Below are 144,179 nucleotides of genomic sequence, written 5' to 3'. Positions count from 1 at the left end.
GTGAGTATTTGTATGGGACACTGAGTTTGTGTGTGGTTGGATGGGGTGTGTGTAACTCTATGCATAGATGTGTGAATGGTTGATTGAATAGGTGTATAGGTTTAAGAGTGCATGTGGAAACAGTTGTTTGGGTGACTGAGTGTATTTATTTGTGTGTTGGTGAGCGAATATATGTTTTAGTTGTACATCTTCAACAAAGTAAAAAAATAAAGGCCACTGTATGTGAGAGTTGGTGTATGTAAATAAGTATGTGTAAGAGTCAGTGATTGTGAGAGTAACTATATGAATGAGTGTATAATTGTAATGGTGATTTTTTAACATATTAACTATGAGTTACTATGTGTTTGAATAAATGAGGTGTTGTTGGATAATTGTATAAGTGAGTAAATGTAAGTGTGATTAATTTTTTTCATGAGTGAGTAGGATGACTGCATAACCGACTAAGATGACTGCTGATGTGTCAATGTCTATATAAGTGCATTTGATAGCGTTAAATTAATTAGTGACTGCATGTATAAATGATTCTGTTGTTGAATGGGTAGTCATGTGTGTAGACTTAGGAATCAGTGAGTGGGTATGTAGTAACTGGTATTGGTGTGTCAATGGTTTCAAATATGGTACTCTGTATTTTACAGTGAGTGATGAAAGGTTATACTAGTGTATGATGAGGTGTATTTGAGTGTCACGTGGATGATGTCATCAGTGATGTCATCAGTGATGTCATTTGAGATGTCATCAGTGATGTCATCAGTGATGTTACTGACCGTGTCATGAATGATGCAATATGTGACATCAATAGCAGTGCATTGCGGGCGCGTGAGTTATAGTTAGCAGAACTAACTATAACGTAGGAATTTCTATGGTTTTATCCAAGTGAAGTGGCCAGCTAACTATAACACCCCTGAAACCTATGTTTTTTTCTTTGAATATATATATATATATATTTATTTATATTTATATTACCTACTGGCGGTTGCCAGTAGGTAGTTATAGTTAGGACCAAGTTTCCATAGGAAGAGCATTTTTTGTTTTGCTTATAACTTTGGCGTCGTTTGATGAATCTTCATGAAATTTTCCAAACTAATCCTTTGTTCATATCAGCTCCTATTTGGGGGTTGGAGGTGATTCATCAAGGGGGGGCCGGGAAAAAAGGGGGGTCCCAAAACGTGTTTTCTCCATGCAATTTCCATAGGAAACTTTAGACAAGGCTACAGGTTGAACGGGTGAACGGAATTACCCCAAATTTGGCAGGGAGGAGGGTCTTGGTCTAGAAAGCACGCTTTTGTTTATTTGGTGTAAATCTGTTCAGTAGCTTTGGAGAGATATCGAAATTTACAGATATCCATATTTGGGAATTCTGCCATCTGATTGGCTGAGGCGTTACGAGCATGAGCTTGCTGCTTATTGGCTGCGAGCTGTTGCAACTAGGAAGTGTTGGCAGCCATTTTGTGATTCTGTTGAAACGAGTAAGGGGAAAAAAGGACAAAAAGAGTAGGGAACAGGAGTATAGGAGCACTGTAACCTCTGTGGGGGAGTGCGAAGCGAAGTACTCACTCCTACCGGTCTGAAAGTGCGGTGTTGCTCAGAGTGACATGGTGCTGAGATGAGATGCTGCTACACTCGGGTGTGAAACCTAGAGCCTAAACCGTGAGCTCATTGCTGTAAAGTGATCTGCTCTGGTCTTTGTAGCATACCTGTGGAAGTAGTGTTAGTAGGCGTTTATACCATACAGGGAGTGGGAAGTGAACTACTGACCCCTACTGTGCATTTATACTATACCAGAAGTGGGATGCGAAGTACTCACGCTTACCGGTGTGAAGACTTGGGGATCAAACCAAGCTGATTGCTGTAAAGTGATGGGCTCTGGGCACTGTAGCATACTGGCCGCTGTAGTATAACTGTGTAGTGGTGTTAGTATGTGTTTATACTGTACAGGGAGTGGTAAGCGAACTACTCACCCCTACTGGTCTTAAGACTTGGGTATTAAACCGTGAGCCTAAACCGTGAGCTCATTGCTGTAAAGTGATGTGCTCTGGGCACTGTAGCATACCTGTGGAAGTAGTGTTAGTTTGCGTTTATACAGTACAGGGAGTGGGAAGCGAACTACTCACCCCTACTGGTCTCAAGACTCGTGGATGAAACCATGAGCTCATTGCTGTAAAGTCATGTGCTCTGTGTAGTATTCCAATGTAAGTCATAGTAGAATGTTATGATGTAGTGCTACTAGAATGTAAGTATGTAATGTTAGAATGTAGGGCTGTCATGAGGGGAATCTTGGGGAGTTTGTTCACGGTGCTGGAGAAGACGGTTGCCTTGCTGTCTGCTCCTGTTGGTGGCTGATTAAGCTGTCTTCTTTTCCTGTAATAAATCTACTTATAGGATCCACTGCTGTCTGCCTCTCCACTACATACATTTGGCGAGGAGCGGGAGAAGATAAAAAGAAGGCAGCACTCACCAATATTTCGAGCTTCCTTGCCTTCTGCTGAAGACCCGTTTTCTTGGTGAAGCTGTTTCTACTCATCCCAGGGTCATCGGCTCATCGAACTATGTGATCCGACCTCTGGTAGGATTTATATTTTTTGATTTTGGGCTTCCTCTGCCTCTTCGCTACACTCTGGTCGTTGTACTACACGTGTGCAAGTAGTCTTAGTATGCGTTTATACTAATTCTGTAGTTATGCAGCAACCACTGCATCATGGCCCCATGGAGCGCCACCTCCCAGGCGCAGCTCATACAATGTCCCGGGGTGTGCATCCGCGGGACATTTATGTTTGCTATTACAGGGCGGGAGAATGGCTTCCACCCTGCAATAGCAAATCCTTGTTTGCCTCGTTGAAGCGAGAGGAGGAAATCCTCATATCAGTCAATAAAGCGAATCCGGATGGTAAAAATGGAGAAAAACAAATGAAGTGGGGTCTCAGCCGTTCATTTAAAGGAGCCCCCTGATGGGTAATGTTACGGGGACAATCCTATTATTATATTCCGGGGTCTCTGCAGCACTGGGGACCTTAATCTCACATGTAAATTAGGCGGGGGAGGGCACAGAGACGTTTTGCAGCCTAGGGGATCACCACCTCCTCGGGAATTGTTTACTAACTGTTCGGGGGGCTTCGAGGCCAACTCAAGTCTGGGGATCGGCAACCTCCGGGGCTTTAGTTAAATATGCTGGGTGGGCCTCGCCAGTCCCTGAAGCCTTGGTGGCCCTAGGCGGTGCGTTATTGATTCTGTAATCACACGGGCAGTACTCATGGTGTTATAAAGTGATACACTCATAGAACCCTTGCAGTTGTAGAATGAGCCAGGCTTCATTTATGTAATAGTCTGTTGGTTTATATTTGGTAGGTGCACCGCAAAATGACAAATGTTTTCCCTTATAACCTCCTATCAACTGCCGATTTTCACAATAAACTACAGACAAGTGTTGTCAGAAAAAGAAGACCCATACACTGACTTATTGATTGGTAAACAAAATAACCTTTATTAAAACAACACAAATAAATGGAAACGCAACTTTATTTGAAGAAACAACAGTATAACATGAAGTAAGTGGGTGGGACTCCTCCGGAAGCAGCGTACAAAACCTGCAAGACAAAAAATAAACATAAGTATGTGTGCCATTTCCAAGAGAAAAAGAAAGGTAGTCAGAATGAAAGGAAGAAAGTGAGAATGGGACAGAGAGCGAGTGGGTGGAAGGGAGAAGGGGAGGGAGAGTCAAAAGAACAGAGGGAGGAGGAAACAGAGCGTCAGCCTACTGCACCCAGCCCTCACTGTTCACCTCCCGTCACCCGTGTGTCTGGGACGCTGGGGTCCATGAGAAAGAGTGCGGTCCAGCAAGTCCTTAAAATGAAACAGAGATATGAATGAGGCCAGAGATTACAGTATTATCTACGGCAACATCGCTTTGCTGCACCTGTGCATCCAGGCTGCTGCACCCCAGCCCCTTCCCCTGCACTGTGCTCAATTGCAGCTCCTGCGCACCGAGGCTTCACGCCTCACCTGCCACCACCGGTGTGTCCAACGACATGCCGGTGCGAGCTCCGACTCCAGGGTGCCTCTCTCAGGGTGGCACAGTAGGTCTCCGGTCTGGGACGGTGTCTTGATACCATGATGGAAGGCGTCAGAATGCCCAGGGCATCATCATGGGCTGAGCACCTGCTGCGCGCATTTTGGTGCAACTAACTCAGTGTCTGAAAAGGGAGAAATAATATAATGCTGGAAACGTCTTGAGGTAAATGAAGGTTTATTTCAAGCTCAATAGAGAACACCAGTTGAGTGCATCCTTCCTCCTTGAAGTACGATCTACCAACTGTTAATGGTAATCGTGGTTCAAAGAGGAGTTGGAGTGTACGAGAATACACAAGGTTAAATAATAATATGTTATGCTAACGTTCACATACAAAGGAACAGAGCGCACACTAGAAGCATAATGTACGTGTGTAATGCAGTGGCGCAAGCCTGTGTGCATGTACACTTAGTAATCAGCTCACTACAGTTCCCCAAAAGCCAACGCCACGTATCTGTAGAGTAGTGCTGCCCGCTGGCTCAGGCCTACAGTACAGTCCAGCAGGTCCTTAAAATTAGACAGAGATGTGACTGAATGTGGTCAGAGATCACATCATTACGCACTGCAACATCGCTTGTTCGCACCTGCGCACCCAGGCTGATGCACTCCACCCCTCCCTCAGCACCGCGCTCAATTGCAGCCCCTGTGCACCCAGGCCCCACTGCTCACCTGCTGTCATTGTTGTGTGTCCAAATACGACGGCCAGCAGGGTTCACAATTCAAATGGAGTTTTGATTGCGAGGATGGTGTCCACCTCATGGATCCCTTTTTTTTATTGCGCATTGTGATATGCGAGGTGGATGCGGCCTTATCACCTGAGGCAGTGTGCAAAAACTGGGACATGTGGCGTCGTCGTTATCCTATTGATACGTATGCAAAGTGGGCTGGGCTTGCATACGCCAGGCCAGCGTAGGGGTGTGAATAATTATTCCAGGGACCTGAGCGCTGTTCAGTTCCTGCCTGGCCAGGAAGTGTACTTTTGTGTGTGTCCCTGTTGCAGTTTTGACGTCACACAATTCGCAATTTACATTAATGTAGCATGTACCGGGAGGGCAGCAACTATCGGTAATGAGATGCTGTCTGAAAATATTGAATGGCCAACATCACATGTCGTTGTCAAACTTGTGGGTATGTGCAGACACGCATGTCAATGGTGTGCGGTATTATGAAAAAGTGTTGCTATCGCGAAGCGCACACATGTGAATGTGCTCGGATGGAGGGAGGATCAGCAGTGCGGCTACATCATACACAGTGATAACGCTCATTACAGTCAAGCAATGCATGTCAAACGTGAATCTGAAAGTCTCACATATGACACACTACTATACTGGTAAAGCCTGACAACAGAGCCATCTGCAACATAAATATACACATTACTCTTTACTGTTTGTCACTTGTGATCTAGGATATGCACTCTGACCGTGGCTGATGATACCCCTTCGAGCCACCAATACCCAGGCTGAAAGGCAGCACAATAATGCGCACACACACACACCAGGGGCATCGTGTAACACATATTTGTTTTTTGATGTAATGTTTCAGATGCATGGCCTTCACACGTGGAAGGCTACGGTACAGACCATGAATATTGATCAAGATGATCGTTGCATGTTGTGTGTAGTATAAGATATGTGTACACAGCAAAAAACATTTCAAAAAAGCTCTCTAAGCTGAAGAGGTGTCTCTCATCAAACGCTGTAGAGAGAACGACTAAAATGGGTGGGGTCCTCCAACTGTTACAATGGGAAATTTTATGAACCAATCAAATGCTTTTTTTTAAGGTCACATGGCAATCGCGCACAGAGCGCGCAAGGAGGACGCACCTGACGCGACTTTGAGAAAATATATATACCGTACTATAAGTTTATTACGGTTAGAAATATATAAATGGTTAAAATATTTTAGATTATCGCTTGCTCTCATATACACTTTAAACTTATTTAGATATAGTTTTGAGCCATAAAAAAAATGATGGGATGGCGTACCCAGCGTGATACCATACGTCTATGATGTAACACAGGGCCTGGCAGCGTGCACTCGTCGCATACACAACACACAGCGGGTGCGACCCCATACGTACATGATGTAACTGCGTACCCCTTGCATACCAAAGTAGCAGCTGGCGCGACCTCATACGTATATGATGTTATTTGAGATGTCATCAGTGATGTCACTGACCATGTCATAAGTGATGTAATATGTAATGTCATCAGCAGTGCATTGTGGGCACGAGAGTTATAGTTAGCTCAGCTAACTATAACGGGGGAATTTCTAAGGTTTTATATGAGTCAGATGTCCAACTAACTATAACGTCCCTGAAACCTATGGTTTTTTAGTGAATTTCAAAGGTTTTTTAAATGCTAATTCCTAACTATATCGTCTGTAAAACCTATGGTTTTTTCAGTGAATATATATAATGTTATCCTGATGGTTTTGTTTTACAGACATTGCCGGCTGAAGTCACTTGCCTAGCATGCGGTGAGAGAGACTGCTGGGACTTGCAGTTTACTACTGGGATTGCAGGTCTGTGTGTGACTTTTAACTGGCCTATCAGGAGAGCCACCAATGGCGGAACGACTGGAGGAATTTAAATGGAACTGTGGTTGATCGGGGGAGGAGCGGGCATTTGAGAAAGGCAATGTCCGAAACGCATCATGCCCATGCTCTTTGAAATAAATCCCCTGTTTGAAGTACCCCATGGTGTCCCTCCGGTTCTTTCAAGCAAAAGGATCTCTTCGTGGCATATGTTGTGTGCAAGTCCTGGGTGCACATGGAGGAGACCCGCCTCAACAAGAGGGCAGAGTTATCCGGGGCAGCTTTGGCACTTTCTTTGTATTCATGGTAATGGATAGGCTCTGACCCACAACACCCGCCCGCGGTATCTGTGCCGCTGTTAACTGCAGTTCGCGACTCCACAGAGGAATCCAGATCACTGTAACTGCGTTTTCCAGGCCACCCAAGGAGCGGATCAGTATGGTTCGAGGCATTTTGGGGACTCGGGAGGAGTATTTGTTTTAAACTGCTTCGACTACCACAGCCCTGAACAGCGTTCTTAATGTTATCCTGATGGTTTTGTTTTACAGACATTAACGGCTGAAGTCACTTGCTGTGAGAGAGCCTGCTGGGACTTGCAGTTTACTACTGGGATTGCATGTCTGTGTGTGACTTTTAACTGGCCTATCAGGAGAGTCACCAATGGCGGAACGACTGGAGGAATTTAAACGGAACTGTGGTTGAGAGAGAGAGAGAGAGAAATAAGGAGGGATTAGGAGCCCGCTAAAGAAGCAGATATTTGTCAAGAGATTGGTCATTTAACAGAAGAGGAGGTATAAATATTGACGGGGATTGTGGATACAAATCTGTCACATTGAATGATAGGTGCCAGAAATTAGGCTATTTTTATAGGTTCTCTACTCTGTTTCTTCAATATATTTTATATCTAAAGTATGCACGTAGTTAGTTGTGAATGTTCAGAACCAATGGTCCAATGGGGGAGAAGGTAGTAATACCTTCAGATTTAAATTGAGAAAGTGATACGTTACCACGCCGAGAATTGCTTTCCTCCACCATAACCCACAAACTGTGAACAAAATACATGACACTCAGGACAGTTGGACATGAGATCATTTATTGTTACAATAAGCCATTTTACTGTTAATTTAACCTGTGACCTTGTGAATGTGCACAAATCTCCTGAGTAGAAATTCCAATGTCTCATTCAGTCCAGTGCTCTTCAATGGAGAACTTATTCCAATGCACATTGGATAGTCTACTGAACCTGATCATTTTCTTGCTGCGTATTGCTATGCGTGTATTTCTTTTGGGCAATTATTTTTAGATATCTACCAAGCTGATCCAAACTATGTGCAAACTTTAGACTCTAGAACTTTGCATGTTGGTATCTGTGGTTTTGCTTTAACAATTACAATACTGGCTCAACTATTCCATGTTGGTTAATGATCCTGTTACCTTGAGATCCTATAATCCAGGCTTGCCAAAATATGCGTCAGGGACACAGGATTGAAATGGTGCAGTTAATCAATTAATTAGGGAGCACCAGAGGGATGAGATCTGAGCTTTACCTAAATATCTATCCGAGGCCATTAGCTCAACTGATCTGCGATCAGGGTATTGTCTTCAATAATTATTTGGACGAAACCCAGATTATTATATCGGTGGATTCGGCTTTGCCTGCTCCATACGAGAATTACCATGTATGTATGCATAAACTCACCAGCTGGCTGACCTGCTTTTAACAGGGACAGAACCGAGGTTCTCTGCTGTACCAGGAACAAATTTCCTCACACACCTCCTATTGACTTTTTGCATTCTCAGGCCGCATTTCAGTCCCTCGCATCTTCAGCTGTCAGAACCTAGGGTTCTATCTTGATAGCAATCTATCTCTACCTATCCAAGTGAACAGGTTAGACTTCACATGTTTTTCATTTTTGAAAAGGCTTCAGAAGATGTACCCCTACTTCCTGTAAGACATTGACCACTGATTGTTCAAACCACAATTTTAAGTCAGTTAGACTATGGGAACTCTTTATGTTTTGGTTCTCTCGACTATCTTATCAATCGCCATTATCATATCCAGACTGCAGCAGCACATTTGGCTCTCTCCCTTCCTTGATCTTCTTCAGCCACCACAACTCTTTATAAATTGCATTGACTTCCTTTGTCGAAAAAGGATCCCTTTCAAGTCTCTGATCATTGTCTATAGAGCTAGCCACAATGCTGGTCCTGTCTATCTCCAGAACAAGTTTCCACATTACCATCCCATTTTCTGTCTGTGCTTTTCGGAAGCTAATCTCCTGCTGCAGCCACATTCAAACTATTCAGAGTAGGTGGCAGAGAGTTTAGTGTAGAAGCACCCTGCCTTTGGAATAGCATGCCTCCATCTCTCCATTTCAAAGGCCTTGAGTCATTTCAGGAAGCTGCTCAAGACGTGACTGTATTCCGTGTAATTTAGTATGTAGTTTGGGGTCTCTGTCATTGCTCAATGCCAAGACACCTTTTTAGGTATTTGTGAGCTCTGGAAATGCATATGATGATAATAATATCTGTAAATAGTAAAAATTACAAGAATTATTATTGCTATTATTATTAGTAGTAGTACTAGTATTTCTATTTTTATTATTATTGTTGTTGTTGTTAATGTTATTATTATTATTATTAATAACATATATTATCTGATCCTGCCACTTGAATGATTGGCAGGCAGACATGATAGAGACTAGTGAGCCACTCTTTCAGGTAAGTTTATTCTGCTGTCTATATCTACTAGAAAGGAACGTTAGGCCTGATTTACAAAAATATAAAAAATGTAAGTCTGAAATATACTCCACTAAGACTATGCTTATGTTTAAAACAATAGTCTCACTTTCTTGGACTTCAGAGCCAATTCCAGGAGTACTCCTGGGCGTATACTCAAGTCATAGATATCCATGAGTATTCAAAAGTATTTTCCATGTTGAGTTGTAGATGCAAAAGTGCACTTGTGCACAACATTTTTCCTTTTTTTTATAGAAGGAGCAAATAGTTTCTTTCTCTCATAGATAACCCTCATCTACTACACTGTCTAATTGATTTCCATCCTGCTCGCTGCTGCCCACAATAAGCTGGAGCTCTTTCTCTGTACAGGCAGGAATAAATCTGCAGGCATTTACATTGAAAAGCGTCTGTGGCTGTGTGCTGACTTTTGTTGGTGAACTCCATAGAGACACCAATAAACCAATTTCTGTTGGTTTGTTTATGAATACAAAAATCTTATCCCACTGGCACAATTTTCATAGGCACAATCCCTGTTTGTGAGAGTAATAGCCAACAGTTCCCAATGCATTAATTAATAAATGGAATTTTGCATTCACAAATATTTTTTTCCCACCTACACTGAATTTAGGTGTGCACATTTGCTTAAGAATTAGGATCAGTACGTAGCATGAATGTGTCGCAGCGTGCTGCAGTGGGTGAGATCTGCAATCTCCAACAATCTCCCTGCTAGGGGTTATCGCTGGGCCAGTGGGTACACACAGCCCAAATTGCAGGTTTCTGTGGTGTGTCACTTGTTTTCAGCAGTGCTTCCAAGGCTCAAGATTCAGAGTTCTTGGTCCTGGTATTCTGGAGATGTTTGGTGGGAACATATTTCAATTTGCCACTTCAGCAATAATATTAGAGTAGCTCTAGAAGTGCAACCTTGAAACATATAACCAACAATTTACAATAAAAGGAAAGTAATACTTAGTCCAGTGCAGCCATGGAGAGACAGTGACTCTCCCCAGTAGAGGCACAATAGATAACCTCCTATGTCACCAGTGCCTATACACAGCCATGTCCTATTGTAATCCAGAGGATAATCCATGTGGTAAGTTTATGCAGCTTTGTAGGTTTGCCCTCCACAAGAGTAACATGAGTTTCTTCTTGTTCCTCTTTCCTTATTTGGCAGATGTTTACAGAGACTCATAGTATCTGTTAGACTTGGCCCTTTTTTGCTGGGTCATCTCTGAACTTTTTGCCTTCCTCCTGTATTTATTCTGACCAGTTGTAGGTGGTTTTATGACTCTGAGCACTTTATCACTGCTGATCAGTGCTAAAGTATATATGCTCTCTATTGTAAATTGATGTATGGATTAGTGACTCCATAATTGGATTATTTGGTTTACCTGTCAGACCCTAGTACAGTGCACTGCGTGTGCCCAGGATGGGTAAATCAAATTATGCTGGTGGGCTTGCAGCACTGATTGTGCCACCCACCAGAGCAGCTTGTAAAGTGTGTCTCAGGCCTGCCATTGCAGAGCCTGTGTGCAGGCTGGTACTGCCATGTTGACTTGGCAAGTGCACCCACTTGCCAGTCCCTAAACCTTCCCTTTTCTACATGTTAGCTACCCCTAAGGCAGGCCCAAGGGCAGGGTGCATTGTGTGTAAAAGGTAGGACATTCCCTGATGTGTGTGGCATGTCCTGATAGTGAATTACAGCCATTTTCATTTTTCACTAGTGAAAGGCTACCTGTCATCATAGGCAGAATGGGCAGTTTGATTATAACACCTTATAATCCTAACTGACCCAGGGAACATGGTAGAAATTCGAGTTTAGTATGCCTGAACTCAGAATAATACAATACATCTTTTAGTGAAGTTGATTTTAACATTCTGTGTTTGAAAATACCACTTTTCGAAAGTAGGTATTTTCTTACCTAACCATCCAGCCTGCCTTTGCTAGGTTGTGTATTCCATGTCTGGTTTGTGAGTGACAGGGGCCGGGGTGGCTCAAGGAGACAGAGTGAGTCAGCACAAGGCTGAATAGACCTATCTGCATGAGGAGTGGTGGGAGGAGTATTACCTGGGCCTGAATAGGGATGTGCCTGCCTTCCACAATGCTGGCTCCACCTCCTGTGGTGCGTCTGATGACCCTGGCCCACACTATCAAAGGAAAGAAGGAGTACTGTAAACAAAGTGCTCCAGGACTGCACAGAACTGGTTTGGACTAGGTACAGACACTCTCTCTCTTCAGAGACAAAGGATTTGTGTGTATAAAAAGGGGGACCCAGACCCCAGAACTTTAGATCACTTCTGGGAATCAATACGAACCTTTGCTGAGGAGAAGAACCAGGAAGCTGAAGGAGGAGACTACCCCTGTGCTGTGTGTTTGGGTGTTGGCCTGCAGTGGTTGCTTCATTGCCAAAGAAAGGAGAAGAGGACTGAGTGTGCTTTTCATCAACTTGCAGAAGATCTCCAAGGGCTTGAACTTGAGCTTGCCTCCTGCCTGAAGTGTCAGGGATACAAGACTTCACCAACCAGCTCCCCCCTGAATTTCCTGGCTGGGAATTGAAGTGCCTGCTGTTGTGCTGGACCTTCTGAGAGACTGCGCGTCGCTGGGAGCTGGAAGCGCGACTCACGACGAGAAGCGTGTCGCCACCGCAGCAGTTGCCGTCACATCGCCACGAAAGACGCATCTCCGAAGAAGCGTGCCGCTGCCGAGGAAGTCGCCATCGCATCACCGGAGAAGCGCTTCGCAGGGCCTGTCGCGGCTCCAAAGGTCATCTAGTCGCCGCACGGCTGTCTGGAGTGCACACATCCCCTCAACGTTGTCGAATCGTGAGCAAGACGCCATTTTGTCTCATCGCACCGGAGAAGAGTATGGTATCGAGGCGCCATCTTGTCGCATTGTACCGGAGAGCAGTAAGAAACCGATGCATCACCTCCCCACACAGTAAGGAAGCGAGCATCAGCTCCCCTGCACAGCAGTAGGGAACCGACGCATCCACTCCCCTGAGTGTAAGGAACCAACGCATCACCTTCCTTGCGACCCTTATGTTTGCTCTGCGTTACGTATCCAAGATACTTTAAGAGTAAAGTGTACAATCGTAAGAGAACTTAGCAATATTCCCAATATTTTAAAGTCTATTTTTGAGTACAGTATTGTGGAGTTTTGTTGTTTGGTCTTGTGATAAGTCTATCTAAAAAAATACTTATTTTTATAATACAAACTGTGTGGTGTCCATTTGTAGTGTTGTCACTGTATTACTGTATGTATTCACAAATGCTTTACACGCTGCCTCTCAGATAAGCCTGCCTGCTCGTGCCAATCTACCAAGGGGGTGAGCAGGGGTTATTTTAGGAGTGTAGCCCCTTACCCTGACTAGACGCAAGGGTCCCTATTTGCTCAAAGGTATCTACCTCTGCCAACTAGAGACCCCCAAATCTAACAGTATCACACTACTATAAACCATTCCTTCTATCTTAAAGAGCGTTCCACACATATCAATCACACTTTCACAGCTCAACAATGCCTTTTGAAGTTTGCTTTTAAGTTGGATAAATATTGCAGACAAAAGTGAGGGTGAGCTTCCTCACCAGAAATGCCTTATCTGAGAATAAACCACCCCTGCCCTGACACACTGCACACAGTGTTCCTCATCACTCTCTGGATAGAGCAGGCAAACCTATAAGCTCTACTCCCACATTTTGCCCTTGTACTGCTAGGCCTTTAAACAACCAGCAGAAACCATAATGCATGCCTCGTCTTAATTCTTGTTTTTGTTAGGTACAAACAGCAATGAGGAACCAGCCGAAGAGAGAGATAATATAGAAAAAGAGAGAGAGAGAGAGAGAGAGAGAGAGAGAGAGAGAGAGAGAGAGAGAGAGAGAAACAGAGAGAGTGTTCAGGTCTGTGTACCATGTTCTGAGAAAGAAATATATAAATATAATTCAAGCAAAGAAGGTAAAGAATTGATACCTTAATTAGGCTAACCATACTGATGAATTTAAGTGGCATTAATTTGCAATGATAACTATACTTTAGCCATGTTTTTTTTTTTTGCAGTGAAATTCTAAGCTTTCTTTTTAAACATATGTCAATGTGTTTTAATTAATCCTAACAATGGCTTGACACTAATTGTATAACTTTCTGGATCCCTTCCTCGATCGGAATTCTAAGGTCCCTTTCACCCCAAACAAATCACACAAAGCTTTTTTACGAACTATAAAATAGAGGAACTTAGTAGATGCCTGGAGACTTTGCAACCCATCTTTGAGAGAATACTCCTTTTTCTCTCCACCACACCAGACACAGTCCAGAATAGACCATATTTTTATCACACACAATGTTTCCCAATCTTTGCTTTCAGCAGATATAGGACCCATACTTATCTCTGACCATGCTCCTGTTATGCTTCAATTAGACATCCTACACCAATCTATGTTACCCAAGAGATAGCGTTTCATAATTCTTTACTTCTTGACCCTAATTTCAATATATCGTTTAATTCCTTTATCCATGAATTGTTTCAAACTAACCAAACTGATGATCTCCCCTTCCATACAGTCTAGTATGCTTTTAAGGCTACCGCTCGCAATTTCATTATTAGGTATACATCAAATAAACGCAAAATAAATCAGGGAAATTACTAGCCAACTATCTTAAGATTAAGCAAGATAGGCTTCACATTGACTCCATTATTGATGACAATAAAACACCAAAACATAAAGATCTCGAAATCCTTCAAGAATTTGTATGTACGTTTTTATGAATCTCTTAACACACCAGAAAATATGCCTTCAAATACAGCTATACTTCAATATTTCTCCAATATCCAGAAGCCTGATACCCCCCAATCTAGTTTCGATATTTTGGAAACTGACATTACACAAGCTGAAATGATAAATGCACTGAAGACTCTTAAAAAAGATAAAGCCCCGGGTCCGGACGGATTTACAGTTGAATTCTTTTTACATTTTGCCCAGCTGCTCATTCCATTCTTACACACTCTCATTTACTCCTTCATTTCTTCTTGCAACTCATCAGGTTCATTTCTGGAGGCCTTAATATGGCTAATACCGAAAGATGGTAAGGACTCCAGATATTGCAAAAATTATAGGCCCATTTCGTTAGTTAATGTGGATTATAATTTTTATGCCCTAAATGGTTTGGATTTGGCCCAAAAATTATTTCCCTGATCGCTTTACTTTACTCAGAACCCAAGGCAGCCATTTCTACTAATGGTCTTGTATCTTCTTACTTCACTCTTAAAAGAGGAGTTCGTCAGGGTTGCCCTTTGTCCCCTTTTCTTTTTATGTTAGCATTAGAACCTTTTCTATCTAGAATTCAACAAAACCATTCTATTATGGGTTTTACATCTGAATCCCAGCACATTAAATTAGCAGCATATGCGGATGACATATTAGTCTTCCTCTCTCAACCACAGTCTTCACTCCCTGCATTTTTACGGGAGGTTGAAGCTTATGGTTTAGTGTCTGGGTACAAACTAAATACTGAAAAATGTGAGGTAATACTTTTAACCAAATATACGTTTAAAGAAGATTTTCAGATCTCCAAGTTTGCATGGAACTCCAAACACTTAAAGTACCTTGGATAATGGTTCTCTCACTCTATAGCGACATCCATTTCTCTAAATTTAGATAAATGTATAGATAAGTTAAAAACGCTCACTGCAAGATGGCACCCGCTTCATCTCTCTTGGTGGGTACGTTTAGACACCATTAAAATGATACTTACCCCTATAATAGTCTACATCATTTCTAATATACCATTATCTATACCAGCTAAATTTGTTCATAAGATCAATTCTGTGCTAACATCATTTTTATTGAATAACAAAAAAACAAGAATGGCACTACAGAAACTAACACAGCCAAAATCAGAAGGAGGTGTAAATTGTCCCCACTTTTCCAACTATCATTGAGCATTTCAACTGAAGCAACTATCAAATTGGATTTCGGACCAATCATCTAACAGCCCATTATGGGTTGATCTCGAGGCTTCATTTATAGCACCCTTTTTATTTCAAGAATATCTTTCTTTTACTTGCAAACCACAAAAAAGCTATACCAGTAATCAAACACTCATGTAAAATATTACAAGCTACTCTTCCTATGGTCCCACATGAGTTTGACACTTTTCTCAAATCCACAATTTGGCATAACAAATTTATACTTGTCAAACATAATCCTATATACTGGAAAGTATGGAGAAATAAAGGTTTAATTTGGGTACACCAGTTATTTTAACAGGGCACACTCCTTCAATTTCCGCGGGTACGTGACCTTTATCACCTACCCGTTTCCTTTCAGCATAAATTTTCAATCTTGCAAACTGCGATACTTGAAACCTGTGCTCAGTTTTCACAAATGCTCTCTTCAACTTCCCATATTGATTGCCCTTGGGATAGTCTTCTACATGTACATCCTAAAGCCTCCACCATTTATTCTCATTTAGTACAATCTCCCATAGACAGGGACAAATCTAAAATAGAGCTCTCCTGGGAGACTGACTTGGGCATTGATTGGCCTGTCTCCCTATGGAATAGAATATAGGTAAAAATAAGGATATCTTCCAGAGCGACAAGTACCACACAAACAATGTTCTTCATTTATAACAGGCTGCTTTTTACACCCGCACATTTACACAGGATACATACTGCTACTCCCAGTGCATGCTGGACTCGTTCTCATGACACTGCTGACTTAAAACATATGTTATTCACATGCCCATATGTATTCAAGTTTTGGGAACAGGTTTGGTCTCAAATCAACATCATACTCAACACTACAGCTCCCCTTTCCTTCATTAATATTATCATAGGTAGCTTACCACTGATTGGAAGAAAATACATTCGCACACGCAAATCATAGATCTGCTATGAGCAGTCCCTTATCAACAGATAACGAAGAATTAGAAGGACACCTCTAAATTATCATATCTCGCCTGGTGGTATGCTATCTGACATAATCATAGATTGGACACGACTCTTGTACACCCAATATCGCTCGCCACAAAACGATTGCAGCTATGGTCTCCTATCAAACAATTTCTAAATGATAGTGCAAAAAAATCCTTTACACCTCAACCTTCACTACAGGAAGTTGCTAAGCCTCCTTGACTTCCTCTATATTGTATTGACACTGCTCAATATCTCATTTCAGCAATATATATATGATAATATATTGAAATAGTATCATAGCTTCCTTTAGTAGTATGTTAAATATAAGAACCAGACTTTCTTTACCTTTCAGGCATACATGTTTCTGAATGTACTCTCTTTCTCACTTCTGATGTAACTATGTATCATCAATATCTCTTATATCCTTTCCCTCACCTATGGAATTTTGTATTGATCATTTGTATGAAGTATTGTTGTTTGATTGCTATTCTTAAATAAACTTGCTCTTGAAGCTTAAGAAAAATTGTATACCTTTCTGTGAATTTCAGTTTTTTGATGATATAGTAAATCCAACTTTATTGAAATGATTCCTTGCAGAATGCACATGGCCACTTAACTAGCCATAAGGGGCCAGTTCCTGCTGAACATGGTCATTGGGAAGCAGGAGTTGGCTGCAGGGTTTTGGCATGGCCAACAGCCTTGCACAGTGGATTATGGTATTTGGTTGTCACAGGTGCTGACCAAAGACCTTGCATCTAACCCATCATAGGCTCCCTTACTTGTCCTTGGTATTTATAGAGGCAATCTGTTTTTTGAGTTTTTTGCTGGTTTTCAAAATATCTGGTTCTTTTGTTTTTAGCACTATTTGCTAATGGGATGGCCTTAAGTCAGACCCAATGCTCAGCCTACCACAGGGCAACAACCCCTGATGTGTATGGCAGACCATGTGCAGTGGAGATTGGCCACAGGGCCAACCCTGGGTACCCAATAAACAATAGGCAGCCAACCTACAGCAAACATCCTTGCAAAGCGTATTATTTATGCAGAGACAAGCTCTTTTTTCAGCTTTCTGGTGGCTTTAAAAATACTCCGTCTTTTTAATTTTATGTTTCGTTGATTTTTTAAGTTTTATCTGTTTATTTTCAAGCTTAGTGGCAAATGACCACTTGTAAACATTTTAACTTTGTTTCCTTATTGATGGAGTTTGCTGTAATGTTCTTCTACCATTTGGTTTCTGATCATTCTTCTCACCGTACCAGATGTTGGCCTCACACACCATGCAATTGAGTGCAAAACTGCTGAGTTTATGCCACTTGGATTCATTACATTTTCTTTTTTCTCTGCACCTCGGGTAACTCCACATACTACTTTTCATGGTTCTAGTTGAGGTATCTTTACATTGTCAAAGTTCTGAATGAGTGGAGTCCTCTCTGGACCCTGCATAGGTTTTCATCAGATAGCCTTCAGGTGACCTTCCTTGAATTGAGTTTCTTCTTCCCTGATGGATGAGTGAAAAACCCCCACATAACCAAATCCTTGATGTGCTCTTCCACTTTATCACACTCCCAATGTAAACATCCTCTTATTCCTCTGGAGGAGCAGAAGATGGCCAAAAAATCGTAACCTGATATATCTCAACTATAGTAACTTCACCAAAGTAGCTGTGAAAACAATTGCCCCTGCTCTGTTTCACTGTTTTTCACAAAACGGTGACTTGTCTTCTGTGAGTAAGGAAAATGCACTTTTTGTTGTGGTAATAGGCTACCTGAACTTTTAGCCAATGAAAAGCTTAGACCCTTCAACTTGAGAAATAGTCTGCAGACTCCACCAGAAGTCCGAGACTATAGAAGACTTGCACTGGATGTTAGGCGTTTTTGAAAAGTCTGAACTTATGAGGGCCACCTCCAAAAAGTGCAACTGATGTCATCTCCTACCTAAAAGGACATTTATACATTGACATAACTTAGTTTTAATTTTCAAATTTTAAACAGTTCACAAATACGCAGTCTTCAAACTGTATCTGGAGACTGCAAATTCAACATACTTAAAATGGCATCTATTATCATCCAAGATGGACATGAGAAGAGGACCCGATATAGGTACATATGTTTCAGGATCTGTACTTTCAGTACAAGGATCACAGACTACAGAAGAGCACCCAACTTGGGTCAACATATTTCATAGTCATAAGTCTCATGACGGATATCACAGACTTTGAATTGCGAAATTGAGTGGTAATTCAGAGGACCTCACTACCAGAACAATTGTTTGGGGAGTATTTTGAACTTTTGGTCTCTCTTGAGGTCAAGGAGTACCCACAAAGCCCCTAATGTGGCCTTTAGATTTTTTTAAGGACGCAGTTACTATGCCCCCAGTAGTGGCCGGTGTTATAAGCAGGCGAGGGCGGTCGGCGACACATGCACACATGCACAATCACTCACACCAAACATTCACATGCATAAACACATACGTCTTCTCAGCATGCACTCATAAATACAAATACATTCATGCATAAACACATGCATACACGCGAGCACCAAACATTAAAAAAATAAAATACTGCAGCAGTGGTTCCTGATGATTGGGACTGCCGCCTCCTCTCATTGGCTGAACTTGTTATGGGTCAGTCAATAAGAGGAGGCAGCAATCCCTCACTCGTCACAGAGTAGGTTAGGGTCAGTGAGACTGCTGACCCCCACCCCACTCTGTGACAAGACATCACTGATAGACAGTCAGCCCTGGGCACTTCAGGATTTAAAACCGAAATGCCAAAGTCTGAAGCTTTCGGTACTCCACTCCCCTTCATCATGAAAGGGAGAACCACCAAGCACCTTGCTGGGCTGAGGACGTCACGCCTACAGAGTTGTGACTTCTTCAGTCTGGCATACTTCAGCTCAGGCAGCCAGCACCTGCGCATTTATCACAAGTACAGCAACTGGCTGCCTGAACTGAACATGAAGAATGTCTATCAGGCTGTCCTTTGTTCAGCCTGATAGACACTTTCTATGTTTGGAAAAGGGTACGGGGGCCTCGGTCCTTATGGTTGGGCTGCCACCGTAAGCTCTGTGTCCTGTAATGGTGGCCAAAAGAGAAATTTGGGAAGACAGCAAGAAAACACACACTACCATGGAGTGCTTAAAAGAAAAGAAAAATGTAGGTCCCTGAATTAAAGCAATGTCAGCAGTGGAAGGTTACAAATCTACCAATCAGAACACTGGAAGAAATAAATGCTCCTGGCTGTGACAATCACAAGAATATGGAAGTAAGTAATTAAATCAAGAGGAAACAACTGAGACAGACAACAAAGGCATCCAACCATTACCACAAAGTGAACCTATGGCTACTCTATGTGTATTTGAATCAACAGGTGTGGCCATCAGATGGCTAAAGCTGTCTATCGCAGAACCCTAAAAATGACCTCTCAATGAAAACTCTGTACTAACTATAACCACAGAGATGCTATCATAGACTCTATAATTTATATATACCAACTTACAGTTTGAGCAGATATTAAGACACAAACGCTCATGACTACACAGTCACAGTATCTAATGGTTGTGATCAGTGAATGTTCTTGAAGCTTGGAAATAAACAAAGTTAGAGGCACGTAGTCTGTTCATTTAATGTTCAAAAATAGCTAATATTCACAAACAGTAAATAAATACTGTACTAATATGGAGGTTTACAATATTTCTGCAAAAACACAGATTGGTTTGCATCAACAGTAACTGTTAAGGTGTATAATCCTCGAAGTCCACAAACATCTAAAATAAACAAGTGCACTGAAACCACAAAAGCAATACAAGAGACATTACATTCGGTACCTGCAACGGAATGAAACAGTGTCTTCAGTTCCGATGTGCACAGGAGGACATTAAGATATTCCAAACATGGGGTGTCGCTAAGGGCAAGGGGCTCACATTCTCCTGAACATTGCAGAGCTGCTAGGGATAAGTGGTTGGTTTCACATGGAGTTCCACATTGGGCAATGCAAGAAGAGCATCAGCAGAGCCAGGGGGAAGCAGCAGCACACCACACCCACACATTGGAATGCTCCATCAACATCGGAGTCCACAAAGGTCCTCGGTCTAAACTATCTTGTGTGCTGTTAGAAATGGGGGTCTCTAGTTGGCAGAGGTAGGTACCTTTGTCCAAATAGGGACCCTTCTTCCTAGTCAGGATAAGGGAGTTACACTCCTAAAATAACCCCTGCTCGCCCCCTTGGTAGCTTGGCATGAGCAGTCAGGCTAACCTTAGAGGCAGTGTGTGAAGCATTTGCACCTAACAAACAGTAATACAGTGTAAACACTACAAAATGACACCACACCAGTTTAGAAAAATATCCATTATTTTTATATACCTAAGACAAGACCAAAAACGATAAAAATCCACAATACAGTATTCAGAAATCTTCAGTTATCAAAATAACCTTGAAAAACAGTTCCTTGATGTCGATAGCTCCGCCCGGGGCTATCACGGGTTCATGAACAAACAAATCTAAACAGTTCTGGCTGACCTCGGCGTCGCAGGCCAGCTACGGCATAGGGAAGACCCGTAAAACAGTACCTTTAGAAATGCAGGGCGTCGACGACCTCTCGTTGGGCTTCCGAAAGCACGGCGTCTGCAGGCGTCGGTTCCGGAGGTTGGTGCTGGAGTCATCGGGCCCTTGCAGTCATACTCGTTGCAGATCGAACTCGCGGTTGAAGTCTGGAGCGTTGGCGTCGGCAGGTGTCAGGTTTCAGGTGTCAGGTGCGAATTTCAGCGGTACGGCGTGCGATACCCTCAGGTCAAGGTGCGAGCAGCGGCTTGGTGGCAGCATCAGATGGTGTCTTCAGTGAGACTAGGGTCGTAGTGCGAAGTGATGCGGTGCTCGTCGCGGTGCTGGCAGATCACAGTGCAAGCAGCGGCGTCATCGTTGCTAAAGTGCTGTGTTCGGCTGACGAACTGGAGTCGATGGCGCCGGAATCAGTAGGCCAAGGCTGTGGTGTGATGTGGGATGAGGGCGGCGTGTCATGTAACTTTACGAGCCGTGCCCTCGAACCACGGTACGGATTGCGGTGTCGATTTTGGTGTGGAGCGGCGTTGTTGGGGATACCAAGGCTTCGTTGCGAGGCGGTGCGTATTGCGGTGCCCACAGGTCGTGGTGCGAGCAGCGGCTCGGTGGCGGCATCAGCAGACGTCGTCGGTCAGACCAGGGTTGCGGTGCGGTGTTGTAGTGGTGCTCTCTCCGATGCCTTCAGGACACGGAGTCAGCAGCGGCATCGTAGACTGCATCTGGTTGCTTTTTCTTCTGTTGCAGCACAGAACACACAGTTCCCAGTGCTGAGGGCAGAAGAGCTTGAAGTCTTTGCTGTTCCTGAGAATTCTTGAACAGGGGGCAAGCTCTACCTCAAGCCCTTGGAGAAACTCACAAAAATAGACCGCAGAAAGTCCAGTCTGTTCACTGCAAAGTGGTAGTTCCTCCTCACATCTTCTCCAGCTCTTCTTCTTGGCAGTCTTCTTGGTCCAAAAGAGTTCTAAAGTTCAGGGGTTTGGGCTCCACTTTTTATAGCCTAAAATCCATTGTTCTCTCAGGCAGAGAGTGTCTGTGCCCAGCCAGAACCAGTTCTGCCCTCTGTGGTGTGACTTCCTGGCAGGACCTGGAGACGGCATTGTCAGAGACCGACCAGGCCCATTCAGGTGCAAGGAAATCTCCTCCCCCTACTCTAAATGCAGCTCAGGTCTATTCAGCCCTTTCCTGACCCACCTAGACTATCCGGAGCCACTCCTGCGCCCCAGCCCCTGTCATCCAAAACCCAGACAGTCAATCCACAAATCCAGCAGTGGCTTGCTAGATGGCTGAGCAAGAAAATACCTACTTTCTAAAAGTGGTATTTTCAAACACAGAATGTAAAAATCACCTTCACTAAAAGACACATCTTTCGATTCTGAGTGCAGGCATACTAAACTTTATTTTCCTACCTAGTTCCTAAGGGCAGTTATGTTTATAAGATGTTATAAACAAACTCCCCATTCTGTCCTATGGGGAACAGGTAGCCTTGCAATAGTGAAAATCGAAATTGGCAGTAATTCACTATCACATGCCACACACACCAGGGCATGTCTTTCCTTTCACATACACTGCACCCTGCCCACAGGGGTACCTTGGGCCTACCTTAGGGGTGACTGAGGAAAGAGAATGGTAGGGCCTGGCAAGTGAGGGCACTTGCAAAGTCGACGTGGCAGTACCAGACTGCACACAGGTTCTGCAATGGCAGGCCAGAGTTAAATTTATGGGCTGTTTGTGTGGGTGGCACACTCCAGTGCTGCAGCCCACTAACAGCATTTGATTTAGAGGCCCTGGCACACTCAGTGCACTTAACTAGGGACTGACACATAAATCAAATAGGCCAATCATGAAATCACCAATCCATAACACATTTTACCACAGGAGCACTTGCACTTTACCACTGATCAGCAGTGAGAAAAGTGCGCAGAAACATTAAGCCAGCACCAACGGAGTCAAAACCGGGTGGTCAGAAAGCAAAAACTCAGGGAAAACATGCCAAAAGATGCCAAGTCTAACATGTGTGCTACAGGGAAGCTCTGGCTCATATTCCAAAGCTGGGCAGCTGTGCAGTTAGACAGACAGATGCTCAATACCAGTGTCCCCGGCATCCTCAGAAATTCAAACACAAATTCAAATGTCCAGCCATTCAGGCGGACTGATTCTTTTCCTCCTGAAAGAGAAGTCTGTAAAGGCAGGTTCTGTTGAGATGGCATGTGGGGACATCTCACAAGCAATGGAGGTTCTTCCCGATTGTCAATGCACTTCCAAGGTATCCCTGAGAATAGTTGGATCTGTAGTTCGAGGGGTCCACATGGACTAAGGGTCTCCACAAACTCTTTCAAGGTACACAAAAACCAGGGAAACAGCTAGTGAGACAGGGTAAAATTGAATGGAATATAGAGAGGTCCTTATGGTTCTGGCACTGCTTAATTTGAGCTGGTGGTAGCTGGTGAGACCCACCGTCACTCAAAACAACTTTATTTTGGCTCATTTGAAACATTAAAGTGCACAGTCCAGAGCACAATATAATTATAACATTAACATACTCATCTCAATTCATAGAAAGAACGAAATCCCCATACAGCAGCAGTCATCAGATGGAATATCACTAAGCTCAGATAAAACCGAAGGAACAAAAACCTCGAAGGGAGTCCTAGAAGAAAAACTTGTTAGGGGTCCGCTATGTTCCCCTGGGTTATCTTCAGCAGAAAGTCAAACATATTGAAGACAATCAATACTACACACAAAAACAATCTTGCTTAAAATACAGGCATGGTTTCACCACAGTGCAAGGTTGCCTGCATTGGTGCTAGGTATCACATTGTGTGTCAGCGCAGGGAAAAAGATGGGAATAAGCCATCTAATGTTAAATACGGCACATTGCAGACCTTTCCCTATCCCGCAGCTCAGTACAGCAAGGTGGCTTGCTTGCGCTGAGTGATGTTTGATAAATATGCCCCTAAGTGTGGGGTTTCATTCTACTGGACTTCACAGGATAATGCTTTGTCTTGATCCAATGATACGACTGACATCTTGCCCTGCTCTGAACAGCTTTTCTAAGACACAATGGCTCTTTAAAGTGACAGACCATCTAAATGCCACCGGCAGATGTGGAACTAAAGTTAGCATGAGTTGCAAACAATAACCACTGAAGAGAATCCAAATGCGTAAAACCTTGAACTGGCTAAGGAAACCCATTTAGTATACCTCATGACTTGGTGCCCTGCACAGCTGCCAAAAATGCTGCTGTTCTCACTCAGATCTTTTGCCTGCTCTTCAAGAAGCTTGACTGTACTCTCAGACTTAACCAGATGTAAGTTTGACATGACTGCTGCTGAAAGGGTTCAGGCTGTGGGAATCGTTCCCAAAGTCACTTAAAATTGTTAAACTGACTTTTTGTTCTTTTATTTCATTGTATTTTTCTTGAAATATTTATTGATGTTTATAAATACCCTTTGACAATTTGAATAAACTTGGATTGGATCTCATGTTCCCTGTCATTTCAATACATTATTTGATACATTTGTTAATCCAAGTGGTTCAATGAGGAAACGTCTTGAACTTGGCTTACACTTGCCCGCGAAGAGCCAAGTATACCTTGAGACCTTTGCTGTGTCTCTGTGAAAGTGCTTATCCTGGATGTTGTTGGAGCTCAGCTAGAGCCTACGGCGCAGATTTTATCAACACTTTGTACCACCACAAAGTGATGCAAAGGGCAAACTGGAGAGTGTAATGTATTTACTTTCCAGTGCAAAACTTTTCTTGTGCTTGAAGGTAGCTCTTACAGTAATACATATAGTACTTTGAGTTCCTTTGCACTGCTTTGCATCCGAGGGGCGTTCTATTGGTGGTACATAGGCATTTTGAGTGTGCCACATATGGTTTTTGATACAAAACCCTATGTACAAAAATTGTAAGGCAGGGCTTTATGACAAAAGAAAGTACCTCCAGAAGGCAGGTGTTAAGCAGGAGAAATATTTTACTTTTTCCTAAATTATCATGCTTTGCATTTTGTTGCTTTCCTCAGCAAACTTCCAATGTGCGAGACGTCTAGATGTTTCTCTGGGCACAGTACTTTGTACTGGAGGAGTACCCTTCCAGTAGAAGACCCATGCTAGACGATGTACACACTATGCTGCAAAGGTGAGTGCATGGCACTAGGTAGTCTGATAGTGCACTAGCACTTGTGAAGTGAACAGCTGTTGATACAGCTCTTCCCTATAAATATGGCTCTGCAGTGCTCTCTCCCCTACTGCAATACAGCATAGCAACTTTGGTTGCTGTGCTGCGTTGTGCTAGTTTTTTTTATCTGCCCACATGTATTTTAGAGCTTAATCAGATGTGCAATTGTTGACGTCCCCAAGGTGGATCATTTTGCTATCTCTCCCATTCAGTAAGTGCTTTATTTGAGCCAGTGGTTTCAGGTGCTCACCACCAGCATTTAATTGCCAGAACCGGTGCTTATGACTGCCTGCCACATGATGGTAGTGTCTGCCCAATTTAGGCATGAGCATAAGAACCAAGCCTGGGAGGAGTTCGCGGAGTTTTCTCCGTAAAGTTACAGAAAACCTCTGCAAAGTTCCGCGGGTGGCGGAGTGCAGTGCGTACTGCAGTTTGTACTGGTATTCCTGCTGCTCGGGTAGAAATTCTACCTGAGCGGCAGCTCGCGCTCGCAAACTTACCGTTTGTAATCGCGAACTTACCATTCGCGATTGTGAGCGGGGAAAAAACTCTGCTGCACTACGCGAAGCAAAGTTTTCTGCACTCCGCGAGCTCTGCAGAAAACTCCGCAAACTCTGCAAACGGAGCAAGGTGCACCGCCCAGGTCTAATAAGAACAGTTGTTTATTAATTCAATTTACATTTAAAATGACTAATACCTGCCTCCCAAGTCATTCATATAGCTTTGAGGTCTGGAACAGTATGATTTGTCACACTTGTAAGAGTGTGATGGTAAGTTGTTGCGTTGGCACTGTCAGTGGTAGCGCTGGCAGGGACAATGGCTGTTGCAAGCTGTAGTGGCACTAATTTTTTTTACAAATTAAGCACTAATTCAGTTTATCTCATCTCCAGTGGCTGTGAAGCAAGGAAACAGGTGGCTGTTTGAATCGTGATAAACAGCAATAATCAGGACCCCCGGGGCCCCGGTGCCACTGCACCTGCTGCATCAATGGCAGCGACGCCTCTGATATCACTAGTCTCTGCTGATTCATTTTCTGACTTGTCAAACGCCGCTTTCGTACCCTTGCGTCTCGCTGTCAGCATTGTCTGTCATCCCTCAGTATCAACACTGTCCCTGGAGGAGGGAGGCCTGTTACAATCTCACACCGACGCAGATGAGCGTCGAGAGCATTATATACCGTGCAGCAGCCTGCGAAGACGTCAGGGAATGGAAATCCACCAGGGAACATCAGGGGGCATATTATCAAGACAGGCGATACAATTATCGCCGCTTTAGGGCAGAAAACTGCAGCTAAAACGGCAATAATGGGCTTGATAATATGCTCTATGGAATTCCAATTGAAGCCCACGTTAGATGTCCTTCACATCTAACATGAGCTTCAATTGGAATTCCATAGAGCATATTATCAAGCACATTATCGCCGTTTTAGCGGAAGTGTTCTGCCGCTAAAGCGGCGATAATTGTATCGCCTGGCTTGATAATATGCCCCAGATGAGCCCATATAACGTTGAGGGATCTTTCCATTCGTCTTTGCTTTCTGTCGGTATTTCATTGGTGATGGGTGTTACAGTGAAGCCGCTGCCCACTGAAGTTGTCATTGTCATGCCCTCTTCAGGAAGTGACCCTGCAGGAGGCCCTGTCCAGGTAAATTGGCACAACGCTGTCCGCTCTGGTCAGTATCAGCGGGAGATTAGATGACACGCCCGGCGGGCCGGGTCGAGCGTGCTTTCCCTCACCTAGCAGCTTCAGACGGCAAGGGTTTGGAATAGCTTTCGCTCAGCTCAGGCGGCACCGACACTTGGAATCGAGCTGAGACCGCTCCATTCACAGGGGTCACTCACGGCTGCCGAGGGCCAGCGACTCCTGACCACCATTAACCCCGGCTTGATTCGAGCCACAGCCCTCACGGACCTTTGACGCTGCGGTAAATAGTAAATGCTCTGTACTCGTCACTGCTGGCCCTTCTCCTTGACTTTAGCGCCAAAGAGCGCCTTCATGTTTGTAATCTAGGAAAATCCAAGTCACAGATATATGTGCTTGGCTGCGGTAGGCGGCAAGTGTGCCATGGGGTAGGAATCAGTGCATTAAAGGTACCAACTATTGATCACCCTGGCACCTTCACTGATCACAGAATATTCCGATTGGTGCATCTTAACAAAGAGAAACTGCACTTGTTTGTTGCTAGAATTGATTGAAGATGATTTTTGATTGTTTCATATTTATAGGTATCTAATTTTTATATTGTATATAGCACAATCTTGACCCTCGCAAAGGCAGACGCCAGAGAACTTTATAGATTGGCATTGCAGAGAAGCCTCTAGTGCTGAGGATAGAAACAAAGAAACGCATAGTTCATAAAAGATGTTGGCAATATTATAATAGCAACAATATAAACGTACGTCTTCCTCGTCATTGTCGTAAAAAGAGTTCACGTACATGTTAGGGGGTTCTGAAGTAGGAGGCTCTGGTGTGTTCTTCTGACGCAACTCCTGAACTTGTGAAGGGACGGAGGCGACATCGGTGGCTTAGCAAGCGTGTAGTGGGGCTGTAATGCAAACAAGGAGAAGAGAACTCCCTGCTCCTCATGAGAGAATCCAAGACAGATGTAATTGGGCTGCAGTGGGACTCTCTCAGCCCTGCGCGCGGACGCCTCTAAGCCTGCAAGCACTGAAAATAGCTCAAGCCCTCTTGGTTGGGAGATAGTTCCTGATTTTGGTTCACACCAGAGGAAGAGCAATTCTTGGTAGATATTTTCTTGTGCTTAAGAATTTTAAGGCCAAATAGGAAGTGGACAGTCCTTTCTAAAGAATAATTACAGCATGTAACAAATAGGCTGTTGTGACTCATGATGTGTCAATTTTGTGTAATTTCCTTTGAGTAATTTCCTTTGGGTATTTATGCAAAAATTCTGAAAATTAAGTACAGTGATGTGAAATTACATGAAATTTATATTGGGCTATGTTTTATTGTGAAATACGCGTGCACGGATGCATTTTGGTCAAAAATGTAACATACAAAACTAAAATGCCACGTTGTTGTATTCATTCTTGTCGGTGTGCTCCTGCAATGGGTTTTTTACCCAGATGGACCTGAAATCCCACACATGACCTAACTGTGGGAGTTTCACGGAGCAAGAATAGCACAACAATCCCAGAAATTGGACAAGATTACGTTGGTATAAATTTCAGCCGGGCCTGTTGTGACCTGAAGTATGTATCACTAGTCAATGTGGGCCAGGTGACGGAAGTACTGTTCACATAGCTGTCAAGGTTTGAGACTGCTTATGTGTGACAAATCCATAAATACAGTCTTCTTGTGTGTGCCATATGAATATGTTATGTGTGGCACTTTTAGTGATGCAAAATAGAGAACCGAGAACCAGTGCTTAATTTTAGCCAGTAGCTTCCAGTGCTCAGCATCGGCACTTAATTGACAACACCGGCACTTATAACAGCCTGACACATGGTGGCGATGTTTGTCAAACGTTTAGATGATCACAAACCAGTTGTATATTAATCCCATTTCCATTAAAAACAATGAATACCTGCTGACTAAGCCATTCTTATAGCTTTGGGGGCCTGGGATGGTCTGAATTGTCAGACTTGTAGGAGTGTGATGGCAAGCAGTAGTTCTGGTACTGTCATTGTCAGCGCTGGCAGGGGCAAGGGATGGTTTAAGTTGCAATGCCTCCGGAAGAGGGCACTGGAACCTGTGTTTTTACAAATGAAGCACTGCCAAAAACTGACTAGAAAACAACAGTTATGCCCATGTAGTGAGATACATTTCACAAATTAGCCCATGTTGTGGTATAAAAACTGGCTCAGAACTGCCCAGTGCTTCTAAAGTATCTAGAAAAGATCACTACCCTACTTTCTTTTGCTATCAGTGTCACCTTGCAGATATATTTATTATCGTAAAAATCAATAAAACACGTTTTGAGGGCATGACTATAGATCAGTAAACTTTAATATTATGCCTAGTACACAAGTCAGTTAAATTAAGTGGTTTGTTAATCCATAGAAGCTATCAATGACAATGCGTGGTCATCTCGGACAGCCACCACCAAAGACACTCTGAAACCCTGTGCCACTTTCATGAAAGCAACATCTGGTCCATCACTGCTGTGCCGAACTGAACCAGTTACAACTTAGGTATTTGTAAGTGGTAATGATTGACACGGAAAACGAATGGCAAAAAATAGGCCTACTGACTGGTTCTCTGCCCTCTCTAAACCATTTGGGATCCAGGTTTATGTTGCGTTCACACAAGTAAAGGAAAGCAGTGACACTTTCTTCTGCCGTTTCACCTTCCCAATCACGCTCCAGCACCTCCAGCCCTTGGGTAAGGGCCCCTGCCTCTCCTCACTCCTGACCAGATTGGGAAAAGTTCGCTTTTTTTCCCTTTATCTGCTTTCTGACATCCTGCAGACCATCTCACTAATCAGAAGGCCATGGGGCTGCTTCGGGCACTAGTTTGACCTTGCTAACAAAAAACAGTGCCTCGAGCAATCCATGAGGAGCTCTAATTTGCGAGGCCTTGAAATGCGGGACCAAGTATTGAAATGGGTTAGGCTAACCCGCGATGCGTGGCCCTTGGCCGGGCTGACCGTTCAAAGTCCTCCTCCATCTGAAGCGTGATAAATTAACTGCATATTTGATCCGAACCTTCGATTGATCCCGGGCGTCTAGGGCCGCTGTCGCGCTCTTTTAAACGCTGGTTTACTTGCTTGTCACTGGTATCGGATTCCGCGAGTACAAAGAGCTTCCAGGGGAAGGCACAGCTCCATTGTCTCTGATTTATGGATTTGTTCCAGTCTAGAGGCTCGGGCCGCGAGTGATTAGAAAGTAATGAACTATGGGAAAGGAGCGGAAGACGCAGAGATTAGATCTGCTCTGGTGTACGGGGGGCAGAAACCGAACAATCTGCATGAGGCGTCGTAGCGCTAGCCTTCCACGCCGTTCCAGTTATCTTTCCATTTGTCCTCTGAAGAACACGATGCATGGAATTAAGCGGCCGGTGGTGCAGAGGAGTCGCCGTAATGCGCCATTTGTATGCTTCGCTGTGTCCGGGTTGCTCCCGCGCAGCTGGGCGTGACGTTCTGTTCTTCTTCGAAAGCAGCTGTCGAAAGGGCATTCCAACAGTTCCACGCGAGCCAGCAGTCGATGGTGTCATTTAAAGGCCCCTCTTCACGTCTTTCCCAAGTAACACACTTTAAATCGCGTGCTGGCTGGATAGAATGCAGATAAATTAGATCGGCGGGTTAATGCACCCAGGGCCGGTTTTAGTACTGGTGGCGCCCTGTGCGAAAAGGCTTGCCGGCCCCCTCGCCCCCCGCCATGAACACCTCGCCACTTCCCTCACTGCCACCATTTGACAAAGCAGACCAAGTCTCCATAACCACTGTCTCTCAGATTCATTTAGTTTTATGGCGCCACTCATACCAGTTTAAGGTGTCAGCACACTTTACATCACACATACGTTGCACCGAGACAATCATACGTGTATGAATCAGTGAATAGGATATGTTACATATGACAAAGGCCTACAAGGTGTAGGAGTCGCATGGCATCCATACTGGTAGGTGCTATAGTTTGAGTCCTTGATCTGAAAGAGCACACATTCAGAATTTAAAATGTAACACCATTGTTAGGGGTTTTCTTTAATAATAAGAATTTATTTCTACCCAAATGAACCCTTTTTGCAATATTAGGATAAGGAAAGACTGGACAAAAAAAATGTAGCTGTAATATATCCCTTGCAGTTGACAGTTAATAGCTCACTGGTCTATATTAGGATTTTAACTTTTAAACTGCAAGTAACATAAGGATCTCTCTGACAAAAGCGATAACCCATTGACCTATTTATATTATATGCACTTTGTGATGTGAATAGGATACGTTCTTAGCCGCAGGCATATTAACCTTCTGCGCTATGATGAGTCAAACTTCCACTACCAGAAAAGCTCCGGGCTGTCTCCAGGAAGAACATTACTCACCGGAGTTAAGGTGACATTTTTATTGATGCTTGAAAATTGCTCGGACAAGGAACGTGGCATCTGGTGTTTTTAAAACAAATAAACATGACGCCCCCAACCCAAGTCAGCCCCGGTGCGGTGGCACCGATCGCACCGCCCTAAAGCCGGCCCTGAATGCACCTTCTGTAGAACTTATTCGTTGGAAATGAGCTCACGATTAGGCAGAGCGTTGCAGTGAAACACCAGGTTGTTGCAAAGTTGTCAGAATGAATTTATGTAAATTAACATGATAATTCTTCCTGCTGTGATGTTATGCTACTAGCATCTAAGCAAACTCCGCCGCACCCTTGAGTGACGTGATCATAGTGACCTCTGCACCTGTTGGCAAAAGAATAACGTCCAGTGTGTAAAAAGAAAATGGCAACAATGGGTCAAATGGCAACTCGTGCGATCCCTCCTTAACCTGAGGGAATGGGTTCAAATGCTGACTGGGCAGGCGCAGATATTCATCCTTCCAGAACTGATCAAATAAGCAGATTGTACTCGGTAACAGCAAATCGTGGCAGTAGTTGCTAGACACATTTGGGTGTGTAGTACACTCTATACAACTACTGACAATTAGAATATTTTCAGAGTGAGACACTTAATTATTAAGTGATAAAGTCAAGCCGCTCATGGTTACACCTTGGAACGTATATAATTCTACATTATACACATTTATGCATGTGCAACTGAAGATTTTGTTTATTCCTACAAAGCTGTGTCTGTTATAGATTTTCTATGGTCCTTTTGGATTTGTTTGTGAATTCCTAAAATAGGTGAATCTGCACCCAAATGTAGGGTTAGACCTACGGTGTAGATTTACACTTAGGTAATTGAAGTTGTTATAATCAGATTGATTTATAAAAAGGTCCCGCTTTGGGAGTCCAGCACATCGTAGAGCAACTGCTGCCTACGCTACTAAAATTAAAAATAAAAACACATTACAGTTTCAGAGTGACCCTTTATCGGATCAGCATAACGTAGCAGCTCTCTGCCCACCCCTAGTGCTTCCCATGATGGAAACACCACATACCCGCATTTTAAAACTTTTAAGTTGCACATGTACTCTCCCGACCGCTACTTTTGCTAATTTGCACATTGGTTGATTGTAGACCTATTTTAATGTTGTAGGACGCTCCTTAAAAATCTTTTTACCTTCTTGTTATTGCCTGCCAATTGCGAGGGGTAGAGTCGACTTTATAGTCGACTGCAGGGACGCTGGGGACGCCATATTGGAAGTTGGCTCTCTAGTGTTTCAGCACTTCAGCGTACTTAATGCACGCTGCCCGTACGCGCAGCGGACTGGGGGCTTGTTAATTGCGCTTTGCTCCTATTCATGCTGCTATCCTTGCCAATTTGCACAGTGACATTTGTTGGACCACATACCCGCATTTTAAAACTTTTAAGTTGCACATGCACTCTCCCAACCGCTACTTTTGCTAATTTGCACATTGGTTGATTGTAGACCTATTTTAATGTTGTAGGACGCTCCTTAAAAATCTTTTTACCTTCTTGTTATTGCCTGCTAATTGCGAGGGGTAGAGTCAACTTTATAGTCGATTGCAGGGACGCTGGGGACGCCATTTTGGAAGTTGGCACCCTAGTGTTTCAGCACTTCAGCGTACTTAAATCACGCTGCCCGTACGCGCAGCGGACTGGGGGCTTGTTAATTGCGTTTTGCTCTTATTCATGCTGCTATCCTTGCCTATATGCACAGTGACATTTGTTGGACCACATACCCGCATTTTAAAACTTTTAAGTTGCACATGCACTCTTCCGACAGCTACTTTTGCTAATTTGCACATTGGTTGATTGTAGACCTATTTTAATGTTGTAGGACACTCCTTAAAAATCTTTTTACCTTCTTGTTATTGCCTGCCAATTGCGAGGAGTAGAGTCGACTTTATAGTCGATTGCAGGGATGCTGGGAACGCCATTTTGGAAGTTGGCGCTCTAGTGTTTCAGCACTTCAGCGTACTTAATGCACGCTGCCCGTACACGCTGCGGACTGGGGGCTTGTTAATTACGCTTTGATCTTATTCATGCTGCTATCCTTGCCTATTTGCACAGTGACATTTGTTGGACCACATACCCGCATTTTAAAACTTTTAAGTTGCACATGTGCTCCAGCGCTGAATACCAAAATCCCCTTTCTATGTCACAGACCACAGATCTTCTACAACCACATTCATTCACTCATTCACTGGTGGGGCCCATAACACCAATCATTCATTCTACTTTAGATCAATGGTCCTCGAGAGAGAGAGAGAGAGGGGGGAATTCCTTTCACCTATTCCATGCGCTGGAAATGGGAGGCAAACATACAAATTCCCTGATGAGTAACAAGTTCACCTATTCCTCCCTACCTCACCAGGGTCTCAATACTTTATAACCTAACAGTTCCTTCTATGAATAGGCCATGGATCAGCTGAGTTGCTGGGAAAAGCGACACCTAATTCTTCTAAAAAATATACATCAATACACTTCAAATAATAACCCGACACAGTTCTTAAATGAATTGAAATGTTTATCTAAATAAAGCATAAGGAAATCATAAAGCATTCAATATTTTGTTTCGCATATTTACCTAATCTGGCTAAATGGCGTCCTCTATGTCAAATTCAGATCTTTTGTCTCTTATGCCCATAAATCGATCAATTAGTTTGTAAATGAATTGGGCATCTGATCAGTCCGTCAGAGTCTCTGGCAAGCAGCTGTCCAGCAGTGTCACCGTCCTCTCCGTCAGCATAACGTCAGGAAATCAAGGAAAGCGACCAGCCTGTGGACCCTCTCTATTCTACTTCTTTTATAGTAAATTCAACAACAAAATGTCACAATACATGTTTTTAAACAATTCTGATTGGTTGAACCAGGATCATTCTTCCTGATTCCCATGCGTTCAATGTTTCATTAGATGTAATTCTCAATTTATTAATAATTTGCAACTGTTACTAGTCCATTCAGGGCATGTTGATTCCCATACAGGTTTGTGTCCATGGTGTCATCATTTATAACATTTCTTAGTTTAAGGAAGTCCATTGTTTGATGATTGGCACTCCTCCCGGTTCGACCTTCACGAGTACAGTCTGTCTGGGGTCAGGACGAGGTTATTGTTGCTCAAAGATGATTATTAGGTCTACAATCAATCAATGCGCAAATTAGCAGGCGCACTTCACTCAGTGACGCCTGTATCTCGTCTGTCCGTCAAAATAGAGATGGCAGCCATTTTGTGGCCACTCCAGATAGGTCAACTTAAGCAAAGGAACACAAAAACGTAATTAATACATGGAAATGACTACTAAAATGTTATTCCCTCACTAAACCCTCTATGTGTGTGTATTTATCTAGCAAAAGCAACACGCATTGCGGTTTATACTCACATTTAAAAGCACAATTCACAAATCACATCACAAAGCAACCTATAACATGCAATTTCTAAATATCTCACATTAGTATGCGTACGGAAATTAACTTACGTATCAATCAAGCCATGCAAATGCGATTCCCACGTGTATTTTCTAATTAGTAATGTTGATTAATCAAACACAGCAAACCATTAATACTATTAATATTAATCAGTTATTCGTTTTACTTAAAAATGATAAAATGGAGGAGGTATACGAATCTTAGGGAAAACCTCACTCCAGCACATGCACTCTCCCGACCGCGACTTTTGCTAATTTGCACATTGGTTAACTGTAGACCTATTTTAATATAGTAGGACGCTCCTTAATTATCTTTTTACCTTCTTGTTATTGTCTGCCAATTGCGAGGGGTAGAGTCGACTTTATAGTCGATTGCAGGGATGCTGGGGACGCCGTTTTGGAAGTTGGCGCTTTAGTGTTTCAGCACTTCAGCGTACTTAATGCACGCTGCCCGTACGCGCAGCGGACTGGGGGCTTGTTAATTGCGCTTTGCTATTATTCATGCTGCTATCCTTGCCAATTTGCACAGTGACATTTGTTGGACCACATACCCGCATTTTAAAACTTTTAAGTTGCACATGCACTCTCCCGACCGCTGCTTTTGCTAATTTGCGCATTGATTGATTGTAGACCTATTTTAATGTTGTAGGACGCTCCTTAAAAATCTTTTTACCTTCTTGTTATTGCTTGCCAATTGCGAGGGTTAGAGTCGACTTTATTGTCGATTGCAGGGACGCTGGGGATGCCATTTTGGAAGTTGGCGCTCTAGTGCTTCAGCACCTCAGCGTACTTAATGCACGATGCCTGTACGTGCAGCGGTCGCGCGCAGCGGGCGCGCCGATGGCGTGCCAAAGGCACACCTAAGGCAAGTCCGTCTGCGCCCGCCTGCGCCCGTCCGTGGCCGGACGGAGGCCAGGACCAGAAATGCTGCCCTTTTTCCCAGCTATCGAAGATATGTGTACAGCAGCTTAGAGCTGATGGCATATCGACCCCCCTCCTGCCCTCATTTGTCCTGCCTGACATTACAGGATTCTTGGCAGGTAAATTCTTGCTCGGCTTGTGGATTTTCGACGTATGGTTCCAATATCCCGAGCCCTCAGACTCTTCTCCCTGCCCCTGCGACGGTAAAACTAAAAGCCGGGCTGATAAATTGTAGATCATTACCAAAGCACGCTTTGGATATCTTCCAATCCATAAATGATAACAATTGGGATCTGCTATTCTTGACAGAGACATGGCTGCGGGAGGATACGAATCCTACGCTGGCTTTAGCCATTCCTGACAACTATGGCATAACTTACGCAAACAGACAAAAAGGGAAATTGGGTGGGGGAGTAGCCATCATTTACAAATCGGATTGGGAGTTGGTAGCTAGTAATTTTGATCAGCTAGACTCCATTGAAGGCCTCTCTTTCTGTATCAAACTTTCAGCTTCCTTATCTTGTTCTGGCCTGTTGCTTTATAGACCCCCTAATGCCAGTCTTAATCAAATTCCTAATTTAGCGGACTATATCTCTCAAGCCAGTACACGCCATTCTAACTTTATGGTGCTTGGGGACATGAATTTACATACGGAAAATCTCCTTTGCCCCCATAGCTCCAACTTTATTAGCTGGTTGTAATCTTTTACAACATGTAGCCCATTCAACTCACAAGGCTGGCCATATTCTGGATTTGATTTTTTCAAATTTTTCTGGGATTATTGTTGACTCTCCATTGCCGGTACTTTGGTCAGATCATTATTTGATCCCTTTTTCATTTCAGATGACTGGCATTGGAAAAATCACTACGATTCCTAAAGAGTATAGCAGAAATTGGAGAAGAGCCTCTCCAGAGCATTTAAGTCAACATCTCCCTGCCCTTCTATGGATCTTGAAAATAGCATTTTAAACTTAAATAAATGGATAGTTGATGCGCTTGATTTTCTTGCTCCACTGAAAGCAACAAAATCACACAGATCTTTTCCTTCTGCCCCCTGGTTTTCGGAGGAGCTTAGATCTAAGAAATCAGAATGCAAGAGACTTGAGCGTAGTTGGAGACTTAATTATTCCACGGCTAGCAAAGTAGATTATCGGGCAGCACTCAAAGAGTATCGTAAACTTCTTATTGGACATAAAAGAGACTTTCTTGCCAACCGCATTCACAGCGCAAAAAACTCTTCGAGAGAAATTTTTAAAATAGTGAAATCTTTTACTGATCCGTCAGCTCTTTCCCTTACTCATCCTCCATCACAGAAGCTCTGTAATAGTCTCTCAGAGTTCTTTGAGGAAAAAATAGCTTCAATTTATGCCTCCTTTCCAGAGCGTCGGTAGACTCCCCCGCTATTTGGGGATGATGACTTGAGATCGACCTCTTTATCTGGCCTATCAGAATTTGCCGAGGTTTCCATGGACGCCTCTCTTCTTGAACTGCAGAAGTGTAAATCTGGCTCACCAAATGATCCCTGGCCAGCTAAACAATACAGCGCTTTGGCAGAACTCCTTAATCCATATCTGAATGATATTTGGAACTCTTCACTCAGATATGGCATTCATCCTGCAGTCTGGAAGCACGCTTTTCTCCTACCCATTCTAAAAAAAGCGAATGCGGATCCTGAAATTACCAGCAATTATAGACCCATCTCGTTGCTTCCTGCTCCGGCTAAGGTCTTGGAGAAACTGGTTTACCAGCAATTGGCTGGCTATGTTGAGACTAATAGTCTCCTTCATGACTCGCAATCGGGCTTTCGCCCAGGCTATAGCACGGAAACAGCATTGATTGAAATGGCTGATGCTATACGCTGGGCGGTGGATGGAGGCTCTAAGGTGGTGTTGGTGCTGCTAGATCTTTCTGCAGCATTCAACACCGTCTCTCATCCTATTCTTCTGAATCGGCTCAGAAATATTGGCATTCAGGGTGTTGTGTTGAAGTGGATATCTTCTTTTTTATCCGGACGAATCCTTTCACTTCTCCCATTAAACCCCTTAAGTGGGGTGTGCCTCAGGGCTCTGCTCTAAGCCCGCTACTTTTTAATGTCTATTTGACTCCTCTGGCAGAAATGATTGCAAATACTGGGATCAAAATGATATCCTATGCAGATGATACCCAGCTTTTGTTTACCTTTAGGGATGTTCATACCGCCACCTTTGATCCTCTAAAAGACTGTTTTAAAAGTATTGCGAGCTGGAAGGATCAGAATTTTTTTAAACTCAATGCTAACAAGACTGAGATCATGTTTTTTAATCAACCCTGTCCCCTTTCTTCGAGTCTGTGGTGGCCGGATTAATTGGGCTCTGTTCCCCTTCCTAAGGACTCAGTTAAGAACCTAAGTGTGAGATGGGACAAATATATGTCCTTGTCTACACAGGTTCAAACTGCGGCAGCTGCGTGTTTTGGCAAAAGTAAAATCATTAAAAAATGTATCAACTATCTTCCCAATACTCCTCGTAAAAGAGTGGTTCATGCATTGATAACATCTCATTTGGATTATGCCAATGGACTGTACCTGGGCCTTTCTATAGGTTTGATGCGCAGACTGCAGACAGTTCAAAATGCGGCAGCCCGGCTGATTTGCGGGGCTCCTCTACGTCATGACATTACTCCCTATCTATGACAACTTCATTGGTTACCTATTGCTAAAGGTATCGAATTCAAGGCTTTGACCCTAGCCTACCGAGACAGTATAGGTAGAGGGCCTTTATATTTAAGAAAGAGACTTCGCCTCTATCATCAAACCAGATCTCTTCATTCAAATAATAAGCATTTACTTGTCACCCCTCGGTTTGTAAAATCTAGAATGGGAGGTAAATCCTTTGAGGTAGGAGCTACTTCTATCAGGCTGGGATCATACATCTAATCACGCAATACATGGCCTACTATACCAGTATTTCCTACCCAAAGGGGGGACAAGCTTCTCTTTATTGTACCCGCTGTACAGTATAAAGTATACCATGTACCTAATGCAAGTTGAATTCCAGCACACGACTGTAACAGATGTGGCTACTATTTCTGACTGATATTGTTTGATTAAAATTAAACGGTTTCTGATTGCCAAGCCTTGCTGTTCTCCTTTTTGATAGTCAGAATGTGTTTTAACAAATAAATTGGAGACTTACAACAAATTAAATCCCAGGACCAAAAACACAGTGTCAAAAGCAAATGGAGCAAGCTAACTATATATGAACTTATTTATAATTTCCTTCTTTCATACACATTTAAAAGGTGTAGGAATTGTGCAAAATGAAAAGATACAAGAAAATGATACATTAAAGTGTTTTTTTGCTTGGCTAAACATATTTGTATTGTTTCCTATTCCTGTTGTCAAACGCATTGAATGTTATTTTTCTGACTTGCAACAAATTATTTTAAATTGTTTTATATTGCTTCTGTATATTTTAATAAGTAGCAACTGATTAAATGCAATAAATGACTGTAATGTGAGCAGGGGGACATAACTTAGTGTACAGCTTTTAACATCACTCAATTATTACAGCAAATGTGTGCTTTGTAGTACTTTCTGTACTAATGATAATTTATTTCTAGAACTAGTGGAGCTCCAATCAAAGTAAGAGAAAATACATTAGCATGTGAGGAAGAAAGCATTCCAATTCAGTAATACTTGAATAGCTGTCTTTCATAATTAATCACAAAGCAATTCTACATTCCAACTCACACTGCCTTTTTTATGTTATTTTGAGGTCGAGCCTAGGCAGTGCAAGCGCGGTCTCTTCAAGACATGCTGTATTCACTCTGTGGGCTTACAGCCCACCCATTGCCTTTCTATTCATCCCTTTGATTGTCGTTCAAACATACTTGCTTGCTAGTGGTTAATCCTTCTTTTTCATTCTTTTTGTGTTTGGTTTCCTCACATAGAGCACCACCGATTTACTGTTAACATTACGCTTCTGTGTTTATGTATTCATTTGGGGGACATTTTTTTTCTTTGATTCCTTCTCATGCCAATGTTTTCCGGTCTTCTGAGGTATAGTTTCTGTGCTCGTCACTTAATCTCCCCATCCCATGCAAATACCAAAATGAAATGTCAGACACTTCAGACGCTGTTTTTGAAATCTCCTCTTTAATTTTCTCTGACTTCGAACTGTAAGGATTTCCCAAAAACACCTCCCTCTTAGCTGCTTGTTGCTTTAGTAAGCCTCGGTCACCAGACCTGCACCAGCTTCACCTTGCGGCACAGTTAAGGGCAAGGTCTGGGCAACTCCTGTCACATTATCTTTGTTGCTTCTTATATAATGTGAACTTGAGCGACCCGAAGGTGTTGAAGCACTTTACATGAGCGCTAGTTACATTACACAAGGTCAGATTAATTTTTGGCGGCATGTGATCAAGGCGGGGCATACACTGAAACATGTTGGGGTGTTCGGAATTTTTAGTATATCAAACTTCATGAACTAATACCAGATTAAGATGTTTCTTGGAGGGGAGTGTGCGTCCCGTGAGCTGTGCGTAGCAATTGGAAGTAGCTCATAAAGTATTAGGGTTCGTCAGCCTCAAAGCGCACCAGTGTCAGTCCTGGGTCCCAGCTTCTCTTGAGGACTTTTTGCGGTCGCCAGTAGATAGTTATAGTTAGGATATAGTTTCCATAGGAACAGCACTTTTTCATTTGCCAATAACATTTTTGGCGTTTTACTAATCTTCACGAATATACACACACACACACACACACACACACACATACACATATATATTCACTGAAAAAAACATAGGTTTCAGGCCTGATATAGTTAGCAATTAGCATTTAACCCCTTCAGCGCTGCGCGGATTCCCCCGCGGTGCTGAAGGGTTCTAGCGCGGGCGTGGTCATGACGGAACGGTTCCGTCATGAGCACAGCTCAACCGATGCTCATGACGGAACCGTTCCGTCATGAGCATCGAAGGGGTTAAAAAACATTAGAAATTCACTGAAAAAACAATAAGTTTTAGGGGTGTTATAGTTAGCTGGACATTTCACTCGAACAAAACCATTGAAATTCCTCCGATATAGTTAGTTGTACTAACTACATTTCGCGTGCCCGCAATCCACTGCTGATGATGTCACATATTACATCATTCATGACATGGTCAGTGACATCACTGATGACATCTCAAATGACATCAAATTTGGCAAAAAGGTAGTGCTTGGTTCAGAGAGCGCCCTTTTTTTAAATGGTGTAAATTCGTTCAGTAGTTGCTGAGAAAACCAAAAAATAAAAGTTTCAATATCTAGAGGCACGGTGGATCCGTGCACCCTCCCGACCACGAGCTTTACTCTAATTGGCTGTCAATACTCCAAACCAGGAAGTGTTGGTAGCCATCTTGTGACTCGGTAGAACCGAGTCACATGAAAACAGGGAAACAAAGGTGAAAAAAAGGAAAGGGGGCAGGGTAGAAACACCCTGACCCCTTAGGCCTGCTCAGGGAGTCCCACAAGGACCCCGAGGGCAAGCCCTGTGGCGCGTTTAAAATTGGGGAATTAATTCCCCTTCAATCCTGAGGGCCCCTGTGGGCCAACTAGCCCCTCAGGTGCTTCCAGTAAGCGCCACTGCGCTGCGTTGCAGAGAGGTGGTCCAGGCCATGCCCCTTTTTACACCTCTCTGCAACGCAGCTCTGTGGTGCTTACTGGAGGTACCTGGTGGGCTAGTTGGACCCCAGGGACCCTCAGGATTCAAGGGGACTTAATCCCCCAACTTAAAATGTGTCACGGGATACGTTTGCACGGAGGGGGCGGGTGAGGTGACATGTGTGCAAACACGCCCTGTGGCATGTTTTATGTTGGGGAATTAATTCCTCTTCAATCCTGAGGGTCCCTGGGGGCCAAAAACCCCACCAGGTACCTCCAGTAAGTGCCACTGCGCTGCGTTGCAGAGAGGTGGGCCAGGCCACACCCCTTTTTACACCTCTCTGCAACGCAACTCTGTGGCGCTTACTGGAGGTACCTGGTGGGCTAGTTGGACCCCAGGGACCCTCAGGATTCAAGGGGACCTAATCCCCCAACTTACAACGCGCCAGGGGGTGCGTTACCAGAGTGGTGGAGAATGGGGGCATGGCATTTGTCTACCTCTCACCAATCCCACTGCATGGGGCTTACTGGAGGTAAAAGGTAGGCTAGTTGGCCCCTAAAGGACCCCAAGCAGTGAAGGGGACTTCAATCCCCATCCAAGAGCATGCCAGGGAGCGCGTTTTTAGAGTGGTGGGCAAAGTGGGCGTGGCCTGGTACAAGTACATACCAGTGCTGCTGTGTGGGACTGACTAGAGGTAATAGTTTGGGAAGTTAGCCCCCAAGGATGTCCTTGGGGGCCAACTACCCCTCTTGTTACCTCCAGTAAGTACCACACAGTGGGATTGCTAAGATGTCTTCAGAGGCCATGGCCTCCTTTCTCTACCACTCTGCAAACGTGCCTCTTGGCAGACTATGGGATGGGGGATGAAGTCTAATTTAGTCCTGAGGGCGTTTGGGGGCCAAGAATCCCTCCTTGTACCTCCTGTAAGTCCTACATAGCGGAATTCCTGAGCATTGGTTGGACGCCCAGCACCCTTTCTCCACCACTCTGCAAACGCAACTACTAGTTAAAGTACCATATTTCTGCACCTCTGACTTAGAGGTAGTTTTAATCCCCCTGGGTGTATGAGTGTCTGTAAGGATGATTTAGTAGGTGCGTAACGGACTGTATAAGTGAGTGATTAAACATGGCTTACTGATTGCATGGGTTAGTGACTAAACTGTGTGAATGTCTGTATCAGTCTGTCAGTTGATGTGTAAGCGGCTGCATGAGTTGGTGAGTAGCTACATGAGTGTCTATATGGGTTATTGATTGGTTGTCTGAGTATCTCTGTGGGTGCCTGAGTGTTTGTGTGGGTGGGGTGTGTGTGACTCTGTGCATAGATGTGTGAGTGGGTGATTCACTGGGTGCATGGTTTCAAGAGTGCATCTGTGATGGACTGTATGGGGGTGAGTGTGTGTATGGGTGTGTTCGTGAGTGAATGTATATCTCAGTGGTACATGTGTGAGTAACTACATATGTGAAAGGCAGTATATATGTGTGTTTGAGTATATAAATGGCTATAAGTGAGAGTGGGTGATTGTGAGTGTGGCTGTATGGATGAGTGTGTGCTTGTATCAGTGCTTGTATAAGAGCGTAAGAATGTGCTAGTATTTGTATGAGTATTTGAGATGGTGTGTGTATAACTGTATAGGTGAGTAAATGGCAGTGTGATTAATTATTTGCATGACTGTCTAGGTGTGTGAGTACCTCTATGGATGAGTGGCAGTGTGTGAGTCTCTATATAGGTGTATGAGTGCATATGCTAGTCCTGTACTGAGTGGCCATAAGTATGAGTGACTGTACGGGTGAGTGAGTGGATGTGTGTGTAAACCTAAGAATCAGTGAGTAGGTATGTAGTTATTGGTGTTGGAGTGTCTATGGTTTTGAGAATGGTTTTGAGAATGGCAGTCTGTAATTTAGAGTGGGTGTATCAAAGGTTATATTAGGGTGTGAGAAGATGCATCAAATTATCACATGGATGATGTCATCAGTGATGTCATCAGTGATGTCATTTGAGATGTCATCAGTGATGTCACTGACCATGTCATGAGTGATGTAATATGTGATGTCATCAGCAGGACATTGCAGGGGAGCAAGTTATAGTTAGCTGAACTAACTATAACGGGGGAATTTCTCTGGTTTTGTACGCGTGAAATGTCCAACTAACTATAACTTTCCCTAAAACCTATAGTTTTTCAGTGAATTTCTATGGTTTTTTAAATGTTAGTTTCTAACTATAATCTGACTATATATATGCCAAGGTGTATTGAAGAATGAGTGGGTGTATGAGTGACTGTATGGATGATTTAGTATGTGTGTAACGGACTGTATAAGTGAGTGATTAAACATGTCTTACTGATTGCATGGGTTAGTGACTAAACTATGAGAATGTCTGTATCAGTCTGTCAGTTGGTGTGTAAGTGGCTGCATGGGTTGGTGAGTAGCTACAGGAGTGTCTATATGGGTTATTGATTGATTGTCTGAGTATCTGTATGGGTGCCTGAGTGTCTGTGTGGGTGGGGGTTGTGTGACTATGGGCATAGATGTGTGAGTGGGTGATTCACTGGGTGTATGGGTTGGAGTGCATCTGTGAAGGGCTGTATGGGGAGGTGAATGTGTGTATGGGTGTGTTGTGAGTGTTTAGATGTCTCAGTGGTACATATGTGAGTAGCTACATATGTGAAAGGCAGTATATGTGAGTGTTGGACTATATAAATGAAAATATGTGAGTGTGAGTGATTGTGAGAGTGGCTGTATGGATGAGTGAGTGCTTGTTTCAGTGATTGTATAAGAGAGTAAGTGTGTAGTAGTATCAGTATGAATATGTGAGGTGGTGTGTGAATAATAGTGTATGTGAGTAAATGGTTGTGTGATTGATTCTTTGCATGACTGACTATGTGTGTGAGTAACTCTATGGGTGAGTGGCAGTGTGTGAGTGTCTGTATAGGTGTATGAGTATATGATAGTGGTGTACTGATGAGTGACTGCATGTATGAGTAACTAAATGGGTGAAAGAGTAGATGTGTGTGTAGACCTAGGAATCAGTGAGTGGGTATGTAGCAACTGTTATTTGTGTGTCTTTGGTTTCGAAAATGGTAGTCTGTATTTTAGAATGGGTGTATCAAAGGTTATATTGGGGTGTGAGGAGGTGCATCAGATTATCACATGGATGATGTCATCAGTGATGTCATCAGTGATGTAATTTGAGATGTCATCAGTGATGTCATCAGTCATGTCACTGACCGTGTCATGAGTGATGTAACATGTGACGTCATCAGCAGTGCATTGCGGGGCGCGAGTTATAGTTACCTCAACTAACTATAACGGCCACATTTCTCTGGTTTTGTACGACTAAAATGTCCAATTAACTATAACGTCCCTGAAAACCTATGATTTTCTAAGTGAATTTCTAAGGTTTTTTAAATGCTAATTTCTAACTATAATGTCCCTGAAACCTATGTTTTTTTCAGTGGATTTCAAAGGTTTTTTTTTAAATGCTAATTTCTAACTATAATGTCCCTGAAACCTATGGTTTTTTCAGTGAATTTCAAAGGTTTTTTAAATGCTTATTTCTAACTATAACGTCCCTGAAACCTATGTTTTTTCCAGTGAATTTCAAAGGTTTTTTAAATGCTAATTTCTAACTATAACGTACCTGAAACCTATGGTTTTTTCAGTGAACTTTTAAGGTTTTTTAAATGCTAATTTCTAACTATGCCTACATAGGTAGGAAATATGGAGAAAGAGGAAGAAAGGCGCAGAAAGAAGCAAGAGAAATGCAGAAAGAGGCAACAGAAGTCCAGAAAGACAAGAAAGGTGCAGAAAGAAGCAAGAGATATACAGAAAGAACCAACAGAGGTGCACAAAGAGGCCTTGTTGCAAAGTCATCCTGTGCCCCCAACGTGTTGCTGACTAATCAGTCCCAGAGCCAGTACTTTGTTAAAAGACACTTAGAATATAGTGAAAACAGCTAAATACACTAGAGTACACTATGGGCTGGGGTAACCCTGTGATTGGCATGACCTCCACTGGAAGGCCCCAGTACATAATAGATTCAAAACGATTTTCTTATTGCTATATTTGAATCCAAACAGATATACCTCATAAAATTATTACATACAGGACTAACCAACAGTAATTCAAATCAACGAAAAACAATTAGTGACTGATCGTGCTTGGTGACATAATGTTTGAACACAGATTAACATAAAAAACATACATTTACAATGACATAAACCCTATTAGACAAAAATAGTCCAAAATATATTACACCACAGCATATATCAGTCAGTGTTCTAATGGTGGAATTGTGTGGACCAATTAAACAGGTAACGTCGATGTTTCGACCCTATGAAGGAGTGCAGCTTTATACGCATCTAAAGCGGGTCTTCATCAGGACAAAGAAAAAAGTATGGCAGCCTGGGAACTAGGAAATGTACAAATTATCCTAGGGTCACATATACGGGGATGTCAGCCGACATCTCACTCAATCAGATCAATCTGTTCTTGAAATTTATTTGTTCCCGGCAGATAAGGTGGTGCCGTCGTAACGATCACCCCAATTTAGTGCACAATCAATAGACGTCCGATATCTTCAAGCACTGGACAAACAATGGCCATTGTAACGTCGACGTTACCTGTTTAATTGGTTCACGCAATTCCACCATTAGAACACTGAATGATATATGCTGTGGTGTAATATGCTTTTGATTTTGGACTATTTTTGTCTAATAGGGTTTATGTCATTGTAAATGTATGTTTTTTATGTTAATCTGTGTTCAAACATTATGTCACCAAGCACGATCAGTCACTAATTGTTTTTCGTTGATTTGAATTACTGTTGGTTAGTCCTGTATGTCATAATTTTATGAGGTATATCTGTTTGGATTCAAATATAGCAAAAAGAAAATCGTTTTGTGTCTCTCAAATTGTTGCATATGTGTGTGTTTATATAAATGTATCTAATGAATATTGTAACATTGCTCATATGCATTTAGTGTAGTTTAAACTAAGTGTATTCCCAACAGAACCACTGTTTTAGTTTTACGTATTTACCCAGGTTCTGAGGGTTACTGGGTTACCCCATTATCTTTAATGGCCAGTACATAATAGGGCAGTGGGATTAAAACTAACTCTAAGTCAGAGGTACAGAAAGAAGCAAGAGCAGTGCAGAAAGAATCAACAGAGGTGCAGAAAGAGGCAAGAGGGTATAGAAAGGGGCAAGATAAGTGCATAAAAAAGCAAAAAAGGTGCAGAAAGAGGCAAGAGAACTGCAGAAAAGGGCAAGAGAGGTGCAGGAAGAGGCCAGAGAGGTGTACAAAGAGGCAAAAGGGGTACAGAAAGAGGCAAGAGGGGTGCAGAAAGAAGCAAGAGAAGTGCAGAAAGAAGCAACAGAGGTACTTAAAGAGGCAAGAGGGGTACCGAAAGAGGCAAGTGAAGTGCAGAAAGAAGCAACAGAGGTTCCAAAAGAGGCAAGAGAGGTGCAGAAACAGGCAAGAAAGGTACAGAACGAGGGAAAAGGGTTGCAGAGAGAGGTAAGAGGGATACAGAAATTTGCAAGAGAGGTACAGAAAGAAGCAAGCGCAGTGCAGAAATAAGCAGGAGAAGTGCAGAAAGAAGCAAGAGAGGTGGAGAAATAGGGAAGAGGGGTGAGAAAGAACATGAGGGACGCAGAAATTTACAAAAGAGGTGCAGAAAGAAGCAAGAGCGGTGCAGAAAGAACTAACAGAGGTGCAAAAAGAGGCAAGTGGGGTGCAGAAAGAGGTAGGAGAAATGAACAAATTGGCAAGAGAGGTACAGAAAGAGGCAGGAGGGGTGCAGAAAGAAGGAAGAAAAATACAGAAAGAAGCAACAGAGGTGCTGAAAGAGGCATGGAGGATGCAGAAAGAGGGAAGAGAAGTGCAGAAAGAAGCAACAGAGGTACAGAAACAGACAGGAAAGGTGCAGAAAGAGGAAACAAGGGTGTAAAAAGAGGCAAGAGAGGGACAGAAAGAGGGAAGAGTGGTGCAGAAAAAGGCAGGAGGGGTGCAGAAAAAAGCAAGAGAGGTCCAAAAAGAGGCAACTGGGGTGCAGAAAGATGCAAGAGAAGTGCAGAAACAAGCAACAGAGTTGTAGAAAGTAGCAAGAGAAGTGCAGAAAGAGGCAAGTGAGGTGCAGAATGAAGCAAGAGCAGTGCAGAAAGAACCAAAAGGGGTGCACAAAGAGACAAGAGGGGACAGAAAAAGTGGGAGAGGGGCACAAAGAGACAAGACAAGTACAGAAAGAGGCAGGAGGGGTGCACAATGAGGCAAGAAAGGTACAGAAAGAGGCTGGACGGGTACAGAAAGAAAGAAGAGAAGTGAAGAAAGAGGCAAGAGAATTGCTGAAAGAAGCAACAGAGGTATAGAAAGAAGCAACAGAAGTGCAGAGAGAGGCAAGTAAGGTGCAGAAAGAAGCAAGAGCAGTGCAGATAGAACCAACAGAGGTGCAAAAAGAGGCAAGAGGAGGCAGAAAAAGAAGGAGAGTGGCACAAAGAGACAAGACAAGTACAGACAGAGGCAGGAGGGGTGCAGAAAGAACAAGGGAAGTACAGAAAGAAGCAACAGAGGTACAGAAAGAGGCAAGAGAGGTGCAGAAACAGAGAGGAAAGGTACAGAAAGAGGGCACAAGGGTGCAAAAAGAGGCAAGAGAGGTACAGAAAGAGGGGAGAGTGGTACAGAAAGAGGCAAGAGGGGTGCAGAAGGAGGCAACAGAGGTGCAGAAAGGTGCAAGAGAAGTGCAGAAACAAGCAAGAGAAGTCCATAAAGAGGCAGGAGAATTGCTGAAAGAAGCAACAGAGGTGCAGAAAGAAGCATGAGAAGTGCAGAAAGAGGCAAGTGAGGTGCAGAAAGAAGCAAGAGCAGTGCAGAAAGAACCAACAGAGGTGCAAAAAGAGACAAGAGGGGTGCAGACAGAAGTAGAAGAGGTGCAGAAAGAGGCAAGAAAGGTACAGAAAGAGGCAGTAGGCACACAGAAAGAAGGAAGAGAAGTGCAGAAAGAGGCAAGGTAATTGCTGAAAAAAGCAACAGAGGCATAGAAAGAAGCAAGAAAAGTGCAAAACAACAGGTAAGTAAGGTGCAGAAAGAAGCAAGAGCAGTTCAGAAAGAACCAACAGAGGTGCAAAATGAGGCAAGAGGGGTGCAGAAAAAAAAGTAGGAGAGGTGCACAAAGAGGCAAGACAAGTACAGAAAGAGGCAGGAGGGGTGCAGAAAGAAGCAACGGAGGTGCTGAAAGAGGTGCAAAGAGTGCAGAAAGAGCGAGAGAAGTGTAGAAAGAAGTAACAGAGGTACAGCAAGAGGCAAGAGAGATACATAAACAGGCAGGAAAGGTATAGAAGGAGGGAACACGGGTGCAAAAAGAGGCAAGAGAGGTGCAGAAAGAGGGAAGAGTGGTGCAGAAAGAAGCAAGTGAGGTACTGAAAAAGGCAACAGAGGTGCAGAAAGACAAAAGAGAAGTGCAGAAACAAGCAAGAGAAGTACAGAAAGAGGCAAGAGAATTGCTGAAAGAAGCAACAGAGGTATAGAAAGAAGCAAGAAAAGTACAAAACAGGTGAGTAAGGTGCAGAAAGAAGCAAGAGCAGTGCAGAAAGAACCAACAGAGGTGCAAAAAGTGGCAAGAGGGGTGCAGAAAAAAGTAGGAGAGGTGCACAAAGAGGCAAGACAAGTACAGAAAGAGGCAGGAGGGGTGCAGAAAGAAGGAAGAGAGGTACAGAAAGAAGCAACAGTGGTGCTGAAAGAGGCACGAAGAGTGCAGAAAGAGCAAGAGAAGTGCTGAAAGAAGCAACAGAGGTACAGAAAGAGGCAAGAGAGGTGCAGAAACAGGAAGGAAAGATGCATAAAGAAGGAACAGGGGTGAAAAAAGAGGCAAGAGAGGTGCAGAATGAGAAAAAAGGGATGCAAAAAGAGGCAAGAGAGGTGTAGAAAGAAGCAAGTGAGGTGCAGGAAGAGACAACAGAGGTGCAGAAAGATGTAAGAGAGGTAAATAAACAATCAAGAGAAGTACAAAAAGAGGCAAAAGAATTGCTGAAACAAGCAACAGAGGTGTGGACAGAAGCAAGAGATGTGCAGCAAGAGGCAAGTGAGGTGCAGAAATAGGCAAGAGAGGTGCAGAAAATGGCAAGAGAAAAGCAGAAAAAAGCAAGAGGGATTAAAAAAGGTGCAGAAAGAATCAAGAGAAGTACAGAAAGAAGCAAGAGAGGTGCAGAAAGAAGGAAGACGAGTGCAGAAAGAGATAACAGGGGTGCAGAAAGAGACAACAGTGGTGCAGAAAGAAGCAAGAGAGGTGCAGAGAGAGGCAATATAAGTGCAGAAAGAGACAAGTGAGGTGCAGAAGGAGGCAAGAGAACTGCAGAAACAGGCAAGAGAGTTGCAGAAACAGGCAAAAAGGGTACAGAAAGAGGCAAGAGGGATACAGAAATGTGCAAAAGAGGTGCAGAAAGAAGCAAGAGCAGTGCAGAAAGAACCAACAGAGGTGGAAAAATAGGCAAGAGGGGTGCAGAAAGGGGTAGGAGAGGTGCACAAAGAGGCAAGAGGGGTACAGAAAGAGGACGAGAACTGCAGAAAGAAGCAACAGAGGTGCTAAAAGAGGCACAAATGGTGCAGAAAGAGACAAGACTGGTGAAGAAAGAAGGAACAGAGGTACAGAAAGAGACAAGAGTGGTGCAGAAAGAGGCAGGAGAGTTGCACAAAGAGGGAAGAGGGGTGCAGAAACAGGCAAAAGGGTGCAGAAAAAAGCAAGTGAAGTGCAGAAGGGGGCAAGAGAACTGCAAAAAGAGGCAAGAGAGGTGCAGAAAGAGGCAAGTGAGGTGCAGAAAGAAGCAAGATAAGTGCAGAAAGAAGCAATAGAAGTGCAGAAAGAGAGAAGAGGGGAGAGAGAGAGAGAAACAGGGGTGCAGAAAGAAGCAAGACAGGTGCAAAAAAAACAAAAGAATTGCAGAAACAAGGAACAGAGGTGCAGAAAGGGGCTAAAAGAGTGCAGAAAGACATAAGAGGGGTACATACAAAGTCAAGAGAGGTGCAGGAAGAGGTAAGAAGGGTGCAGAACGAGGCAAGAGGGCTACAGAAAGAAGCAAATGAAGTGCAGAAAGAGGCAACCGAGGTAAAGAAAGAGGCAAGAGAGGTGCAAAAAGTAGAAGAGATTTGCAGAAAGAGGCGAGAAGTGCAGAAAAAGAAAGAAATTTGGAGAAAGAAGCAACAGAAATGCAGAAAGAGGCAAGAGAGGCGCAGAAGGAAGCAAGAGTGGCTTGCACACCATTAGTACCAATTTAACACTCACATTTAGCAATAAGTAACAGGTACCCATTCTAGGTTTGCAAAGGGCCTTGCACCACGCTGTGACACTTGTTGCTGCATTTTTGGTAACGTTTGATCCGTTTAAGCTAGAAACAAGGCTTTTTTTGTTCAAATCTGCAGATTAAGGAGCAGATGATGAATTATGTGGCTAAAGCGGAAAATGTATAACTGTGCGAAAGTCGGTGCAGCCAAACAGTCGCATAATTCCAGTGGCCATGCTCATACCTCTGACTAGGTCCACAAGCGCTCCTCAGTGATTCCTTCTTCTTTTGTCTCACTGAGTTTATAGTTGAGCTTCTATGGAAACGAGGAAGACTAAACCTAAGGTTACCACTCCACAACACAGACTACCATACTACATAATTACTCTGCATAACACATAATCCCACTCTACATATTTCCTATAAAATAAATACCACAAACTTTCTATCCACATAATTTCACTGCACAACTTACCACATAATTCCACTACACTCAACGGGGCAGATTTATGTTGGACTTGCGCCACTTTACGCCGCCGTTGTGTCACTTTTGTGACGCAGCGGCGGCGTGAACCCTGCGCCACGTTGCCCCCTATTTAAATTGTGACGCATCTATGGAGATGCGTCACGGTGTAAAGCCCTGCACCACATGAGACCTGCGTCAGGTTTCATGTGGGCGTTTCTACGCAGGGGAGGCGTTCCGTCGCAGGAACGCCCCTGAAAAGTGACTCAGTGAAATCGACAAGATTTCACTGAGTCACTTTTCCAATGCTGATGCGTCAAAATCCTGCGCCTGCTTGAAGCAGGCGTAAGGCTTGACGCACCACGTTACAGATAGGGCAAGTTGGAAGAGTGCTGGAGTTGCGTGTCGTTCGCAACACTACTTTAGCACTGCGCCAACTTTACGTCCCAGATGCGACATGCATGTTTATTCCTGCGCCATGATTCGCCTCATTGTAAATGCGGCGCATCATGGGTGGCGCATGGGTAAACTTGCGTGACGCATCTTTCCTGGCGCATCCGTGCTGATTTCCAGAGATGCGCCAGGCAACATAAATCTGCCCCAAAGTACATTCACTCACTCCAAAAAACATTAGTAAAAAACTTTTACATTTACAACGCCAATAGCTCTAACTCTTGCAAATGCGAGACCTATCACATTGCAAACACTTCTTTAACTAGTAGTCGCATTTGCAGAGTGGTGGAGAAAGGGTGCTGGGCCTCCGACCAGCGCTCAGGAATTCCGCTGTGTAGGACTTACAGGAAGTACCAGGAGGGCTTCTTGGCCCCCAAAGTCCCTCAGGAGTAAATTGGACTTCATCCCCCATCCCGTAGTCTCCCAGGAGACGTGTTTGCAGGGTGGTAAAGAAAGGGGAGCATGGCCTCTATAACGTCTTAGCAATCCCACTGTGTGGGACTTACTGAAGGTAACAAGAGGGGTAGTTGGCCCTTAAGGACATGCTTGGGGGCTAACTACCCCTCCTATTACCTCCAGTAAGTCCCACACAGCAGGAGTGCTAAGTTCTCATAGCAAGCCATTCCCCCTTTGCTCTCCACTCTGAAAAAGCTCTCCCTCATGCACTTTTGGATGGGGATTGAAGACCCCTTCACTCCTGAGGGTCCCTGCAGGCCAACCAGCACTCCTGTTACCTCCAGGAAGCCCCATACAGCTGGATTGCTGAGAGTGCTCAAAGGTCACGGCCCCTTTTTACACCACTCTGCAAATGCGACTCCTGGCACACTGCTGCTCGGGGGATGAAGCCCACTTAGGTCCTGAGGTCCTCATGATACAAGAGGACCTCATCGTCCCACCAGCAATGCGCCAAGAGGTGTATTTGCAGAGTGGTGTAAAAAAGGGGCATGGCCTTGGACCACCTCTCAGCAATCCCACTGTGTGGGGCTTACTGGAGGTACCTGGTGGGCTAGTTGGCCCCTAAGGACCCATAAGATCCTAGGAGACTTCCTCCCCAACCCAAAACGCGCCAGGAGGCGTGTTTGCAGAGTGGTGCAGGGAGGGGGCGGGGCCTCCAGCGAGATGCCAGCTTCTGTTTTTTTTTCTTTTGTTAGAAGGGTGGCTGTGTGGCCCCACTTCTATTAACATTATTTGGGCCCTGGGGACCCCATCCCCCAGGCCTGGGCATTTTTTAATAAAAAATAAAAAAACGGGAAGGGGGCCATGTGGCCCCCCTTCCCTGGGCCACTGTTGGCCCCGGGGACCCCATCCCACGGGGCCTGCCCAGCCTCAATTTTTTGGGGGTCAGCCTTCCTTAAAAAAATAAAATAATATATATATATATATATATACATATATATATATATATTATCTACTGGCGGTCGCCAGTAGATAGTTATAGTTAGGACCTATTTTCCATAGGAAATCCGCAACATTCTATTACCAATAAGTCTGGCGCCGGTTGATGAATCCTTGCGAAATTTTCCAAACTTTTGGCCAGCTCCGCTCCTACCCAGAAAGTTTTGTGGTGATTCGTCAAGTGGGGGCCGAGAAAAAAGGGGGGTCCCAAAACGCATTTTCCCCATGCAATTTCCCATAGGATCTGTTGTCGCAGCTACAGCCCGAACCGCTGAACGGAATGACACCAAATTTGGCAAAGAGGTAGTCCTCAGTTCAGACTCGTGCCTTTTGCATAAATGGTGTGAATCTGTTCAGTAGTTCCTGAGAAAATTAGGGTAAAACAGTTAGATATATCTATGGCCGGGGAGGATCCGCGGACCCTACCCGCACCGTAAGCGCACCCTCCCCGAACCGAGCACGCACCCTCCCGATCGCGTGCTTAATGCTAATTGGCTGTCGAGTGTCTCTCTACATTCGAAACCAGGAACTGTTGGCGGCCATTTTCTGCCTCGGTAGAAGCGAGGCTGAAGAAGCAAGGGGAATAAGTGTGTAAAACATATAAAGGGGGCAGAGTGGAAATACTCTGACCCTCTAGAGGTGCTTAGGGGGTCCCAGAAGGACCCTCTGAGGCCCCCTTTTAAAAAAAAAAACGGCAAAATACGCGCACGGTACGCGCATCCTAACGCGTTGGGTGTACGGATTCTCACGCGTTGGGTGCGCGGATCCACGGCAATGTTTTTTTTAAAAAGACAAGAAATCATTGGTTGTATGACTACTTTCTACACTTAAAGGTAGGGTGTATATTTCAGTTTTTTAAAGGTATGATTCTTATTGGTTAACAAAAATAGATTGTAAGGAACATTATATATGATAAGCTGATATGTTGAAAAGTCAAGCACACTTCCTGTCTTGTTTAGTAACATTGTGTGCTGAACTTGTGACCAGTGAGCTCAGTGCAGTGTTCCATGACCTGTTTCTATGGTAACAGGAAGAAGGCAGATTGGGGGAAGGGTTGAAATGTATTTCAGTTGGAAAGGGTTAAAATGTTTAACCAATATAAATGTGTGTTTGCTTTTGAGTTTATGTGTGAAGGATTGTGATTTGATATTTACATGTATATGTGTGGAAAATGAAAGGGAAACTTTCCCATTCTTTGTTTTTGCTGAGAGGTGCACAGTGCAGAGATTCTGTAAAAGAAAATATGGTGAGTGATTGATATACTTCTTAATCTACAAAAGAACTTGAAAGATGAGTTATTTAATTGTGAGGGGATGTATGTAGACTATTTTGATTTTAATCAGACTAATGTATTTCTCCTGCTAAAGTGTAGGGAGTACTTTTTTTCTCGACAATGTGTGTGCATGTAGAAACCATTCTGTGATAAGCATTTGTGTTTTTCATGTGTTTGTAGACATATAACTGTGCTGTTGTTATATTTTGGTAGAATTAGAAACCAGTCATTGTTTATGAATTTGTGAAATGAGTTATGTTTCTGCAGTAAAATGTAGTACTCCTTGTAGATGAAGAATTGTGTTTTGGTATAGTGCTGTTTGTCTAGAATCACACAGAGAGCTTGTGTGCATTTGGGAACCACTGTGAGAGAAGCATTTAGTAGTATCTTGTATTTGCTGACAGATAACTCTTTTAAAACCTGTCATGTTGTGAAGTTTTAGTAGCATTAGAATCCAGTCTTTGCTTATGCGTTGATTAAATGAGTCATGCTTTGACACTGATGTGGTGTACTTAAATATGTAGATTGTGTGCAGTTCCCTTACCACTTCCACTGTAGTGAATGAGTTTTGGTAATCTGCTAGGGATAGTGTTGTTTGTCTAGAATCACACTGTGAGTCTGTGTGCATTTGGGAACCACTGTGAGAGAAGTGTTTGGTAACATCGTGTATTTGCTGACAGATAACTGTTTTAAAACATGTCATGTTGTCAAGTTTTAGTAGCATTAGAAGACAGTTATGGCTTATGCTTTCATTATATGAGTCAGGCATTGACAGTAAATTGCAGTTGTGAAATATGTAGATTGTGTGCAGTTCCCTTACCACTTGCACTGTAGTGAATGAGTTTTGGTAAACTCATAGGGATAGTGGTGCTTGTCTAGAATCACACTGTGAGTTAGTGTGTATTTGGGATCACTGTGAGAGAAGCATTTGGTAACATCATGTATTTGCTGACAGATAACTGTTTTAAAACCTGTCATGTTGTGAAGTTTTAGTAGCATTAGAATCCAGTCTTTGCTTATGCGTTGATTAAATGAGTCATGCTTTGACACTGATGTGGTGTACTTAAATATGTAGATTGTGTGCAGTACCATTAACTCTTCCAGACTAGTGAATGAGTTTTGGTAAACTCCTAGGATAGTGTTGCTTGTCTAAAATCACACTGTGAGTCTGTGTGCATTTGGGTAAGGATTGTGAGAGAAGCATTTGGTAACATCGTGTATTTGCTGACAGATAACTGTTTTAAAACCGGCCATGTTGTCAAGTTTTAGTAGCATTAGAAGCCAGTCTTTGCTTATGCTTTGATTAAATGAGTCAGGCTTTGACACAAAAGTGCAGTCCTGAAATATGAAGATTGTGGGCAGTTCCCTTACCACTTCCACAGTAGTGAATGATTTTTGGTAAACTCCTAGGTATAGTGGTTGTTGTCTAGAATCACACTGTGAGTCTGTGTGCATTTGGGAACCACTGTGAGAGAAGCATTTGGTAACATCGTGTATTTGCTGACAGATAACTAATTTAAAACCTCTCATGTTGTCAAGGTTTTGTAGCATTAGAAGCTAGTCTTTGCTTATGCGTTGATAAAATGAGTGAGGGTTTGACACTAAGGTGCAGTACCATGTACTATTCTGTTTACTGTGGCAGAACTGAAAATTTAAAAGTTTTACCTAAGCACTGTCCTAGAAGTAGTCTGATTATTTAGTCAGTTTCTAAGTACCAAATAGATTGCTTCAAATGTCTATGCAGTATGCATGTAGCGTTCTAACATACTATACACTTGTCTTTTACACCTTCAATTCCCTAATCAGTATCCATACACTTCCAGGAAACATCCTGTCACTTCCTGTGCAGTCCTCTAGAGACCCATTCAACAGCATGTACTAATCCATTCACTGTGCCAAAACCCAAACACTTATAAATTCACCAAGACACTCTCTTTCCAGTACTCTAATGATTCAGTCACTGCCTAAGTATGCACGCACTGAGCCAGGTCTTAGCACATGGACTTCTTCAAACCCCTATCCACTATGCATGCAGTCCTCTAACCACCTACACACTTGTCTTTCACACCTTCCATTCCCCAGTCAGTATCTGTTCACTTCCAGCAAACACCCTGTCACTGCCGTTACACTCCTCTAGTGACCCATTCAGCATCATGTACTAATCCATTCACTGCGCCAAACCCTAATAAATTCACCCAGGCACTCTCCTTGCAGTACTCTAATCATTCAGTCAGTACCCAAGGGTTCATCCAGTGACCCAGGCCTTAGTATATGGACTACTTCAAACCCTTATCCACTATGCATGCAGTCCTCTAACAACCTACACAATTGTCTTTCACACCTTCAATTCCCTAGTCAGTATCCATACACTTCCAGGAAATACCCTGTCACTCCCTTTGCAGTCCTCTAGTGACCCATTCAGCACCATGTACTAATCCATTCACTGTGCTAAAACCCAAGCACTTATAAATTCACCAAGATACTATATTTGCAGTACTCTAATCATTCAGCCAGTGCCTAAGTATTCATACATTGAGCCAGGCCTTAGCACATGGACTGCTTCAAACCCCTATGCACTATGCATGCAGTCTTCTAACCACCTAGACACTTGTCTTTCACACTTTCAATTTCCTAGTCAGTATCCATACAGTCCAGCACTTGTCACTGCCTTTGCACTCCTCTAGTGACCCATTCAGTACCAAGTACTAATCCATTCCCTGTGCGAAAAGCCTAGCACTTATAAATTCACCTAGGCACTCTCCTTGCTGTACTCTAATCATTCAGTCAGTACCCAAGTAGTCAAGCAGTGAGCCAGGCCTTAGCACATGGACTGCTTTAAATGCCTATGCAGTATGAAGGCAGTCCTCTAATCACCTACACAGTTGTGTTTCACACCTTCTATTCCCTAGTTAGTATTCATACTCTTCTAGCAAACACCCTGTCACTCACCCAGTGTGTCTCCTTATAGTACTGTAATCATTTAGTCAGTTAACATGTAGTCTTTTAGTGAGGTAGGCTTTAGGGCATGACCTGCTTCAAAGTAGTGTGCACTATGCATGTAGTGTTTTAACGATCGTCACACTTGTGGTTCAGGGCTATAGGTTCTTAGTCAGTTTTTATATAAAATTGTGTTTGTACAGTAATGGAATAGTATAAAGTTATTAATATACATTTATTTGTGATTCTTTTTTACAGATACAGAACAGGAGTGTTTCTCATCTGTTTGCACTCTTCTCGTGCAAGATTGTTTGGATAAAGGGTCCTTAGGTGTTTCATCATACTTGCTGTGCCGCACGAATATTTTTTGTTAGGATCCCCTCGTAACAGAACTCTTTGGCAAATCTTGCGAGTGACGAAGGTGGCATTGGTCTTTGTTTGCCCCTTGGGAAAAGTAAAAAATTTCCTCACCACTAAAGAAAAACGTTGTGGGCGTGGTGCTTTCTGCAAAAAAATTTCCTCAGATTCAGTAAATATTTTAAAGCGGCAACATTTACAGTTTTTGTAAGTTAAACTTATAACATTTTGTTAGCTGTATGCATTTTATATATCTGTGATTTGTTTCTTGTGGTATTTTGTTGAGAATACCTTGTTGGGTTTTTTTTCACAATCTTTCTGATTTTCCAGGTCTGTCGTCGACATCCATGGTCCCCACAGGAGTGTTCCGCCTTGTTGTTTTGTATTATTGTTGTTACATTTTATTTATTAGTTTATTGTTCATATATATGTTAATAAAAAAATAAAGTTTGAAAATAGTTTATCGTTTATATATTTATTATTATAAAAAATAAAGTTTGAAAAAAAAATGAATAATGTTTTTGGTTGTTCTCTTAACTGCTGTGTGACTCTTTCTTGTTCTTATTACTGTTATTTGATGGAGTCCACTATGGTGTTAAATTTTGGGGCACTTATCGCTGGAATACTGGTGATATCTGCAGTTTGCACCAACTTCTGAATAGTGTGTTAGATTTATCTCAACTTTACTTCCGTTAAAGTGCTGATAATGAAATGGAGAGTAGCCGTTCCCGTGCAAAAAGATACGAGGTGCACCTTTGCGATTTATTCTAAATACTAAAATCCTGTATTGAATTGCACTGAGGTATTGGCTGCACTTACAGTGTACACACAAAATCTATTAAGAAATCTCATTGTATTTATATTAATTGGGAATAGTGCGTCAGGTGCTGGATCTTGACGAGATACACTGCTCAGTTCGTATATTGTTCTGCACACGAAAAAAATCACATCACAACCTTCACACCAATTGCAATGTGAAACAAATTCCGGCGATAAGACACGTTAGCACCAGGGATTTTACACCTGCTTTCTGCTGGTGTTAAGCAGGACAACTACCTGCACCATGAAAGGGAACACAGCCAAGAGCCACACCAGAACACCCACAGGTGCCATAGAGTCAATGAGCATGATACAGGGATACCCATGAAGGCCAGAAGACTCATCTCAACAACTCCAGGACCGCCAATGCCCCCCAAACTCACATCTTAGTAAGTGTGTCCCTGTGGTCATTGTCTTAGCATGATAGGCACGATCCCTGCAACATCACAGTGTGCTGTCACCTCAGCGTAGGCAGTGAGCCTGGATGTGTAGCTACGCACGCATCCTCCTGCATGCACAACTGGCGTGTGCTGGTCTGGGGTTCACAGGTCAGTGCAGGGGTGTGCCTATCCGGCAAGGGGAACGGGGTGTCTCAGACATGTCCGTGTACAGGAAGTGCGGTAAGTGTGTCTCTGTGTTCTGGTGTGGCCTGCTACAAGAGCCGCAGCAGTCGATGTTGTAAAGTGGCATGCACCACCTCCAAACGGCACTGTGATGTTGTAGTTGGAATGTAGCAGGACATGCGCAAATAGGCATTACAATGGTGTGCCGTACGAGTGCATGAGATACAACAGCACACCATACAAAAGTGTGGGGGCTCGTGGGAGGGAGGAGCAGCCGTTTGGCAACATAACACACAGTGAACTCGACCATGTGCGACATGCTGGGCATCTCATCCATGATGACCACGGTCGCAGACATCCCACAACACCAACGACTGGCCTTTGTACACATCCTGTATGAATGCAGCGTGGTTTTCACTTCTATGCTCGTTCAGTGGTGTGATGTTGGCGGGTTGTGTAACTTGTGCTCCTTGTTGGTGTGTTTCATTTTGGCCATTGTTAGTCTATATGTGTGTTGTACTTAATTGTGCATGTGTGCCATTCTGCCCATCTCCCCCCACTCCCTGCTTCTTCCTCTTCCTAGTGCTGTTGTGCCTACAATTTTGTTGCTGCACACATAAATACATGTAAACAATAAATTAGAAAAGTTCCTTGATTCTTTTAGGTTTCAAAACTTCTCTATTGGTTTCTTTTTAATTTTCCATATGAACCGTTTTTTAAATATTCAACAACACATAGAAGTCAGAAGTGCAACGTATTCTATCAACATACTTTCTAGAACATTCTACAACACGTGCAGGTTAGAAGTTCATAAATTTTTTAAAACGTAACGATATTTTTTTGTAACATTTTCTTCAACATTTAATGACACGTGCAGGTTATAAGTTGACGATTGTTTTAAGTTCCTTCTGTGGTTGAGCTGAGCAAATTTTATCCTATGATATGTACTCCACGTTGAAACTGCTTTTTCTTAACCAATCATAAAGATGCTTTTCCACAAAACTAATGTGCACCCTACTTTTAAAAAAGAATGCTTTTCATGATATCTTTAGAGATAAGTTATAGATAGGAATTAGCATTTAAAAAACCTTTGAAATTCACTGAAAAAACCTTAGGTTTCATGCACGTTATAGTTAGGAATTAGCATTTAAAAAACCTTAGAAATTCACTGAAAAAACCATAGGTTTCAGGGGCGTTATAGTTAGCTGGACATTTCCCTCGTACAAAACCCTAGAAATTCCCCTGTTATAGTTAGTTCAGCTAACTATAACTCATGCCCCCGCACTGCACTGCTGATGACGTCACATATTACATCACTCATGACATGGTCAGTGACATCACTGATGACATCACTGATGACATCTCAAATGTATGTATTATTATATTTTTTATATATTTATTTTACAATAAACTACCTATGTATATAGTTATAGATTGACTGTATCCTGTAATATGGAATGGCTCAGCTCTTTTTTTTTAATTTGGATAACAGCATAGTTAATATCTTCTATAAACTTATAAACAGTTTAAAATGTTTTTTTTTTAAAGGGTTTTTCACGGTGCGCACACCGTGCGCGCACCGCGCAATATTTATAATTTTTTTGTTTTGTTTTGTTTTTGGGACCTTAAGGGTCTTTCATGGTCCCCCTGAGAAGGCCTAGGGGGTCACGGACTCTCTACCCTGCCCCCTTTTCACGTTCTCCACTTGTGTTTTTATCTCTCTTCTGCCTCTAAAACTCAAAATGAAGGCTGGGGGTGCCCGCACCGTGCGCGCACACCATGATTTTTTGAAGAAAAAAAAATGTTTTTTTCACCCTTCAGGGTCCTTCAGGGACCCCCTGACAAAGGCTAGGGGGTCAGGAACTCTCTACCCTGCCCCCTTTTCACGTTCTCCACCTTTCTTTTTCACTGTTACACACAAAATGGCGTCAGACACTTCCTGATTTCAACCGATTGGAATGTTGACTGACATCTAACCACCAATCAGAATTACACCCGCACACATTTGGTGCGCACACCGTGCACGCATATAGATATTTATGTACTTTTAACTGCAATTTTCTCAGGAACTACTGAACAGATTGACACCATATATGCAAAAGGCACATGCCTGACCTGAGGACTACCTCTTTGCCAAATTTCAAGTAATTCTGTTCAGCCGTTCGGGCTGTACCTTCGACTAAAGGTCCTATGGGAAAATGCATGGGGAAAACGCGTTTTGGGACCCCCTTTTTTCTCAGCCCCCGCTTGACAAATCACCCCGAGACTTTCAGGGTAGGAGCTGAGCGGAGCGCCCCATTAGTTTTGAAAATTTCACGAAGATAAGTCCACCTGCGCCAAAGTTATTCAAAATAGAATTTTCAAATTATATATATATATATATATATATATATATATATATATATATATATATATATATATATATATATATATATATATATATATATATATATATATATATATATATATATATATATATATATATATATATATATAAATATATATATATATGGGAGGGGGCCGAGTGGCCTCCCTCCCGGGCCAATTCTGGCCCCAGGGACCCCATTCCCCGGGGCCGGCCCTCAAGTTGGGGACCGTGGGGGAAGCCCCAATGCCCCCATGGTCCCTGCCGGCTCCCTGCCTCCTGCAGGAGCCAGCATTGCTCTTACGCAAGGGGAGCTGCTGACATGCAGCTCCCCTTGCCCAAAATCAATTCTGCGTTGAAGCGAGAGCTGGTTTCCGGCTCTCGCTTCAACGAATCAAAGCAGTGTTTGCTAAGGCAAGGCGGTGCTGTGCTCCCGCCCTGCCATAGCAAACATCAGTGTCCTGGGGTGGGCACCACGGGAGATTTCAGGAGCCGGTCCCGGCGAGGTAGTGGTCCCCAAGGTCCAGGAGGGGGGCCGTATGGACCACACCTGTAGAAGTAGTGTCAGCATGTGTTTATACCTACTAGGACGAACAACTTACCCCTACTGGTCTAAAAGTGCTGGGGTACGGAAAATATGTGAGGTATTGTCTAGAGTCTCATGCTGCTAAGCTGAGCTGCTGCCGGACTCGGGGATGAAAGCGTGAGTCCAAACTGTGTGTCATATGCTGTGAAGTCATGTGCTCTGGCCGCTGTGCCACATCTGTCCAAGTAGTGTCAGCATGTAGTTATACCTACTCGGAGGAACTTTTGTTTAGAACATTGCAACTTGTGTATGGTGCTTAGGGGGTGTTATACAGGGAGTGCGAAGGTAAATTCATGCGCATCAAATCAATTTAGTATTTATAAAGTGCATACTACTCACTCGGACGCGTCTGAAGGCGCTGGTGGCGTAAGCTGCGCTGCTGCTGGCCTCGGGGATAAAGCCGCTGAACTACTGACCCCTACCGGTCTGAAAGTGTGGAGTACGGAAATTAAGTGAGGTATTGCCTAGAGTGTCATGCTGCTAAATTGAGCTGCTGCTGGACTCGGGGATGAAACCGTGAGCCCAAACTGTGTGTCCTACGCTGTGAAGTCATGTGCTCTGGGCGCTGTGCCACACCTGTCCAAGTAGTGTCAGCAATATTTTATACGCAGTAGGGGGAAGTTTTGTTTGGAACACGGTAACTTGCATATGGTGCTTAGGTGGTGTTATACAGGGAGTGCGAAGGTATATCAATACGGTATTTGTAAAGTGCAAACTATTCACCCCTATGGGTCTGAAGGCCCTGGAGGCCGGCGTGGAAATTATGTGAGCATTTAAGTGAGCTATTGCCAAGAGTTACATGGTGCTGAGCTGAGCTGCTGCCGGAGCAGGGGATTAAACCGTGAGCCCTGTGCTCTGAACTCATGTTTTCTGTCCGCTGCGGCACACCTGTCCAAGTAGTGTCAGCATGTGTGCATACGTACTAGGAGGAACTTTTGTTTTAAACAGTGTGACGTCTGTAGGGTGATTGGGGAGTGCTACAGAGGGAGTGTGAAGTTCAATTCTGCCATTTTCAATCAATCCAGTATTTGTAAAGTCCAAACTACTCACTCGTACGGGTCTGTAGGCACTGGGGGCCGGCGTGGAAATTAAGTGAGCTATTGCTCAGAGTCACATGGTGCTATCCTGAGCTGTCGCTAGAGTCGGTGATCAAAGTGAGAGCTCTGTCCTTTAAAGTCAGATGGTTAGGCCGCTGCACCACAGCTGTGTGGAGAATAAATTTTGGCGAGGGTCCGGGAGTTGCCGTTACCTGGCCCTAAAATAGCGGGCCTAAGTTGTCAGTTATAAGGCGGCTCTAAAAAGAGCCCTTGTGTTTATCAGTAGGAGCTACATATAAGTGCGGATGCACAGCTTCAGGTAATTCAGAAAAACTCGATTTCCCTGATCTGTGAAGTGTACTCCATCACTTCTGTAGATATCAGCCATATCAAAACGTATGTTGTTGTTGCAGATCGACCCCATTCTATGGTCTCTGAGGTATTCAGAAACAGCTTTGTTGACATTCTTCCTAGATTTTTCAATCTGAGGACAAAATTGGTTTGACCATTTCCACTTCTGTCTTTGGCATATATTGGAATACACAAAGACAGTTTGAGGTAAAAGCAACATCAGTTGTCGAAAGGTGTCCTTCATTATAGCATTTCTAAATCTACCCCAGTCAATGTGCCTAGGTCGTTTCCACCACAATGCGCAATCATGAGGTCAGGGTGTTGGAGATGCAAACAGGTTTTAACCAAAGGCAACAATTGGTGCCACTTCAATCCTCTCTGTGCAAACCTGCAGTTCCTTCGTAGAGTAAGAGATGTGTTTAGAGATGGGGAAAAATCTTTTTTTCCCCACAGAAAACGATAATTGATTGGAAGATAAGAAGCATTGGGTACTAAAAACTAGGGTGCATATTAGTTGTATGAAAAAGCATGTTTGTCATTGGTCAATAAAGAGCAGTCTAAACGTGGAGTACATACGATAGGATGATGTGTGCTCAGCTCAACCAGACGTGTTACTTGCATTTGGAAGGTACATTTGGAACTTAAAACAATGGTGAACTTTTAACCCGCAGGTGCTGTTAAAAGTCCAACAATATGCTGGAAAAAAAGGTACGTTTAAAAAAATCATGAACATTTAACCTGCAGGTATCGTAGAATGTTCCAATAAGTGTGGTGATAAAATAGGTTGAACTTCTGACCTGTATGTGGTGCGGAATATTAAGTAGCTTTTCACATGGAAATTCAAAGATAACCAATGGAGATACGTTTTGGAATGTTGATGAAGGAATGAAGTATTCTGATTTGTTCTTTACATGTATTTATATGTGGAGCGACAGAGAAATTGTGCCATTACTGGTTCCATTCTTGATGAAAGTGGTGCATTACATGTACTGTGTATGGCACTCTACAGAGTGTTTAAACGACTTTAGTAACATACTGATGTCTAGCTAGTAAAGGTGGTGTAGTGCCACTGGGCCCATTTATAAACCATGCTATGGGATGGTTTATGTTTTACCCGCCAATTTGCATGTTTGAATACTTTTTGCTGATTAGCGTTCCGGCAAACACCTGTTTAAATTAACCCCGTGTATGGGTATAGTGGAGCTACTAGGAATGGTGGGGGGTTCTGTTTGATTTCGTACGGTTAAGCAAGGGCGAGGGTGGGGGTGGGGGAGGTGGGTATGTTGGTGATTAAAACACAGACTTTAGTAACGTGCAGATGCCTAGCTACTAAAGGTGATGTAGTACCACTGGCACCATTTATAAAGCGCCCTATGGCATGGTATATGTTTTACCCGCAAATTTGCATGTTTTTTATACGTTTTGCTGATGAGCGTTTCGGGAGACATCTGTTGAAATTAAGCCTCTGTTATAGTGGTGCTTCCAGGTTTGCGGGGGCTCTTTGTTTTATTGCGTAAAGTTAAGCAAGGGCGGGTGCGGAGGTGGTGTAGTGGTACTGGGACTATTTATAAACCGCCTTAAGGCATGGTGTATGTTTTACTTGCAAAACTGCAGGTTTCAATACCTTTTGCTGATGAGCGTTCCGACAGACACCTGTTGAAATTAAGTCTATGTATGGCTATAGTGACGCTAACGGGAGTGCTGGGGCTCGTTGTTTGATTCGTAAGGTTAAGCAAGGGCAGGGGTGGGGGTGAGAGGTGGGTATGTTGCTGATTATAACACGGACATTTGTAACTTGCACATGTGTAGCTAGTAAAGGTGATGTAGTGCCACTGGGTCCATTTATAAAGCGCTCTATGGCATGGTATATGTTTTATCCGGAAATTTGCATGTTTTAATACCTTTTGTTGCTGAGCGTTCCTGACAAACAGTTGTTGAAATTAAGTGCCTGTATTGCTATAGTGCCTCTACCAGGTTTGCTGGGGCTCTTTCTTTCATTTCGTAAGGTTAAGCAAGGATGGGGATGAGGGTGGTGTAGTGCCACTGGGCCCATTTATGAACCGCTTTAAGGTATGGTATATGTTTTACAAGCAAATTTGCATGTTTTAATACCTTTTAGTGATGTGTGTTCCAGCAGACAGCTACGCAAATCACACAACATTTCTGTGGATAACAAATCTTTGTGCTGATAGACACTCTTGCACTGTGGTAGAAGGCTGCCAGCGTTGATGGTAAATTATGAAACTTGGTGCCATTGTAGATTTAAATGGAATCTTGGACCATTTCTTTGTTACTATGGTGCAGTCAGGGCTTTAAGTGGGAAAAAAACTGGGGGTGCTCTAAAAGGGGCGGGGCAAACCTCTTAAAGGGGTGTGGGCTATCCAAGTAGGGGCGTGGTCTAAATCAAGATAACAAGCATTGTGTGCTTAAGAAAATCCCATCCAATTATCCTACCTTCAGAAAACACATCTTTAAAGGATTTCCCTTCCTCCTACAATGTGGCTCACCTAGCATGATGTCTCCACTTCTCAGTAGTGAGCAAAATGAGCATGCGCACATCGATTTACATGCTCTCACTGCAGTCCAATAACAAAAAAAAAAGAAAACTGACTACCTTTGCGAGGGCCAAAAATAGAGCCCGATAGAGACCCGTTTCGAGGCCTCCTGAAAATAACTGCCGGTGCTCAGACCCGGGCCACTTAAAGCCCTGCATCCATCCATCCTAAGCACTGCGCCATCCAACCATCTTTCAATTCATCCATACATTCCTACCTACATACATAAATACTTCTGTCCCTGCACTTATCCTAAGCATCTATCAGCCCACTCGCCTATGGTAAGCACTGTGCCACCCATCCAGCCATACGCTCATATATCCATACATCCATACATCCATCCATCTAGCTATCCATTCATCCATCTGGCCATCCATCCACTCACACTTCATTCAACTATCCGTCCTTATTTCCGTGCACCCTCCGCCCCCGATCCCAAATACCGCGTATTATACTCATCCACCCAGCCTCTTAAGGGGCCGAAAAGGCTAGCAATAAGCATTGACAGGCAGATGTTTCTGATAAAGAACAAGAAAGCTTTGAGTTGCTCTTTGTGGAGCATAGTTCACCACCCTTCTCTTGTGGTGTTTTAAACAAAGGTTGATCCAGCGAAAGAAATGTAAAGCAGCTTTTCAGTGTAAGACATTAATTTAGAAACATAACGTTTTGTCCATTCTATATAGAGACACTGCTTTAAACTGGCCGTGACTGACAGATACTGAATACCTGTAGTTCTGACATTTGAGAGAGTATACCAGACAGCTGATTTGGGGTGGTGAGAACCTGCACTTCTATATTTCCATGTGAAGCACAGTATAGGAATATAAAGGTAATTCCAAAGCTACTATCTTCATGTTAAAGAGGGGGTGTGAGAACTAAGTGAGGCAGGCAAAGCGTGTGTTTTCGTAGCACTAAAACAAGACACTGTGAAAGGTCAGAGCAGGGTCGTGCTGGAGTTGGCTGCCTGTGGTCGTCTCCAGAGGTGCAACCAGACCCAAATTTTGGGGGCGGCTAATTCTTTCAGCAATAGGCAGAGTGGGGATGTAGGGGCTCTAAAAAGGGGTAAAAAAGAACAGAGCCTCATTTACAAGCAAATGCGATTTTGAAGACCTGTGAAGTACTCAGGTGCGGCTTTGTGTGTGCGCCTGGGAAGCTGTTTCTGGGAGTCCGGAGCAATGGGCGTTGCGCGCCTGGTGGTCTCTCTGCTAATCACGCCACGAGGATGTTGCTCCTGCGCTGCAAAAAGAGAAGGGAAATCCTGAGAGAAAATGGCTCTATTTAAAGGATTCCCCTTCTCCTACAACGCGACTCACCTGGCATGATGTCTCCACTTCTCAGTAGTGAGCAATATGCATGCTCTAACTGTCTCACTGCAGTCCAATAAAAAAAAAAACAACGGACTACCTTTACGAGGCCCGAAAATAGAGCTCCATAGAGACCCATTTCGAGGTCCCCAAAAATAAACTGCCGGTGCTCAGACCCCCACAGACTAACCCCCCCACTTAAAGCTTTGGGTGCAGTGTTATGTTCGCGAAGTTGTAGACAAAATTGTTAGGCTAATAATGGTAATTTTTGTGTGTGCCGTTTGGTTGATAATATCATCCTAAGTACATAGATTACAATTTTTAAAAATACTATCTATAAAGTTGTCTGCGGTGGGTTGCAGAGGGAGTGCTGTGGGGTGGTGGGGAGCGGCAGAGAGGTGAAAAGTACGAGGTAGTGCAGTTACATATAAATTGTAAAGGTGTATGTAAATAATTAAATAAATACTTGCTGTATGTTCTATGGCACTACCCGTCATCTTACTGCTCCTCTGCCCTGCTCCATCACGTTGCAGCACTGCCTCTGGAAGCCGTCAGTAGAACTTATGTAATTGTATGTTATTATTTTAACATATTTAACAGATGTAAAAAATAATTGAATCTATTTTTTCTTTTTCAGAAAATTATTTTGATTGGATTCAAATTTGAAAATGCCTAGAAGAACTGAAAAAAAAGGAAAGAGAAAAAATATATATTTGAACAAAAGAAAAGATTTTCAATTAGAAAAAAATGAGAGTACTACACAAACAGTTTCTTCTGGTAAAAACACTAGACAATTTCTGAAAAAATATCACGAACATTTAATGAAAATAACATCACACAAAGCAAAAAGAAGAATTTTTCAAGTAAGGAGAAGCAGACTTTCAAATACCAGGAAAAGAAAACATGATAAAGAAACAGTATCTGTTACCCGGAGACAAAAACTATTTCAAGAAATTCGTCATAGACTTTTTCGAACTAGAGTGATTAAGAATTTAATGAAAACATGCTGCAAATATAAAAAGAAAGTGCTGCAATTTAAACAGAAGCAGAGTATTGAAAGTATAGTGGATACTGCTTTCACTTTAAAACAGAAGTTATTCATTGTGATTTTGAAGTTGGATAAAATAATCAAAGTGTTGAAAGAGAAAAGTAGAAGAAAAAGACTTGTGAACAGAACGAACTTTTGCAAAATCTTTAGTGGACATTGGAAACATCCTTCTACTAGTGAGCCTTTTTTAATGAGGAAAGTTACTTCCAGGAACATAGTTTTTCATTTGCAGTTGATACTGGAGGTCGTTGCCACAAAGTTCAGGATGGTTGCCCCTTCAAAAAGAGGAAATGGTTGGTAAAAGTGCAGAAGAGTTATAAGCTGAAGAAGTGCAAGGGAAACGTACACAAGCTCCTGTGTATAAGTGGGGTTGTAGCAGTATTTGTAGTATTCGACAGAAATCTATTGATAAAATGTGAAATTTGCTATGAGAATATACACAGGAAAGTATTAAACAGAAGATTAAGTTGTTACGAGGACTAGATCCATGTAATGTACGAAAATATACTGAGAAGCATGGGCATTCTCTGGCTTGTCTTTCAAGAAAAGTGTGTAAAAGTGTTTTTCATCACTTGAGGATGTTAGCAGTACACCATTCAGAAATGAGGAAGTTTGTAAGGAAACGGTACTATGTAAAAAGTCCTACATTATGTTTAAGTGAACTGAATACAGGTCTTTTACATGGTTCTTTATCAGATGTTCAAAAAAAGTGTGATGATATTGAAATGCGATATTTTGGTTCAGAAGAGCAGTCCATAGAAAGTGAAAGTTTGACAATTACAGATGTTGAAGGAGATGGGAAAGTGATTAGCACTGATCAGTTTGGAGAAGAAATTGGAAAGTTTAATGTAGTGTGCTCTGAAATACCAAACTATGTTTGTGTTTGTTGTCGACGTACTCATTATAAAAGTCAAGCTAGGAATGTTGATTTGTATTTGAAAAGTGAAAAGGAGAACAATGGTAAGTGAGAAGAATTTACAACTTACTTGTTGGTGGAAGGTCGATTTGAGTTAGGTAGTGATCAACGTATATGTAAATATTGTTACAAAAAATTAGAAGAGAACAAAATGCCTGCTAGAGCAGTACATAATAACTTTATTAGTAGCTATTGCAGAGGAACTGGCAGAATTGAATACATATGAGTCGGTTATAATTCAATCTGTTCTCCTTTTCAAACTATAATTCAGATGCAGTCTAAAACAGGTAAACTGCCACCAACAGACTTGCAAAGAGGGCTGAAAGGAAGAGTGGTGTACTTACCTTTGGATTTTAAGAAAAATATTGAAACTATTACTGGAGAGAAAGAGGAAAATTAGGCAGTAGTCATTCTACTAAATGGTGTACCAACAAAGAATCTGAAAATATGGCAAGAATTTGTGGATGTTAATAAAGCTGAAAAGGCTACCTTATATCTTATAGAGAACAATATTTATTACAAAACTGTAAATGTGGATGAACAGGTAATAAGTTTAGAAGATGAATCTGAAATTTCAAGTGGTCAAATAGAGAAAGTGGACAAGTCAAGGACTGAAGAGATTTATGAACATTACACAATATGTCCTTTGCATTCAAAAGAAGTAATAGGAAGCAGCATTGAGTTATTTCAAATGAAAAAAAGCACAGGGAACTCCAATGAGTGTATGTAAGAAAAGCTTGGAAGCTCATTGTTTTCCACAGCTGTTTCCTACTGGAGAAGGTGGATGATATGATGACCGATCTGTACGGATTCCAGCTTCAGAATATCGGTCAACAAGATTATATTCTGAAGATCCTAGATTTCGACAGTGTATTCCATACATATTTCACCTTTTGTTTGAAAGTTATCTGTCTTCTGTGTCATATGCAGTGAACCACAAACTTAAAACTGGAGTTCATCAATCACTTCTTTCTGCAAAAGAATTTGTGGAGAAAGTTCAAGAAACAGATGAAAATTTAGAAGCACAGTTAATCAATTTGATGGCATGTCAACGTGGAACAAATGGGTATTGATATCGTTGTCATGGAGAACTCAAGTTTATGTTACCGAACTTAGGTACACCAACATGGTTTGTCACACTTAGCTGTGCAGAGTATGCATGGGAAGATTTGCTTGAGTTTCTAAGAGAAGTGAATTCCAATATAAAACATTTTGAAATAAAGACTCCTGGTGAAATGTGTTCATTCGATCCTGTAAATATGTGCAGATATTTTAATCATAGGTTTCAAGCTATTAAGTCTTTTATCTGCAATAAAAAGAATCCACCTCTTGGAGAAGTTACCGTTTTCTTTTGGAGAAAGGAGTACCAAGCAAGAGGTGCACCTCATATACATATGCTACTATGGATCAAGGATGCACCTAAATTTGGTACTGATTCTGATGAAACAGTATTGTCTTTCATCGAACAGTATGTGACATGTGAGATTCCAAGAGAAGAAGGAGATAGAAGCTTGAGACAGCAAGTTTTACATTTCCAAACTCACCGTTGTGGAAAGTACTGCAGAAGAAAATACAAGTCTAAAGGAAAATTTTACACCAAATGTCGGTTTGGTTTTCCACGTCCAGTCATTGTAAAGGAAGAGTAAATTCTTTTTTTTTCGTCTGTAAGGCAAACAATAACTCGGAAATCTCCAAAGAATACCTGCAACTTAAAAAGAACAGCAGTGTCAAAGTATATTTATGACTACAATCCAGTCATTTTAAAAATGTGGAATGCAAACATGGACATCCAGTATGTTGCAGACAACTCAATTGCTGTTGCACATTATGTTACATCGTACATAACAAAATCTGAAAAAACAGAGATGAAACAAATGTGAGAAGAAATTGCACAAGAGAAAAGCCTTAGCAAAAAATTGTACAGCTTTACTTTGAAAATGCTTTCCCACCGAGAAATTGGATCCTATGAATGTTCAGACCGCTTGTGCTCTTGAAGTTTATAGTCAAAGTCACGAGGAATCATTTGGGTAAGTTTAGGTCTTGCCTTCACATGGAATAGAGTGTTGAAATCATTAGAAGAAATTGAATACTTAACCGCAAATGAACCCGACATTACAGACATTCTTAAAACTAAGGAGTCGACATCTAGAACAGGTATGTCTGTATGAAGTACTTCAACATTACAGCTTCAAAAGAAATGTTAAACAGAATTTAAAAGAAGGAAAATATGCAGTAGTTGGATGTCATGGTTGTTTAGTAAAACATGCAAAGGGTAATCTTATAAACCACAAGAAACTCAGTTATGAAACTCCAGATAAGCGAGAATTGTACTATTTAGCACTTCTCCAACTCTTTAAACCATGGCGTAGTGAAAGTGAATTACTTGGAGACTTTGACTGATACGAAGATTTTTTTAATGCATGTAAAGATAGCATTGCATGTACAATTTTCCCTACATATTTAAAAATGTTGAATGATGAAGTTGAACAGGAAAAGACTATTACAGCTGAAATAGCTAATGAAAGTTCTCAAGAGAGTCAAAGTAGTGGTCCATGTAGTCAAGATCCTTTTGGACAACCAATACTGGAAAATGAAGCAGCGATTGCTATGCATGAAGTCAAAATTGCAATGCAACAAGCACACGAGGAGAGTATTCCATTGGAAAACTTAGAAGAACAACTAAATGTTGAACAGAAATAAATATATGTACAAGTGAGAGAACAGATAGAACATGGTTTGTTGCATGAAAGAAAAGAATGTGTGTGTTCATCTTTTAAACCTCCTCTGATGTACATCAGTGGTCAAGCTGGGACAGGTAAAAGTTTTTTAATTAAAGTTTTGACAAGTTATCTTCAAAAAACTACTGGATCACATTTGTTTTGTGTGGTAACAGCTCCAACTGGATTAGCTGCACACAATGTTAAAGGAGTTACTTTGCATCGATTACTGATGTTACCAGTTGAGCATGATAATAAATTACAATATCCGAAGTTATCTGGAGAAGCTTCTCATGAAGTGTCAAGAGTGCTGAAGAAAATGAAACTATTAATTATTGATGCGGTGAGCATGGTCTCAAACTTAATGCTTGCTTTTGTACACTTAAGAATGCAACAGGTATTAAAAACAGATTACGATGTTCTCTTTGGAGGAAAACATTTAATTGTATTTGGAGATCTGCTACAACTAACCCCTGTAAAAGTAGAACCAGTGTTTAAAACTCTTCTACATGAAGACACTAAGAAATCTTTGGGAAGTATTGGAAATGTGAATCTGTGTTTCCCTTTTCAATATAAAGAACTCACTCAGAATATGCGACAAGCAAGAGATGAAGATTATGCAAATATTCTAAAAGATGTAAGAATTGGTGTTCTAAGCAAACATCGTAAACAAGCTTTTCAAAGTCGTCTACTAAAGAACTTGTTTACAAATGAAAATACACCAGCAGAAGTAATGTACAAGAAAATGAAAGAAAAAAAGTCTATAGTTTGCTTAATGCCTACAGTGGAAGAGTGGTCTACATTTAATAGAGAGCTTATGAAACTGGAAAATCAAGAAATAGTTCCATTGAAGCTATTGATAAAATCGAGCATCAAGGAATAACAATTCTTCTTTCAGAAATACTACAGACTAAATGGGATTCTTTGGAAAAGTCTGTATCAAAAACTGCTGGCTTAGAATTTTTTTTAGATGTATGCTTAAACTGTCGGGCAATTTTGAGACGTGATCTGAATGTAGAAGAAGGTTTAGTGAATGGAGCAATGGGGAAAGTTGCTGATTTTGTGAAATATCAAAATAGAAATGGAATTGAATTCTTGAAAGTTAAATTTGATCAGATTACAGAGGTAAGACAGATTGCGCGTTGTGCTATACGTTTTTTGCTTGTAAAAGACTTGTATGTTCGTAGAAAATAGTTTCCCTTATGTTTAGCATATGCAATAACTATTCATAATTCTCAAGGTTTAAGTGTAGATAATGCTTTGGTAAATGTAGGAAGAACTGTGTTTAAAGAGGGAATGGTATATGTTGCAGTATCTCGAGTTAGAACGTTGTCTGCAGAAAATACAAACAAGTGATGATGTTGTTGGATACCAATTAGAAAATGCTTCTGGTGTCAACTGCTATGGTAATGTTATTCTAAACATTATATTTTATCTTGAAGACGTTTATGGTGAAATTATGGAAAGTCAGGAAAAAAGATTATGTTCGGCACTTTATAATTTATTTAAAGAATTGAGAACTGATAGAAGTAAGATCCATTTTGCTTCTGGTATACAACAAGATGCACAAGAATTTCTGATGGTTATGCTTGGAGTACTAGAAGATGAAGGAATTCAGACTGAGAGTTTATTTGAACTCAGTTACAAATGGGAACATGAATGTGAACAGTGTTCATTAACTTCAAGCACTATAGTTGACAGAGAACGATTTCTATATTTAACAATACCTGACTGCAAATCTGTACCATTTCCCAAATTAGTAATAGAAGCTGATCACCAGATGATCTGTTCTCGTTGCAAATCAACAATGCTATCTACATTATGCCTACAAAGATATGGAAAATATTTGATTATAATGCTGCAACGCTGTAGACCAAATGGAAGAAAAGTGGAAACCAAAATTACAATTTTTGTTGCTAGTCAAGTATCTATTTCTGGAAGAACTTTTGCAACAGTTGCTATTATTTTCCATGCTGGAAGTACTACCACAAGTGGACATTATACAGTTTATTTAAAGTGTAATAATGGTTGGAGTCACTTCAACGATACACACTTGGAAATGAAACCGAGATTGCCTTATGAATTACCCAACTCATACTTGATATTTCTGAAACAAAGATTTTAGATACATCATTCGGCCTAGTGGGAAGGTGTAAAGATACTTTAAGGAATTCATACTGGATGATTTCAAAGCAACATTGTTTTCTGAATGTTAAATTATTTTGTATTATTTAAAAATTCACTGTAATTTGTGAAATATATTACATAGCTGTTTTGCAGTTTATTTTAGGTAGGTGAAAAGTTAGGAAAAAATGTACTAATGACAAATAGCAGAATAGTAGTTCGATATGGAAAAGACCTTTGAAATTCACAGAAAAAAACCATAGGTTTTACAGACGTTATAGTTAGAAATTTGCATTTAAAAAACCTTAGAAATTCACTGAAAAAACCATAGGTTTCAGAGACGTTATAGTTACTTGGACATTTGACTCATATAAAACCAGATAAATTTGCCCGTTATAGTTAGGTGAGCTAACTATAACTTGTGCGCCCGCAATGCAAGGGTGATGATGTCACATATTACATCACTCATGACAAGGTCAGTGACATCACTCATGACATCACTCATGACATCTCAAATAACATCACTGATGACATCACTGATGACATCATCCAGTTAATGTGTTTTTCTGTAAAGTGATTTGTCAAGTGGGGGCCGAGAAAAAAGGGGGGCCCCAAAAGGCGTTTTCCCCAAGCATTTTTCCATAGGACCTTTAGTCGAAGGTACAGCCCGAACGGCTGAACGGAATTACTTGAAATTTGGCAGAGAGGTAGTCCTCAGGTCAGGGAAGTGCCTTTTGCATATATGGAGTCAATCTGTTCAGTGTTTCCTGAGAAAATTGCATTTAGAAGCACATACATATCTATAGCCTTACGTGCGCGAGCGTAATTCTGATTGGTTGTTACATGTCAGTCAACGTTCAAATCGGTCGAAATCAGGAAGTGTCGGCCGCCATTTTGTTTGTTTTCAGTGCGAGAGTGGAAAAGGAAGGTGGCGAACGTGAAAAGGGGGCAGGGTAGAGAGTTCCTGACCCCCTAGCCTTGGTCAGCGGGTCCCTGAAGGACCCCGAAGGCAGAAAAAAACATGAAATTTTTTTTTTTTAAATCGCGGGGGTGCACGCACGGTGAAAAACCAAAAGAAAAAAAAAAATTCATACGCAGTTTATTGAAAAAAAAATATATATAAAAAAAATAATAAGACATACATAACTTAGCATTTAAAAAACAATACAAATTCACTGAAAAGACCATCGGTTTCACACACGTTATAGTTAGGAATTAGCATTTAAAAAACCTTGCAAATTCACTTAAAAAACCATAGGTTTCACACTATAACTCGCGCGACCGCCACTCTATCACAAGGATGATGTCATCAGTGATGTCATGAGTGATGCCACTGACCATGTCATGAGTGATGTAATATGTGACGTCATGAGCAGAGGATAGCGGGCGCGCGAGTTATAGTTATCTCAACTAACTATAACGGGGGAATTTCATTGGTTTTTTACGAGTGAAATATCCACCTAACTATAACATGTGTGAAACCTATGGTTTTTTAAGTGAATATATATATATATCCAAAGAAAATCCTAGGGCAGGTCCAGTAACACCGGCGCAACACCAAGGCACAGACTCCACAAGCGATGATGAATTAAGTGTCTTTATTCCACCATAAAGATATCCAAAAGTGACGCGTCTCGGCTGCCAGACATGCGGCCTTGTTCACACATTGGGCTGCATAGCAGTGAGTAATATTTATACACATACATGGTGACACATAAGAAGAATAGTAACTTTACTATGTTCATGCAGTGAGTAAACGTTTTGCAACATGACCATGCATTTTTACAGCAGAAGAAATGCTTTACTGTCAGAGATTACAGTAAATCCAGGATTGTGACTCATCAAGCGAAATGGAAAAAAGACTAACTGTGCTATGTGGCACTAGAGGCTAATACAGGAAGTACTAGTGTGAGTTGGGCGATTAATGGCAGTGTAACAAGGTGTGCTATGTGCCTGCGACTAAGGACTATGGAGCTCCAGAGGCAAAGTTGCCAATATAATGCTCAGTTGCGGTAAGCTCAGAACTTTTACACTATGAAAAGAGAGCCAGTCTATTAAGGTAATTAGTGTAATATGTAGCAGGCAAACACGGGTACTATTTGACATGGCCAAAGCTACGTATAGATGGAGATCTTAGTATAGCGCGTGTGTGTCAAGGTTTGGGGAATCGCTTGTCAAAAAATAGTGAGCGAGCGCTGGTCAAAAAGGATTTATAAAACAAAATAATTTTGAATAATTATTTAGAAAATAAAGAGCGTCTACTTAATGCTTGGCAAATGTGATGTAACACATAGATGGTGATTAGTAAATAAGTCTGTATGTGTTAAATATGTGTAGCAAAGGAAGAGAGGGGAGAGGGAAGGTGAAGGGAAAGCACATAGTACTTTTACCAGAAGCTAAATAACATGGTGCCGACAGTCGGGAACCTGACGTGCCCATTTAAAGAAAACCGGTGCTTGGTTACTGTGGGCGCAGGTTCACTGGTGCTCTATGGATGGTTCAATTTATGAGTGAATGTAAATGTAAAACGTCAGGATAAGAACCCTAAGAAGACCAAAGTCAGGGTTATGGATAAATGCAGCCAGTCTATAATATTACAATTTCAGTTAAACCACCTTACCCAGCAAGAAATAATAAATAAAAAATAAATATAAAGAGAAAGCGGGGGATGTTAAAAATAAAGAAAACGTTAAGTATCCAAGGAAGGGGTATAAGGCTCACCCCACGTGAGACCAAGGTTGTGTCACATATCTCAATGAACTTAAAGAAATTAGAAGCATTAACAAGTGTTTGCAATCGACATAGGTCTCCGTTAGTTAAGCATTGAAATAGGTCTACCATGCTAACGAGCAGAATAGCATTAAAGTAGAGATCACAGCGCTAGTGCGCAATGGCTATTCAAGACACAACAAAATAAAATTGTAAGATGGTACAAAAATGAGGTATAGCTGGTAGTACACAGGGGGTGTATATACAGGTATCTAAGATGAATACATAATAGTGAAAAAAATCCATATACAATGAAGAATACAGAGAGCGGTAAGGTACAGCATATGTATTTACACAGAAATCAGCAAAAGGGAGGAGGAGGCCAGTAATCAGTGTATCAACAACTAGATTATCCTAGGGTACCAAGGATGTCTCATAGGAAGTGGTGTAAGTCCTCACTGGCATTAAGCCCTGCCGGTGCCTTGGTATTGAATTCAATGATGTATCTACTCTCAAGCTGTCTTAGCAGTTTTTCTCTGTTGTCGCCTCTTTTGGAGATCGGTATGCATTCAATAACAGAGTATTGCAAATGATCAAGATTGTTCCGATGTTTTTCCCTGAAGTGACGGGCTACAGGATAGGCTGGGTCGTTATTTACAATGGCCCGTATATGCTGCAGGATGCGTGCATGTGCTTGAAGCTTAGTATATATATATAACACATTTAAACTTTTTAGAAACACTCAGTCACTGGATGATGTCATCAGTGATGTCATTTGAGATGTCATCAGTGATGTCTCAGAGATGTCACTGACCATGTCATGAGTGATGTAATATGTGATGTCATCAGCAGTGCATTGCGGGGGCACAAGTTATAGTTACCTCAACTAACTATAACGGCTGAATATATATATATACACATTACAGCGTAAATAATAAACGAGGAACAGATTTTTAAACGTGGCCCTGTGTCGGTGTCTGTTTCTGATCAAGGAAACATGAGTTGGTATATATATATATATATATGTGTGTGTGTGTGTATATATTCGCTAAGATTAGTAAAATGCCAAGAATGTTATTGACAAATGAAAAAGCGCTGTGCCTATGGAAACTAGATCCTAACTATAACTATCTACTGGCGACCACAAAAAGTCCTCAAGAGAAGCTGGGACACAGGACTGACACTGGTGCGCTTTGGGGTTGACGAACCCTAATACTTTATGAGCTACTGTATTTGGAGATCTGCTACAACTAACCCCTGTAAAAGTAGAACCAGTGTTTAAAACTCTTCTACATGAAGACACTAAGAAATCTTTAGGAAGTATTGGAAATGTGAATCTGTGTTTACATTTTCAATATAAAGAACTCACTCAGAATATGCGACAAGCAAGAGATGAAGATTATGCAAATATTCTAAAAGATGTAAGAATTGGTGTTCTAAGCAAACATGGTAAACAAGCTTTTCAAAGTCGTCTACTAAAGAACTTGTTTACAAATGAAAATACACCAGCAGAAGTAATGTACAAGAAAATGAAAGAAAAAAAGTCTATAGTTTGCTTAATGCCTACAGTGGAAGAGTGGTCTACATTTAATAGAGAGCTTATGAAACTGGAAAATCAAGAAATAGTTCCATTGAAGCTATTGATAAAATCGAGCATCAAGGAATAACAATTTTTCTTTCAGAAAAACTACAGACTAAATGGGATTCTTTGGAAAAGTCTGTATCAAAAACTGCTGGCTTAGAATTTTTTTTAGATGTATGCTTAAACTGTCGGGCAATTTTGAGACGTGATCTGAATGTAGAAGAAGGTTTAGTGAATGGAGCAATGGGGAAAGTTGCTGATTTTGTGAAATATCAAAATAGAAATGGAATTGAATTCTTGAAAGTTAAATTTGATCAGATTACAGAGGTAAGACAGATTGCGCGTTGTGCTGTACGTTTTTTTGCTTGTAAAAGACTTGTATGTTCGTAGAAAACAGTTTCCCTTCTGTTTAGCATATGCAATAACTATTCATAAATCTCAAGGTTTAAGTGTAGATAATGCTTTGGTAAATGTAGGAAGAACTGTGTTTAAAGAGGGAATGGTATATGTTGCAGTATCTCGAGTTAGAACGTTGTCTGCAGAAAATACAAACAAGTGATGATGTTGTTGGATACCAATTAGAAAATGCTTTTGGTGTCAACTGCTATGGTAATGTTATTCTAAACATTATATTTTATCTTGAAGACGTTTATGGTGAAATTATGGAAAGTCAGGAAAAAAGATTATGTTCCGCACTTTATAATTTATTTAAAGAATTGAGAACTGATAGAAGTAAGATCCATTTTGCTTCTGGTATACAACAAGATGCACAAGAATTTCTGATGGTTATGCTTGGAGTACTAGAAGATGAAGGAATTCAGACTGAGAGTTTATTTGAACTCAGTTACAAATGGGAACATGAATGTGAACAGTGTTCATTAACTTCAAGCACTATAGTTGACAGAGAACGATTTCTATATTTAAGAATACCTGACTGCAAATCTGTGCCATTTCCCAAACTAGTAATAGAAGCTGATCACCAGATGATCTGTTCTCGTTGCAAATCAACAATGCTATCTACATTATGCCTACAAAGATATGGAAAATATTTGATTATAATGCTGCAACGCTGTAGACCAAATGGAAGAAAAGTGGAAACCAAAATTACAATTTTTGTTGCTAGTCAAGTATCTATTTCTGGAAGAACTTTTGCAACAGTTGCTATTATTTTCCATGCTGGAAGTACTACCACAAGTGGACTTTATACAGTTTATTTAAAGTGTAATAATGGTTGGAGTCACTTCAACGATACACACTTGGAAATGAAACCGAGATTGCCTTCTGTATTACCCAACTCATACTTGATATTTCTGAAACAAAGATTTTAGATACATCATTCGGCCTAGTGGGAAGGTGTAAAGATACTTTAAGGAATTCATACTGGATGATTTCAATGCAACATTTTTGATACATTATTTGGCGTATTGGGAAAATGTGAACAGAAACTACAAAGTAAAGGTAAGATTTGAAGATTGGAAATAGTATTGGATGTGTTATTTGTGTTGATTTTGTATTATATTTGCGAGAATTAGGGATTTGTTTTTTTTTAACAATCTAGTTGATTGTTTTTTTTCCCCTGCTGTTTATGATGAAACTACACTGACATCACTGTGAATAGTGAAGTTAAGTAGAAGCTGATGACCACAAAAAAAGGGAGAAATATTGTTTTCTGAATGTTAAATTATTTTGTATTATTTAAAAATTCACTGTAATTTGTGAAATATATTACATAGCTGTTTTGCAGTTTATTTTAGGTAGGTGAAAAGTTAGGAAAAAAAGTACTAATGACAAATAGCAGAATAGTAGTTCGATATGGAAAAGACCTTTGAAATTCACAGAAAAAAAACATAGGTTTTACAGACGTTATAGTTAGAAATTTGCATTTAAAAAACCTTAGAAATTCACTGAAAAAACCATAGGTTTCAGAGACGTTATAGTTACTTGGACATTTGACTCATATAAAACCAGAGAAATGTGCCCGTTATAGTTAGGTGAGCTAACTATAACTTGTGCGCCCGCAATGCAAGGGTGATGATGTCACATATTACATCACTCATGACAAGGTCAGTGACATCACTCATGACATCACTCATGACATCTCAAATAACATCACTGATGACATCACTGATGACATCATCCAGTTAATGTGTTTTTCTGTAAAGTGATTTGTCAAGTGGGGGCCGAGAAAAAAGGGGGGCCCCAAAAGGCGTTTTCCCCAAGCATTTTTCCATAGGACCTTTAGTCGAAGGTACAGCCCGAACGGCTGAACGGAATTACTTGAAATTTGGCAGAGAGGTAGTCCTCAGGTCAGGGAAGTGCCTTTTGCATATATGGAGTCAATCTGTTCAGTGTTTCCTGAGAAAATTGCATTTAGAAGCACATACATATCTATAGCCTTACGTGCGCGAGCGTAATTCTGATTGGTTGTTACATGTCAGTCAACGTTCAAATCGGTCGAAATCAGGAAGTGTCGGCCGCCATTTTGTTTGTTTTCAGTGCGGAAGTGGAAAAGGAAGGTGGCGAACGTGAAAAGGGGGCAGGGTAGAGAGTTCCTGACCCCCTAGCCTTGGTCAGCGGGTCCCTGAAGGACCCCGAAGGCAGAAAAAAACATTAATTTTTTTTTTTTTTAAATCGCGGGGGTGCACGCACGGTGAAAAACCAAAAGAAAAAAAAAATTCATACGCAGTTTATTGAAAAAAATATATATATAAAAAAAATAATAAGACATACATAACTTAGCATTTAAAAAACAATACAAATTCACTGAAAAGACCATCGGTTTCACACACGTTATAGTTAGGAATTAGCATTTAAAAAACCTTGCAAATTCACTTAAAAAACCATAGGTTTCACACTATAACTCGCGCGACCGCCACTCTATCACAAGGATGATGTCATCAGTGATGTCATGAGTGATGCCACTGACCATGTCATGAGTGATGTAATATGTGACGTCATGAGCAGAGGATAGCGGGCGCGCGAGTTATAGTTATCTCAACTAACTATAACGGGGGAATTTCATTGGTTTTTTACGAGTGAAATATCCACCTAACTATAACATGTGTGAAACCTATGGTTTTTTAAGTGAATATATATATATATCCAAAGAAAATCCAAGGGCAGGTCCAGTAACACCGGCGCAACACCAAGGCACAGACTCCACAAGCGATGATGAATTAAGTGTCTTTATTCCACCATAAAGATATCCAAAAGTGACGCGTCTCGGCTGCCAGACATGCGGCCTTGTTCACACATTGGGCTGCATAGCAGTGAGTAATATTTATACACATACATGGTGACACATAAGAAGAATAGTAACTTTACTATGTTCATGCAGTGAGTAAACGTTTTGCAACATGACCATGCATTTTTACAGCAGAAGAAATGCTTTACTGTCAGAGATTACAGTAAATCCAGGATTGTGACTCATCAAGCGAAATGGAAAAAAGACTAACTGTGCCATGTGGCACTAGAGGCTAATACAGGAAGTACTAGTGTGAGTTGGGCGATTAATGGCAGTGTAACAAGGTGTGCTATGTGCCTGCGACTAAGGACTATGGAGCTCCAGAGGCAAAGTTGCCAATATAATGCTCAGTTGCGGTAAGCTCAGAACTTTTACACTATGAAAAGAGAGCCAGTCTATTAAGGTAATTAGTGTAATATGTAGCAGGCAAACACGGGTACTATTTGACATGGCCAAAGCTACGTATAGATGGAGATCTTAGTATAGCGCGTGTGTGTCAAGGTTTGGGGAATCGCTTGTCAAAAAATAGTGAGCGAGCGCTGGTCAAAAAGGATTTATAAAACAAAATAATTTTGAATAATTATTTAGAAAATAAAGAGCGTCTACTTAATGCTTGGCAAATGTGATGTAACACATAGATGGTGATTAGTAAATAAGTCTGTATGTGTTAAATATGTGTAGCAAAGGAAGAGAGGGGAGAGGGAAGGTGAAGGGAAAGCACATAGTACTTTTACCAGAAGCTAAATAACATGGTGCCGACAGTCGGGAACCTGACGTGCCCATTTAAAGAAAACCGGTGCTTGGTTACTGTGGGCGCAGGTTCACTGGTGCTCTATGGATGGTTCAATTTATGAGTGAATGTAAATGTAAAACGTCAGGATAAGAACCCTAAGAAGACCAAAGTCAGGGTTATGGATAAATGCAGCCAGTCTATAATATTACAATTTCAGTTAAACCACCTTACCCAGCAAGAAATAATAAATAAAAAATAAATATAAAGAGAAAGCGGGGGATGTTAAAAATAAAGAAAACGTTAAGTATCCAAGGAAGGGGAATAAGGCTCACCCCACGTGAGACCAAGGTTGTGTCACATATCTCAATGAACTTAAAGGAATTAGAAGCATTAACAAGTGTTTGCAATCGACATAGGTCTCCGTTAGTTAAGCATTGAAATAGGTCTACCATGCTAACGAGCAGAATAGCATTAAAGTAGAGATCACAGCGCTAGTGCGCAATGGCTATTCAAGACACAACAAAATAAAATTGTAAGATGGTACAAAAATGAGGTATAGCTGGTAGTACACAGGGGGTGTATATACAGGTATCTAAGATGAATACATAATAGTGAAAAAAATCCATATACAATGAAGAATACAGAGAGCGGTAAGGTACAGCATATGTATTTACACAGAAATCAGCAAAAGGGAGGAGGAGGCCAGTAATCAGTGTATCAACAACTAGATTATCCTAGGGTACCAAGGATGTCTCATAGGAAGTGGTGTAAGTCCTCACTGGCATTAAGCCCTGCCGGTGCCTTGGTATTGAATTCAATGATGTATCTACTCTCAAGCTGTCTTAGCAGTTTTTCTCTGTTGTCGCCTCTTTTGGAGATCGGTATGCAGTCAATAACAGAGTATTGCAAATGATCAAGATTGTTCCGATGTTTTTCCCTGAAGTGACGGGCTACAGGATAGGCTGGGTCGTTATTTACAATGGCCCGTATATGCTGCAGGATGCGTGCATGTGCTTGAAGCTTAGTATATATATATAACACATTTAAACTTTTTAGAAACACTCAGTCACTGGATGATGTCATCAGTGATGTCATTTGAGATGTCATCAGTGATGTCTCAGAGATGTCACTGACCATGTCATGAGTGATGTAATATGTGATGTCATCAGCAGTGCATTGCGGGGGCACAAGTTATAGTTACCTCAACTAACTATAACGGCTGAATATATATATATACACATTACAGCGTAAATAATAAACGAGGAACAGATTTTTAAACGGGGCCCTGTGTCGGTGTCTGTTTCTGATCAAGGAAACATGAGTTGTATATATATATATATATATGTGTGTGTGTGTGTATATATTCGCTAAGATTAGTAAAATGCCAAGAATGTTATTGACAAATGAAAAAGCGCTGTGCCTATGGAAACTAGATCCTAACTATAACTATCTACTGGCGACCACAAAAAGTCCTCAAGAGAAGCTGGGACACAGGACTGACACTGGTGCGCTTTGGGGTTGACGAACCCTAATACTTTATGAGCTACTGTATTTGGAGATCTGCTACAACTAACCCCTGTAAAAGTAGAACCAGTGTTTAAAACTCTTCTACATGAAGACACTAAGAAATCTTTAGGAAGTATTGGAAATGTGAATCTGTGTTTACATTTTCAATATAAAGAACTCACTCAGAATATGCGACAAGCAAGAGATGAAGATTATGCAAATATTCTAAAAGATGTAAGAATTGGTGTTCTAAGCAAACATGGTAAACAAGCTTTTCAAAGTCGTCTACTAAAGAACTTGTTTACAAATGAAAATACACCAGCAGAAGTAATGTACAAGAAAATGAAAGAAAAAAAGTCTATAGTTTGCTTAATGCCTACAGTGGAAGAGTGGTCTACATTTAATAGAGAGCTTATGAAACTGGAAAATCAAGAAATAGTTCCATTGAAGCTATTGATAAAATCGAGCATCAAGGAATAACAATTCTTCTTTCAGAAAAACTACAGACTAAATGGGATTCTTTGGAAAAGTCTGTATCAAAAACTGCTGGCTTAGAATTTTTTTTAGATGTATGCTTAAACTGTCGGGCAATTTTGAGACGTGATCTGAATGTAGAAGAAGGTTTAGTGAATGGAGCAATGGGGAAAGTTGCTGATTTTGTGAAATATCAAAATAGAAATGGAATTGAATTCTTGAAAGTTAAATTTGATCAGATTACAGAGGTAAGACAGATTGCGCGTTGTGCTGTACGTTTTTTGCTTGTAAAAGACTTGTATGTTCGTAGAAAACAGTTTCCCTTCTGTTTAGCATATGCAATAACTATTCATAAATCTCAAGGTTTAAGTGTAGATAATGCTTTGGTAAATGTAGGAAGAACTGTGTTTAAAGAGGGAATGGTATATGTTGCAGTATCTCGAGTTAGAACGTTGTCTGCAGAAAATACAAACAAGTGATGATGTTGTTGGATACCAATTAGAAAATGCTTTTGGTGTCAACTGCTATGGTAATGTTATTCTAAACATTATATTTTATCTTGAAGACGTTTATGGTGAAATTATGGAAAGTCAGGAAAAAAGATTATGTTCCGCACTTTATAATTTATTTAAAGAATTGAGAACTGATAGAAGTAAGATCCATTTTGCTTCTGGTATACAACAAGATGCACAAGAATTTCTGATGGTTATGCTTGGAGTACTAGAAGATGAAGGAATTCAGACTGAGAGTTTATTTGAACTCAGTTACAAATGGGAACATGAATGTGAACAGTGTTCATTAACTTCAAGCACTATAGTTGACAGAGAACGATTTCTATATTTAAGAATACCTGACTGCAAATCTGTGCCATTTCCCAAACTAGTAATAGAAGCTGATCACTAGATGATCTGTTCTCGTTGCAAATCAACAATGCTATCTACATTATGCCTACAAAGATATGGAAAATATTTGATTATAATGCTGCAACGCTGTAGACCAAATGGAAGAAAAGTGGAAACCAAAATTACAATTTTTGTTGCTAGTCAAGTATCTATTTCTGGAAGAACTTTTGCAACAGTTGCTATTATTTTCCATGCTGGAAGTACTACCACAAGTGGACATTATACAGTTTATTTAAAGTGTAATAATGGTTGGAGTCACTTCAACGATACACACTTGGAAATGAAACCGAGATTGCCTTCTGTATTACCCAACTCATACTTGATATTTCTGAAACAAAGATTTTAGATACATCATTCGGCCTAGTGGGAAGGTGTAAAGATACTTTAAGGAATTCATACTGGATGATTTCAATGCAACATTTTTGATACATTATTTGGCGTATTGGGAAAATGTGAACAGAAACTACAAAGTAAAGGTAAGATTTGAAGATTGGAAATAGTATTGGATGTGTTATTTGTGTTGATTTTGTATTATATTTGCGAGAATTAGGGATTTGTTTTTTTTTAACAATCTAGTTGATTGTTTTTTTTCCCCTGCTGTTTATGATGAAACTACACTGACATCACTGTGAATAGTGAAGTTAAGTAGAAGCTGATGACCACAAAAAAAGGGAGAAATATTGTTTTCTGAATGTTAAATTATTTTGTATTATTTAAAAATTCACTGTAATTTGTGAAATATATTACATAGCTGTTTTGCAGTTTATTTTAGGTAGGTGAAAAGTTAGGAAAAAAAGTACTAATGACAAATAGCAGAATAGTAGTTCGATATGGAAAAGACCTTTGAAATTCACAGAAAAAAAACATAGGTTTTACAGACGTTATAGTTAGAAATTTGCATTTAAAAAACCTTAGAAATTCACTGAAAAAACCATAGGTTTCAGAGACGTTATAGTTACTTGGACATTTGACTCATATAAAACCAGAGAAATGTGCCCGTTATAGTTAGGTGAGCTAACTATAACTTGTGCGCCCGCAATGCAAGGGTGATGATGTCACATATTACATCACTCATGACAAGGTCAGTGACATCACTCATGACATCACTCATGACATCTCAAATAACATCACTGATGACATCACTGATGACATCATCCAGTTAATGTGTTTTTCTGTAAAGTGATTTGTCAAGTGGGGGCCGAGAAAAAAGGGGGGCCCCAAAAGGCGTTTTCCCCAAGCATTTTTCCATAGGACCTTTAGTCGAAGGTACAGCCCGAACGGCTGAACGGAATTACTTGAAATTTGGCAGAGAGGTAGTCCTCAGGTCAGGGAAGTGCCTTTTGCATATATGGAGTCAATCTGTTCAGTGTTTCCTGAGAAAATTGCATTTAGAAGCACATACATATCTATAGCCTTACGTGCGCGAGCGTAATTCTGATTGGTTGTTACATGTCAGTCAACGTTCAAATCGGTCGAAATCAGGAAGTGTCGGCCGCCATTTTGTTTGTTTTCAGTGCGAGAGTGGAAAAGGAAGGTGGCGAACGTGAAAAGGGGGCAGGGTAGAGAGTTCCTGACCCCCTAGCCTTGGTCAGCGGGTCCCTGAAGGACCCCGAAGGCAGAAAAAAACATTAAATTTTTTTTTTTTTAAATCGCGGGGGTGCACGCACGGTGAAAAACCAAAAGAAAAAAAAAATTCATACGCAGTTTATTGAAAAAAAAATATATATAAAAAAAACAATAAGACATACATAACTTAGCATTTAAAAAACAATACAAATTCACTGAAAAGACCATCGGTTTCACACACGTTATAGTTAGGAATTAGCATTTAAAAAACCTTGCAAATTCACTTAAAAAACCATAGGTTTCACACTATAACTCGCGCGACCGCCACTCTATCACAAGGATGATGTCATCAGTGATGTCATGAGTGATGCCACTGACCATGTCATGAGTGATGTAATATGTGACGTCATGAGCAGAGGATAGCGGGCGCGCGAGTTATAGTTATCTCAACTAACTATAACGGGGGAATTTCATTGGTTTTTTACGAGTGAAATATCCACCTAACTATAACATGTGTGAAACCTATGGTTTTTTAAGTGAATATATATATATATCCAAAGAAAATCCAAGGGCAGGTCCAGTAACACCGGCGCAACACCAAGGCACAGACTCCACAAGCGATGATGAATTAAGTGTCTTTATTCCACCATAAAGATATCCAAAAGTGACGCGTCTCGGCTGCCAGACATGCGGCCTTGTTCACACATTGGGCTGCATAGCAGTGAGTAATATTTATACACATACATGGTGACACATAAGAAGAATAGTAACTTTACTATGTTCATGCAGTGAGTAAACGTTTTGCAACATGACCATGCATTTTTACAGCAGAAGAAATGCTTTACTGTCAGAGATTACAGCAAATCCAGGATTGTGACTCATCAAGCGAAATGGAAAAAAGACTAACTGTGCCATGTGGCACTAGAGGCTAATACAGGAAGTACTAGTGTGAGTTGGGCGATTAATGGCAGTGTAACAAGGTGTGCTATGTGCCTGCGACTAAGGACTATGGAGCTCCAGAGGCAAAGTTGCCAATATAATGCTCAGTTGCGGTAAGCTCAGAACTTTTACACTATGAAAAGAGAGCCAGTCTATTAAGGTAATTAGTGTAATATGTAGCAGGCAAACACGGGTACTATTTGACATGGCCAAAGCTACGTATAGATGGAGATCTTAGTATAGCGCGTGTGTGTCAAGGTTTGGGGAATCGCTTGTCAAAAAATAATGAGCGAGCGCTAGTCAAAAAGGATTTATAAAACAAAATAATTTTGAATAATTATTTAGAAAATAAAGAGCGTCTACTTAATGCTTGGCAAATGTGATGTAACACATAGATGGTGATTAGTAAATAAGTCTGTATGTGTTAAATATGTGTAGCAAAGGAAGAGAGGGGAGAGGGAAGGTGAAGGGAAAGCACATAGTACTTTTACCAGAAGCTAAATAACATGGTGCCGACAGTCGGGAACCTGATGTGCCCATTTAAAGAAAACCGGTGCTTGGTTACTGTGGGCGCAGGTTCACCGGTGCTCTATGGATGGTTCAATTTATGAGTGAATGTAAATGTAAAACGTCAGGATAAGAACCCTAAGAAGACCAAAGTCAGGGTTATGGATAAATGCAGCCAGTCTATAATATTACAATTTCAGTTAAACCACCTTACCCAGCAAGAAATAATAAATAAAAAATAAATATAAAGAGAAAGCGGGGGATGTTAAAAATAAAGAAAACGTTAAGTATCCAAGGAAGGGGTATAAGGCTCACCCCACGTGAGACCAAGGTTGTGTCACATATCTCAATGAACTTAAAGGAATTAGAAGCATTAACAAGTGTTTGCAATCGACATAGGTCTCCGTTAGTTAAGCATTGAAATAGGTCTACCATGCTAACGAGCAGAATAGCATTAAAGTAGAGATCACAGCGCTAGTGCGCAATGGCTATTCAAGACACAACAAAATAAAATTGTAAGATGGTACAAAAATGAGGTATAGCTGGTAGTACACAGGGGGTGTATATACAGGTATCTAAGATGAATACATAATAGTGAAAAAAATCCATATACAATGAAGAATACAGAGAGCGGTAAGGTACAGCATATGTATTTACACAGAAATCAGCAAAAGGGAGGAGGAGGCCAGTAATCAGTGTATCAACAACTAGATTATCCTAGGGTACCAAGGATGTCTCATAGGAAGTGGTGTAAGTCCTCACTGGCATTAAGCCCTGCCGGTGCCTTGGTATTGAATTCAATGATGTATCTACTCTCAAGCTGTCTTAGCAGTTTTTCTCTGTTGTCGCCTCTTTTGGAGATCGGTATGCAGTCAATAACAGAGTATTGCAAATGATCAAGATTGTTCCGATGTTTTTCCCTGAAGTGACGGGCTACAGGATAGGCTGGGTCGTTATTTACAATGGCCCGTATATGCTGCAGGATGCGTGCATGTGCTTGAAGCTTAGTATATATATATAACACATTTAAACTTTTTAGAAACACTCAGTCACTGGATGATGTCATCAGTGATGTCATTTGAGATGTCATCAGTGATGTCTCAGAGATGTCACTGACCATGTCATGAGTGATGTAATATGTGATGTCATCAGCAGTGCATTGCGGGGGCACAAGTTATAGTTACCTCAACTAACTATAACGGCTGAATATATATATATACACATTACAGCGTAAATAATAAACGAGGAACAGATTTTTAAACGGGGCCCTGTGTCGGTGTCTGTTTCTGATCAAGGAAACATGAGTTGGTATATATATATATATATATGTGTGTGTGTGTGTGTATATATTCGCTAAGATTAGTAAAATGCCAAGAATGTTATTGACAAATGAAAAAGCGCTGTGCCTATGGAAACTAGATCCTAACTATAACTATCTACTGGCGACCACAAAAAGTCCTCAAGAGAAGCTGGGACACAGGACTGACACTGGTGCGCTTTGGGGTTGACGAACCCTAATACTTTATGAGCTACTGTATTTGGAGATCTGCTACAACTAACCCCTGTAAAAGTAGAACCAGTGTTTAAAACTCTTCTACATGAAGACACTAAGAAATCTTTAGGAAGTATTGGAAATGTGAATCTGTGTTTACATTTTCAATATAAAGAACTCACTCAGAATATGCGACAAGCAAGAGATGAAGATTATGCAAATATTCTAAAAGATGTAAGAATTGGTGTTCTAAGCAAACATGGTAAACAAGCTTTTCAAAGTCGTCTACTAAAGAACTTGTTTACAAATGAAAATACACCAGCAGAAGTAATGTACAAGAAAATGAAAGAAAAAAAGTCTATAGTTTGCTTAATGCCTACAGTGGAAGAGTGGTCTACATTTAATAGAGAGCTTATGAAACTGGAAAATCAAGAAATAGTTCCATTGAAGCTATTGATAAAATCGAGCATCAAGGAATAACAATTCTTCTTTCAGAAAAACTACAGACTAAATGGGATTCTTTGGAAAAGTCTGTATCAAAAACTGCTGGCTTAGAATTTTTTTTAGATGTATGCTTAAACTGTCGGGCAATTTTGAGACGTGATCTGAATGTAGAAGAAGGTTTAGTGAATGGAGCAATGGGGAAAGTTGCTGATTTTGTGAAATATCAAAATAGAAATGGAATTGAATTCTTGAAAGTTAAATTTGATCAGATTACAGAGGTAAGACAGATTGCGCGTTGTGCTGTACGTTTTTTGCTTGTAAAAGACTTGTATGTTCGTAGAAAACAGTTTCCCTTCTGTTTAGCATATGCAATAACTATTCATAAATCTCAAGGTTTAAGTGTAGATAATGCTTTGGTAAATGTAGGAAGAACTGTGTTTAAAGAGGGAATGGTATATGTTGCAGTATCTCGAGTTAGAACGTTGTCTGCAGAAAATACAAACAAGTGATGATGTTGTTGGATACCAATTAGAAAATGCTTTTGGTGTCAACTGCTATGGTAATGTTATTCTAAACATTATATTTTATCTTGAAGACGTTTATGGTGAAATTATGGAAAGTCAGGAAAAAAGATTATGTTCCGCACTTTATAATTTATTTAAAGAATTGAGAACTGATAGAAGTAAGATCCATTTTGCTTCTGGTATACAACAAGATGCACAAGAATTTCTGATGGTTATGCTTGGAGTACTAGAAGATGAAGGAATTCAGACTGAGAGTTTATTTGAACTCAGTTACAAATGGGAACATGAATGTGAACAGTGTTCATTAACTTCAAGCACTATAGTTGACAGAGAACGATTTCTATATTTAAGAATACCTGACTGCAAATCTGTGCCATTTCCCAAACTAGTAATAGAAGCTGATCACCAGATGATCTGTTCTCGTTGCAAATCAACAATGCTATCTACATTATGCCTACAAAGATATGGAAAATATTTGATTATAATGCTGCAACGCTGTAGACCAAATGGAAGAAAAGTGGAAACCAAAATTACAATTTTTGTTGCTAGTCAAGTATCTATTTCTGGAAGAACTTTTGCAACAGTTGCTATTATTTTCCATGCTGGAAGTACTACCACAAGTGGACATTATACAGTTTATTTAAAGTGTAATAATGGTTGGAGTCACTTCAACGATACACACTTGGAAATGAAACCGAGATTGCCTTCTGTATTACCCAACTCATACTTGATATTTCTGAAACAAAGATTTTAGATACATCATTCGGCCTAGTGGGAAGGTGTAAAGATACTTTAAGGAATTCATACTGGATGATTTCAATGCAACATTTTTGATACATTATTTGGCGTATTGGGAAAATGTGAACAGAAACTACAAAGTAAAGGTAAGATTTGAAGATTGGAAATAGTATTGGATGTGTTATTTGTGTTGATTTTGTATTATATTTGCGAGAATTAGGGATTTGTTTTTTTTTAACGATCTAGTTGATTGTTTTTTTTCCCCTGCTGTTTATGATGAAACTACACTGACATCACTGTGAATAGTGAAGTTAAGTAGAAGCTGATGACCACAAAAAAAGGGAGAAATATTGTTTTCTGAATGTTAAATTATTTTGTATTATTTAAAAATTCACTGTAATTTGTGAAATATATTACATAGCTGTTTTGCAGTTTATTTTAGGTAGGTGAAAAGTTAGGAAAAAAAGTACTAATGACAAATAGCAGAATAGTAGTTCGATATGGAAAAGACCTTTGAAATTCACAGAAAAAAAACATAGGTTTTACAGACGTTATAGTTAGAAATTTGCATTTAAAAAACCTTAGAAATTCACTGAAAAAACCATAGGTTTCAGAGACGTTATAGTTACTTGGACATTTGACTCATATAAAACCAGAGAAATGTGCCCGTTATAGTTAGGTGAGCTAACTATAACTTGTGCGCCCGCAATGCAAGGGTGATGATGTCACATATTACATCACTCATGACAAGGTCAGTGACATCACTCATGACATCACTCATGACATCTCAAATAACATCACTGATGACATCACTGATGACATCATCCAGTTAATGTGTTTTTCTGTAAAGTGATTTGTCAAGTGGGGGCCGAGAAAAAAGGGGGGCCCCAAAAGGCGTTTTCCCCAAGCATTTTTCCATAGGACCTTTAGTCGAAGGTACAGCCCGAACGGCTGAACGGAATTACTTGAAATTTGGCAGAGAGGTAGTCCTCAGGTCAGGGAAGTGCCTTTTGCATATATGGAGTCAATCTGTTCAGTGTTTCCTGAGAAAATTGCATTTAGAAGCACATACATATCTATAGCCTTACGTGCACGAGCGTAATTCTGATTGGTTGTTACATGTCAGTCAACGTTCAAATCGGTCGAAATCAGGAAGTGTCGGCCGCCATTTTGTTTGTTTTCAGTGCGAGAGTGGAAAAGGAAGGTGGCGAACGTGAAAAGGGGGCAGGGTAGAGAGTTCCTGACCCCCTAGCCTTGGTCAGCGGGTCCCTGAAGGACCCCGAAGGCAGAAAAAAACATTAAATTTTTTTTTTTTTTAAATCGCGGGGGTGCACGCACGGTGAAAAACCAAAAGAAAAAAAAAATTCATACGCAGTTTATTGAAAAAAAAATATATATAAAAAAAATAATAAGACATACATAACTTAGCATTTAAAAAACAATACAAATTCACTGAAAAGACCATCGGTTTCACACACGTTATAGTTAGGAATTAGCATTTAAAAAACCTTGCAAATTCACTTAAAAAACCATAGGTTTCACACTATAACTCGCGCGACCGCCACTCTATCACAAGGATGATGTCATCAGTGATGTCATGAGTGATGCCACTGACCATGTCATGAGTGATGTAATATGTGACGTCATGAGCAGAGGATAGCGGGCGCGCGAGTTATAGTTATCTCAACTAACTATAACGGGGGAATTTCATTGGTTTTTTACGAGTGAAATATCCACCTAACTATAACATGTGTGAAACCTATGGTTTTTTAAGTGAATATATATATATATCCAAAGAAAATCCAAGGGCAGGTCCAGTAACACCGGCGCAACACCAAGGCACAGACTCCACAAGCGATGATGAATTAAGTGTCTTTATTCCACCATAAAGATATCCAAAAGTGACGCGTCTCGGCTGCCAGACATGCGGCCTTGTTCACACATTGGGCTGCATAGCAGTGAGTAATATTTATACACATACATGGTGACACATAAGAAGAATAGTAACTTTACTATGTTCATGCAGTGAGTAAACGTTTTGCAACATGACCATGCATTTTTACAGCAGAAGAAATGCTTTACTGTCAGAGATTACAGTAAATCCAGGATTGTGACTCATCAAGCGAAATGGAAAAAAGACTAACTGTGCCATGTGGCACTAGAGGCTAATACAGGAAGTACTAGTGTGAGTTGGGCGATTAATGGCAGTGTAACAAGGTGTGCTATGTGCCTGCGACTAAGGACTATGGAGCTCCAGAGGCAAAGTTGCCAATATAATGCTCAGTTGCGGTAAGCTCAGAACTTTTACACTATGAAAAGAGAGCCAGTCTATTAAGGTAATTAGTGTAATATGTAGCAGGCAAACACGGGTACTATTTGACATGGCCAAAGCTACGTATAGATGGAGATCTTAGTATAGCGCGTGTGTGTCAAGGTTTGGGGAATCGCTTGTCAAAAAATAGTGAGCGAGCGCTGGTCAAAAAGGATTTATAAAACAAAATAATTTTGAATAATTATTTAGAAAATAAAGAGCGTCTACTTAATGCTTGGCAAATGTGATGTAACACATAGATGGTGATTAGTAAATAAGTCTGTATGTGTTAAATATGTGTAGCAAAGGAAGAGAGGGGAGAGGGAAGGTGAAGGGAAAGCACATAGTACTTTTACCAGAAGCTAAATAACATGGTGCCGACAGTCGGGAACCTGACGTGCCCATTTAAAGAAAACCGGTGCTTGGTTACTGTGGGCGCAGGTTCACTGGTGCTCTATGGATGGTTCAATTTATGAGTGAATGTAAATGTAAAACGTCAGGATAAGAACCCTAAGAAGACCAAAGTCAGGGTTATGGATAAATGCAGCCAGTCTATAATATTACAATTTCAGTTAAACCACCTTACCCAGCAAGAAATAATAAATAAAAAATAAATATAAAGAGAAAGCGGGGGATGTTAAAAATAAAGAAAACGTTAAGTATCCAAGGAAGGGGTATAAGGCTCACCCCACGTGAGACCAAGGTTGTGTCACATATCTCAATGAACTTAAAGGAATTAGAAGCATTAACAAGTGTTTGCAATCGACATAGGTCTCCGTTAGTTAAGCATTGAAATAGGTCTACCATGCTAACGAGCAGAATAGCATTAAAGTAGAGATCACAGCGCTAGTGCGCAATGGCTATTCAAGACACAACAAAATAAAATTGTAAGATGGTACAAAAATGAGGTATAGCTGGTAGTACACAGGGGGTGTATATACAGGTATCTAAGATGAATACATAATAGTGAAAAAAATCCATATACAATGAAGAATACAGAGAGCGGTAAGGTACAGCATATGTATTTACACAGAAATCAGCAAAAGGGAGGAGGAGGCCAGTAATCAGTGTATCAACAACTAGATTATCCTAGGGTACCAAGGATGTCTCATAGGAAGTGGTGTAAGTCCTCACTGGCATTAAGCCCTGCCGGTGCCTTGGTATTGAATTCAATGATGTATCTACTCTCAAGCTGTCTTAGCAGTTTTTCTCTGTTGTCGCCTCTTTTGGAGATCGGTATGCAGTCAATAACAGAGTATTGCAAATGATCAAGATTGTTCCGATGTTTTTCCCTGAAGTGACGGGCTACAGGATAGGCTGGGTCGTTATTTACAATGGCCCGTATATGCTGCAGGATGCGTGCATGTGCTTGAAGCTTAGTATATATATATAACACATTTAAACTTTTTAGAAACACTCAGTCACTGGATGATGTCATCAGTGATGTCATTTGAGATGTCATCAGTGATGTCTCAGAGATGTCACTGACCATGTCATGAGTGATGTAATATGTGATGTCATCAGCAGTGCATTGCGGGGGCACAAGTTATAGTTACCTCAACTAACTATAACGGCTGAATATATATATATACACATTACAGCGTAAATAATAAACGAGGAACAGATTTTTAAACGGGGCCCTGTGTCGGTGTCTGTTTCTGATCAAGGAAACATGAGTTGGTATATATATATATATATATGTGTGTGTGTGTGTATATATTCGCTAAGATTAGTAAAATGCCAAGAATGTTATTGACAAATGAAAAAGCGCTGTGCCTATGGAAACTAGATCCTAACTATAACTATCTACTGGCGACCACAAAAAGTCCTCAAGAGAAGCTGGGACACAGGACTGACACTGGTGCGCTTTGGGGTTGACGAACCCTAATACTTTATGAGCTACTGTATTTGGAGATCTGCTACAACTAACCCCTGTAAAAGTAGAACCAGTGTTTAAAACTCTTCTACATGAAGACACTAAGAAATCTTTAGGAAGTATTGGAAATGTGAATCTGTGTTTACATTTTCAATATAAAGAACTCACTCAGAATATGCGACAAGCAAGAGATGAAGATTATGCAAATATTCTAAAAGATGTAAGAATTGGTGTTCTAAGCAAACATGGTAAACAAGCTTTTCAAAGTCGTCTACTAAAGAACTTGTTTACAAATGAAAATACACCAGCAGAAGTAATGTACAAGAAAATGAAAGAAAAAAAGTCTATAGTTTGCTTAATGCCTACAGTGGAAGAGTGGTCTACATTTAATAGAGAGCTTATGAAACTGGAAAATCAAGAAATAGTTCCATTGAAGCTATTGATAAAATCGAGCATCAAGGAATAACAATTCTTCTTTCAGAAAAACTACAGACTAAATGGGATTCTTTGGAAAAGTCTGTATCAAAAACTGCTGGCTTAGAATTTTTTTTAGATGTATGCTTAAACTGTCGGGCAATTTTGAGACGTGATCTGAATGTAGAAGAAGGTTTAGTGAATGGAGCAATGGGGAAAGTTGCTGATTTTGTGAAATATCAAAATAGAAATGGAATTGAATTCTTGAAAGTTAAATTTGATCAGATTACAGAGGTAAGACAGATTGCGCGTTGTGCTGTACGTTTTTTGCTTGTAAAAGACTTGTATGTTCGTAGAAAACAGTTTCCCTTCTGTTTAGCATATGCAATAACTATTCATAAATCTCAAGGTTTAAGTGTAGATAATGCTTTGGTAAATGTAGGAAGAACTGTGTTTAAAGAGGGAATGGTATATGTTGCAGTATCTCGAGTTAGAACGTTGTCTGCAGAAAATACAAACAAGTGATGATGTTGTTGGATACCAATTAGAAAATGCTTTTGGTGTCAACTGCTATGGTAATGTTATTCTAAACATTATATTTTATCTTGAAGACGTTTATGGTGAAATTATGGAAAGTCAGGAAAAAAGATTATGTTCCGCACTTTATAATTTATTTAAAGAATTGAGAACTGATAGAAGTAAGATCCATTTTGCTTCTGGTATACAACAAGATGCACAAGAATTTCTGATGGTTATGCTTGGAGTACTAGAAGATGAAGGAATTCAGACTGAGAGTTTATTTGAACTCAGTTACAAATGGGAACATGAATGTGAACAGTGTTCATTAACTTCAAGCACTATAGTTGACAGAGAACGATTTCTATATTTAAGAATACCTGACTGCAAATCTGTGCCATTTCCCAAACTAGTAATAGAAGCTGATCACCAGATGATCTGTTCTCGTTGCAAATCAACAATGCTATCTACATTATGCCTACAAAGATATGGAAAATATTTGATTATAATGCTGCAACGCTGTAGACCAAATGGAAGAAAAGTGGAAACCAAAATTACAATTTTTGTTGCTAGTCAAGTATCTATTTCTGGAAGAACTTTTGCAACAGTTGCTATTATTTTCCATGCTGGAAGTACTACCACAAGTGGACATTATACAGTTTATTTAAAGTGTAATAATGGTTGGAGTCACTTCAACGATACACACTTGGAAATGAAACCGAGATTGCCTTCTGTATTACCCAACTCATACTTGATATTTCTGAAACAAAGATTTTAGATACATCATTCGGCCTAGTGGGAAGGTGTAAAGATACTTTAAGGAATTCATACTGGATGATTTCAATGCAACATTTTTGATACATTATTTGGCGTATTGGGAAAATGTGAACAGAAACTACAAAGTAAAGGTAAGATTTGAAGATTGGAAATAGTATTGGATGTGTTATTTGTGTTGATTTTGTATTATATTTGCGAGAATTAGGGATTTGTTTTTTTTTAACAATCTAGTTGATTGTTTTTTTTCCCCTGCTGTTTATGATGAAACTACACTGACATCACTGTGAATAGTGAAGTTAAGTAGAAGCTGATGACCACAAAAAAAGGGAGAAATATTGTTTTCTGAATGTTAAATTATTTTGTATTATTTAAAAATTCACTGTAATTTGTGAAATATATTACATAGCTGTTTTGCAGTTTATTTTAGGTAGGTGAAAAGTTAGGAAAAAAAGTACTAATGACAAATAGCAGAATAGTAGTTCGATATGGAAAAGACCTTTGAAATTCACAGAAAAAAAACATAGGTTTTACAGACGTTATAGTTAGAAATTTGCATTTAAAAAACCTTAGAAATTCACTGAAAAAACCATAGGTTTCAGAGACGTTATAGTTACTTGGACATTTGACTCATATAAAACCAGAGAAATGTGCCCGTTATAGTTAGGTGAGCTAACTATAACTTGTGCGCCCGCAATGCAAGGGTGATGATGTCACATATTACATCACTCATGACAAGGTCAGTGACATCACTCATGACATCACTCATGACATCTCAAATAACATCACTGATGACATCACTGATGACATCATCCAATTAATGTGTTTTTCTGTAAAGTGATTTGTCAAGTGGGGGCCGAGAAAAAAGGGGGGCCCCAAAAGGCGTTTTCCCCAAGCATTTTTCCATAGGACCTTTAGTCGAAGGTACAGCCCGAACGGCTGAACGGAATTACTTGAAATTTGGCAGAGAGGTAGTCCTCAGGTCAGGGAAGTGCCTTTTGCCTATATGGAGTCAATCTGTTCAGTGTTTCCTGAGAAAATTGCATTTAGAAGCACATACATATCTATAGCCTTACGTGCGCGAGCGTAATTCTGATTGGTTGTTACATGTCAGTCAACGTTCAAATCGGTCGAAATCAGGAAGTGTCGGCCGCCATTTTGTTTGTTTTCAGTGCGAGAGTGGAAAAGGAAGGTGGCGAACGTGAAAAGGGGGCAGGGTAGAGAGTTCCTGACCCCCTAGCCTTGGTCAGCGGGTCCCTGAAGGACCTCGAAGGCAGAAAAAAACATTAAATTTTTTTTTTTTTAAATCGCGGGGGTGCACGCACGGTGAAAAACCAAAAGAAAAAAAAAATTCATACGCAGTTTATTGAAAAAAAAATATATATAAAAAAAATAATAAGACATACATAACTTAGCATTTAAAAAACAATACAAATTCACTGAAAAGACCATCGGTTTCACACACGTTATAGTTAGGAATTAGCATTTAAAAAACCTTGCAAATTCACTTAAAAAACCATAGGTTTCACACTATAACTCGCGCGACCGCCACTCTATCACAAGGATGATGTCATCAGTGATGTCATGAGTGATGCCACTGACCATGTCATGAGTGATGTAATATGTGACGTCATGAGCAGAGGATAGCGGGCGCGCGAGTTATAGTTATCTCAACTAACTATAACGGGGGAATTTCATTGGTTTTTTACGAGTGAAATATCCACCTAACTATAACATGTGTGAAACCTATGGTTTTTTAAGTGAATATATATATATATCCAAAGAAAATCCAAGGGCAGGTCCAGTAACACCGGCGCAACACCAAGGCACAGACTCCACAAGCGATGATGAATTAAGTGTCTTTATTCCACCATAAAGATATCCAAAAGTGACGCGTCTCGGCTGCCAGACATGCGGCCTTGTTCACACATTGGGCTGCATAGCAGTGAGTAATATTTATACACATACATGGTGACACATAAGAAGAATAGTAACTTTACTATGTTCATGCAGTGAGTAAACGTTTTGCAACATGACCATGCATTTTTACAGCAGAAGAAATGCTTTACTGTCAGAGATTACAGTAAATCCAGGATTGTGACTCATCAAGCGAAATGGAAAAAAGACTAACTGTGCCATGTGGCACTAGAGGCTAATACAGGAAGTACTAGTGTGAGTTGGGCGATTAATGGCAGTGTAACAAGGTGTGCTATGTGCCTGCGACTAAGGACTATGGAGCTCCAGAGGCAAAGTTGCCAATATAATGCTCAGTTGCGGTAAGCTCAGAACTTTTACACTATGAAAAGAGAGCCAGTCTATTAAGGTAATTAGTGTAATATGTAGCAGGCAAACACGGGTACTATTTGACATGGCCAAAGCTACGTATAGATGGAGATCTTAGTATAGCGCGTGTGTGTCAAGGTTTGGGGAATCGCTTGTCAAAAAATAATGAGCGAGCGCTAGTCAAAAAGGATTTATAAAACAAAATAATTTTGAATAATTATTTAGAAAATAAAGAGCGTCTACTTAATGCTTGGCAAATGTGATGTAACACATAGATGGTGATTAGTAAATAAGTCTGTATGTGTTAAATATGTGTAGCAAAGGAAGAGAGGGGAGAGGGAAGGTGAAGGGAAAGCACATAGTACTTTTACCAGAAGCTAAATAACATGGTGCCGACAGTCGGGAACCTGATGTGCCCATTTAAAGAAAACCGGTGCTTGGTTACTGTGGGCGCAGGTTCACCGGTGCTCTAAGGATGGTTCAATTTATGAGTGAATGTAAATGTAAAACGTCAGGATAAGAACCCTAAGAAGACCAAAGTCAGGGTTATGGATAAATGCAGCCAGTCTATAATATTACAATTTCAGTTAAACCACCTTACCCAGCAAGAAATAATAAATAAAAAATAAATATAAAGAGAAAGCGGGGGATGTTAAAAATAAAGAAAACGTTAAGTATCCAAGGAAGGGGTATAAGGCTCACCCCACGTGAGACCAAGGTTGTGTCACATATCTCAATGAACTTAAAGGAATTAGAAGCATTAACAAGTGTTTGCAATCGACATAGGTCTCCGTTAGTTAAGCATTGAAATAGGTCTACCATGCTAACGAGCAGAATAGCATTAAAGTAGAGATCACAGCGCTAGTGCGCAATGGCTATTCAAGACACAACAAAATAAAATTGTAAGATGGTACAAAAATGAGGTATAGCTGGTAGTACACAGGGGGTGTATATACAGGTATCTAAGATGAATACATAATAGTGAAAAAAATCCATATACAATGAAGAATACAGAGAGCGGTAAGGTACAGCATATGTATTTACACAGAAATCAGCAAAAGGGAGGAGGAGGCCAGTAATCAGTGTATCAACAACTAGATTATCCTAGGGTACCAAGGATGTCTCATAGGAAGTGGTGTAAGTCCTCACTGGCATTAAGCCCTGCCGGTGCCTTGGTATTGAATTCAATGATGTATCTACTCTCAAGCTGTCTTAGCAGTTTTTCTCTGTTGTCGCCTCTTTTGGAGATCGGTATGCAGTCAATAACAGAGTATTGCAAATGATCAAGATTGTTCCGATGTTTTTCCCTGAAGTGACGGGCTACAGGATAGGCTGGGTCGTTATTTACAATGGCCCGTATATGCTGCAGGATGCGTGCATGTGCTTGAAGCTTAGTATATATATATAACACATTTAAACTTTTTAGAAACACTCAGTCACTGGATGATGTCATCAGTGATGTCATTTGAGATGTCATCAGTGATGTCTCAGAGATGTCACTGACCATGTCATGAGTGATGTAATATGTGATGTCATCAGCAGTGCATTGCGGGGGCACAAGTTATAGTTACCTCAACTAACTATAACGGCTGAATATATATATATACACATTACAGCGTAAATAATAAACGAGGAACAGATTTTTAAACGGGGCCCTGTGTCGGTGTCTGTTTCTGATCAAGGAAACATGAGTTGGTATATATATATATATATATGTGTGTGTGTGTGTATATATTCGCTAAGATTAGTAAAATGCCAAGAATGTTATTGACAAATGAAAAAGCGCTGTGCCTATGGAAACTAGATCCTAACTATAACTATCTACTGGCGACCACAAAAAGTCCTCAAGAGAAGCTGGGACACAGGACTGACACTGGTGCGCTTTGGGGTTGACGAACCCTAATACTTTATGAGCTACTGTATTTGGAGATCTGCTACAACTAACCCCTGTAAAAGTAGAACCAGTGTTTAAAACTCTTCTACATGAAGACACTAAGAAATCTTTAGGAAGTATTGGAAATGTGAATCTGTGTTTACATTTTCAATATAAAGAACTCACTCAGAATATGCGACAAGCAAGAGATGAAGATTATGCAAATATTCTAAAAGATGTAAGAATTGGTGTTCTAAGCAAACATGGTAAACAAGCTTTTCAAAGTCGTCTACTAAAGAACTTGTTTACAAATGAAAATACACCAGCAGAAGTAATGTACAAGAAAATGAAAGAAAAAAAGTCTATAGTTTGCTTAATGCCTACAGTGGAAGAGTGGTCTACATTTAATAGAGAGCTTATGAAACTGGAAAATCAAGAAATAGTTCCATTGAAGCTATTGATAAAATCGAGCATCAAGGAATAACAATTCTTCTTTCAGAAAAACTACAGACTAAATGGGATTCTTTGGAAAAGTCTGTATCAAAAACTGCTGGCTTAGAATTTTTTTTAGATGTATGCTTAAACTGTCGGGCAATTTTGAGACGTGATCTGAATGTAGAAGAAGGTTTAGTGAATGGAGCAATGGGGAAAGTTGCTGATTTTGTGAAATATCAAAATAGAAATGGAATTGAATTCTTGAAAGTTAAATTTGATCAGATTACAGAGGTAAGACAGATTGCGCGTTGTGCTGTACGTTTTTTGCTTGTAAAAGACTTGTATGTTCGTAGAAAACAGTTTCCCTTCTGTTTAGCATATGCAATAACTATTCATAAATCTCAAGGTTTAAGTGTAGATAATGCTTTGGTAAATGTAGGAAGAACTGTGTTTAAAGAGGGAATGGTATATGTTGCAGTATCTCGAGTTAGAACGTTGTCTGCAGAAAATACAAACAAGTGATGATGTTGTTGGATACCAATTAGAAAATGCTTTTGGTGTCAACTGCTATGGTAATGTTATTCTAAACATTATATTTTATCTTGAAGACGTTTATGGTGAAATTATGGAAAGTCAGGAAAAAAGATTATGTTCCGCACTTTATAATTTATTTAAAGAATTGAGAACTGATAGAAGTAAGATCCATTTTGCTTCTGGTATACAACAAGATGCACAAGAATTTCTGATGGTTATGCTTGGAGTACTAGAAGATGAAGGAATTCAGACTGAGAGTTTATTTGAACTCAGTTACAAATGGGAACATGAATGTGAACAGTGTTCATTAACTTCAAGCACTATAGTTGACAGAGAACGATTTCTATATTTAAGAATACCTGACTGCAAATCTGTGCCATTTCCCAAACTAGTAATAGAAGCTGATCACCAGATGATCTGTTCTCGTTGCAAATCAACAATGCTATCTACATTATGCCTACAAAGATATGGAAAATATTTGATTATAATGCTGCAACGCTGTAGACCAAATGGAAGAAAAGTGGAAACCAAAATTACAATTTTTGTTGCTAGTCAAGTATCTATTTCTGGAAGAACTTTTGCAACAGTTGCTATTATTTTCCATGCTGGAAGTACTACCACAAGTGGACATTATACAGTTTATTTAAAGTGTAATAATGGTTGGAGTCACTTCAACGATACACACTTGGAAATGAAACCGAGATTGCCTTCTGTATTACCCAACTCATACTTGATATTTCTGAAACAAAGATTTTAGATACATCATTCGGCCTAGTGGGAAGGTGTAAAGATACTTTAAGGAATTCATACTGGATGATTTCAATGCAACATTTTTGATACATTATTTGGCGTATTGGGAAAATGTGAACAGAAACTACAAAGTAAAGGTAAGATTTGAAGATTGGAAATAGTATTGGATGTGTTATTTGTGTTGATTTTGTATTATATTTGCGAGAATTAGGGATTTGTTTTTTTTTAACAATCTAGTTGATTGTTTTTTTTCCCCTGCTGTTTATGATGAAACTACACTGACATCACTGTGAATAGTGAAGTTAAGTAGAAGCTGATTACCACAAAAAAAGGGAGAAATATTGTTTTCTGAATGTTAAATTATTTTGTATTATTTAAAAATTCACTGTAATTTGTGAAATATATTACATAGCTGTTTTGCAGTTTATTTTAGGTAGGTGAAAAGTTAGGAAAAAAAGTACTAATGACAAATAGCAGAATAGTAGTTCGATATGGAAAAGACCTTTGAAATTCACAGAAAAAAAACATAGGTTTTACAGACGTTATAGTTAGAAATTTGCATTTAAAAAACCTTAGAAATTCACTGAAAAAACCATAGGTTTCAGAGACGTTATAGTTACTTGGACATTTGACTCATATAAAACCAGAGAAATGTGCCCGTTATAGTTAGGTGAGCTAACTATAACTTGTGCGCCCGCAATGCAAGGGTGATGATGTCACATATTACATCACTCATGACAAGGTCAGTGACATCACTCATGACATCACTCATGACATCTCAAATAACATCACTGATGACATCACTGATGACATCATCCAGTTAATGTGTTTTTCTGTAAAGTGATTTGTCAAGTGGGGGCCGAGAAAAAAGGGGGGCCCCAAAAGGCGTTTTCCCCAAGCATTTTTCCATAGGACCTTTAGTCGAAGGTACAGCCCGAACGGCTGAACGGAATTACTTGAAATTTGGCAGAGAGGTAGTCCTCAGGTCAGGGAAGTGCCTTTTGCATATATGGAGTCAATCTGTTCAGTGTTTCCTGAGAAAATTGCATTTAGAAGCACATACATATCTATAGCCTTACGTGCGCGAGCGTAATTCTGATTGGTTGTTACATGTCAGTCAACGTTCAAATCGGTCGAAATCAGGAAGTGTCGGCCGCCATTTTGTTTGTTTTCAGTGCGAGAGTGGAAAAGGAAGGTGGCGAACGTGAAAAGGGGGCAGGGTAGAGAGTTCCTGACCCCCTAGCCTTGGTCAGCGGGTCCCTGAAGGACCCCGAAGGCAGAAAAAAACATTAAATTTTTTTTTTTTTAAATCGCGGGGGTGCACGCACGGTGAAAAACCAAAAGAAAAAAAAAATTCATACGCAGTTTATTGAAAAAAAAATATATATAAAAAAAACAATAAGACATACATAACTTAGCATTTAAAAAACAATACAAATTCACTGAAAAGACCATCGGTTTCACACACGTTATAGTTAGGAATTAGCATTTAAAAAACCTTGCAAATTCACTTAAAAAACCATAGGTTTCACACTATAACTCGCGCGACCGCCACTCTATCACAAGGATGATGTCATCAGTGATGTCATGAGTGATGCCACTGACCATGTCATGAGTGATGTAATATGTGACGTCATGAGCAGAGGATAGCGGGCGCGCGAGTTATAGTTATCTCAACTAACTATAACGGGGGAATTTCATTGGTTTTTTACGAGTGAAATATCCACCTAACTATAACATGTGTGAAACCTATGGTTTTTTAAGTGAATATATATATATATCCAAAGAAAATCCAAGGGCAGGTCCAGTAACACCGGCGCAACACCAAGGCACAGACTCCACAAGCGATGATGAATTAAGTGTCTTTATTCCACCATAAAGATATCCAAAAGTGACGCGTCTCGGCTGCCAGACATGCGGCCTTGTTCACACATTGGGCTGCATAGCAGTGAGTAATATTTATACACATACATGGTGACACATAAGAAGAATAGTAACTTTACTATGTTCATGCAGTGAGTAAACGTTTTGCAACATGACCATGCATTTTTACAGCAGAAGAAATGCTTTACTGTCAGAGATTACAGCAAATCCAGGATTGTGACTCATCAAGCGAAATGGAAAAAAGACTAACTGTGCCATGTGGCACTAGAGGCTAATACAGGAAGTACTAGTGTGAGTTGGGCGATTAATGGCAGTGTAACAAGGTGTGCTATGTGCCTGCGACTAAGGACTATGGAGCTCCAGAGGCAAAGTTGCCAATATAATGCTCAGTTGCGGTAAGCTCAGAACTTTTACACTATGAAAAGAGAGCCAGTCTATTAAGGTAATTAGTGTAATATGTAGCAGGCAAACACGGGTACTATTTGACATGGCCAAAGCTACGTATAGATGGAGATCTTAGTATAGCGCGTGTGTGTCAAGGTTTGGGGAATCGCTTGTCAAAAAATAATGAGCGAGCGCTAGTCAAAAAGGATTTATAAAACAAAATAATTTTGAATAATTATTTAGAAAATAAAGAGCGTCTACTTAATGCTTGGCAAATGTGATGTAACACATAGATGGTGATTAGTAAATAAGTCTGTATGTGTTAAATATGTGTAGCAAAGGAAGAGAGGGGAGAGGGAAGGTGAAGGGAAAGCACATAGTACTTTTACCAGAAGCTAAATAACATGGTGCCGACAGTCGGGAACCTGATGTGCCCATTTAAAGAAAACCGGTGCTTGGTTACTGTGGGCGCAGGTTCACCGGTGCTCTATGGATGGTTCAATTTATGAGTGAATGTAAATGTAAAACGTCAGGATAAGAACCCTAAGAAGACCAAAGTCAGGGTTATGGATAAATGCAGCCAGTCTATAATATTACAATTTCAGTTAAACCACCTTACCCAGCAAGAAATAATAAATAAAAAATAAATATAAAGAGAAAGCGGGGGATGTTAAAAATAAAGAAAACGTTAAGTATCCAAGGAAGGGGTATAAGGCTCACCCCACGTGAGACCAAGGTTGTGTCACATATCTCAATGAACTTAAAGGAATTAGAAGCATTAACAAGTGTTTGCAATCGACATAGGTCTCCGTTAGTTAAGCATTGAAATAGGTCTACCATGCTAACGAGCAGAATAGCATTAAAGTAGAGATCACAGCGCTAGTGCGCAATGGCTATTCAAGACACAACAAAATAAAATTGTAAGATGGTACAAAAATGAGGTATAGCTGGTAGTACACAGGGGGTGTATATACAGGTATCTAAGATGAATACATAATAGTGAAAAAAATCCATATACAATGAAGAATACAGAGAGCGGTAAGGTACAGCATATGTATTTACACAGAAATCAGCAAAAGGGAGGAGGAGGCCAGTAATCAGTGTATCAACAACTAGATTATCCTAGGGTACCAAGGATGTCTCATAGGAAGTGGTGTAAGTCCTCACTGGCATTAAGCCCTGCCGGTGCCTTGGTATTGAATTCAATGATGTATCTACTCTCAAGCTGTCTTAGCAGTTTTTCTCTGTTGTCGCCTCTTTTGGAGATCGGTATGCAGTCAATAACAGAGTATTGCAAATGATCAAGATTGTTCCGATGTTTTTCCCTGAAGTGACGGGCTACAGGATAGGCTGGGTCGTTATTTACAATGGCCCGTATATGCTGCAGGATGCGTGCATGTGCTTGAAGCTTAGTATATATATATAACACATTTAAACTTTTTAGAAACACTCAGTCACTGGATGATGTCATCAGTGATGTCATTTGAGATGTCATCAGTGATGTCTCAGAGATGTCACTGACCATGTCATGAGTGATGTAATATGTGATGTCATCAGCAGTGCATTGCGGGGGCACAAGTTATAGTTACCTCAACTAACTATAACGGCTGAATATATATATATACACATTACAGCGTAAATAATAAACGAGGAACAGATTTTTAAACGGGGCCCTGTGTCGGTGTCTGTTTCTGATCAAGGAAACATGAGTTGGTATATATATATATATATATGTGTGTGTGTGTGTATATATTCGCTAAGATTAGTAAAATGCCAAGAATGTTATTGACAAATGAAAAAGCGCTGTGCCTATGGAAACTAGATCCTAACTATAACTATCTACTGGCGACCACAAAAAGTCCTCAAGAGAAGCTGGGACACAGGACTGACACTGGTGCGCTTTGGGGTTGACGAACCCTAATACTTTATGAGCTACTGTATTTGGAGATCTGCTACAACTAACCCCTGTAAAAGTAGAACCAGTGTTTAAAACTCTTCTACATGAAGACACTAAGAAATCTTTAGGAAGTATTGGAAATGTGAATCTGTGTTTACATTTTCAATATAAAGAACTCACTCAGAATATGCGACAAGCAAGAGATGAAGATTATGCAAATATTCTAAAAGATGTAAGAATTGGTGTTCTAAGCAAACATGGTAAACAAGCTTTTCAAAGTCGTCTACTAAAGAACTTGTTTACAAATGAAAATACACCAGCAGAAGTAATGTACAAGAAAATGAAAGAAAAAAAGTCTATAGTTTGCTTAATGCCTACAGTGGAAGAGTGGTCTACATTTAATAGAGAGCTTATGAAACTGGAAAATCAAGAAATAGTTCCATTGAAGCTATTGATAAAATCGAGCATCAAGGAATAACAATTCTTCTTTCAGAAAAACTACAGACTAAATGGGATTCTTTGGAAAAGTCTGTATCAAAAACTGCTGGCTTAGAATTTTTTTTAGATGTATGCTTAAACTGTCGGGCAATTTTGAGACGTGATCTGAATGTAGAAGAAGGTTTAGTGAATGGAGCAATGGGGAAAGTTGCTGATTTTGTGAAATATCAAAATAGAAATGGAATTGAATTCTTGAAAGTTAAATTTGATCAGATTACAGAGGTAAGACAGATTGCGCGTTGTGCTGTACGTTTTTTGCTTGTAAAAGACTTGTATGTTCGTAGAAAACAGTTTCCCTTCTGTTTAGCATATGCAATAACTATTCATAAATCTCAAGGTTTAAGTGTAGATAATGCTTTGGTAAATGTAGGAAGAACTGTGTTTAAAGAGGGAATGGTATATGTTGCAGTATCTCGAGTTAGAACGTTGTCTGCAGAAAATACAAACAAGTGATGATGTTGTTGGATACCAATTAGAAAATGCTTTTGGTGTCAACTGCTATGGTAATGTTATTCTAAACATTATATTTTATCTTGAAGACGTTTATGGTGAAATTATGGAAAGTCAGGAAAAAAGATTATGTTCCGCACTTTATAATTTATTTAAAGAATTGAGAACTGATAGAAGTAAGATCCATTTTGCTTCTGGTATACAACAAGATGCACAAGAATTTCTGATGGTTATGCTTGGAGTACTAGAAGATGAAGGAATTCAGACTGAGAGTTTATTTGAACTCAGTTACAAATGGGAACATGAATGTGAACAGTGTTCATTAACTTCAAGCACTATAGTTGACAGAGAACGATTTCTATATTTAAGAATACCTGACTGCAAATCTGTGCCATTTCCCAAACTAGTAATAGAAGCTGATCACCAGATGATCTGTTCTCGTTGCAAATCAACAATGCTATCTACATTATGCCTACAAAGATATGGAAAATATTTGATTATAATGCTGCAACGCTGTAGACCAAATGGAAGAAAAGTGGAAACCAAAATTACAATTTTTGTTGCTAGTCAAGTATCTATTTCTGGAAGAACTTTTGCAACAGTTGCTATTATTTTCCATGCTGGAAGTACTACCACAAGTGGACATTATACAGTTTATTTAAAGTGTAATAATGGTTGGAGTCACTTCAACGATACACACTTGGAAATGAAACCGAGATTGCCTTCTGTATTACCCAACTCATACTTGATATTTCTGAAACAAAGATTTTAGATACATCATTCGGCCTAGTGGGAAGGTGTAAAGATACTTTAAGGAATTCATACTGGATGATTTCAATGCAACATTTTTGATACATTATTTGGCGTATTGGGAAAATGTGAACAGAAACTACAAAGTAAAGGTAAGATTTGAAGATTGGAAATAGTATTGGATGTGTTATTTGTGTTGATTTTGTATTATATTTGCGAGAATTAGGGATTTGTTTTTTTTTAACGATCTAGTTGATTGTTTTTTTTCCCCTGCTGTTTATGATGAAACTACACTGACATCACTGTGAATAGTGAAGTTAAGTAGAAGCTGATGACCACAAAAAAAGGGAGAAATATTGTTTTCTGAATGTTAAATTATTTTGTATTATTTAAAAATTCACTGTAATTTGTGAAATATATTACATAGCTGTTTTGCAGTTTATTTTAGGTAGGTGAAAAGTTAGGAAAAAAAGTACTAATGACAAATAGCAGAATAGTAGTTCGATATGGAAAAGACCTTTGAAATTCACAGAAAAAAAACATAGGTTTTACAGACGTTATAGTTAGAAATTTGCATTTAAAAAACCTTAGAAATTCACTGAAAAAACCATAGGTTTCAGAGACGTTATAGTTACTTGGACATTTGACTCATATAAAACCAGAGAAATGTGCCCGTTATAGTTAGGTGAGCTAACTATAACTTGTGCGCCCGCAATGCAAGGGTGATGATGTCACATATTACATCACTCATGACAAGGTCAGTGACATCACTCATGACATCACTCATGACATCTCAAATAACATCACTGATGACATCATCCAGTTAATGTGTTTTTCTGTAAAGTGATTTGTCAAGTGGGGGCCGAGAAAAAAGGGGGGCCCCAAAAGGCGTTTTCCCCAAGCATTTTTCCATAGGACCTTTAGTCGAAGGTACAGCCCGAACGGCTGAACGGAATTACTTGAAATTTGGCAGAGAGGTAGTCCTCAGGTCAGGGAAGTGCCTTTTGCATATATGGAGTCAATCTGTTCAGTGTTTCCTGAGAAAATTGCATTTAGAAGCACATACATATCTATAGCCTTACGTGCACGAGCGTAATTCTGATTGGTTGTTACATGTCAGTCAACGTTCAAATCGGTCGAAATCAGGAAGTGTCGGCCGCCATTTTGTTTGTTTTCAGTGCGAGAGTGGAAAAGGAAGGTGGCGAACGTGAAAAGGGGGCAGGGTAGAGAGTTCCTGACCCCCTAGCCTTGGTCAGCGGGTCCCTGAAGGACCCCGAAGGCAGAAAAAAACATTAAATTTTTTTTTTTTTTAAATCGCGGGGGTGCACGCACGGTGAAAAACCAAAAGAAAAAAAAAATTCATACGCAGTTTATTGAAAAAAAAATATATATAAAAAAAATAATAAGACATACATAACTTAGCATTTAAAAAACAATACAAATTCACTGAAAAGACCATCGGTTTCACACACGTTATAGTTAGGAATTAGCATTTAAAAAACCTTGCAAATTCACTTAAAAAACCATAGGTTTCACACTATAACTCGCGCGACCGCCACTCTATCACAAGGATGATGTCATCAGTGATGTCATGAGTGATGCCACTGACCATGTCATGAGTGATGTAATATGTGACGTCATGAGCAGAGGATAGCGGGCGCGCGAGTTATAGTTATCTCAACTAACTATAACGGGGGAATTTCATTGGTTTTTTACGAGTGAAATATCCACCTAACTATAACATGTGTGAAACCTATGGTTTTTTAAGTGAATATATATATATATCCAAAGAAAATCCAAGGGCAGGTCCAGTAACACCGGCGCAACACCAAGGCACAGACTCCACAAGCGATGATGAATTAAGTGTCTTTATTCCACCATAAAGATATCCAAAAGTGACGCGTCTCGGCTGCCAGACATGCGGCCTTGTTCACACATTGGGCTGCATAGCAGTGAGTAATATTTATACACATACATGGTGACACATAAGAAGAATAGTAACTTTACTATGTTCATGCAGTGAGTAAACGTTTTGCAACATGACCATGCATTTTTACAGCAGAAGAAATGCTTTACTGTCAGAGATTACAGTAAATCCAGGATTGTGACTCATCAAGCGAAATGGAAAAAAGACTAACTGTGCCATGTGGCACTAGAGGCTAATACAGGAAGTACTAGTGTGAGTTGGGCGATTAATGGCAGTGTAACAAGGTGTGCTATGTGCCTGCGACTAAGGACTATGGAGCTCCAGAGGCAAAGTTGCCAATATAATGCTCAGTTGCGGTAAGCTCAGAACTTTTACACTATGAAAAGAGAGCCAGTCTATTAAGGTAATTAGTGTAATATGTAGCAGGCAAACACGGGTACTATTTGACATGGCCAAAGCTACGTATAGATGGAGATCTTAGTATAGCGCGTGTGTGTCAAGGTTTGGGGAATCGCTTGTCAAAAAATAGTGAGCGAGCGCTGGTCAAAAAGGATTTATAAAACAAAATAATTTTGAATAATTATTTAGAAAATAAAGAGCGTCTACTTAATGCTTGGCAAATGTGATGTAACACATAGATGGTGATTAGTAAATAAGTCTGTATGTGTTAAATATGTGTAGCAAAGGAAGAGAGGGGAGAGGGAAGGTGAAGGGAAAGCACATAGTACTTTTACCAGAAGCTAAATAACATGGTGCCGACAGTCGGGAACCTGACGTGCCCATTTAAAGAAAACCGGTGCTTGGTTACTGTGGGCGCAGGTTCACTGGTGCTCTATGGATGGTTCAATTTATGAGTGAATGTAAATGTAAAACGTCAGGATAAGAACCCTAAGAAGACCAAAGTCAGGGTTATGGATAAATGCAGCCAGTCTATAATATTACAATTTCAGTTAAACCACCTTACCCAGCAAGAAATAATAAATAAAAAATAAATATAAAGAGAAAGCGGGGGATGTTAAAAATAAAGAAAACGTTAAGTATCCAAGGAAGGGGTATAAGGCTCACCCCACGTGAGACCAAGGTTGTGTCACATATCTCAATGAACTTAAAGGAATTAGAAGCATTAACAAGTGTTTGCAATCGACATAGGTCTCCGTTAGTTAAGCATTGAAATAGGTCTACCATGCTAACGAGCAGAATAGCATTAAAGTAGAGATCACAGCGCTAGTGCGCAATGGCTATTCAAGACACAACAAAATAAAATTGTAAGATGGTACAAAAATGAGGTATAGCTGGTAGTACACAGGGGGTGTATATACAGGTATCTAAGATGAATACATAATAGTGAAAAAAATCCATATACAATGAAGAATACAGAGAGCGGTAAGGTACAGCATATGTATTTACACAGAAATCAGCAAAAGGGAGGAGGAGGCCAGTAATCAGTGTATCAACAACTAGATTATCCTAGGGTACCAAGGATGTCTCATAGGAAGTGGTGTAAGTCCTCACTGGCATTAAGCCCTGCCGGTGCCTTGGTATTGAATTCAATGATGTATCTACTCTCAAGCTGTCTTAGCAGTTTTTCTCTGTTGTCGCCTCTTTTGGAGATCGGTATGCAGTCAATAACAGAGTATTGCAAATGATCAAGATTGTTCCGATGTTTTTCCCTGAAGTGACGGGCTACAGGATAGGCTGGGTCGTTATTTACAATGGCCCGTATATGCTGCAGGATGCGTGCATGTGCTTGAAGCTTAGTATATATATATAACACATTTAAACTTTTTAGAAACACTCAGTCACTGGATGATGTCATCAGTGATGTCATTTGAGATGTCATCAGTGATGTCTCAGAGATGTCACTGACCATGTCATGAGTGATGTAATATGTGATGTCATCAGCAGTGCATTGCGGGGGCACAAGTTATAGTTACCTCAACTAACTATAACGGCTGAATATATATATATACACATTACAGCGTAAATAATAAACGAGGAACAGATTTTTAAACGGGGCCCTGTGTCGGTGTCTGTTTCTGATCAAGGAAACATGAGTTGGTATATATATATATATATATGTGTGTGTGTGTGTATATATTCGCTAAGATTAGTAAAATGCCAAGAATGTTATTGACAAATGAAAAAGCGCTGTGCCTATGGAAACTAGATCCTAACTATAACTATCTACTGGCGACCACAAAAAGTCCTCAAGAGAAGCTGGGACACAGGACTGACACTGGTGCGCTTTGGGGTTGACGAACCCTAATACTTTATGAGCTACTGTATTTGGAGATCTGCTACAACTAACCCCTGTAAAAGTAGAACCAGTGTTTAAAACTCTTCTACATGAAGACACTAAGAAATCTTTAGGAAGTATTGGAAATGTGAATCTGTGTTTACATTTTCAATATAAAGAACTCACTCAGAATATGCGACAAGCAAGAGATGAAGATTATGCAAATATTCTAAAAGATGTAAGAATTGGTGTTCTAAGCAAACATGGTAAACAAGCTTTTCAAAGTCGTCTACTAAAGAACTTGTTTACAAATGAAAATACACCAGCAGAAGTAATGTACAAGAAAATGAAAGAAAAAAAGTCTATAGTTTGCTTAATGCCTACAGTGGAAGAGTGGTCTACATTTAATAGAGAGCTTATGAAACTGGAAAATCAAGAAATAGTTCCATTGAAGCTATTGATAAAATCGAGCATCAAGGAATAACAATTCTTCTTTCAGAAAAACTACAGACTAAATGGGATTCTTTGGAAAAGTCTGTATCAAAAACTGCTGGCTTAGAATTTTTTTTAGATGTATGCTTAAACTGTCGGGCAATTTTGAGACGTGATCTGAATGTAGAAGAAGGTTTAGTGAATGGAGCAATGGGGAAAGTTGCTGATTTTGTGAAATATCAAAATAGAAATGGAATTGAATTCTTGAAAGTTAAATTTGATCAGATTACAGAGGTAAGACAGATTGCGCGTTGTGCTGTACGTTTTTTGCTTGTAAAAGACTTGTATGTTCGTAGAAAACAGTTTCCCTTCTGTTTAGCATATGCAATAACTATTCATAAATCTCAAGGTTTAAGTGTAGATAATGCTTTGGTAAATGTAGGAAGAACTGTGTTTAAAGAGGGAATGGTATATGTTGCAGTATCTCGAGTTAGAACGTTGTCTGCAGAAAATACAAACAAGTGATGATGTTGTTGGATACCAATTAGAAAATGCTTTTGGTGTCAACTGCTATGGTAATGTTATTCTAAACATTATATTTTATCTTGAAGACGTTTATGGTGAAATTATGGAAAGTCAGGAAAAAAGATTATGTTCCGCACTTTATAATTTATTTAAAGAATTGAGAACTGATAGAAGTAAGATCCATTTTGCTTCTGGTATACAACAAGATGCACAAGAATTTCTGATGGTTATGCTTGGAGTACTAGAAGATGAAGGAATTCAGACTGAGAGTTTATTTGAACTCAGTTACAAATGGGAACATGAATGTGAACAGTGTTCATTAACTTCAAGCACTATAGTTGACAGAGAACGATTTCTATATTTAAGAATACCTGACTGCAAATCTGTGCCATTTCCCAAACTAGTAATAGAAGCTGATCACCAGATGATCTGTTCTCGTTGCAAATCAACAATGCTATCTACATTATGCCTACAAAGATATGGAAAATATTTGATTATAATGCTGCAACGCTGTAGACCAAATGGAAGAAAAGTGGAAACCAAAATTACAATTTTTGTTGCTAGTCAAGTATCTATTTCTGGAAGAACTTTTGCAACAGTTGCTATTATTTTCCATGCTGGAAGTACTACCACAAGTGGACATTATACAGTTTATTTAAAGTGTAATAATGGTTGGAGTCACTTCAACGATACACACTTGGAAATGAAACCGAGATTGCCTTCTGTATTACCCAACTCATACTTGATATTTCTGAAACAAAGATTTTAGATACATCATTCGGCCTAGTGGGAAGGTGTAAAGATACTTTAAGGAATTCATACTGGATGATTTCAATGCAACATTTTTGATACATTATTTGGCGTATTGGGAAAATGTGAACAGAAACTACAAAGTAAAGGTAAGATTTGAAGATTGGAAATAGTATTGGATGTGTTATTTGTGTTGATTTTGTATTATATTTGCGAGAATTAGGGATTTGTTTTTTTTTAACAATCTAGTTGATTGTTTTTTTTCCCCTGCTGTTTATGATGAAACTACACTGACATCACTGTGAATAGTGAAGTTAAGTAGAAGCTGATGACCACAAAAAAAGGGAGAAATATTGTTTTCTGAATGTTAAATTATTTTGTATTATTTAAAAATTCACTGTAATTTGTGAAATATATTACATAGCTGTTTTGCAGTTTATTTTAGGTAGGTGAAAAGTTAGGAAAAAAAGTACTAATGACAAATAGCAGAATAGTAGTTCGATATGGAAAAGACCTTTGAAATTCACAGAAAAAAAACATAGGTTTTACAGACGTTATAGTTAGAAATTTGCATTTAAAAAACCTTAGAAATTCACTGAAAAAACCATAGGTTTCAGAGACGTTATAGTTACTTGGACATTTGACTCATATAAAACCAGAGAAATGTGCCCGTTATAGTTAGGTGAGCTAACTATAACTTGTGCGCCCGCAATGCAAGGGTGATGATGTCACATATTACATCACTCATGACAAGGTCAGTGACATCACTCATGACATCACTCATGACATCTCAAATAACATCACTGATGACATCACTGATGACATCATCCAATTAATGTGTTTTTCTGTAAAGTGATTTGTCAAGTGGGGGCCGAGAAAAAAGGGGGGCCCCAAAAGGCGTTTTCCCCAAGCATTTTTCCATAGGACCTTTAGTCGAAGGTACAGCCCGAACGGCTGAACGGAATTACTTGAAATTTGGCAGAGAGGTAGTCCTCAGGTCAGGGAAGTGCCTTTTGCATATATGGAGTCAATCTGTTCAGTGTTTCCTGAGAAAATTGCATTTAGAAGCACATACATATCTATAGCCTTACGTGCGCGAGCGTAATTCTGATTGGTTGTTACATGTCAGTCAACGTTCAAATCGGTCGAAATCAGGAAGTGTCGGCCGCCATTTTGTTTGTTTTCAGTGCGAGAGTGGAAAAGGAAGGTGGCGAACGTGAAAAGGGGGCAGGGTAGAGAGTTCCTGACCCCCTAGCCTTGGTCAGCGGGTCCCTGAAGGACCCCGAAGGCAGAAAAAAACATTAAATTTTTTTTTTTTTAAATCGCGGGGGTGCACGCACGGTGAAAAACCAAAAGAAAAAAAAAATTCATACGCAGTTTATTGAAAAAAAAATATATATAAAAAAAATAATAAGACATACATAACTTAGCATTTAAAAAACAATACAAATTCACTGAAAAGACCATCGGTTTCACACACGTTATAGTTAGGAATTAGCATTTAAAAAACCTTGCAAATTCACTTAAAAAACCATAGGTTTCACACTATAACTCGCGCGACCGCCACTCTATCACAAGGATGATGTCATCAGTGATGTCATGAGTGATGCCACTGACCATGTCATGAGTGATGTAATATGTGACGTCATGAGCAGAGGATAGCGGGCGCGCGAGTTATAGTTATCTCAACTAACTATAACGGGGGAATTTCATTGGTTTTTTACGAGTGAAATATCCACCTAACTATAACATGTGTGAAACCTATGGTTTTTTAAGTGAATATATATATATATCCAAAGAAAATCCAAGGGCAGGTCCAGTAACACCGGCGCAACACCAAGGCACAGACTCCACAAGCGATGATGAATTAAGTGTCTTTATTCCACCATAAAGATATCCAAAAGTGACGCGTCTCGGCTGCCAGACATGCGGCCTTGTTCACACATTGGGCTGCATAGCAGTGAGTAATATTTATACACATACATGGTGACACATAAGAAGAATAGTAACTTTACTATGTTCATGCAGTGAGTAAACGTTTTGCAACATGACCATGCATTTTTACAGCAGAAGAAATGCTTTACTGTCAGAGATTACAGTAAATCCAGGATTGTGACTCATCAAGCGAAATGGAAAAAAGACTAACTGTGCCATGTGGCACTAGAGGCTAATACAGGAAGTACTAGTGTGAGTTGGGCGATTAATGGCAGTGTAACAAGGTGTGCTATGTGCCTGCGACTAAGGACTATGGAGCTCCAGAGGCAAAGTTGCCAATATAATGCTCAGTTGCGGTAAGCTCAGAACTTTTACACTATGAAAAGAGAGCCAGTCTATTAAGGTAATTAGTGTAATATGTAGCAGGCAAACACGGGTACTATTTGACATGGCCAAAGCTACGTATAGATGGAGATCTTAGTATAGCGCGTGTGTGTCAAGGTTTGGGGAATCGCTTGTCAAAAAATAATGAGCGAGCGCTAGTCAAAAAGGATTTATAAAACAAAATAATTTTGAATAATTATTTAGAAAATAAAGAGCGTCTACTTAATGCTTGGCAAATGTGATGTAACACATAGATGGTGATTAGTAAATAAGTCTGTATGTGTTAAATATGTGTAGCAAAGGAAGAGAGGGGAGAGGGAAGGTGAAGGGAAAGCACATAGTACTTTTACCAGAAGCTAAATAACATGGTGCCGACAGTCGGGAACCTGATGTGCCCATTTAAAGAAAACCGGTGCTTGGTTACTGTGGGCGCAGGTTCACCGGTGCTCTAAGGATGGTTCAATTTATGAGTGAATGTAAATGTAAAACGTCAGGATAAGAACCCTAAGAAGACCAAAGTCAGGGTTATGGATAAATGCAGCCAGTCTATAATATTACAATTTCAGTTAAACCACCTTACCCAGCAAGAAATAATAAATAAAAAATAAATATAAAGAGAAAGCGGGGGATGTTAAAAATAAAGAAAACGTTAAGTATCCAAGGAAGGGGTATAAGGCTCACCCCACGTGAGACCAAGGTTGTGTCACATATCTCAATGAACTTAAAGGAATTAGAAGCATTAACAAGTGTTTGCAATCGACATAGGTCTCCGTTAGTTAAGCATTGAAATAGGTCTACCATGCTAACGAGCAGAATAGCATTAAAGTAGAGATCACAGCGCTAGTGCGCAATGGCTATTCAAGACACAACAAAATAAAATTGTAAGATGGTACAAAAATGAGGTATAGCTGGTAGTACACAGGGGGTGTATATACAGGTATCTAAGATGAATACATAATAGTGAAAAAAATCCATATACAATGAAGAATACAGAGAGCGGTAAGGTACAGCATATGTATTTACACAGAAATCAGCAAAAGGGAGGAGGAGGCCAGTAATCAGTGTATCAACAACTAGATTATCCTAGGGTACCAAGGATGTCTCATAGGAAGTGGTGTAAGTCCTCACTGGCATTAAGCCCTGCCGGTGCCTTGGTATTGAATTCAATGATGTATCTACTCTCAAGCTGTCTTAGCAGTTTTTCTCTGTTGTCGCCTCTTTTGGAGATCGGTATGCAGTCAATAACAGAGTATTGCAAATGATCAAGATTGTTCCGATGTTTTTCCCTGAAGTGACGGGCTACAGGATAGGCTGGGTCGTTATTTACAATGGCCCGTATATGCTGCAGGATGCGTGCATGTGCTTGAAGCTTAGTATATATATATAACACATTTAAACTTTTTAGAAACACTCAGTCACTGGATGATGTCATCAGTGATGTCATTTGAGATGTCATCAGTGATGTCTCAGAGATGTCACTGACCATGTCATGAGTGATGTAATATGTGATGTCATCAGCAGTGCATTGCGGGGGCACAAGTTATAGTTACCTCAACTAACTATAACGGCTGAATATATATATATACACATTACAGCGTAAATAATAAACGAGGAACAGATTTTTAAACGGGGCCCTGTGTCGGTGTCTGTTTCTGATCAAGGAAACATGAGTTGGTATATATATATATATATATGTGTGTGTGTGTGTATATATTCGCTAAGATTAGTAAAATGCCAAGAATGTTATTGACAAATGAAAAAGCGCTGTGCCTATGGAAACTAGATCCTAACTATAACTATCTACTGGCGACCACAAAAAGTCCTCAAGAGAAGCTGGGACACAGGACTGACACTGGTGCGCTTTGGGGTTGACGAACCCTAATACTTTATGAGCTACTGTATTTGGAGATCTGCTACAACTAACCCCTGTAAAAGTAGAACCAGTGTTTAAAACTCTTCTACATGAAGACACTAAGAAATCTTTAGGAAGTATTGGAAATGTGAATCTGTGTTTACATTTTCAATATAAAGAACTCACTCAGAATATGCGACAAGCAAGAGATGAAGATTATGCAAATATTCTAAAAGATGTAAGAATTGGTGTTCTAAGCAAACATGGTAAACAAGCTTTTCAAAGTCGTCTACTAAAGAACTTGTTTACAAATGAAAATACACCAGCAGAAGTAATGTACAAGAAAATGAAAGAAAAAAAGTCTATAGTTTGCTTAATGCCTACAGTGGAAGAGTGGTCTACATTTAATAGAGAGCTTATGAAACTGGAAAATCAAGAAATAGTTCCATTGAAGCTATTGATAAAATCGAGCATCAAGGAATAACAATTCTTCTTTCAGAAAAACTACAGACTAAATGGGATTCTTTGGAAAAGTCTGTATCAAAAACTGCTGGCTTAGAATTTTTTTTAGATGTATGCTTAAACTGTCGGGCAATTTTGAGACGTGATCTGAATGTAGAAGAAGGTTTAGTGAATGGAGCAATGGGGAAAGTTGCTGATTTTGTGAAATATCAAAATAGAAATGGAATTGAATTCTTGAAAGTTAAATTTGATCAGATTACAGAGGTAAGACAGATTGCGCGTTGTGCTGTACGTTTTTTGCTTGTAAAAGACTTGTATGTTCGTAGAAAACAGTTTCCCTTCTGTTTAGCATATGCAATAACTATTCATAAATCTCAAGGTTTAAGTGTAGATAATGCTTTGGTAAATGTAGGAAGAACTGTGTTTAAAGAGGGAATGGTATATGTTGCAGTATCTCGAGTTAGAACGTTGTCTGCAGAAAATACAAACAAGTGATGATGTTGTTGGATACCAATTAGAAAATGCTTTTGGTGTCAACTGCTATGGTAATGTTATTCTAAACATTATATTTTATCTTGAAGACGTTTATGGTGAAATTATGGAAAGTCAGGAAAAAAGATTATGTTCCGCACTTTATAATTTATTTAAAGAATTGAGAACTGATAGAAGTAAGATCCATTTTGCTTCTGGTATACAACAAGATGCACAAGAATTTCTGATGGTTATGCTTGGAGTACTAGAAGATGAAGGAATTCAGACTGAGAGTTTATTTGAACTCAGTTACAAATGGGAACATGAATGTGAACAGTGTTCATTAACTTCAAGCACTATAGTTGACAGAGAACGATTTCTATATTTAAGAATACCTGACTGCAAATCTGTGCCATTTCCCAAACTAGTAATAGAAGCTGATCACCAGATGATCTGTTCTCGTTGCAAATCAACAATGCTATCTACATTATGCCTACAAAGATATGGAAAATATTTGATTATAATGCTGCAACGCTGTAGACCAAATGGAAGAAAAGTGGAAACCAAAATTACAATTTTTGTTGCTAGTCAAGTATCTATTTCTGGAAGAACTTTTGCAACAGTTGCTATTATTTTCCATGCTGGAAGTACTACCACAAGTGGACATTATACAGTTTATTTAAAGTGTAATAATGGTTGGAGTCACTTCAACGATACACACTTGGAAATGAAACCGAGATTGCCTTCTGTATTACCCAACTCATACTTGATATTTCTGAAACAAAGATTTTAGATACATCATTCGGCCTAGTGGGAAGGTGTAAAGATACTTTAAGGAATTCATACTGGATGATTTCAATGCAACATTTTTGATACATTATTTGGCGTATTGGGAAAATGTGAACAGAAACTACAAAGTAAAGGTAAGATTTGAAGATTGGAAATAGTATTGGATGTGTTATTTGTGTTGATTTTGTATTATATTTGCGAGAATTAGGGATTTGTTTTTTTTTAACGATCTAGTTGATTGTTTTTTTTCCCCTGCTGTTTATGATGAAACTACACTGACATCACTGTGAATAGTGAAGTTAAGTAGAAGCTGATGACCACAAAAAAAGGGAGAAATATTGTTTTCTGAATGTTAAATTATTTTGTATTATTTAAAAATTCACTGTAATTTGTGAAATATATTACATAGCTGTTTTGCAGTTTATTTTAGGTAGGTGAAAAGTTAGGAAAAAAAGTACTAATGACAAATAGCAGAATAGTAGTTCGATATGGAAAAGACCTTTGAAATTCACAGAAAAAAAACATAGGTTTTACAGACGTTATAGTTAGAAATTTGCATTTAAAAAACCTTAGAAATTCACTGAAAAAACCATAGGTTTCAGAGACGTTATAGTTACTTGGACATTTGACTCATATAAAACCAGAGAAATGTGCCCGTTATAGTTAGGTGAGCTAACTATAACTTGTGCGCCCGCAATGCAAGGGTGATGATGTCACATATTACATCACTCATGACAAGGTCAGTGACATCACTCATGACATCACTCATGACATCTCAAATAACATCACTGATGACATCACTGATGACATCATCCAGTTAATGTGTTTTTCTGTAAAGTGATTTGTCAAGTGGGGGCCGAGAAAAAAGGGGGGCCCCAAAAGGCGTTTTCCCCAAGCATTTTTCCATAGGACCTTTAGTCGAAGGTACAGCCCGAACGGCTGAACGGAATTACTTGAAATTTGGCAGAGAGGTAGTCCTCAGGTCAGGGAAGTGCCTTTTGCATATATGGAGTCAATCTGTTCAGTGTTTCCTGAGAAAATTGCATTTAGAAGCACATACATATCTATAGCCTTACGTGCGCGAGCGTAATTCTGATTGGTTGTTACATGTCAGTCAACGTTCAAATCGGTCGAAATCAGGAAGTGTCGGCTGCCATTTCGTTTGTTTTCAGTGCGAGAGTGGAAAAGGAAGGTGGCGAACGTGAAAAGGGGGCAGGGTAGAGAGTTCCTGACCCCCTAGCCTTGGTCAGCGGGTCCCTGAAGGACCCCGAAGGCAGAAAAAAACATTAAATTTTTTTTTTTTTTAAATCGCGGGGGTGCACGCACGGTGAAAAACCAAAAGAAAAAAAAAATTCATACGCAGTTTATTGAAAAAAAAATATATATAAAAAAAATAATAAGACATACATAACTTAGCATTTAAAAAACAATACAAATTCACTGAAAAGACCATCGGTTTCACACACGTTATAGTTAGGAATTAGCATTTAAAAAACCTTGCAAATTCACTTAAAAAACCATAGGTTTCACACTATAACTCGCGCGACCGCCACTCTATCACAAGGATGATGTCATCAGTGATGTCATGAGTGATGCCACTGACCATGTCATGAGTGATGTAATATGTGACGTCATGAGCAGAGGATAGCGGGCGCGCGAGTTATAGTTATCTCAACTAACTATAACGGGGGAATTTCATTGGTTTTTTACGAGTGAAATATCCACCTAACTATAACATGTGTGAAACCTATGGTTTTTTAAGTGAATATATATATATATCCAAAGAAAATCCAAGGGCAGGTCCAGTAACACCGGCGCAACACCAAGGCACAGACTCCACAAGCGATGATGAATTAAGTGTCTTTATTCCACCATAAAGATATCCAAAAGTGACGCGTCTCGGCTGCCAGACATGCGGCCTTGTTCACACATTGGGCTGCATAGCAGTGAGTAATATTTATACACATACATGGTGACACATAAGAAGAATAGTAACTTTACTATGTTCATGCAGTGAGTAAACGTTTTGCAACATGACCATGCATTTTTACAGCAGAAGAAATGCTTTACTGTCAGAGATTACAGTAAATCCAGGATTGTGACTCATCAAGCGAAATGGAAAAAAGACTAACTGTGCCATGTGGCACTAGAGGCTAATACAGGAAGTACTAGTGTGAGTTGGGCGATTAATGGCACATAATGGTGGGAAGGTGTAAAGATACTTTAAGGAATTCATACTGGATGATTTCAATGCAACATTTTTGATACATTATTTGGCGTATTGGGAAAATGTGAACAGAAACTACAAAGTAAAGGTAAGATTTGAAGATTGGAAATAGTATTGGATGTGTTATTTGTGTTGATTTTGTATTATATTTGCGAGAATTAGGGATTTGTTTTTTTTTAACAATCTAGTTGATTGTTTTTTTTCCCCTGCTGTTTATGATGAAACTACACTGACATCACTGTGAATAGTGAAGTTAAGTAGAAGCTGATGACCACAAAAAAAGGGAGAAATATTGTTTTCTGAATGTTAAATTATTTTGTATTATTTAAAAATTCACTGTAATTTGTGAAATATATTACATAGCTGTTTTGCAGTTTATTTTAGGTAGGTGAAAAGTTAGGAAAAAAAGTACTAATGACAAATAGCAGAATAGTAGTTCGATATGGAAAAGACCTTTGAAATTCACAGAAAAAAAACATAGGTTTTACAGACGTTATAGTTAGAAATTTGCATTTAAAAAACCTTAGAAATTCACTGAAAAAACCATAGGTTTCAGAGACGTTATAGTTACTTGGACATTTGACTCATATAAAACCAGAGAAATGTGCCCGTTATAGTTAGGTGAGCTAACTATAACTTGTGCGCCCGCAATGCACTGGTGAGGATGTCACATATTACATCACTCATGACAAGGTCAGTGACATCACTCATGACATCTCAAATAACATCACTGATGACATCACTGATGACATCATCCAGTGAATGTGTTTTTCTGTAAAGTGATTTGTCAAGTGGGGGCCGAGAAAAAAGGGGGGCCCCAAAAGGCGTTTTCCCCAAGCATTTTTCCATGGGACCTTTAGTCGAAGGTACAGCCCGAACGGCTGAACGGAATTACTTGAAATTTGGCAGAGAGGTAGTCCTCAGGTCAGGGAAGTGCCTTTTGCATATATGGAGTCAATCTGTTCAGTGTTTCCTGAGAAAATTGCATTTAGAAGCACATACATATCTATAGCCTTACGTGCGCGAGCGTAATTCTGATTGGTTGTTACATGTCAGTCAACGTTCAAATCGGTCGAAATCAGGAAGTGTTGGCCGCCATTTTGTTTGTTTTCAGTGCGAGAGTGGAAAAGGAAGGTGGCGAACGTGAAAAGAGGCCAGGGTAGAGAGTTCCCTAGCCTTGGTCAGCGGGTCCCTGAAGGACCTTCGAAGGCAGAAAAAAACATTTAATTTTTTTTTTTTTAAATCGCGGGGGTGCGCGCACGGTGAAAAACCAAAAGAAAAAAAAAATTCATACGCAGTTTATTGAAAAAAATATATATATAAAACAAATAATAAGACATACATAACTTAGCATTTAAAAAAACATACAAATTCACTGAAAAGACCATCGGTTTCACACACGTTATAGTTAGGAATTAGCATTTAAAAAACCTTGCAAATTCACTTAAAAAACCATAGGTTTCACACATGTTATAGTTAGGTGGATATTTCACTCGTAAAAAACCAATGAAATTCCCCCGTTATAGTTAGTTGAGATAACTATAACTCGCGCGACCGCCACTCTATCACAAGGATGATGTCATCAGTGATGTCATGAGTGATGCCACTGACCATGTCATGAGTGATGTAATATGTGACGTCATGAGCAGATGATTGCGGGCGCGCGAGTTATAGTTATCTCAACTAACTATAACGGGGGAATTTCATTGGTTTTTTACGAGTGAAATATCCACCTAACTATAACATGTGTGAAACCTATGGTTTTTTAAGTGAATATATATATATATCCAAAGAAAATCCTAGGGCAGGTCCAGTAACACCGGCGCAACACCAAGGCACAGACTCCACAAGCGATGATGAATTAAGTGTCTTTATTCCACCATAAAGATATCCAAAAGTGACATGTTTCAGCTGCCAGACATGCGGCCTTGTTCACACATTGGGCTGCATAGCAGTGAGTAATATTTATACACATACATGGTGACACATAAGAAGAATAGTAACTTTACTATGTTCATGCAGTGAGTAAACGTTTTGCAACATGACCATGCATTTTTACAGCAGAAGAAATGCTTTACTGTCAGAGATTACAGTAAATCCAGGATTGTGACTCATCAAGCGAAATGGAAAAAAGACTAACTGTGCCATGTGGCACTAGAGGCTAATACAGGAAGTACTAGTGTGAGTTGGATGATTGATGGCAGTGTAACAAGGTGTGCTATGTGCCTGCGACTAAGGACTATGGAGCTCCAGAGGCAAAGTTGCCAATATAATGCTCAGTTGCGGTAAGCTCAGAACTTTTACACTATGAAAAGAGAGCCAGTCTATTAAGGTAATTAGTGTAATATGTAGCAGGCAAACACGGGTACTATTTGACATGGCCAAAGCTACGTATAGATGGAGATCTTAGTATAGCGCGTGTGTGTCAAGGTATGGGGAATCGCTTGTCAAAAAACAGTGAGCGAGCGCTGGTCAAAAAGGATTTATAAAACAAAATAATTTTGAATAATTATTTAGAAAATAAAGAGCGTCTACTTAATGCTTGGCAAATGTGATGTAACACATAGATGGTGATTAGTAAATAAGTCTGTATGTGTTAAATATGTGTAGCAAAGGAAGAGAGGGGAGAGGGAAGGTGAAGGGAAAGCACATAGTACTTTTACCAGAAGCTAAATAACATGGTGCCGACAGTCGGAAACCTGATGTGCCCATTTAAAGAAAACCGGTGCTTGGTTACTGTGGGCGCAGGTTCACCGGTGCTCTATGGATGGTTCAAGTTATGAGTGAATGTAAATGTAAAACGTCAGGATAAGAACCCTAAGAAGACCAAAGTCAGGGTTATGGATAAATGCAGGCAGTCTATACTATTACAATTTCAGTTAAACCACCTTACCCAGCAAGAAATAATAAATAAAAAATAAATATAAAGAGAAAGCGGGGGATGTTAAAAATAAAGAAAACGTTAAGTATCCAAGGAAGGGGTATAAGGCTCACCCCACGTGAGACCAAGGTTGTGTCACATATCTCAATGAACTTAAAGGAATTAGAAGCATTAACAAGTGTTTGCAATCGACATAGGTCTCCCTTAGTTAAGCATTGAAATAGGTCTACCATGCTAACGAGCAGAATAGCATTAAAGTAGAGATCACAGCGCTAGTGCGCAATGGCTATTCAAGACACAATAAAATAAAATTGTAAGATGGTACAAAAATGAGGTATAGCTGGTAGTACACAGGGGGTGTATATACAGGTATCTAAGATGAATACATAATAGTGAAAAAAATCCATATACAATGAAGAATACAGAGAGCGGTAAGGTACAGCATATGTCTTTACACAGAAATCAGTAAAAGGGAGGAGGAGGCCAGTAATCAGTGTATCAACAACTAGATTATCCTAGGGTACCAAGGATGTCTCATAGGAAGTGGTGTAAGTCTTCACTGGCATTAAGCCCTGCCGGTGCCTTGGTATTGAATTCAATGATGTATCTACTCTCAAGCTGTCTTAGCAGTTTTTCTCTGTTGTCGCCTCTTTTGGAGATCGGTATGCAGTCAATAACAGAGTATTGCAAATGATCAAGATTGTTCCGATGTTTTTCCCTGAAGTGCCGGGCTACAGGATAGGCTGGGTCGTTATTTACAATGGCCTGTATATGCTGCAGGATGCGTGCATGTGCTTGAAGCTTAGTATATATATATATATAACACATTTAAACTTTTTAGAAACACTTAGTCACTGGATGATGTCATCAGTGATGTCATTTGAGATGTCATCAGTGATGTCTCAGAGATGTCACTGACCATGTCATGAGTGATGTAATATGTGATGTCATCAGCAGTGCATTGCGGGGGCACAAGTTATAGTTACCTCAACTAACTATAACGGCCGAATATATATATATACACATTACAGCGTAAATAATAAACGAGGAACAGATTTTTAAACGTGGCCCTGTGTCGATGTCTGTTTCTGATTAAGGAAACATGAGTTGGTATATATATATATATATATGTGTGTGTGTGTATATATTCGCTAAGATTAGTAAAACGCCAAGAATGTTATTGACAAATGAAAAAGCGCTGTGCCTATGGAAACTAGATCCTAACTATAACTATCTACTGGTGACCGCAAAAAGTCCTCAAGAGAAGCTGGGACACAGGACTGACACTGGTGCGCTTTGGGGTTGACAAACCCTAATACTTTATGAGCTACTGTATTTGGAGATCTGCTACAACTAACCCCTGTAAAAGTAGAACCAGTGTTTAAAACTCTTCTACATGAAGACACTAAGAAATCTCTGGGAAGTATTGGAAATGTGAATCTGTGTTTACATTTTCAATATAAAGAACTCACTCAGAATATGCGACAAGCAAGAGATGAAGATTATGCAAATATTCTAAAAGATGTAAGAATTGGTGTTCTAAGCAAACATGGTAAACAAGCTTTTCAAAGTCGTCTACTAAAGAACTTGTTTACAAATGAAAATACACCAGCAGAAGTAATGTACAAGAAAATGAAAGAAAAAAAGTCTATAGTTTGCTTAATGCCTACAGTGGAAGAGTGGTCTACATTTAATAGAGAGCTTATGAAACTGGAAAATCAAGAAATAGTTCCATTGAAGCTATTGATAAAATTGAGCATCAAGGAATAACAATTCTTCTTTCAGAAAAACTACAGACTAAATGGGATTCTTTGGAAAAGTCTGTATCAAAAAGTGCTGGCTTAGAATTGTTTTTAGATTTATGCTTAAACTGTCGGGCAATTTTGAGACGTGATCTGAATGTAGAAGAAGGTTTAGTGAATGGAGCAATGGGGAAAGTTGCTGATTTTGTGAAATATCAAAATAGAAATGGAATTGAATTCTTGAAAGTTAAATTTGATCAGATTACAGAGGTAAGACAGATTGCGCGTTGTGCTGTACGTTTTTTGCTTGTAAAAGACTTGTATGTTCGTAGAAAACAGTTTCCCTTCTGTTTAGCATATGCAATAACTATTCATAAATCTCAAGGTTTAAGTGTAGATAATGCTTTGGTAAATGTAGGAAGAACAGTGTTTAAAGAGGGAATGGTATATGTTGCAGTATCTCGAGTTAGAACGTTGTCTGCAGAAAGTACAAACAAGTGATGATGTTGTTGGATACCAATTAGAAAATGCTTCTGGTGTCAACTGCTATGGTAATGTTATTCTAAACATTATATTTTATCTTGAAGACGTTTATGGTGAAATTATGGAAAGTCAGGAAAAAAGATTATGTTCGGCACTTTATAATTTATTTAAAGAATTGAGAACTGATAGAAGTAAGATCCATTTTGCTTCTGGTATACAACAAGATGCACAAGAATTTCTGATGGTTATGCTTGGAGTACTAGAAGATGAAGGAATTCAGACTGAGAGTTTATTTGAATTCAGTTACAAATGGGAACATGAATGTGAACAGTGTTCATTAACTTCAAGCACTATAGTTGACAGAGAACGTTTTCTATATTTAACAATACCTGACTGCAAATCTGTACCATTTCCCAAATTAGTAATAGAAGCTGATCACCAGATGATCTGTTCTTGTTGCAAATCAACAATGCTATCTACATTATGCCTACAAAGATATGGAAAATATTTGATTATAATGCTGCAACGCTGTAGACCAAATGGAAGAAAAGTGGAAACCAAAATTACAATTTTTGTTCCTAGTTAAGTATCTATTTCTGGAAGAACTTTTGCAACAGTTGCTATTATTTTCCATGCTGGAAGTACTACCACAAGTGGACATTATACAGTTTATTTAAAGTGTAATAATGGTTGGAGTCACTTCAACGATACACACTTGGAAATGAAACCGAGATTGCCTTATGAATTACCCAACTCATACTTGATATTTCTGAAACAAAGATTTTAGATACATCATTCGGCCTAGTGGGAAGGTGTAAAGATACTTTAAGGAATTCATACTGGATGATTTCAAAGCAACATTTTTGATACATTATTTGGCGTATTGGGAAAATGTGAACAGAAACTACAAAGTAAAGGTAAGATTTGAAGATTGGAAATAGTATTGGATGTGTTATTTGTGTTGATTTTGTATTATATTTGCGAGAATTAGGGATTTGTTTTTTTTTAACAATCTAGTTGATTGTTTTTTTTCCCCTGCTGTTTATGATGAAACTACACTGACATCACTGTGAATAGTGAAGTTAAGTAGAAGCTGATGACCACAAAAAAAGGGAGAAATATTGTTTTCTGAATGTTAAATTATTTTGTATTATTTCAAAATTCACTGTAATTTGTGAAATATATTACATAGCTGTTTTGCAGTTTATTTTAGGTAGGTGAAAAGTTAGGGAAAAAAGTACTAATGACAAATAGCAGAATAGTAATTCGATATGGAAAAAACCTTTGAAATTCACAGAAAAAAACCATTGGTTTTACAGACATTATAGTTAGAAATTTGCATTTAAAAAACCTTAGAAATTCACTGAAAAAAACATAGGTTTCAGAGACGTTATAGTTATTTGGACATTTGACTCATATAAAACCAGAGAAATTTGCCCGTTATAGTTAGGTGAGCTAACTATAACTTGTGCGCCCGCAATGCACTGGTGATGATGTCACATATTACATCACTCATGACAAGGTCAGTGACATCACTCATGACATCACTGATGACATCTCAAATAACATCACTGATGACATCACTGATGACATCATCCAGTGAATGTGTTTTTCTGTAAAGTGATCCGTCAAGTGGGGGCCGAGAAAAAAGGGGGGCCCCAAAAGGCGTTTTCCCCAAGCATTTTTCCATAGGACCTTTAGTCGAAGGTACAGCCCGAATGGCTGAACGGAATTACTTGAAATTTGGCAGAGATGTAGTCCTCAGGTCAGGGAAGTGCCTTTTGCATATATGGAGTCAATCTGTTCAGTATTTCCTGAGAAAATTGCATTTAGAAGCTCATACATATCTATAGCCGCGCACGGTGTGCGCACCCTTACGTGCGCGAGCATAATTCTGATTGGTTGTTATATGTCAGTCAACGTTCGAATCGGTCGAAATCAGGAAGTGTCGGCCGCCATTTTGTTTGTTTTCAGTGCGAGAGTGGAAAAGGAAGGTGGCGAACGTGAAAAGGGGGCAGGGTAGAGAGTTCCTGACCCCCTAGCCTTGGTCAGCGGGTCCCTGAAGGACCCCGAAGGCATAAAAAAACATTTAATTTTTTTTTTTTAAATCGCGGGGGTGCGCGCACGGTGAAAAACCAAAAGAAAAAAAAAATTCATACGCAGTTTATTGAAAAAAATATATATATAAAAAAAATAATAAGACATACATAACTTAGCATTTAAAAAACCATACAAATTCACTGAAAAGACCATCGGTTTCACACACGTTATAGTTAGGAATTAGCATTTAAAAAACCTTGCAAATTCACTTAAAAAACCATAGGTTTCACACATGTTATAGTTAGGTGGATATTTCACTCGTAAAAAACCAATGAAATTCCCCCGTTATCGTTAGTTGAGATAACTATATCTCGCGCGACCGCCACTCTATCACAAGGATGATGTCATCAGTGATGTCATGAGTGATGCCACTGACCATGTCATGAGTGATGTAATATGTGACGTCATGAGTAGAGGATTGCGGGCGCGCGAGTTATAGTTATCTCAACTAACCATAACGGGGGAATTTCATTGGTTTTTTACGAGTGAAATATCCACCTAACTATAACATGTGTGAAACCTATGGTTTTTTAAGTGAATATATATATATATCCAAAGAAAATCCTAGGGCAGGTCCAGTAACACCGGCGCAACACCAAGGCACAGACTCCACAAGCGATGATGAATTAAGTGTCTTTATTCCACCATAAAGATATCCAAAAGTGACGCGTTTCGGCTGCCAGACATGCGGCCTTGTTCACACATTGGGCTGCATAGCAGTGAGTAATATTTATACACATACATGGTGACACATAAGAAGAATAGTAACTTTACTATGTTCATGCAGTGAGTAAACGTTTTGCAACATGACCATGCATTTTTACAGCAGAAGAAATGCTTTACTGTCAGAGATTACAGTAAATCCAGGATTGTGACTCATCAAGCGAAATTGAAAAAAGACTAACTGTGCCATGTGGCACTAGAGGCTAAAACAGGAAGTACTAGTGTGAGTTGGACGATTAATGGCAGTGTAACAAGGTGTGCTATGTGCCTGCGACTAAGGACTATGGAGCTCCAGAGGCAAAGTTGCCAATATAATGCTCAGTTGCGGTAAGCTCAGAACTTTTACACTATGAAAAGAGAGCCAGTCTATTAAGGTAATTAGTGTAATATGTAGCAGGCAAACACGGGTACTATTTGACATGGCCAAAGCTACGTATCGATGGAGATCTTAGTATAGCGCGTGTGTGTCAAGGTATGGGGAATCGCTTGTCAAAAAATAGTGAGCGAGCACTGGTCAAAAAGGATTTATAAAACAAAATAATTTTGAATAATTATTTAGAAAATAAAGAGCGTCTACTTAATGCTTGGCAAATGTGATGTAACACATAGATGGTGATTAGTAAATAAGTCTGTATGTGTTAAATATGTGTAGCAAAGGAAGAGAGGGGAGAGGGAAGGTGAAGGGAAAGCACATAGTACTTTTACCAGAAGCTAAATAACATGGTGCCGACAGTCGGGAACCTGATGTGCCCATTTAAAGAAAACCGGTGCTTGGTTACTGTGGGCGCAGGTTCACCGGTGCTCTTTGGATGGTTCAATTTATGAGTGAATGTAAATGTAAAACGTCAGGATAAGAACCCTAAGAAGACCAAAGTCAGGGTTATGGATAAATGCAGGCAGTCTATACTATTACAATTTCAGTTAAACCACCTTACCCAGCAAGAAATAATAAATAAAAAATAAATATAAAGAGAAAGCGGGGGATGTTAAAAATAAAGAAAACGTTATGTATCCAAGGAAGGGGTATAAGGCTCACCCCACGTGAGACCAAGGTTGTGTCACATATCTCAATGAACTTAAAGGAATTAGAAGCATTAACAAGTGTTTGCAATCGACATAGGTCTCCCTTAGTTAAGCATTGAAATAGGTCTACCATGCTAACGAGCAGAATAGCATTAAAGTAGAGATCACAGCGCTAGTGCGCAATGGCTATTCAAGACACAACAAAATAAAATTGTAAGATGGTACAAAAATGAGGTATAGCTGGTAGTACACAGGGGGTGTATATACAGGTATCTAAGATGAATACATAATAGTGAAAAAAATCCAAATACAATGAAGAATACAGAGAGCGGTAAGGTACAGCATATGTATTTACACAGAAATCAGTAAAAGGGAGGAGGAGGCCAGTAATCAGTGTATCAACAACTAGATTATCCTAGGGTACCAAGGATGTCTCATAGGAAGTGGTGTAAGTCCTCACTGGCATTAAGCCCTGCCGGTGCCTTGGTATTGAATTCAATGATGTATCTACTCTCAAGCTGTCTTAGCAGTTTTTCTCTGTTGTCGCCTCTTTTGGAGATCGGTATGCAGTCAATAACAGAGTATTGCAAATGATCAAGATTGTTCCGATGTTTTTCCCTGAAGTGCCGGGCTACAGGATAGGCTGGGTCGTTATTTACAATGGCCCGTATATGCTGCAGGATGCGCGCATGTGCTTGAAGCTTAGTGCTTCCGATGTATCGCAGGCCACATTTACATTAGAGCAGGTAAATAGCAAACTCTGTTCTGCAGGTGAGTTTATGTTTTAGTAAAAGGGGCTGTTTTCTGAACTCTGAGTCCACCTGTGTTCTATTCATGCCAAATTTACAAGCCCTGCAACTATTACATTTAGTAAAGCCTTTGATGTTCGAGAGTCAGTTAGTTTTAGCAATGACTTCAGGGCTATTTTTTACCAGGGCGTCATGCATGGAGGCTGCACGTCTGTACGTGATGTTGGGGCGTTGGGCTACCATGGGGCCCAGTGTGGGATCTGATCTAATTATCCCCCAGTGCTTTTTAATGGCAGATTTTATAGCTCTTTCCTGCGTGTTATACGTAATGATTTACCTTGTGATTACTGGGTGTTCCTGTGCAGCAAGTTCACTGGTGGCGGTGCAGGGATCTGACGTAGGTACCCCTGTGAGAAGGTCTTCCCTGGGAATGTTGTTGGCTTTGTTCATTGCTTTTTTGATGCAAGCTTTTGTGTACCCCCTAGCTCTAAACCTTTGAAAGGCCTCTTCCTGCGACATTTTGAGGTCACTCTCTGAGCTGCATATCCTGCGCAAGCGCAGCATCTCACCGTAGGGGTTACTGACAAATCAAGTGATGTGGATGAAAGCTTGAGGCATGGAGTGTGGAATTCCCTGCCGTGGTTTTCCTGTGCAGTTTAGAATGTATTTCCTTATTAGCAATGTATACAGTCACATCAAGAAAATCAATGGAGGTGGTACTGATGCTAGCATTGAATTCAAGGTTAAACTGATTATGGTTAAGTACATTGATGAATTCCTTAGCACTTTCCACATCCCCCCTCCAGATAACAAAAATGTCATCTATGTATCTTAGCCCGGATACATTGTTGTTATTCCAAGTCACGGAGAGGGTGTCCCTGAGGACCCACTCCTCCCACCAGCACACATGTAAACATGCGTAGCTGGGGGAGAAGCTAGCACCCATGGCCACTCCCCTGAGTTGTTGGTAGACAGCATTATTAAACATAAAATAGTTATGTGTTAAGCACCACTCAATGAGGAACAATAGCATGGTATTGTGTTTGAAGCAGTGGATTGGTCTTTTGTCTAGAAAATGTTTACAAGCTTTGAGTCCGTCTGCGTGGCGTATACTGGTGTATAATGAAGTTGTGTCAAGAGACATAAGTACGTAATCGTTCTGCCACTTGATTTCTCTTAATTTCAGCAAAAAGTCACTTGTGTCTCTAAGGTAGGATGGCAGGGAAACCACATGTTCCTGAAGATAAAAATCAACATATTTAGAAACATTTTTGCATACGTTTTTTATAGCTGATATTATTGGAAGTCCTGGTACTGGGCTGGTGTTCTTATGCACCTTCAGTAGGAAGTACAGTATAGGCAGTATTGGGAATTCAATGTTAAGAAATGCATGTTCCTCTTTATTGATGATACCTTGCGTCCTGAATGAATTTAGGTGTTGTTAGATCTGGGGGTCTCTAGTTGGCAGGGTAGGTACCACTGTCCAAGTAGGGACCCTTGCTTCTAGTCAGGGAAAGGGGGATACACTGTTAAGATAACCCCTGCTCACCCTATAGGTAGCTTGGCCTGAGCAGTCTAGGCTATCAAAGGCAATGTGTAAAGTATTTGTACCAACACTCACAGTAACACAGTGAAAACACCACAGATTTACTCCACACCAGTTTTAGAAACATAAGGTATCTTTACTAAAAACTTCACAAAACCAAATACTACAGACAAACCAACATATAATTCAAAAGGTTACTTTAAAGATAGTTCAAGAGTTTGCAGAAAGTACTCCAGGATGTAAAAGTCAGTGTCTTGCACAATGCAACTCTCAATGCACAAAATGCGACACTTTCGTGCCCAACAGTACCTGTAGTTGCGATAAGGTTCCCAAAAGCTATAACAAGGAAGCTTGCAAAGGCGATGCGATACTCCTGAGATCCTGGGGAGGCTTTGCAGCAGCCCTGCTTCACGCAGCAGAGGTGGATGCGCCGGCTCCGATCTGTAAGGGGAGGATGCGATGACTTTGGCCTTCGTTGCGTAGGTTTCTTAGGGGGAAGCTTCACGCACAGGTTCGATGCGACACGCTTTGATGTGGCACGATGCGCGGCGCAGCGTTGTCTTCCGGCGCCGCAACTCCTGATGCGCCACGGAACGGGACTCTGCATTGATGCACCCGATGACTGGAGACTTCCACGCACCGGCAGTGGTGCGGCTCGCAAACTGGTTCTGCGACGACCCTCGCAATGCCAGGAATCTTCACGCTTCGGGACGATGCTCGACGCACTCGGCGATGCGTGGACCCTGCGTGTTGCGATGGTGCCGCGATGAAATTTTCCACGCACTCTCGTTCTTGCAACACGCAATCGGATGATGCGTTGGGTACCAGTTACTCTTTTTCACGCTTCTGCTTCCCAGCTCCCCAAACACAGCAAAACGACCTCCTGAGGCCCCAAGACTGGGCAAGCACTCCAAGGCAGGTCAGAACTCCTTCAGCAGAGTTCCAGGGGAGCTGGTGGTGAAGTCCTTTTGTTCCTGGGACTTCTTAACAGGGAGCCAGCTCTTCTCAGGCCCTTGGAGATCAGAATCAAAAGAAGGGGACACAGCAAAGTCCTTCCCCTCTCCTTGGCAGCAAAGCAAAACAGCAAGCAGGCAGTCTTCTCCTCTTCAGTCCTTTTCAGATTTCTCCTTGGCAGAGGTTTCTTCTTAGTTCCAAAGTGATCTAAAGTTTAGGTGTCTGGGGTCCTCTTCTTATACCCCTCCAAGCCTTTGTTTCTCTTTGTTCCAGTGGGGGGATTCCCCTGCTCAAACCGGTTCCTGGGTGTGCTCTGCTCTGGAGCACCTGGTTCCTTTCAGAGTGAGGGGCAGGGTCGTTAGACGCTCAGCAGGAGGTGGAGCCTTCTTTGTGCCAGCAGAGGCAGAGTCCTCAGCCTGGCCAGCAGGGGGTGGAGCCAGCATTCTGTTTGTCAGGGGCAGCCCTATTCAAACCCAGGGACTACTCCTCCCACCCATCTAAAGCAGATCTCCCTATTCACCCTGCTGCTGACTCATCCAGGCTCCTGGAGCCACCTAGCCCATCACATGACACCAGTCAGCCAACCAGCACACAGGCACACAGGAAGGTTAAACAGGAGAATAGCTACTTTCTAAAAAGTGCTATTCTCACACCGTGAATTTAAAAACCATCTTGCTAAAAAGATGTATAATTAAATTCTGAACACAGAGATACCAAACTTGGATTTTCTATCTTGCCCTTATGGGAAGATAGGCATGTAAACAGCCTTCCCCATTCTATCCTATGGGCAAGATAGCCTCTCAGCAGTGAAAAACGAAAATGGCTGTAATTCACTACCAGGGCATGTTACACACCTCAGTACATGCCCTACCTTTCAGATACACTGCACCCAGCCCAGGGGGGTACCTAGGGCCACCATAGGGATGCCTGACATGTACAGAAAGGGAAGGATAAGGCCTGGTCAGTGGGTGCACTGGCCAGGTCGACATGGCAGTCCTGGACTGCACATAGGCACTGCAAGCAGGCCTAAGACATCATTTTAGCGCTACTCCTGTGGGTGGCACAATCAGTGCTGCAGCCCACTAGTAGCATTTGAATCACCAGCCCTGGCACACTCAGTGCACTTTACTAGGGGCTAACAGGTGAAACAAATATACCAATCATGGATAACCAATCAATATAACAATTTATACAGAGAGCATATGCACTTTAGCACTGATCAGCAGTGGTAAAGTGCCCAGAGTTCTATTGCCAACAACCACGGGTCAGAAAAAATAAAGGAGGAAGAAGCAAAAAGTTTGGGGATAACCCTGCAAAAAGGGCCGTTTCCAACAGGTGTTTTTTGAGCTCTTTATAGCTGGTGTTGATCTCTTTATGACTTGATGTTCCGTAGCAATTAGTGTCTGTCAAGTTTCTCTTGGCTTCCTCCAAAAGTAGTTCACGGGGCCATAGGACGATGTTACCACCTTTATCTGCCTTATTGATGATTACCTCATTTTCATTCTGTAGTTTAGTGATGAGGTCTTGGTATTTTTTGTGTTTCAGTAAGTGGCATCTGCTGTAGTTCCTAGCAGTTTTGAGATGCAATGTCTTTAGTTCATCTGTGATGACATCACTGAAAATGTCTATGGCATCTCTAGGCATCATCGGAGTAAACGTGGAGGTGGGTCTGAATGGGCTGGTAACTTTGGTGGCATTGTCAATGCCCACATCTAGTAAGAATTGCTGTGTGTTGGTTGTTTCATCTGGCGCCTGTAACTCAGTAAGGGTGCGTATGGTTGTTATGTCTGAAACTCAGAGCTCTGTGTTAGTACTGTTGGTCACATTATCAGAGATGGAGACAGCATTCGATTGAGAGGCCGCATTGTTTTGTTTCAGTTTAAAGAATTTTATAAGTTTTAGTTTCCTGATGAACCTGAAAACATCAATGTGTGTGTTACAGTAGTTGAAGGAGCTCTCAGGACAGTAAGTTAGGCCGAGCGCCAGTAACTGTTTTTCCGCCTCGGATAGGGATATATTGCTCATGTCGATAATGGTTTTGGTGTCAGAAAGCATGTTTACCTTCTACTCCAGTTGCCTCTTCTCCTGTTTTCTTGTTTGGGCTTTTCTGAGCTTTCTCCTTTTCCTTCTCCGTCTGGTACGTTTGTTCCTTGCTTCCGCGGTGGTCTCAGCCTCAGTGTTTGTCTTCTGTCGAACACTAAAAAATCCAATTCTTGTGCCAGACTGGCTCCGCTTTTGTTGAGTCTTCCTCTTTTGGCCCCACCGTCTTCTAAGTCAGTACCACTTTCTATAACCGAGCTTAGGTCAGATATCGATGAAGAGTCTCCTTCACCGCCGGCTGCGTTCAGTGGTTGCGCTTGTAAGGTGATTTTATTGAGCCTTTGTTGTCTGATTTTATCGTATTTTTTAGCGAAGGTGAATATTTGCCCACACTCATAGTCTGCTTTATCACTGGCAAGCTTATATATATATAAGAAATATAACAAGCCGTCCCTGCACCTGCTTCACGGCGAACAGAGACACCACGAATCCCAAGTATCAGGCACAGATGAATTTATTGTTTACAGAGCTGCAAAAATCTGACGCGTTTCGGGCGATTGCCCTTGCTCACAGGTCATATATATATATATATAACACATTTAAACTTTTTAGAAACACTCAGTCACTGGATGATGTCATCAGTGATGTCATTTGAGATGTCATCAGTGATGTCTCAGAGATGTCACTGACCATATCATGAGTGATGTAATATGTGACGTCATCAGCAGTGCATTGCGGGGGCACAAGTTATAGTTACCTCAACTAACTATAACGGCCGAATATATATATATATATACACATTACAGCGTAAATAATAAACGAGGACCAGATTTTTAAACGTGGCCCTGTGTCGATGTCTGTTTCTGATCAAGGAAACATGAGTTGGTATATATATATATATATATATATATGTGTGTGTGTGTGTATATATTCGCTAAGATTAGTAAAACGCCAAGAATGTTATTGACAAATGAAAAAGCGCTGTGCCTATGGAAACTAGATCCTAACTATAACTATCTACTGGCGACCGCAAAAAGTCCTCAAGAGAAGCTGGGACACAGGACTGACACTGGTGCGCTTTGGGGTTGACGAACCCTAATACTTTATGAGCTACTTTCAATCACTACGCACAGCACACGGGCCGCACACTCCCCTCCAAGAAAAGCCTTAATCTGGTATTAGTTCATGAAGTTTAATATACTAAAAATTCCGAACACCCCAATGTGTTTCAGTGTATACCCCGCCTTGGTCACATGCCCCCAAAAATTACACAGGAAGAAACAAAGGTTACAGGGATGTTTGCAGGTACGTTACAGTTTAGCTCTGGTTTCACTCACGCAAAACCAGTGAAATTCAGCAGTTATAGTTAGCTGAGCAAACTATAACTCTCGCCCCACAATGCACTGCTTATGACCTCACATATTACATCACCCATGACATTGTCAGTGACATCACTCATGACATATCAAATGACATCACTCATGACCATGGATGACATGGTCAGTGACATCATTGTTGCCATCTCAAATGAATGACATCGCTGATGACATCATCCAGTGACTGTGAGTGTTAAATATATATACCAAGATGTATTGGCAAATCAGTGGGTGTATGAGTGCCTAATTGGATGATTTAGTTGGTGAGTGACTAACTATTAGTGAGTGATTAGGTGCCACAGTGAATGGTTACGTGAATGTCTGTGTCTATCTATCAGTTGGTCAAACACCCCAGGATATAGCGGCATGGATTAGCAAATTAAGCGGCACAAATATGGAAATTTAGCGGCACAAATATGGCAATTTAGTGGCATTTTTGCTGCACTTTATTTTACTCATAATCATTCATTTTCAGCCTTAAAACAATGGAAACTGTTTAGCAGAGTATTCCACTTTGAAATAGGCAACTTGGGATATGTAACAGACGGAGCATCCCACAGGTGAAGGCTGTTATCCCTTGGAAATGCAATCCTCCATTTGTTTAGTATAGGTTCTGAGAAGCCCATCAAAGATGGCCTGGTAGCATCTCATAGGAAATAGCATTCCAGAACCTACAAACCAGGCATCAGGCTTTCTGTGCCTCGGGTCATTTACTTTCCTTCCAGGCGTGTGGATCTCGGCCAATGGGTATCGACTGAAGGAATTACCATCACAAAACCAGGTTCTATGGGCCAATTTGGCAGGCTGTCGAACTGCCACAAATACGGTTTCTGGCTAAACCCCCACAGTCACTCTAACATGGTCGAAACAACAACGTAAATGGTTTTAACCAGCATGCCACTCGAAGAGAAAAGAAACAGGGCCGAAAATGGAATATTGAAGCAAAAGGGCTTGAGTGAAATTAAATATTTGCCTAAGATCACACAATTTCAGCATGGAAGCCACGGTTTTATCCAGATTTTCTGGTTTCACTCTGTACAAATCAGCAAGTACATGGGTTTCTATTTGTCTTTCCTTATGTAAAGACTTTCTTTTTAGTTTTAACTACCTAGTGCATTCTTCTTTAGTTTTTTAAATTATAGCTCCTACTTGACCCGAAGGTATTGAAGCGCTTCACATGCGCACCAGTCACACTACACAATTACAACACAAACACATGCCTTGTTTATAGGCATAGGGAGATTAAGTGATTTGCCCAGAATCACAGGATGACAAGCCGACTTCGAGACTCGAACCTGCCTCCCCAGCTCCACAGTCAGCAGCTCTGGCCTTTACATCACATACTCGTAGTCTAGAGAGAGGGAAGCCACAGTCACATGAAAGATCTGCTCGTCAAGGTTCCAGTATAACCTTGGCTCTGGCTGATAATCGACCTCAAAAGGAACCTAACTTCGACCCATCTCCCCCCTTTGCCCCATCCCACAAATGAACTAATTCCCAAGAGTAACACTGCACATCACATTTGACATGATATCGTGCATACTGACTACTTAAGCAAAAACATGTTTACGTCTTTTTTGGGAGCAAATGGTGGACTATATAAGGACTGTTAGAGGTGTTAGCGGTGACAGATTATAAATAACTCAGCCTGGCTTCCTCACTGAGTCATTGTGCCATCACCAACTGCCAAGCAATGAGTTTGGCTACCTCATTGATTCACAATGCATTTACCAACTGCCATGCGTGGGGACAGACTACCTCATTGATTCACAATGCATTTACCAACTGCCATATGTGGGGCCTGACTACCTCATTGATGCACAATGCCATTACCAACTGCCAAGCTTGGGGCCTGATTCACAATGCCATTGAGACATTGCGCCATCACCAGCTGCCAAGCCTAGCTACCTCCATGGACCTTGATGTCTTCAGCCTCTTCACAGTGCAGTGAAATCTTCATCGACTGCTGAGCCAGGATCTCGCTTGCGACCAAAGCTTTCTTTGTAATAAGCAGACTTCGTAAAATTTGCTTTTTATGTGGATGATTTTAAACTAGGCAGGGCCTTCCATTATTTTCAAGGGCTAAAATCTATTTATGCCATTAATTAACAGTTGCAGACAATGGGTGGCAGTTTGGGGGAGATCAAGCGAACCCGGGGTTACGTTAAAGGCTGCATCATGGTAAGAGGTAAATCGTCATGTATTCATCAGCGGGTAATGAGAGGGCACAGTCACATGTGATGCAGGTAGGAGGGAATTTTTTTTACCTTAAAAATATGCACAGCTGCTACTTCCTGTTTCGCTGCTAATAATACTGTTTTGTCTGTCAGCATATAAACAAAAGGTAAGATGAATTGAGATGTGAAACAGCTTCTTTTAGCCAAACTATCATATCCAGCAATTATATGTAGAGAAAATCTCATAACTATGGATTTGTTTCTTCGATATATTATTCGCAGCGGGATACGTCATAGTTTGCAGATTGGTACACGGATTTCCCCACTTGCTTTCTTCTCTCTTCCTTTACGTATTAACTGCTTTCCTCTTTATTTATGAGTTTTAAAGCGCTATGCGTCCCTGATGAGAAAACAACATTTTTCACTGCTTGTGATATTGTAACATCCATGCAGGCAAGTGAAGAATTACAATTACCGTAGAAATGTACAACCTTAACCTTTTCCCTGCATTCCTTCAATTTCGCGGGCACTTTTGAAAAAAAAATCGCTGCATTTTTACAAAAGTGCCGATTTGTGAAATCCTGGAGGGTCTGGTTGGTGCCTTAGTAGCTGCATGGGTGTGTGAGTAGGTAAAGAGTTTATGTATGGGTGAGTGATTGGTTGTCTGAGTACCTCTACGTGTGTCTGAGTGTCTGTGTGGGTGGGTGAGGGTGTGTGTGACTGCGTGTATGGAAGAGTGAGTGGGTGGGTGAGTCAGTGGCTGCATGGGCTAGTGAGTCCATGTGCGAGGAGCGGTATGGGTGAGTGAGTGAATGTATGGCTGAGTCGGTGAGTGAGTGCATTTGTCAGTTGGATATGGGTGGGTAACTGGGTTGGGCCTCTGACCAGCTCTCAGGAATCCCACTGTGCAGGAATTACAGGCGGTACCAAGAGGGCTTCTTGGCCCCCAAGGTCCCTCAGGAGTAAAGTGGACTTCATTCCCCTACCCGTAGTTCGCCACAAGCCTCGTTTGCAGAGTGGTGGAGAAAGGGGGTATGGCCTACAAAGACCTCTTAGCAATCCCTCAGTGTGGGACTTGCTGGAGATAACAGGAGGGGTAGTGACCCCAAGGACATCCTTGGGGGTCAACTACCCCTCGTGTTAACTCCGGTAAGTCCCACACAACAGGATTTGCTGAGACTGCATAGGAGGCCACTCCTTCTTTCTCCACCACTCTGCAAATGCACCTCCCGGCACACTAATAGTAGGGAGACGAAATCCCTTTGGGTATTGAGGGTCCTTGGGGGCCAACTACCCCTCCTGTTATTTCCAGCAAGTCCCACACAGTGCGTTTGCTGAGAAGTTTTCGATTGCCATGCCACTTTTCTCCTCCACTAAGCAAATGTGCTCCCTGGCACACTACTAGTTGGGGGTTGAAGTCCCCTTGGCTCTTGAGGGTGCATGGAAGCCAACTAGCCCTTCTGTTACCTCCAGTAAGACCCACACAGTTAGATTGCTGAGAAGTGGTCTGAGGCCACACCCCCTTTATCCACTTCCTGGTGCACTGCTGCTTGGGGGAAGAAGTCCACTTTAGTCATGAAGCCCTCAGGAGACAAGGCGACCTCATCCCCCACCAGCAGTGCAACGAGAGGCGCATTTGCACAGTGGTGGAAAAAGGGGTGTGGCCTCCAACTGCCTCTCAGCAATCTCACTGTGTGGGGCCTTCTGGAGGTAACAGGAGGTCTGGTTGCCCCTTAGAGCCCTCAGCAGCCAAGGGGACTTCATCCCACAACCAGCAGCGTGCCAGGACGTGCGCTTGCAGAGTGGTGGAGAATGGGGGTGAGGCCTCCGGCGATTTGCCTTTTTATTTATTTCCTTCCCTAGACTATTTTGGCCCTGGAGATTCCATTACCCAGGATCCAGCCTGTAGTGTGGGTGCCCTGGTCCCACCCAGGCAGTGTGGGTGCCCTGGTCCCACCCATGGCACCTACTTTTGGTACGTTTGGGACTTCCAGGGAAGCCTGAAGGCCTCCGTGGTCCCTGCTGGCTCTTTGTCTTCTGTGGGAGCAGGCATTGCTTTGAGACCCAGGGAGCTGCTAACATGCTGCTCCCTGGATCTCAAAGCAATGTCTGTTTACCTGCTCACTTGGGCAGGGAAATAGACAGCGTCCTCTTTCAGCAAGCGAGAGCATTTTCTGCTCTCACTTGCTGAAAGCAGAGCACTTGTTCGCTATGGCTTCGCGGGAGCCATAGCAAATTGCAATGTTCAGGGGGTCAGCACCCTGGGACATTGCTGGAGCCAGCCCTGAGGGCTGGTGATCCCCAGGACCTAGGGTGGCACCCCGCCTTTGTTAAGTAAACCCCGGTAGTTGTAGTCCCTGGTGCCGATGTCTGCAACAGACCCCCTTCATTATTGTATTTGAGCCCTGGGGAGTTGGCATCCCCCGCATTTTTTTTTTGTATTTAATTAATGTTTGTGCCCCCGTGAGGTGGTGGTCCCCAGTGTAGCAGGGGGGGCGACCGAGCTCCCCACATTTTTATTGTTTACACCCTTGGAGAGGTGGCGGTCCCCGGGGCTTTGCATAAGCCCAAGGACGGGGCCCCATGAGCCCCCCTTCGTTTTGCCCCCAGGATTTGGCCTACGGTGAGGCTTTAAAAAAAGACGCACGGGAGCCCGCATGTCTTGTATTTTTTAATTTTGCCATGGATTCCAAGATCCCCCCATGAGTCTGCTTGAAAACCCGGCCGGGTCTCTGTGGGACCAACCCTCCATATCTATGGGGTCAGGATATTCCTACCCTGCCCCCTTTTCTTTATTTTTTACTTTTTCCACTGCAGGCACCCACAGATATCTATATTTTTTTAACTCTAATTTTTTCGAAATTACTGAATGAATTTTGACCAAATCACAAAAAAATATGCTTCTGGACCAAAATTTAGCTTTCTGCCAAATTTAGTGTCATTCTGTTCAGCAGTTTGGGTTAAGTGGTGTTCAAAAAATGAATAATACCCATAGACATAACATTGGGAAAACAAGTTTTGGGGCCCCCCTTTTTTCTCGTCCCCCTCATGATGAATCATCCCGAAACTTTCAACTCAACAGCTGAACCAAAAAGGAGAGCTTTGTGAAAATGTAGGGGACATTCATCAAGGGGCACCAAAGTTATTGGCAAAACAAAAAATGCTTTTCCTTTGGAAATTTTGGTCCTAACTATAACTACCTACTGACTACAGCCAGTAGGTGATATATATAATATATACTATATATATATTAGGCCTGGGCGGCAAATTCCGTTCCGCTCGCGGAATTTGCGGAATTTGCGTAATTTCGCGTTCCGCGGAGAACGCGAAATTGCTCAAAAGTCTGCTTTCCGCGATTTCGCGAAATTTTTGCTTGTTCGCGTTCTCAACATGCATGTTCGCGAGATATTTCTCCTCGAGCACGCAAACAGCAATTGCGAACAGGAAAAAAGCATCGCGAACAAGCAATTCCGCGTGTTCGCGGAATTTCTGCGTGTTCGCGGAGATTTTTTACCGTTTCGCGGAGATTTGCGTAACGCAATTCCGCAAATTCCGCCCACCCCTAATATATATATATATATATATATATATATGTTCACTTAAAAAACCATAGGTTTCACACATGTTATAGTTAGCTGGACATTTCACTCGTAAAACACCAATTAAATTCCCCCGTTATAGTTTGTTCAAATAACTATAACTCGCGCGCCCGCAATCCACTGCTCATGACGTCACATATTACATCACTCATGACATGGTCAGTGGCATCACTCATGACATCACTGATGACATCGTCCTTGTGATAGAGTGGCGGTCGCGCGAGTTATAGTTATTTGAACTAACTATAACGGGGGAATTTCATTGTTTTTTTACGAGTGAAATGTCCAGCTAACTATAACATGTGTGAAACCTATGGTTTTTT

This window comes from Triturus cristatus, chromosome 3_2, assembly GCF_964204655.1.
Source record: "Triturus cristatus chromosome 3_2, aTriCri1.1, whole genome shotgun sequence".
NCBI classification, from domain to species: domain Eukaryota; kingdom Metazoa; phylum Chordata; class Amphibia; order Caudata; family Salamandridae; genus Triturus; species Triturus cristatus.
The sequence above is the reverse complement of the archived record's forward strand: the minus strand, read 5'-3'. Positions refer to the sequence as shown.